The following is a 130,342-nucleotide window of genomic DNA, read 5'->3' as shown; positions in this document are numbered from 1 at the left end:
GAGGAGAGGGTGAGGTGTGGGTGGCCAGCCGAGTGGAGATAGTGGGTGTCCTTCCCTGCGACGGAGGGGCCGAGACTGTGCCCGTGACCGTAATACACTAAGGGTGGGAGTGGTTGCCTGGCTGCCTGCAGACAATTAAAAAAATCCATCAGGAAACTAGGACTAAAAACCAGTCTGCTTTTTATCACCGTGCACTTGGCAATTCTAAACAAGATCTGTGATAAAATTCTCCTCCACTTACAAATCTTTGGTGGGTTTAAATTCTGTTGAGTTTTAATAATACATATGTACGCTTCAAATTAGTACAGTTAATATTACTTATCCCTTAGCAAAACTTATATTCCACGTGGAAGTTAATTCGTCCAGTGCCCGCCGCCGCCACGCACACGGAACTTCACACCTTCATTTGGAGACGAAGTTCTAAGGATTTGGAATCGCTCGAGCCTACTTGGGGCACAGGACAAGTTTCCAGCCCCTGTGTGACGACCTATCCCTGCATTTAACTGATGTATTTGAGGTAAATGATAATAGACAGCGATTGTGAAAATGAAACAGTAGAACTGAATTGCTCCGTTTCTGTCATCTGGTGTAACCACTGGCAGTTTCTGCTGGTCCTTAAAATTTTAAACGGTGAGACAGACCGCAGACTATGAAATGTAATATTTTTGTTTGGAAAGTGCAGATTTTAGTTCACCAGTGCAACATGAAGAAAATTGAGCATTAGATCAGTGGTACGATTTATTAGCTGCTCAAATTGTACCTTTTGCGGGTGTATTGATTTTATTAAAATTTACTTACTAGTTACGGGGCAATTATATAAATGCACATTTTTATATAGGCCTATAACCAAAGTGATCAAAATTGACACCATTAAGTAAATATATAAATATTATATACATATAAAAAGATCAAGTAGTTGTGCCCTATTTTGTACTGTAATACTTACTTAATTTTTACTGGCATAATATGTATTTCAAAAGTTCAATAAATTTTTTTTCACTGCTGCATTTCTTTTTTTGTTACTACTATTTCATTCATGGTTGTTACTGAAGATGATTTTGTTATAGTGAGGAGGGAAGTGTTAAAAAAAAAGTGATCCTCTGGGTTTCAAGTACACTAGGTACACCGCTGGTCCAAGGGGAGGGTCCTCGGGGATGTTCAGGTCTGTGGTCTCTGAAAATGGCCTGGGAGTTGGGTCTGACAACCAGGGAAACCAGACAGCCAAGGCCCTTAATGCTGCTCGTAAGAGGAGTTCACAGAAGGACTGAAACATGGAGCACATCTCCAGTGCAACCTGCGCTGGGGGAGGGAAAGGCAGATGAGAGAGGCAAGATCTAGAATGAAGGAACCCTGAACTTGAACTTTGTGCTAGTTCGAATGAACTGGTTTCCATCCTTTGCCCCACCATGCCCCACTCCACACTAATCCTGTCCACAGAGGCAACTACTTTCAACTCTTCTCGCCTTTCTTCTTATGTTTACCTCCATTTTTCCAAATGCCATGTTTCTACCATCTGTTCTTGATTTCCTTCCATCAGAGGTGTTACCTACTGATCTCCTACTGTGCAAGATTAGGATTTGGCTCTTCTTACCCCACTGCCAGCCTCAGATACTCCAGTGAAAAAGAGAAAAAGGGACATCATTACAGAGCCTGTAGACATTTAAAGGATAACAAAGAGATTGTGCATAACTTTTTGCTCTTAAATCTGACAACTTAGATAAAATGGACACATTTCTTTCTTTTCTTTTTTCTTTTTTTTGGTGGGGGTAGGTAAGTAGGTTTATTTGTTTGATTTTTCAGTGGAGGTGCTGGGGATTGAACCCAGGGCCTCAGGCATGTGCTCTACCACTTGAGCTATACCCTCCCCCCAAAATGGACATATTTCTTGAAAAGCACAAATTGCCAACATTGACAGAGGTAACAGAAATCTGAGTAGCCTTATATCTATTAAAGAAACTAAATTTGTCATTAAAAACCTCCCCACAAAGAAAACTCCAGGCCCAGACGGCTTCACCTATGAATCCCATCAAACACTTAACGAAAAATTAGTATCAATCCTATACAAAGCCTTTCAGAAAATGGAGGAGAATTCATCCTATGAGGTTAGCAATACTCTGACACCAAAAATAAACAGGTTTTATAAGAAAAGAAAACTGAAAACCAATATCCTTCACGGACATAAATGCAAAATTTCTTAATTTTTTAGCAAATTAACACAGTGAATTTCACACAGAAACATACAAAGGGCCATAGAGCACACACAGAAACGTGCGATGTCACACTCTCAGGGAAACGCAAATAAAGCCGCAACACAGTACCACTACACACCTGCAGAATAATTACATTTAAAAAGCATGGTGACAGCAAGTGTGGGCCAGGATGCGGGGCACAGGGAATTCTCATACATTGCCGGTGGGAATGTAAAATAGAGCAAGTAGTTTGGAAAACAGCTTGGCCATTTCCTCCAAGGGGTAAACACAAACTTACTATGTGACCCATCAGTTCTGCTCCTAGGTAGCTACTCAAGGGAAATGGAAACAAGTCTGTCAGCAGGTGAATGGATAAATAAACAAACTGGAGTGTACCAAGGAGGGGCTTCTATTCAGCAAGAGACATGAAGAAACTACTGCACAAAACCACAGGGATGAATCTTGACACCGTGCTGAGCATAAGGGTGATATCCAATCCAAGCTTTAGAAAGACAACTATGTCACTGATGGGGAGGATGGATGGAATGGGAGTGACCAGAGGGAGACGTTCTCCCTAGAGAGCTATAGAAATACTCCAGGCAAGAGAAGATAAGGAGGGATCAAACTAAAGAAACGGAGAGAAAAGAAGACACGGAAATAGAAGCCACCTACTACACTGATGGGGGTATGTGACTGGGAGGGCAGAGGACAAAGACAACAGCTGCTCTTAGACTAGACTGTGGACATTCACCACTGTTGCCTGTCCAGAATCGGCTCTCCCTGGATTATATATAATCCAACCGCCAATCAGTGCAGTCCTATCCCTGGATACAGGGATGGGTTGGTTCTAGAATGGATACGTGGTCCAGTCAGGGAATCGAGGGACTTGGGCAGAAGTTACCAGGAAGAGATGCTTTCTTTCCATTGGACTTGAATCTGGAAGCCGTGAGTCTGGAGCTGCCAGGAACCAACATGGAAGAACAGCCTGCCCCAGGGGGAAGCAAAATGGAGAGAGGCCAGGTCTTGAGGACATCACTTGAGGCCCCAGGCTTTGCTTAAGTCTGTTCAAAGGTCCATTTACTCGTGGAAGTGACTTGTAACAGGAAGGGTCTTGGCAACACTACTGGAAGAGGGAGAACAGGGAAAGGATGGGCAGGGGGTGAGTTTCACTCTGGACACATTGAACAGGGGACCCTGTGGGACCGCCAGTGAGCAGTGTTGGAAAGGCAGAGACTTGGCAGTCCCTCCTGTGGGGATGATAGTTTAAATATTCCTCGGAGTAAATGACGGCGCCCAGAGAGGGCGTGAAGCGAGGAGAGAAGTGGGCTAAGGTCAGAACCTGGGGCGACCTGACGGAGGGACAGGGAGAGGAGGAGGAGCCGGGGAAGGTCAGTGAGGAGGTGAGGATGGCAGAGTGAATGTTCTGGAAGGAGAAGCCAGGCCATGGTGTCCAGCTCTGCTCTGAGGTCAGGTTGGCCAAGAGTGAAAAGAAGCCGCTGGATTTGGAAACTAGGCCGCTGCTGACCTGCGGCGCGGTGGGTGTTGACATAGGATCCAAAGGTGAAGCAGCGGGTGTAGCGCTCTTGTTAAAATTTGTCTGTAGGAGAGACGGTGTGAGGCTGTTTTTTTGTTTTGTTTTGTTTCCTTTTAGGTGCTTTAAAAACAGCAGGGAGGTGGGCGTGCTTGTGGATGGGAGAGGAGCAGCCAGGGGAAAGGAGGGTGGCGAAGGCGGGGTGGGGAGCCTGAGTGAGGGGGCGCGGAGGGAGAGGAAACGGAATCCTGGAGGCCTGGGCGGAAGGCCTGATGGCCAGGACGGGACCCTTGCTTCTGAGGCGTGTCCAATGATGTCTTGATACATTAACCAAGATGTTTTATGTTCTCAGTTTCCTGTTTTGAGTTTTTTTCACTCCCAATCCAACCAGGCTACTGGAAGATGGAGAACAGGGGCAGGATGGACAGGGGGTGAGTTTCACCAGGGACACATTGAACAGGGGACCCTGTGGAACCTCCAGTGAGCAGAGATGGAAAGGTAGCGATTTGGGAGTCCCTCCTGTGGGGATGATAGTTTAAATATACCTCTGAGTAATGACAGCGCCCAGAGAGGGCGTGAAGTGAGGGGAGACGTGGGCTCCGAGGCCTTGGTGCCTCCACAGGGGTGGGTGTCAGTCGGGGAAGCGGACCCTCGGGGGTTATTAGGGAGCCAGCTTGCGTTACAGGGATCAGACCCGACTTGCTGGTGGGAGGAGGCGGAGGGCTGAGGAGGGGACAGAGGTGGACATCTTTGGAAGGGCCGTGGCTCTTTGTGGCTGCCCTCCCTGGGTTTGCAGCAAAGGGTCTGGGTCAGTGCTGGTCTGCGAGGCCGGCCGTCAGGGCTGAGAGCAGCCTGTGGGACTGAAGCAAGAACTAACTGGACCCGAGCGGCTCCCCGATGTCTGTCTGTCACCACCTCAACCTAACGATAACCTTGAAGGCATAGTGGCTGCTGTTCACCTTTGCCTCCCGAATCTCATGCACCTTCCCTTCTGTGACTCTAACTTGGAACCACATCAGAGGGGGATTCTGAGACCCAGAGATCCTGGTGTTACCGAGTAGACCAGTGCCATCCCTTAGAAACACAGTACAAGTCATATGCACAACCTAAAATTTCTAGGAGTCACATTTCGCAGAAAGGAAAAAGAAATTAAAAATTAATTATATGAAATTAGTGATATATTTAACCCAGATGTCTGAAATAGCATCATTTCATGTGTAATCAGTGCACACAATTATTTTTTCCCTGTTAACAGAGGCACTGGGGATTGAAGCCAGGACCTTGTGCAAGCTGAGCACATGCTCTCCCGCTGAGCTGTACCCGCCCACCCAGTATACACAGTAATGAGACATTTTGTAATATATTAAAAATAAGATATTCTTACTTCGCACTGCGTCTTCAAAACCTGGTGTGGATTGTACACCCAGCATCTCAGTTCAGACTGGGCACCGTTCCGTAGGCACGTGGAGCTGGCGGCTGCCACGTGGGACAGAACAGAAGTAGATGGAGGGCCGCCCCACGCTGACTGTCACACAGAAATGCAAAGGCGCTGCTTTGGGACTGTCTGGACCCTGGGCCCTCAGGGAACACAGGCCTGGGACTTGATGCGAAGAGCGGGTTCCCGGACCCTGCCCCTGGCCCAGGCTGAGGAGCTGCCTTCAGCCTTCTTGGCCAGCACATCACCTGCTCCCTGTCCAGTCAGAGAGAAGCCAGCTGTGGCCCCAGCCGGCAACCCCACCTGACTCCTCCCTTGGACGTCGCCCTTGGGAACAGATAAGGATACTCACAAGCCCCTCAGGATGGAGGCTGCACTGTCCTGCGGCCGGGCGGCCGGAGGTGGTACCAAAGGGCGCAGCTGCCCGCCCCTGTGCTGGGTGGCGCTGAACGGTGCCGGGCACCAGACCTCGGTCACAGCCTCATGGGAAGACTTCCTGTGTCCCCGGTCCCCTGGATGGTCAGCTGTGACCGTAAAGGCCCCCTGAAGGTTCACATTTCTGAGTCAAAGCCTTGGCATTTGGGTCGGAGCGTGGTTCTTGGTGGACGAAGGGCAGGTTGCTTTCAGATATTCAACCTTGGTTTGCGCGGGTCATGGATCTGTTTTGTTTGGGGGTGCTGTGGGGACACACATCTGGGCAGAAGCAGGGTGAGAAACAGTCCAGAAGAGAAGCAAGGCTGCCACGGGGAGACCAGAGGCCATGGGCTCCTCGTAGCCGGGGAAGCAGACGGCACCGGGGAAGGAGGGTGTGGAGGCGACATGAGCAGCCAGGCCCCAGCCCACAGTTTGGCGAGGCCCGAGTGACCCGTTGTCTCATAGCTGGGTGCCCCGTGTGGGTTGGCCTGGCCCTGTAACTTCCCCTCTGACGACTCCCTGTCTGCCCCAGGGAAGTTCAGTTCAAGCCTATTTGGCCATGAAATTTGGGCAGCATCTCAAGCTGCTTCTTGGGTCCCCTGGGGGCCCGTGGGGGTCAGAGGAGGCCAGAGGGCCTCTGTTCCTCCCTTGTTTGGACTCCAGGAGCCTGGCTTTGTCTCCAAACACCAACAGCAGATTAGGCAACTCTGCAAACAGAACCAAGGCCCCTGGCCAGCTGCCCAGGGTGTGCAAGGTCCCAGGCACAGAGGCAGGAGGTGTGTGTGCACGTGGACACGCCGCACGTGAAACAGGGCCAAAGGCCCCTGGTCGCCTCTGACCCAAAGGCTCTCCTGGGCCCCTCTGTCCCAGGGCACCACAGCACCAGACTCAGTGGGTCCAAAACTTAGCCAGTTCGTCTCGGGAGATGACACCAATTACGTTAATAAAAGCAAAGGTGCCGGAGGAGGGCAGTACCCCATCAGCTTGCAGCTCTGCTCCTTTAATCTAGTTCTGGCCTCCAGACAGGCCTCCCAAATGACTAACGAGAATGCCCGTGACTATTAGTGTCTGAAGTCAGTAATTTACAATATGTCAAGTACGTCCACAGACTGAGCGCAGGAATGGAGAGGCCCTGGTTGTAATCCGCCTTTACTCGTGGGAGGGCGTGACCTTTCCGTCTCAAGCACAGAGTAGGCACTGAGCAGGTGTGACTGGCAGGCCATCCACAGCGCACCTCTTGTCTACTTAGCCTAGTTTATGGTCCAGTTGTTGGGTTTAAATGTTTTCCAGATTTTCTCAATGGGGCTCCTGAAACGAATCTGTCTAGAAGATGAAGTGTAGTCCTATTTAGAAAGGGAACAAGAAGTAGAGGGGACTGTCTTGAGTGTTGTTTGTTGAACATTGTCTCCTGCCTTCTGTGTTTGTTTGTATTTATGGTTTCTTTATCTTTTTCCTCCCTCTCACTCTTCCCATCCAGGATCCAGTTCCCCGCCCTGGTTTCTCGTGTATTTTTCCAGGGAGATACACACACAAACTTTATCTCTCTCTCAATCTGTTTATCATCTATCTTTTTATCTATCCAGGCAAGTACATATATATCTGTATATCCTCTTCGCTCTTTTTTTTTTTTTACAAAAACATTAGCCTACTATTTCCTTGCTTTTTCATTTTTGTTTTTTATTTCATTTTTTAAAAATTTTTATACAACTTTCAAAGGTTACACTCCAATTACTGTTATTACAAAATATTGGCTCTGTCCCGTGTTGTACAATACATCCTTGTAGTCTGTCTTACACCCAACAGTTTGTACCTCCTTCCCCCATCCCAATACGTCCTTTCCCCTTGGACACCTCTCCACAGAACCACATGAAGAGAGTTCTGGTTTTCTTGGACAGCAGCATGATTTCCATGGTACAGACATGCCATAATTTATTTAACCAATCCCTCACTGATGGTCATTTAAGTTGTTTTCAGTCTTCTTGCCATCACAAGCAAAGCTACAATGACCACCTTGTACAGACCTGATTTTTGGACATCTAAGTCCAAGTCCAAAAGAGGAACTCCTGGACATTTGCACAACTGTAATTTTGAAAAATATTGCCAAATTACCTTTTTTTTTTTTTTTAAAGTTGAAGTGTATTTGACATACAACAGTATGTTAGTTTCACCTGCACAACATAGTGATTCAATATTTGTATCCAAGCAGACCTGGGAGATATTGCAGATTTGCTTCCAGACCACCACAAGAAAGCAAATATTGGAATAAGGCAAGTTACACAAATTTTTTGGTTTCCCAGTGCATATAAAAGTCATGTTTACACTATGCTGTAATCTATTAAGGGTGCAAAAGCATGATGTCTAAAAAGACAATGCACACCCCTTAATTAAAAAGTTATTTACAGTTAAAAAATGCTAACCCTCATCTGAGCCTTCAGCAAGTCTTAGTCTTTTTGCAGCGGTAACACCAAAGATCACTGACCACAGATCACCATCACAAGGATAATAATAATAATAATATTAAAAAGTTTGAAATGTTGGGAGATATACCAAAATGTGACACAGAGACATGAAGTGAGCAAAGGCTGTTGGAAAGATGACACCAAAAGACTTGCACAGTGCAGGGCTGCCACAAAGCTTCAATTTGTGAAAAACACAGTATCTCTGAAGCACAATAAAAATGAGGTACGCTTGTACATTGCACAATCATCACCACAATAAGTCTAATTCCTTTGTGTGTCATCATGCAAAGTTAACACAATATTATTATTGACTTTTTTCCCCTATGTCGTATGTTACATCCCCATGACTTATTTATTTTATAACTGGAAGTTTGTACCTCTTAATCCCATTCACCCATTTCCCCCAACCCCTCAACAACCCCCTTCCTCTCTGGCAACCACCAGTCTGTTCTCTGTACTGTTTATAACAGCCAAGATATAGAAACAACCTAAGTGTCCATAGATGGATGAATGGATAAAAAAGATGTGAGATACACACACACACACATACACACACAAACACACACAAACACACACACACACACACACACACAATGGAATACTACTCAGCTATAAAACAGAAAGAAATCCTGCCATTTGTGACAACATGGATGGACCTGGAGGATATTATGCCTCATGAAATAAGTCAGAGAAAGACAAATACTGCATGATTTCACTTACTGACCGAATCTAAAAAAACAAAACAAACAAACAAAGCCCAATTACCTTCCTTAGGGTCTGTATCCCATTTACAAATGGAAATGAATGAGAGTCATTTCCCCACACCCTCATCCGCGCGATGTGGTGGCAGATTTTTTAATATTTTCCAATTTGGAGGAAATATCTCAGTGTAGTTTTAATGTGCACTTGTCATGAGAAATTATGTTTAAGAGCCACTTCCTCTTCCATGACCCAATTATTTGAGAAAAAAATCTTCTTATCCTTATACGTTATTTTAAAAGACTGAAGCAAACCCCTTAAAAAAATAGAGAGAGAAAAAATTTATAAAAACAGCCGACTCATCACACCCTCTTGAGCTGGGGTGCCTTCCTATGACCAACTTGAATTATCTTCGGACAAAGATCTGGAAAAAAACAGAAGCATATTGGGGCTGAGAGCCTGGTGAGGATCCTGCCCCGCTGCCCCCACCCATCCCGGGAGCCCTGGCTGAAGGGCGGGGCCCAGGACTGAGGCCACACCATCTCCAACTCCATCCTCCAAACACACACGCCGACATTGCAGGCCAACTCCGCTTTTGCCCAAATTCCGTCTTCCTCCCCTACTCAGGGGCATTGCACCTGCAACTGCCCACGCACAGCCCCGCATCACTAGCTCCACCGGTCCTGGGCTAACCACGCCAGAAGGCAAACATGCTGTTATTTTTCTTCATCTTAATCCACCCTTGAGCTCCTGCCCCAGTCAGCCACTGTTCAAGTCTCCACTCTCCTTAAAGTAAAATTCCTCGGAAGAGTGGGGTTTCTCTCTCTACCTCACCTTACATTTTTTCCCAAATCCTCTATGTCCATATTGACTTGTTATGTCTGCTTTCTGTCAGTGTCTCAGAGAGAAGTATTAAAATCGCCAATTATTATTGCAGATTTGTTGATTTCTTTTAGTTCTGTTAGTTTCTGCTTCATGTATTGAAGTTATATTATTAACAGGACACATTTGGGATTATTATGTTTTCTTGATGAATTGGCTCTGGAAATTCTCTCTGGACATATTTTTTGTCCTGAAGTCGCCTTTTCTGATACTAACATAGCCACCTCAGCTTTCTTTTGATCAGTATTTCCATGGTACACCCTTTCCCCACTTCTTTTTGGTGTCCATATATTTAGTGAACAGTGTTTTAGTTGGGTCTTATTCTTGTACCCAGTTGGACAGTCTCTGTTTTTTACCTGGAGTGTTTTACCCATTTACATTTAAAGTAATTATTGGTGTGGTTGACTTTCAGTCTAGCATTTTTCTGTGTGTCTGTTCCATCTGCTCTTTGTTCCTTTATTTTTTCCTTTCCTTTCTTATTCTGGATTGAGTATATTTTAGAATTACATTTTATCTCTTCCCAACTTTTTTAAAAAGTGGACTTCATTTTTCAGACTACTTTTAGGTTTATAGCACAATTGAGTGAAAAGTACAGAGTTCCCATATGCCCCCTGCCCCCAATATCCCAACATTTACAACCTCCCTCACTATCAACATCCCACACCAGCGGTGATTTGTCATAATCTATGAATTCATGTTTACACGTCATTATATTCTTGGCTCTTTTTTTTAATTGAAGTATAATTGACTTACAATATTATATTAGTTTCAGGTATATAACATAATGATTCAGTTTTTTTATACATTACAAAATGATCACCATTGATCACCATCTTCCTGGCTTTTAAACTTCCTTTTTTTTCCAGTGTTGCTCTAAAGATTACAGTAGTCATCCTTATCACAGTCAATGTTGAATTCATATCATATCCTGTCTCCTGTTATATAAAACTTTGGGGAGGAGAGTAGAGCTCAGCGGTAGAGTGTTTGCCTAGCGTGCACAAGGTCCTGGGTTCAATCCCCAGTTCCTCCACCAAGAAGTGAATAAATAAACCTAATTACCTCCCACCCCATTACCCCCAAAAAACAAACTTTGAACAGCATAATTTCTTTACACCTTTCCTTCTTTTTGTGTTCTTGTTGTCATATATTTTATCATTACAGTTATTATAAATACTACCATGTACTGTTGTTATTTTTGCTTTAACTCATCAATAATCTTTTAAATAAATTTCTGTAAACACCCACGTATTTACCATTTCTGGTGATCTTTATTTCTGCAGATCTAGGATCCTATCTAGGATCAGTTTTCTTTAGCCTTCAGAGCATACTTTAATATTTATGATAGTAAATTTCTGCTGACAAATTATCTCAGTTTTTGTTTTATCTGAAATATCTTTGTCTTCAGCTTTGAAGGATATTTTCACTGGATAAAGAATTCTAAATTGGCATTTTTCTTTCAGTACTTTAAAGACATCATTCTAGTATTTTTGGCTTCCAATGTTTCTGACAAGAAGTCAGCCATAATTCTTATTTTTGTTCTCTTGAATTTGATGTTCCCCTTTTTTCACTAGCTGACTTTAAAGAATGTTCTCTTAATCTTTGGATTTTAGTAGTTTGACTATGATGGTGTAGGTATTTTTGTATTTATCCTCCTTAGGATCTGCTGAGCTTCCTGAATTGGTGCGTCGGTGTCTACCATTCGTTTTGGAAATTGTCTGGTCAATGTCTCTTCAGATATTTTCTCCATCCTATCCTCTTTCTGCTTTCATTCTGGAACTCCAAGTACATTAGCCCACTTAACATTGCCCCACATTTCTCGGATGCTTTGTTCTGTCTTGTTATAGTATCTTTTTTTCCCTCTGTGTGCTTTAGTTTCGATGATTTCTGTTGGCTTGTCTTTGAGTTCACATGACCTCTTGTCTCTCGTGTCCAATATGTTATTAAGTGATTCCAAAGAACTCTCCATTTCAGAAACTATGGTTTTCAGTTCAAGAATTTCCATTTAAAACATTTCATTTCTAAGCTGAATTTCCTCATTTGGGCAAATGTTTTGTCCACCTTTTCCTTTAAATCCTTTAGTACATTCGTATGTTGTAGTCTTTGCCTGCCAGTTCCAATGTCTGGATTATATGGTGTTTGCTGCCATTGACTGTATTTTCTCTTGACTACAAGCCACATTCCCTGCATCTCTCCATGTCTAGCAAATGTTTTATGTTAGACATTTTGAATGCTACATTGTGGGTATTCTGGATTATGATACCATCCTCTGAAGATTTTTTTTTTTTTTTTTTTTTAGTTTTGGTAGGCAGTTAAACAACCAGAGGATTATTGAAAACTGATTTTAGACTTTGTTAAGATGAGTTTATTTGAATTTTACCTATAATCCTAGGGTGAAGCCTTTTCTAGGGTATAGTTCTTACTTCTCAACAGTAGCCTTTCTGGATTTTCAGCTGAATTCTCAGCATATTGACTGAGGTCTCTCCTCTTTGGATGGCTCAGAACCCCAATATCACTTCAGCACTGAGACCTCTGAAATCTCTGTTCAGCCCTCAGCCCCCAAGCACATTTTCTGCTAGGCCTTGTGGAGTCTTGCCCTCTGTGTGCACACCTTAGGATTCAGCTATGGACTTAAGGGTATCCCGTTGCAAATTTTGGACCCTCGTCTCTGCTGCTTCTTCTCTGTGTTGCCTTTTTCTTTGGTAATCTCCCCACAAATTCTAGCTGTCTTAACAACACTAAACCCTGAACTCTCTCCACCCACTGAGACTCTACCTCTTTGCTGGGAATAGCCTTCCCTTTGCCACAATGTAGAAATCACCCCTAGGCAGAAGGTCAAGACAAAGGTGGAGCTCAGCCTCATTTGCTTCCCTTCTCTTAAGGGTCATAGCTGGGCCTTGCCTGTGGTTCAATGCCTGATAATGTTTGTTTCACATCTTTTGTCCAGTTTGTTTTATACATATTTATGTCAGGCAAGTAAGTCCAATGCCAGCTACTCTGCCATGGACAGAGCCAGAAGTTTCCCCTATTCTTCTCTGAGCCCTTTCCAATTAAGCTTTTATCCTCAAAACTCAACCCTTTTCAAGGTCATAATTGACCTCCACTTTGCCAACTTTAATCTTCATTATAAGGTCTCATCGAACCTGAAAAGTCAGCATCATTCCCCATTGATGACCACTCTCTTCTTGAAACACTTTTCCCCCCAATTTGGCTTCCAGGAAACCACTGATCTTTTGGCTTTTCCTCCAGCTTCAATGACAGCTCCTCTCTAACCTTCTTTGCTGGTTCTTCCTCATCTTGGCCTCCAAATGTTGGAAAGCCTCCGAGCTCACTGTCAGATCCCCATCCGCACTCTCCTTGGTAATCTCATTGAGTTCTAAGGCTTTAAATTCATAATTCTTATATTTATATCTCCTCTACACATTCATAATTCTTAGATTTATATCTCCAGCCTGGACCTCTGCCTGGAAATGCAGGCTTGGAGTCCCACCTTCCCTTTCAACATCTCTACCTGAAAGTCTGAAGAGCATCCCAAACATAATTGAGTCCAAAACAGAACTCGTGATTTTTTTTTTTTCCTTCACAAGCCTGCCTCTGCCTTGGTCTTACCCATCTTAATAAATAGCTCCAATCTTCCAGTTGTTCAGGCCAATAATGTTGGAGTCACCCTGGAAACTTCTCTTTCACTCAAACCCCACCAGGAAATCTTGTTGGCACAATCTTAGAAATGTACCTTCCACCATCTCTCTTCTCGGTTATCGAAATAGTTCCTTTAACAGATCCCTTGCTTCCACCCTTGTCTGCCGTATCAGTCAGGGGCACAAACTGATAAATTATAGATGGTACATTCAGAGGATATAATTGCAGAGAGGTTATCAAAGGAGCTGATTAAAAGTTGAGGGCAGGGTCAAGGGTAACAACAAGAGATGATGAAGCATCCTAGTACCATCCTATTACCTAGGACAGGTGGGAGTTATAGACTATAGTTATATAACTATAGTTATAGACTATATAGGCTAAAAAGGGCCACCTGACTGAAGCCCTGGCCTTTGCTAGAAAAGTCAGTCACTGCCAAACTACAGCCCATCACAGAGAGAGCCAGGGGAGCCTCTGATCTCCAGTCACTTTCTCCCACTGTCTGAACTTCACTGGGAGCCAGAGTGTTGGGAGTCCATCAATACAGTCCATGGAGGTTACCTCCCAGGGCAGAGAGCAGGTGGGAAAGGGAGGGTGGATTTAGAGGGCAAGTGGGAAGTCCCACCAAACAGCATCCCCGCCCCACATACGCACACACCCTGGTCCCTTCTCCACCTAGCAGCCAGAGTGACATGTTTACTACAGTGGACCAGAGGGCATAGCAGAGCCGCAAGCTAGACGGAGCCTGGGTCTCTGAAACAATTAATGGAGCACAGCTGCCTGCCAACCAGGAATTCTCATCTTGGTTACATAAGCGAGAGATAAATCTCTATTGTATTTGACTTAAAAAAAATATTCAGGAGTCTATTCCTTACAACAGTTTAGCCCACTTAACTGCTACTTCTGTAAAACAGGGGGCACAGGCATGTCAGCTCCATGGGTTGCTGAATTAAATAAGATATTGCTGAGGGCAATGTTTGCCTTATTGTTAAGCTCTCAGGTAATAGTTATTCAATATTTGAAACGAATACAAAATCATGCTGTTAATTGTTTTTTCAAATGCCTGGTTATAGGGTTTGGGGGATTTTTCTAGAGAGTAGAGCTGAAGAGGATGCATGTATGAATGGGAGGAAAGAAGTACAGCTTCCCCCCTCCCAAGAGGCTCCTGGCTGCCCCGGCCTCCAGGCAGAGAACCCAGGAAAAAAGAGAGTTTGTTCCACCCCCTCCTGAGCAACGCATCCGCACTGGGGTCACACTGTGGTAGCCAGTCTCCAAAGATGGCGCTAAGGCCCTGAGCCTCCGCCCCCATGGCATCCCCTCCCACAATGAGCCTGGGCTGGCCCGTGACACCTTAGGATAAGATGTCTTGTTCGCCCTAAGAAGGACCAGCACCCTCCAGTCTTGCAGCCTGGGGAGCCCTGAGTCGTGGTAGGTAGCGTGGCTCCCCTGTGGGAGAGACTGCGTGGAGGGGTCACTGGACAGGGAGAGACCCTGAAACTCAGTAGGGATGGAAAAGAGGCCCAGTCATCCCAGCGAACCAGGTGAGCCCAGCCTTCCAGGTCCCCACGAAGGTACCAGATTTGTGCCTGAGCCGTCCAGAAGCTCTCCAGCCCCGTGGAGCCCCAGACGCTGGCCACTCCGGCTGCCATCACACGGAGCAGAAGATTCACCTCGCTGAGCCCAGTCAACCCTCAGATTCAAGTGATGCAAACACGGTGGTTGTTTTAAGACACTAAGTTGTGGGTGGCTTGCGCTGTGGCAGCAGGTAACCGAACAGCCACTCAAGCCGGCCCACGGGAGCGGCGTTTGCTGCCTGGGATTTCCAGCTCCTCCGGCCGCTCTCACTGCAGGGAAAACCAAGGGTGATGTTGCAACCAGAGGCGCAAGGGGGGCCGGGGTGGGACTCTCCAGGCGCTCTCGGGGGGGTTGGGAGGGGGGTCTGGGTCCTGCCCCTTCGCCGGCCGGCCGGGGAGGCTGCGCTCCTCTGCTTACCCTATTCCTCTTCTTGATTGGCACTTTAATGAGGGCAGAAGGGGCTGACCCCCTGCCAGGGGGCCAGTTCATGCCCCGTTTATCTCGCAGCTCCAGGCAGACTAGAACAACACTGCAGGCGAGCGGCCGGCCAGGAGCCCCCGCCCTCGGTGATGGATTGAGTGACCGCGGCGAGTTGGCAGCTGAAGTGTGTGGTGGCGGCACCATCCTGTCAGCGTGCAACAAAGGAGCCGGGCCTGCTCTTCCCGGGGGTGGGGAAGAGTGACAGCCGCTCCCAGGGGCCCCGTTCCCTCCGCCCGCCCTTCCCCAACGCCAACGCCAAGTTTCAAAAGACAGGCCTGGGGATGGAGCCCAATATGCTGGAGCCACCATTCCAGGGGGCGGGGGGCGGGGAATCCTGAGCTCGCAGGATTGTGCAAAGCTCGCCCAGGAAACTTCTTTCTCTCCGGCTCCTGGCTTTGGGGTTCAAGACCCGCTGGGTTCTCAGCAAACATCCCTCCTGGCTGATTCACAGATGGGCTCTGGAGTCGGCAACCTGGGGGTGGAGGACGTGGGGGGATCCTGGCTGGGCCTTTTGCCCAGCTGTGCAACCTTGAGTGAGGTTGACAACCCCTCTGAGCCTTAGGGCCCTCATCCACAAGAGGCTAATACTGCTTATGCCTCCATCACCACCACGTTCTTGTGCGGATGACATGGGACCTGCTGGCAGAGCTTCCCTGCTGGAAGACAGGGTCCCAGGAACAAGGCCTCAGTTTACCTGGTTGTCTCTGACAAGCTCCCTGGTGCCCAGGCCTGTGCTGAAGGACAGGCTGAGAGCAGCCACTGCTGGCAAAGCCCCCTCCCCACAGTGACCATCAGGAACTGTCACCAGGGGGCCATGCCATCGGTACCATGCCCTACAGGGGAGGGGTGGACTCAACCAACATATGGAGAAACTGAGGCTCAGTGAGGTAATTCTGCCCAGGATCCTGCAGTGAGTAGAGACAGATCAAGGATTCTGACCCAGAGTTGTCTGGCTGCAAAGTCTATGGAGACGTTCCCAGAGTCCCGAGTTATGGGCTGGAATTTCCCAGCAAAGATGGGTGGGAAGCCAGTGACGGCTCTCGCAGAGGGCAAGAGCCAAAGATGGGTTCACAGAACACACAGGGGGAGCGGCGACGCACTCCGGTGGTGTCATGCCCGTCGCCCGGGTGCCACAGAGTGAACCTGAGCTCTGAGCTGTCCCGGCCCCTGAGGGCAGCAGGGGCCAGCAAGGGAAATGCAGAGCCCCCGGCTTGGGACGGTCACAGCGGCCTGGCCTCAGTCCCAGGGTCCCCAGGCCTGAGGTCCTCCCACCAAGCCCATGCCTGGGACCAGTCACGGAGCCCCTGCTGCTTCGTGCCCAGAGCCGGGGAGGGGAGAGGACAGAGCGGGACAGATGGTGCTTCAGATCCCAGCGGGCCCTGGAAGGGGAGGCAGGGGCCTTTCCAGGCCTTTCCCGGGCCTCCCTGGGGGGGGGAAACCTGGCCTCCGTTTGGAGGAAACTCCACTTCACCTCCCCGTGAACTCCCAAAGGCAGGAGGCCAAGCCCCAGCCGAGGTCAGAGGAGGAAGCAGGGTGACAGCAGGGCTCCACACGGCCCCCTCGCTCTCTGCCCTGTGTCCTCTCCAAATGGGTGTCCGACCCTTGGCTCTGCTGACACCCCTCCCATCCATCAGATGAGAGATGAGCTGCCCAGGTGGGGCGGCGGCAGATGGGGCCCCAAGGAGGGGCTGGACCGAGAGAGAGGTCCCTGAAACACTGACCCAGCAGGCTCGGAGGGGCCCTGCTTTTTAGCCCAATTCTGGACCCGGCTTTGTAGGGGACTTAAAACTGTTGTTCCTTTTATCTCAAAAATTCTCTTCCCTCTTTGCTTGGTTAACTCCCAGTCAGCCTTCAGAGCTCATGTCAAATGTCACTTCCTCTGGGAAGCCTTCCCTGAATGACACCCCTTCCTCCCTGGAGACCCGCAGCCAGAATAAGTCACGTCCCCGTGTTCTGGTCTGCACGGCTCCACTAACCCTTCCTCTGCAGTTCACACGTGTTAAACATCAGCCTCCGGTGCTTTGTGCGGCTGTTTGATTAATGGCAATGAGGGGCCGCCTCTGCTCACCTGGGTGTCCCTGGTCCCTCACAGACAGCCTGGCCCACAGTAGATGCTCAGGAAATACGCTTTAATTAGATGCTGTTGGCCTGTGTGCATCTCCCTGTGAACTGTGGGCCACACTGGGGCAGGGATGTGTCTGTTTCATCCACCCTTGTGTCCCCAAACTCAGAGTCGTGCACATAGAAGTCTCTTCCTGGATAGTCAATAAATAAATGAATTTCCTACAAAAGAAGAAAGAAAGTGAAAACAAGCACCCCGACTCAAGAAGCCTGACCTAGACTGTGGCGAGAGCCCCTCAGACTGAGGGGTTTCTGCCCTTTCATTTCCAAAGAATTATTGCTCGTGTTTCAGTGAGCCCCGTCCTGGAGAACCAGGACATCAGGAAAGCGGACTGAGCTCCAGATGAGAGCAACTCAGTTACTCCAACCGGTAAACCTCCAGACCCACACTTCTTACCACTTGGTTTTGGGCAGTGCTGGGGGGGAGGTGTCTCTCATGCAACCCAGGGCAGCTCTAGGGAAGGAACAGACATGCAAAACCATCAACTTTCCAATAGTCTAAATGCTGAGAACAAAATAAAATGTCGGGAAATATGAGGTTAAGGAAGAATGGCTGCAATATATAAAGAGCTCTTTAACCCAAACAAGAAAAGCATCAAGAGACCAACATACGTGAGCAAAGAACATGGAAAGATCGTTCATGTACAAAGAAACCAGAGTAAAACAGTTGGCGCTCACTGGGTGCTTATCCTATGGGAGGTGTTGCCTTAAAAGCTTTATTTACATCGTAACTGAAGTACAGCAAGAAAATTTAACCAACACCTGTGAAGTTTGGTGATGGGGACATGTTTCCAATTTTTTCTATATTGTCCACGAAATGCCGTAATCCTTTTGTTTGTCCCAGGAAGACTCCAAGCATTCCTGTCTTAATTAAATCTCTCCATCCAAGTAGGTTTCTGCAGGGTATATGATTCTTGCGCTCAGGTGTGAAAGTCTGGAAATTATGTACACATATGCGCAACTCTGACAGCTGCGTCTGGGATAACATTAATTTATTTCTGAGTTATCTGGGTTCTGCAGATAATGTAATTACAGGCACACCTTGTTTGGTTACTGTTTTGCTTTATTGAACGTTGCAGATACTGTGGGTTTTACAAATTGAAGGTTTGTGGCAACCCCATGTTGTCAGATGGTGGTTAGCGTTTTTTAACAACAAAGTATTTTTTAATTAAGTATGCACATTATTTTTTTGACATACCGCTATTGCACACTGACTAGACTATAGTATATAATAATATATATATAAAATAAAAAATTCGTGTGTCTCACTTTATTGCAATATTTGCTTTCTTGTGGTGGTCTGGAACCAAACCCACAATATTGCCAAGGTATGCTGTACTATTGTATATTCAAGCTACTATTAAAAGACTAATTTTAATGAGCAGTTCTGAGAAATACTGGAAATAAGAAAATAGATTGTAAACTCTCAGGGCAAAGACCATGCTTTGATTTTGGCCCTTTGAAAGTGCTGCATGCCCAATTTCCTAGAAATATGCAAATAACAAGAAAATGATTGGCTAAATTGGGGCAAACAGATCACAATAACGCCCTGAGGAGGTGCTATTTCCTGTTTATGTCTGACCGTCCGGAGCTCAGAGCTTAGTCAATTAACTGGCCAAGCTTACCTGTTCTGAACCACCGTGTTGCAAAGTTTTGTCCTCTCTAATAATCGAGGAAGGGCAGATTAAGACAGCACCAAGAAACTGTGTTCACTAAATTAGCAAAAAAAAAAAAAAGTTTTTAAGGCCACATCCGGTATTTCTAAGCATGCAGAGAAATTCACATCCTCACCTTGCTGCCGAGGGCCTTGCAAACTGGTGTCACCTTTTTGGAAAGCAATGTGGTGACACCCAGAAAAAAAGCCAGAAAACTATTTACGGTGTTGGTCGATGTCACCCTCTCTTGGAATTCATCCCAAGGAAAAGGTTTAAAAGATGCAAAAGCCACAGCTGCTAAGATATTCATGGCTGCAATGTTGCCCATGGTGAAAAAGCACACAAGCTGTGTGTCCTCGAGAAAAACAGAACTTACCAACAACACGGGAGAGTCACGTGAAGAAGTAGTATACAGCCATTAAAACGATCTTTAAAGTGAGAATTTTGAAGATTACGTGGAAATACAGAAAACATCTCTTAATGTGTTAAGTAAAAACTGTAAATTGTGTACATAATAAAGAAACTGGGGCTACGTACAAATGTGTCCGTGCTGATCTGGGTCCTGGGGACCATCTGCAGGAAAGAAAGCAGTAACAGAAGATGGCGCTTCCTCGGGCAGTTGGTCCGTGCCCTATATATATATATATTTTTTTTTTTTTATCCTTTCCTTTCTTGTCACGACACCATCTTATTAATAATACTAAATAAATATTTAAAAACAATGAGCCCATGCACGGACCATCTGCTCTGGGAAGCCCCTGGCCTGGGAACTGTGGGAAAGGCAGGACGCAGAAAGGCCACCAGGCCCCAGGGAAATCCCACTGTTTGCCGGGCCTGGTCTGAGGGAGAGCCTGTTTCTTTGGGGGACAGGATGCTGATGGCCACGATGGCCCGCTTAAAAATAGCAGCTCCCTTTGAAGGATCTCACAAGTGTATGCCCTCATTCATTCATTCACTCACTCAGTGACTCGTTCAACACATCTGCACGGGGCACGTCCCCTGGGACAGAGCCAGCTGTGAAGGGGCCATCAAGGGAAGGCAGCCCTGGTGCGGGGAGATACCTCCTGAGATCTGAATGTCTTTTAACATTTTAATTTTTTTTTTGGAAAAGTAAGTTTATTTATTTATTTTTAATGGAGGTACTGGAGATTGAACCCAAGACCTCATGCATGCTAGGCATGCACTCTGCCACTGAGATAAACCTCCCCCCCGTTATTTTAATTTTTTTAAATAATGAGTATATATTATATTATAATCAGAAAACATAGAGCTAATTTCATGCGAGGAGACAAATAAAGGGTGATGGCTGATGGAGTCCCAGGAGGATTCCCTGAAATCAGGGGTCTCTTTGTAGGAGGGACACATTCTCGTCCTTTCCACCTGGGCCCAATTCTCTGTCTCTGGAGCCCTGGCATAAGATTCTGGGGTGATGCCCATGGGGTCCATCCCCAATGGTTCCCAGTCCACCAGCTGCCAGGCTCTGGGCCCCAGCAGGACTAGGTGGGCGGGAACGACTCCACCTGCGGACAGAGCCCCTCTCATAGGAACACAGCTCAGGGGGAACAGCTTCTCAGCATTCTTGGGTCTGAAACTGGATGTATTTATTTAATGGGAAAGATGGCTCTGGGTCCAACAGAGGAGCAGGCGTCTTCTGAGAGTCCGCAGTCACAGAGAGATGGAGGCTGGAGATGCGGGGGCACGAAGGATGGCTGGTCTCCCTCTCCTGCAGACGTCTTGGGCCCATCAGCCCCCAGCGCTTGCCCAGGGGGAGAAGAAACTCACAGACAGCTGGGACCACAGCACTTGGGTTCCCATTTCCCCCACAGGGCATGGGCAGCGTTCAAATGTCTGTGCTGGAGGGAAGGGGGACCTTGGGCTGCCGAGCGACAGGCTCGCTCCCTCCCCTCCACCCTCTCCCCAGAGGATGCTTACTTCCCAGGGAGTCCTTAGACACTTCCTCAGCCTTTGGAGAGTTTGGTGATGAGTTCCCATTTTACAGAGACCTAGACTGAGACCTCAGGGACTGAAGTCGAGTGCCCATGTGCTGCGACAGCAAATGACACAGCCGGGCTCCATCCAGACCACCCACCTTCCCGACCCCGGGGTTCATCATTTCCTGGCCCCTCTGTGGTGGGTACGACCACATAGAGGACAAGCCAAGGGCAAATCTAAGGTCGTGGCCTTGGCCTGGGCTCTGACACCACCACACAGCCCTGTGCTTCAGGTACCAGCTCTCCAGCTCACCCCACCCAGCTCCCTTTACAAGGTTGTCCCCTCCTATTCTGACCTCAGCTCAGATGCCACCTCTTCCTGGAGGCTGTCACTGACCAGCCCAGTCACTGTCTGATATTTGCCATGGTTGGTCTGTGCCTGCCGCCTGACTGTCCATCCACCTTCGGGCGTCTCTCTGTCTCTCTCACCTGCCAACCCCTCCCACACTAGCTCTGCTCGCGATGGTGGGGACCCAGCCCAGCTCACTCTTTCTGTGTCCCCAGCACCAGACCCAGTGCTCGGCACGCAGTGGGCATTCAGTCCCAACAGGCCACAGATGGAGTGAACACCAGGCGACTTCCAGTGACTCGTCCCAATGGGTGGCCTGCCCTTCACCTCCTGGTCCAGCCTACCCATGCCGTCAGGCCCTGCACCCCTCCGGCACCATCCTGTGTCCAGGCTGGGCCACCACCGGTGAACGGGACAGTGGGAGGAAACGGCTGGGTGACTGAGTCTCAGGACAGCCCCTAGCTCTTCTGCAGACCCCCTCCTGTGATGACCACAGGCTCTTTCTGTCCTCGGGCCTGGCTCCAAGAAGACTCTGGTGGCTGGCTGTTGCTTGTGGGGGACCCCTCAGGCCTACTTCACTCCCGGAAGGTGGAGCTGGTCCCCCAAAAGGTGGTTCAGGCTGGAAACAAGCAAAGAGAAGGCAGGTTGGGGAGAGGGTCCTAAACCTCGGTGGCCGCTTCCAGGTAAGACAGGTGCTCGCACTGGCAGAACCGCGTGCCCCCCACCCGGGTGAGGGGAGCACGAGGTGGATGGTCTGTCCGTCCTGCTTAAGTCCGAACCTCAGGCCGGTCAGAGCCCCGGCTTTCTGAACAGACATCGGCAGCTCCTCGCTCGGCCTGCGGCCAGAAGCCTGTCCTGGGCGTCTCCATCCTCATCCTCTCACCTGGGGTGGCCGTGGCGGCCACTGGGGAAGAGGCAGGTGACAAACCCCCAAGAGCTGGCAGGCTCAGGGCGGGAGCTGCCGCCACCTGAGAGTGGGCGAGGAGCAGGTTAGCTGGGTGAAAAGTTCACCGTGAGGGGAGCTGTCTGTTTCCCTCGCTTAATTTATCCACTATTTGGCTAACCTTGCTCTGAACCCAGGCCCCGAGACCCCTTCCCTCTCCCCCCCGCCTCCCCACCGGGCTTCCGAGCCCCGACACCAGACCTCCCGCCCCGCGCCCAGAGGCGGGGGCCACGCTGGCCTTGAAGAGGCCTCGGGCCTGCGGGCCGCCCTGGGGGAGAGGCTGGCGGCCTGGCCAGGCGGTTATTTATGGCCTGAACCTTCCCATCCTTAGTAACCAAAATAAAGCCCCGTTGCTGGCGAGGTCCAGGCCCCCAAACGCCAGACATGGTCCGAGCGAGCGCTCAGAAGGCGCCCTGCCCCGCCCGCCTCCACCAAACACACAACTGCTCCGGAGACAGTGACCTTTCCTTGGGGGGCCATCTGTCATCCTGGCCTGGGGCAGGAGCCGGATGCATGAACCAGTGGGTCGCAGAGGGGAGGCCAGCCTCCTTCCCTGGTCCCGGCCTTCTGCCTGTCGTGGCCGTGCCGGGGCTGGTCCTGTAGACCTTTCTTCACCCCAGCCGCCTTCCTATATAGGGTGGGGATGTCGGGGGAGGAAAGAAAGAGGGGAGAGGTGGGGGAGGGGACAGCACAGCCATCACAGCAGTGACAGCCACCCCAGTGCTGTCCCAGAGTGGTCTCCTGTAACCCACACGGCAGCCCCACTCACGGCTGAGAGGACGGGGCTGAGGTGGCCAAGTCATCTTCCTTGGGCTCCAGGTGGTTCATGACAGAACAAGGAGTCCAAGCTGGGTCGCTCTGACCCCAAAGCCAGTGCTCTCACTTTTCATACCTTCATGAAAGTCCCTTTTTAGCCACTATAAAAGTAACACAGGAGAAGGGGGTGGGAAGGGATAAATTGGGAGTTCTAGATTCGCAGATACTAATATACATAAAATAGATAAACAATAAGTTCATACTGTATAGCACAGGGAACTGTATTCAATATCTTGTAGTAACCTATGGTGAAGAAGAATATGAAAACGAACATGTGTCTGTTCCTATATGACTGAAGCACTGTGCTGTACACCAGAAATTGACCCGTTGTAAACTGACTATACTTCAATTAAAAAAACAAATAAATAAAAGTAACACGTGTTACAGCCACCGGCGGAAATATTACGATGCATAAAGAATGAATTGTCCCCCTGCCCGCCCTTCCCACATCTCAGGAGTCCAACCTGTGTTGTCTCCACCACGCGCACAGGTGCACACAGACATGTCGGGCACAGGCCTCAGGGAATCCCTGGTCTGGGCAGTGATGGTGGCATCGCACACACACAGCACTCAGCAGCTGTTTTACTAACAGTGCAGCATGGGGGCAGCTGCCAGTGTGTCGGTCCCACCTCCAACCACATCTCCAAACACCCGCCTTTTTCCATCAGCACCCCCTGCTCCAGGTCACCTCCATCTCAGCTGGATTACTGAACTGCTCCCTGCTTCTGCCCACGGCCCCCACAGTCAGTTCTGTCTGGATCCAGAATGACCTTCCTAGAATGCAAGTCTGCTCAGGGCACTGTCCCTTGGGAGAAGGTCCCCCATCCTTACCAGGGCCCATCATGTCCCCTACAAGCTGGGCTCCCTGACTCTCCAGAGCTCCTGTGGCCTGTCTTCTGTGCGCCCCTAGCTCTGCCTCGTGCATTGCTCAGCACTCCTTTATTTAGCTGGGTCTTCGCTCTCCACTTCTCCCGTGGGAGCCTCCCCTGAGTCTCAGCCTACACACAGCTCTCTGGACCGCCATCCCCATGTGGTCTAACACGCTGTGACACGAGCCAGGCCCCTCACCCCGATGGGCTGAAACCTCAGTGAGGACAAGCCCTGCCTGTCAAGTTCACTGCCACCTGCCAGTGCCTGATCCATGATGACCTTTCAGAGCTACTTGTTGGAAGTTGGGTGGCACCAAAGGAGCCAGGGGCAAACCAGGCACCCATTCTTACATTTCCTCAATTTCTTCATGCCAGGACCACTGTCCCCTCCCTGGCTCCCAGAGGGCACTGCTGGCCCCAAATGGCCTCTTACTGCTGCTGGACAGGGTCTCCTGCCACCACAAGGGGATAAAAACCTTTTATAAGCAGCCCAAGCCTCCCTCCCTCGAGTGGGGGAGTGGCAGTGGTGGGAGGGACAGAGGCAAGGTGGGATGGTGTGGACCCCGGGAGACCCTCCCCTCCCAGCCTAAGGGCAGCCCCACGAGGGGTTGCCAGATAGGACTGGACGACTGTCAAGCGCTGTGCCGGCCAACTGCCCCCCGCGCTGCCTGCTGACGGCCAGTCAGAGGGGCCAGCGGTCAGGAGAGGGGCTGCCAATGCCTGTCACCAACATGGGCCAACTGTCAGTCAGGAGATGCCAAAGTCCCGCTCTGGACCTCAGGACTGTCCATCAAGTCATGGTTGGCTGCCACTCTGAAAGGCCCAGGGGCAAGTCAGGGCGTCCACCAATGGTCATTCTGGTGACAGTTGTTTTTGTTACCCAGCATCCTTTCACCCTTCTCCTGGCCAGGGCACTCCATTGGACTGTTGGGGAACCACACCACTCCAGCTCTCAGTCCATGCATTTCAATGGGCTGGATTCCCTCCCTGTCAGCAAAGATGGATCACATGACTCAGGACTGGCCAGCTGGAGCACTGAATTCCTCTGACCACTGTGATTGGTTCCTGTGACTCAAATCAAGCCAACCAGAACAAATCAGAACTAACTGTAGAGGACTAAGAAGACAGTCTCTCTTTTTCCCTTCTGCCTTTGAACCTGGGAGGGTATGAGGCTGGAGCTGAGAAGCCAGCTTGCCGTGACTAGAACAAGATGTCTGAGAATGAAGCCAGCCCAGAGGATGTGGTGGAACTGGAGGACAGAGAAACTGGGTCCTGAGCCAGGTCCTGGAAACACTGCTTGAACCCCTGGATCCAGCTATACCTGAAACCAATCATCACTGGGCTTTCCACTTATTTGAATCAGTAAATATCCCTCAACCCTTTGCCCAAGTAAGAATCATTGTGAGTAGGACCAGCAGTCACTCAGGGAGTCTGCCAGTAACCCACGCTGGTCAGGGCACCAGCCCTTGTCTGAAGCTCAGGGTGGTTCCAGGGGAACTCCTGACTGAAGCCATAGACAAACAGGCTCCATGTTTGCTTTCCCTGCTCCTAGCTGCTGAGGCGAGGGCATGAGATCCTAACTGCAACAATCAGATGCCCCCCCAAGGCTTCGACTCAAGCAAGTGATGTGGAGAAGTGGGCTGGGGGTATTTCTCTTAGTGGCGGTGGCAGCAGAGACTGTCCAGGGCCGGCAGGGTCGCGCAAGGTCCAGACCATCCTGCGGCAGGATGTGGGGGCTGTGGACCATCTGTATCCCTTGGCCTCTGCCCAGTTTTCAAGCCCAATTTTCAGTCTGCCAGGCCATTCTGAGCTCCCAGTGTCTGCTCCAGAAATTCTGCAGCTAGAGTCAGTGTCTGTTGCTGGGGACCCCGACAAAGAAGCCATCAACCCCTTATGCCCTCGGGGAGGGGGTTGCCCTAAGCTGGCACTTTGTGAATTGTTAGGTATTCCTCAGAGCACCTGGCAGGCTGCCTGGAACCTTTTAGGGGTTCAGATATTGGTGAAGGGGAACAATCTGCCCAAGGGCACCAGCTTTGAGCCCCGAGGGCTAGAACATGTGTGTCTGAGGAGAGGCTGGCGCCCTGCTCCCTCCCAGGCCCATGGTTAACAGGGCAGGGCTGCCCCAGGGAGCTCTGAAAGGAGACACACCTAGAACACCTCTGATCACAGAAGGGCCCCAGACCCCAGCCTGAGTTTGGTCCACCCTGGCCCACCTGCCATCGGAGCGAGCAGTTGGGCCAAGAGATGTTGGCATCTGGCAGCCACGTGGATGTGCATCAATGAGCCAGGAAGAGGCCCGGCTGCGAGGCTGGAGGGCAATGATGAGTAAGAGCAAGTATTGTCCTCTGCTGTCCTCACATACAGTCGTGCCCCGTATCCACAGGGGACTGGGTCGAGGACCCTCGGGGGATAGCAAGATCCTTGGATGCTCCAGTCCCTTATATAAAATGGTGTCGTATTTGCGTATAACTTACACACGTCCTCCCATATACTTTAAATCCTCTCTAGATGCCTTACAATGCCTAACACAATGTAAATACTCTGTAAATATCATGTAAATACTATGTAAATAGTTGTCAGGCCCAGCAAATTCAAGTTTTACTTTTTGAAATTTTCTGGTTTTTTTTTTTCCTTTTCGATCCATGGTTGGTTGACTCTGTGGATGTGGAATCCACGGGTACGGAGGACCAATGGTTATTCAAGAAGCCTTGAAACCCAGGGGTTGAACACAAGGGCTTTGCAGCTAGACCCTGGGGATCACATCTCAGCTCTGTGAATTACTAGCTGTGTATGAAGCTTTTGCAGATGACCATGCCTCTCCCTGCCTCTGTTTTCTGTAAAGCACCGGGAAGCCTCAATTGTTTAATACATAGGAAACACTGAGGGTTTGTCCCGTACCAAGCACACAATAATTTATTACTTTTATTATAGAATAAATATAACATACTATGCATTTATTAATTTACTTGGTATTTGTTAATATCAAACACACATGTGTTAATTATTATGTATCTTTCTCCCTTGAGCTTCACAAACAATGGAGGACAGGGCTATTGATTCCATCTTACAGATGGTGAAACTGAGGCTCGGGGGGTTAAATTACCTACTTAGGGCCCAGGACTTGGGATCTCAGCCCCATATGACTCCAAAGTCCAGCCTCTCCCCTTCTCTGCACACTCCATGGCTCTGGCTCCTGACTGGACTTGCCAAGTCGGCTCCCGCAAGCCATCAGCTGGCCCTCAGTCCCTGGGGACCCGGCAGGGCTGAGGAAGTGCTGGCCAAGCCAGAATCCCGCCCGCCCGCCCCCTATAAGAAGCCCACAGGGAGTACATCTTGGCATTTGGGGGACGTGCCAGGGTGTGGCTCATGGTCCTCACTGTGACCTCCCCAAGTGGGATCCAATTACAGCGAAGCAGCAACAAAGGAACAATGTGTTTATTTCCTTTGTCTTGTGAACACCGAAAAATGAAAGGAATGATAAGGATTTGGTGGGGGGTGGGTAGGCAGGCCAGAAAATTCTGCAGCATTGGCTCAACGCACCAAGAGGGCGGGGTGAGGGAGTTTTCAGGCCAAGTCCAAAGAAAGAGAAAGTCAAGTGGTGGCCCGACCAGCTGGCCCAAGGAGTCTGAGATCTGGATTCCTGGCTCCCACTTGGGGTCTCGGGCCCACCTCTGGGGGCGGAGTTCACGTGTGGTTCTGCTGTTGGCCTCTCAGTGGTCAGGCCACCAAACTCTGGGCCTTAGACTTCCCTGCTCTTCAATGCGAATAATTCTATTGCTCCGTGTTGTGATGAAAAAGAAAATGTATGTTGACCAGGGGTTTTTGATGGGGGGCGAATTAGCTCCTTGGGGACATTTGTGGAAACGTTTTTGATTGTTGAAACTAGGAAGGGAAGGCGCTGCTGGCGTTCAGTGTGTAGAGACCAGGGGTGCTGCCAGGCGTCCTACTGTGAACAGGACGTCCCCCGAAAGGGACTTATCCCCACCAAGGTGTCGGTGCCTCAGGGAGAAATGTGGGGGTGGCGCCTGAACATTTAATCATAAACGTTGGTTTTGTTATTCCGGGTCCCCTGTGGGTGTATAAGGGAAGGTGACTGGGAGAACAGGGTGTGTTGGGATGTTGGCTGCCTCTGATGGAGTTTCTGCCCCGTTCACTCAGACAGCAAATATTTACCAAGTGTGGTCTGCGCCTCGCACTGTCATAGGTCCTGAGACACTGGACTGGCCCCTGGGCTCCTGGAGGGGCTGGTCGAGGTGGGAGAGGGAGTCAGACCAAGAGAGCCAGCAAATCATAACGACCCCAATATCCTTCAACAGTGAGGCCTGGGTAAGCAGTGTGAGAGACATGTGGAGTGGAAGAACCTTCAGTCACACAAAGGAACAAAGTCCTGTCACACGCTATGACTTGGAGGACGAACCCTGAAAACATTATGTCAAGTGAAAGAAGCCAGACACAAAAGACCACATCCTGTCTGTGTGCTCCAAAAGACGTTTGTGGTGACAGTTGCACAACCTTGTGAATACACTGCACACCATTGAATTGTTTTAAATGGGTCAATTGTGTGCTATGTGAATTATATCTCAATAAAGCTGTTGTAAATGAAATTAATAATAATGGCCAATGGTGAGACAGGTGATGAATGAAACCAGTGAGGGCTGAGATTGGAGCAACCCAGGCCACGGTGATCATGCGGGGCATCTCCCAGAGGTGATGTCTGGGGCTTGCAGGTGTGGAAGGGAGGTGTGTGCAGAGGGCCCCGGGGGCTCCTGGTGGCCGGCTTATGTGTCCTGGGCTGGAGAGGGACCCTGGGCCTGATTGTGCAGACCGGACCTGGTAACTTTAGCCCCCTGACATCTGGGCCTCAGGGCCCCAGAAATTGTCCCTCAGAGCTGCTTCAGTCCAGAGAAGTCGGTGACCCCCACCAGGTCACACTGTGGTGGACCGGCTGGCTTCCTCTGCCAGCTAGTCTGAGAGGGTGGCTCTTTGAGGGCCCTGCCTCGAGGCCTGCCCTCCACCCTAGGGGGTCCACGTGCCCAGAGCATCTCCCCAGCGGGGCACTGGCCATCCTGCCACTCCCAGCAGTGCCTGAAGGACCTTGTGTTTATTTTCCTCCTGAGCCATGGAAAGATTTGGGTGCAAAGGGCCTGCCCGGAGCCAGCAATGATGGGAAGTGTCAGAGAAGTGTCCTGCCTCCCCCCACCCCCACCAACTGTGTGCAGCAGGAGGGCAAACCCTGTTCCCGATGAAGCCCCTCCCCATCGGGGCCCCTTTGCGCTGCCTTCCCTGGGGGCCTCCCCAGTCCCTGCACCCACCGCCCACGTGGGGCTCTTCCGAGCCAGTTTCCTCCCACTCCAACCACAAGGGAGTCAGCTAGGCCTCAAAGGATGCTGGTCTCACAGGCTAGACCAAGACGGTGACCCCAAGAGCCCCAAGAGGCAGCCGAGTCCTGCCTGGGAGCCGTGGGAGTCGCCAGCATGACATCACCCCCTGGAGTTTCCCAGCCCGGGAGGCAGGAGGCCAGGCACATCTTGTCCGTTCTGCAGGTAGGAAAGGTGACATCACACCCAGGGGGTCGCGAAGCCAGTGGAACTCCAGAGTCTGGATTTCTCTCCCGAGATACCAGGGCTTCCCACCTCTGGGGGAGCCTCCTGGCCTCAGGGTGGGCTGGGAGAAGCTGGGACCAGGGTTGGCTATGTTGCTGGAAGCTGAGGGCCTCAGGGGGACCACATGGGACGAGAGGGGGACAGCTGGACCCTGCATGGCCGAGGGGCATGGGTCCCAGGCCTGGGCTCTGGTCCACAGCAGGTGGCTCTTGGTTGATGAAGGAAAGTGTGTTAAGCAATGTTAATAAATCAAATCACAGTATAACAGCCCCACTCAAAGGGGGCGCAGAGTGACTGGGGTGTCCATGAGCTGTTCCAGGCCTTCCTTCTGTGTCGGGGACATTGTCACCTCCGGGTTTTGCCTGAGGCGAGGAGTGTCTGTGTACAGACATAGACTTCTGGGCTCTTGTTAATGATCCGTCCACCCCCTTTGGAAGGCCTTTCCAGAAAGCCGGAGAAGCCCCTCAGAAGAGGTCCCAGTTGTGTGGTGGTGTGAGGGAGCCCCCACGCAGGGGCCTTTAGGTGACCCCCACCCCCATCCACTCACCTGCGACTCTTGTCTCTCTGTGCTGCCCCGCACTTGGGCTGCAGAATTCATTTCTTTGTGATCAGGCTCCTTTTTTGTCCCCCATAAAACTGGGGTGTCCCTAGGGGCATGGACTGTCTGCCCCAGCAGGAGGGCTCTTAGGGGGTTGGGCTGAGCCCTGTGGTCAGCCAGGAGACTTCTGTCACCCTGGTCCCTCCAGAGCATCAGTTTGGCCTGAGGAAAAGAGTCCACTTCCCCAAGCACTCTGGCCCCAGGAGCAGGAAGGGGGCCACGGGCCTCAGTTCCTGATCACTTGCCAGGCCAGATAGCCTGGTCCCCTGGAACGGGGCCAGGATGGGCCTTGGGTCTGGTGCCTTCCCAGGCTCTGTGCCCACCTCCAACCTGGTTCTCTTTGGAGGTGGGGAGGAGCCCCAGGCAGGGCAGCTGGGTCAATTCCCAGAGCCCAAGTCTTCTTTGCAGTGTTGGCACACTCTGTCCTGCCCCTCGGTGCTTCAGGGAGCCAGCGTTCAGTGCCTGTCACTCTCCTTCGCTTGGCTAAGCTACGGGACAGAATTAGCTCTTTGCTCTCTCAAGGCTCTCCAAGTGGCCGAACCATCCCAGGGAGGGAACTAGGATGCGGTCTCCTGGGAATCTGCCCAAGGCCTTTTCCCTGGTTCCTCTGGGAAAAGATCCAGAGAAAGACTGAAAGTATCCCAGTGGAGAAGGAGGGGGTAGGGTGGGAGCAGGCCTTGCCTGGCTGTCAGAGGAAGCCCCTAGGGCTCTGGGAAGACACAAGGTCCCACCGCAGCCATGACAGCAATTCTGTTCTCAGTGGTCCCGGGGAGGGCTGGCTGAGCCTCGTCACTCCCAGAGCCACTCAGACCCCTGGGTTCTTCACTGCATCCCTGGCTTGCAGGCCAAGTGAGATTTCATGGAAACCTCAGGAGTCAAATCCTCTCCAAAAGTTTGTGAGCCAGGCTGTGAGCATGGAAATGGGCCTGCCACTTGAGGATGGTCAGAAAAGTCGGGGCTCAGCAGACAGGACCCCCACTCCTTCCTCATCTATCCCTGCCCACTGAGATGTGCCATCCCCAACCTATCTCCTGTGACAGCCAGTGACGGGCACCTCGCCTGTGGCCCTGGGAGAGCAGGGGAGCAGGCATGCCCAGTGGACCCACCCACGTTGTGGCCACACGCCCAAGTGGGGTGATTGTGTGGGCAGGGACCTTCCAGGATTGGCGTCTGCAGCATCCCTTCCTGACAATGCACACTTTGGTGACACAGGTCCTCAAGGATCAAAATGAAAAGTGACAGATCCTGGCTTGGTGTCCCCATTACTTGCTGTGGTAAGCCAGGGGGTCAGATAGAGCTAAGTTCAAACTCTGGCTCTTCTGCTCACAAGCCCTACAAACTCGGGCATGCCGTTTCCCTGCTCTGAGCCTGTTCTCTCACCTCCAGAGTAGTCTTTCTAATACCACCCTCCCCTCAAAGGGCAGTGCCTCTTTGGGGCTCTGCTTAGAACCTGGTGTGTGTCCCATAGAGACCACCTTGTCCCTGGGGCAGCAGCCATCTGCCTCCATCCATCCTCTGCCTACGTTTCCATTTTTCCTTCTGTTCTTATCCAACAGCTCTTTCCACGGTGTAGCAGATTGTGTTACAGTTCAAAGTTACTGACCACTCCTCCACGGGGGTTACGTGCTCAGCGGCATCCTTGGCGGGCTTGACCACATGGCCTGCTCCGGCCAATGGAATGTGAGCAGAAATGATGTGCGTTGTTTCCGGGCAGACTTTCAGAGCCAGTGCGCAGGGGGTGCCCAGGTGTGCCTGCTTCTGCCACAAAATGACATCATCCCAGACGGAGGCTCCTCTGTCAGCCGGGGCCCCAGCGTGAAGAGGACACAGAGCAGGGTCGCAGCCACCCTCAAAGGACAGGTGGCATCTGTAACACAAGCTCTATTGTTGGAAGCCGTGGACACCTGGGGGTCATATTTTGTCTGATATACGTTGCAGCTCTTAGAAGTCTTTAAGGGGGTTCCCGAGGGCTGTTTTTGGTCTTCAGCTGCTGCTAGGTGCAGTGGATAATTAACAATGAAGATGTTATGCCCTCAGGCGTGGTGGCCACTCGGCAGGTGCTCAATAAACAGTGGATGTAATCACGACTTGACATTTCTGCGCACAGACCAGACAGATGACCGTCTGAGCCGCCGGACGCGTCTTCCTCTCTCGTGAGTTGTGTGCAGCGGCAGGCTTTGTGCAACTCTCCGGCAAGCTCCTCCCCTGAACTGGGGCCTGTAGCTTTCTCGTCACCTCCTGGAACCGGCGCCTGCCCCCTCCCCCACCCTGCCACCCACCTGCAAGAGCTGCAGGGACAGAGGCGCCTTAGATGAGATTCCGTTGTCCACCTGTGCCCCCCAGCCCCCGGCCCAAGGTCAGGTTCATTAAGCTGGCTGCAGGAGGGGAGAAGGCACACCAAGAGGAACCACGAGGCACCCCTCCCCACGTCTCCTTGGCTGTAAATTCTCCCTGCTGACTGAGCCCACGTAAATCCCCTCCGATATTTTCAACCTCTCATTCTCCTTTGCCATTTCATGTCTACCTCTTGCAATCAAATCTGGCCCGGGGACCCATAGCAGCCCCCCGAGCACTGGACTTGTTGTGCTGGTGGTTGTCAGAGTTTTGGCTTCTCAGCAACACTCCCCTCTCAGCACCCAGCACATGCTAGGTAGACAGTGGGGGCTCGATAAAGCCTGGTTCTGCAATCCTGGGTTGGTAGCCTGGTGGCTGATGAGGCCGTGGCCGGGCAGAGGGCAGCTCTCTGTAGACTAGTTTGTGATGGTCCTATGACGGGTGCAGGTGGGAAGGCAAAGTGGGGACACCCCCCGACCCATGGCTGTTGGGAGCGCCCAGCAGAGCTGGCACAGAACCACCTACCCCTAGGTCTGGGCTCAATTTCTTTCCCAAGCCTTGCCTCCTTGCCTACATGACTCCTGGCAGCTGGGGACCATGAGTAGACCAATTCTCTCTCAAAGGATGGGGTGTTGTGCTTGGGACTGGTCCCCTTGCCATTGCCCACTAAGGATTTCAGCAAAAGAATTTGCAAAAGCCATCTATTTATTTTTCATTCCTGCCGTTTAACCAGTTTGCACAAGCTGAGGATGAGTGGATTTTGGAGGGGAAGGAGGAGCACATGGGCACAGACCCTCCCGGAAATGGTCTATGCACATTGCTGAGGCTGGTTAGACTCAAGAAGCCATTTAACAATAAACTCTACAGAATCAGAAATGTACAAAAGTGTCAAGGCAGCTGCTGGCTGGTTTCTTGCCTCCCCATGGGGGTCAGATTTACGGCTATCAGTCCTGTGCAAAGGTCCTGGGGCTGGCCTGGGGGTGGGCAGCCAGATTCTTCCCCAGGACAGGAGCAGTTCCGCTCACCCAGCAGAAGTGTGCCAAGAGACAGGCGTGTGGACATATGCCCAGGTACCCAGGCCCTCTCAGGTTCTGTGGCTTTCAAGCCTGTCTCTGCGTTCCGCCTTATGTCCGCCCTTTGAAAGTGTTCATGCAGGTGTAGGTTCCTGAGAATTTGTGGATCTCCTCGAGGGCAGCCTGTGGGAGTATGCTGGGGGAGCAGGAGGGAGAAAGGAAGACGGTCAGTGCGGGTACCAGTGGCCAGATCGCTGGTGGCCATGCAAGAAGCCTCGTAGAGTGATGATCCCATAAGCTCCCCACCCCTCTCTGCAACACACACCAGCTCCCCCGACAAGCCACCCACACCCACCCCTCCGTGGAGCAAGTGCTTTCAAAGTAAGTGGATACAGAGCTGATTACAAGAAAGATACAGGGTGGGTGGTAGAAACACTTTCAAAGCCACATTCTTAGCATTTTAGGGTCCAAAGGTATTTCCGAGATCAATTAACTCCAAATGCCACTTACAAATATTTACCGTGTGGGGCTGAGGTGTTAGGGGCTGGGTGTCACCTCCTCCAGGGAGGCTTCCCAGACTCACTCCTAGGCCTTGGCTAGGGTTCCCCATGGCCCTGCGCTTCCCCAATAAGCCCTGGAGTTGTCTTTGCTGTTTGCGTGTACTGAGGACTTCTCTGTGCTAGCCCCTGGGTACCTCTGTGGTAGGTATGTCATCTCTGACCCCAGCGCCTAGTGTGGGGCCCAGCATGGAGAAGTCCCCAGTACATCTGTTCAGTCAAATTGAAGGGCCCCACCCCACCCTAGGAGCAAGATGGGTTGAAAGGCTAGGTTGAAAGGCTCACTTCCAGCTGGAGCAATCTGGAAGGCTTCCTGGTGGTGGTGGCACTACAGTGGAGCCTGTAACAGTTTCTCTCCAGGAAAGTGAAAGGGGGCACAGCACAGGGAAGGACCAGGGGTTCACCTCTGCTTCTTGTGGGAAAGTAGCGGGGGATAGACTAGGAAATGTAGGCTGGGGGCTTATGTGGAGAGTGCTGAGGTGTTCTAGACAAACTGGCTGTTTTCTAGAATGTTCCCAAAGGCTTCTAAGAAGCTTCTTGAGGGGGAGGTTCAGCTTGGCTTTGGTGAGGCTCCAAGTCTGCTCACGGGGCTCATGGAGGCAGCCAAGGAGCGTTTCAGGCAACAGTCAGGATGGCCTGAGGGAGGCTGAGGTGGGGCCGGTCTCCTCACCCCCATTCTGTGTCTCTGAAAGGGCCTTGAGTTTGGAGAAGGGACTGACTGACATGTCGCCTCTGTCCTGAGGTTTTCGTGCCTGCAGTTAGAGCGGCTCCTCCAATGCCCACCGCGACCATGGCAGCTGGAGGGGAAGCTGGTTTCCTGGGGGTTGATGTCTGATCAAGGCACCTGGGGGCTTCACTTCCCCAAAAGGCCTTCCAGGTCCGAGGGGTACAGTCAGCTGCGGGTTGGGGGCCCAGAGGAGCCGAGAGCCCACAGCCACTCGGGGCTCCAGAGTCGAAGCTATCCCCGTGCAGCATGACAGGACGGTGGGGGGGGGGGGGGCCTGGAACGGCCCCTTCAGTGTGGGGCTGGGGTGGGAAGGGTTTGCTGCCCAGAGTCTGGAAAGTTCTAGGCAAATGTGACGCCGGGCAAACTCTGGAGGAGGACGGTCGCCTCTGTGAAGCCTAAGTCCTGAGGGGGCCTGCCCTGGGAAATCCCACCTGCCCAGCCCTGGGACGTGTCTGTGAATTCCGAGCCTTTGGCACCGAGGTCCCTGTCTTTCCCATTCGATTAAACTTCCTGAAGGCTGGGGCCAAGATTTAGTCTTTAGAGCGGCAGTTCTCAAAGTGTGGCCCAGGAACCCTTGGGGGGTACCTGAGATTGCTTCAGAGGTCTGTCTACGAGGTCAAACTATTTTTTATTATACTATTGAGATACAGTTTGATTTTTTACTCTCATTCTCTCACAAGTGTAGAGTTGAGTTTTCTGGAGGCTACCTGACATGTGACATTACAACAGATTCAAATCAGAAGTAGATATGAGCATCCATTTGTCTTCAACTAAGTCAGATAACAAAGAGCTTTGCCAAAATGTAAAACCATTGCATTCTTCTTATTACATTCTTTGTAGTGGGAAATATACTTAACTTTTCATTTAAAAATATCATTTTTTAAAACACTGAATGGATTCATTATTGCCATTTACAAATGAATACATGTATACATCCTATAAAAATTTTTTCTCAGTTTTAATTTCTAGTAAATAGTAATAGAACTCACATAAACAAAAGCTCTTTGGGTTCTTTAATAGTTTTCAAGACTGTAAAGGAGTTCTGAGGCCGAAAGTTTGAGAACTGCCGCTTGGTGGTAAGGATAGTAAATCCACAGCACACAGGCCGCCACTCTCAGTTTTCGTGCCCACAGCAGACATAACTAATCGATCACATGGTACTTTCTCTTGCCTGAGGCCTCTTCCCAACTAGGGTTCACTGAGAGAAGGGGGAATGGCTGGCATGAGCCTGACCCAGAGTTCCCTGCCCCGCCCCATACCTTTTCAAGATGATAAGGGCATGCATTGTCCAGGGGAGCAAGAGGAGGGCCTGGTTGAGCTGCACAGCTTCCACCGTCCTCCGGGCCACCGTCTCCGGCTTCAGTGGAGGGAAGAGATTGGGAAACCTGTATGCAGGAAGAGATGGCATGGGTTTCTCCTAAGAAGCAAGTACTTCTGCTGAAAACCAGCGTGGCTAACATGTCAGGTCATCCCCTTGGCTTCTCTCGTTTGGGAGACTTGAGACCCCTCTGGAACATCCTCTCCACTCCCCTGCCACCCCCAGATGTGTCAGGGGTTCCTCATCCCCTCACTCCGCCCAGTGAGGCTCCCCTTGAGAATCCATGGCTTCTGGCCCACCCACTTGGGACCTGTTCTCAGCACTTCAGAGGGCTCCTTAAAATGTCACTCTTGAGGGGAGGGGGAGGGGACAGCTTAATGACAGAGCGCATGCTCAGCATGCACGAGATCCTGGGTTCCATCTCCAGTGCTTCCACTGGAAAAAAAAACGTCACTTACATCATGTCACTGCCCGCCCTCCCAGGCCCCGGGTGCCGTCTTCAGCCTTGCTCACTCTGGGCCCCACTTCTCCTCCTAACTCCGCAGTCCTGGCCAATCTTGTCACTTAAGACCTTTCCCGTCTCAGGGTCTTTTACCAGCTGTCCCATCAGCCTGGCTCCCTCCTCCCATCCACTCAGAGTGGCTTCTGATCTCGTCCCCTTGATCATTCCCTTGACTGAATGTGCCACCTGGAATGGCCCTGTCTGTCTGCCGGTTTCCTCTGCGTGCCCTGTCTCCCCCGTGAGTTCCCCAAGGCCAGAGGTCTGGAGGGTCTTGCTCCCCGCTGTCTGCCCCGCGTGCAGAATCCGGGAGACAGTAGGTGCTCAATAGTTGCCGACCGGGTGAACACCGAACGACGTCGCGCTCCCCGCGGGTGTCCCGCCTGCCCTGTGTGGAGGTGGGGGCTCAGCCGGGGGCGCCCTTCTCTGCCTCTTGCTGGTTCACGCACTCATTCCTTGATTCACTGATTCGCTCAGACATCTACAGAGTGTTTCCACGGCGGGGGTGAGTGAATGAACGAACAAGCAGACATCAGGGGCTTCTCACGCCTATTCAGAGGCATCTGACCTGAGACTCACTCAGTGACAACGATCCCTAGGGAGCCTGTGCTAAGTGCTCACCAGGCATCGTTTGCTTAGACTGACTGAGAGGGAAGCTGAGGCCCTGGGGAGCTGGCGGGGGATCCAGGATTCAAACCAGGCCAGCAGGAGCCCCAGGCCACTGCTCTGTCTCCGCCCTCCATCCCTTGCTCTTTGCCCCACCCCTCCTGGGCCTACAAGTGCAGGGCTGCTGCTGGCTCCAACCTCAGTCCCACAGAGGGCTGGGGAGCTGCTCCGGCACCAGGAGGACTGAGCGTGAGGAGTCACCTGGTGCTGGTGTCACCCCAAGAAAAAGGCAACTCCGGGGCCCCCAGCGTGCGCTGGGCTGGGCTCCGAGAGTCCACCCCCGCCCCGTCCCCGTGCTTCCTTTGCCATCGCGATGTGCTGCCAAGATGCCCACGATCCTGCAGCCTGGAAGGCCTTGGGGTCCTGCAGAGAAAGACGTTTTGAGGCAGCTCACGATGTTGGAACCCCATAGACATGGGACAGTCTGGGTTTGCAGCCCCTACCTGGGCCAGTTCTGCTACCAGGGGTCGGGAAGACAGGATGGAGAGACTGAGCTCCGTGGGTTCAGGGGGCCCTTCCTGGTAAGACCCCGGCAGGAGAGCCTGCCAGAGGGGAGGCCTCACGCACGTCTGCTGGTGGGCCCTCCTCCTTTCCCTCCCTGGGGTTGGGATGGGTACACGGGGAGCCAGCAGAGCTATTAACTCCCACGGAGGCTGCACGGACTCCTGGAAAGAGCACGCTCAGCTGATCTCTATCTGTGTGGCCTTGGGCAAGTAACTCTGCTTTCTAGAGCCTCAGTTCCCTCATCTCTGAAATGGGCATACACGCCCTCACAGGGTTGCTAAGGGCCAAATGCGGCAGCGTTTGTAAAGTGTCTGGTGTGGCTGGAACACAGGGTGGGTGTCAGTAACAGCAAATTACAAACAACAGCATCCACCTAATACAGCCAGTCTTACCAGAAAAACCATCAATTTTGTCCTAAACATCTGTCTCCCACGCTCAACCCTGGGAAGCTGCAAAGCATGATTGGGGAGGGGGGGGGAAGCCAATGCTTTTCTTTTCTTTTCTTTCCCTTCTTTCAGGAAGTGAGAGTTGGTGAGGCACCAATCACCGATCAGCGATCAGCGACTCTTCTCCTGAGCCCTCGGGGCTCACCTGCAATCCACAGGTAACTCACCTTCCCCTGTGCTTACTGCTTGCCGGGGAGGCTAGTTGATTCACACAGGAGCTCATCTAACCCGCGAAGGAGGGGTACTGTTATCTATCCCTTCTTACAGACGAGGAAACCGAGGCTCAGGAAGGCCAAGTAACTCGCCCCAGGCAGCACAGAGCTGGGATCTGGCCCCCGCCTTTTGGGCCCACACTCCGAACCACAGTGGGAAAATGACTTGGGGGGTGGCTTTAGGATTTCCTTCTTTTTTGGGGGGAGGGAGATTAGGTTTGTTTATTTATTTGTTTATTTATGGAGGTCCTGGGGAGGTCCAGGACCTTGTGCATGCTAAGCAGGCAGGCTACCACTGAGCTCTACCCTCCCCCGGATTTCCCTCTTAAAGTTGTGGAGAGGAAGCGATGCCAGAAGGAGAAATAGGTACTGGGATGCGAGGTCTGTGACCGTCCCGCCCAGTTAGAACCATGGGTTGCCGCTGCTGCACTTCCATCCAACCTGCATTTATTGAGCACCTCCTGTATGCCCAAGATGAAAAGAAACCAAACCAAGATATCATGGGGGAAAAAACCAACATGGAACATTAACAGTCATCCATCCAGCCTCCTCTAAACTCAGGATCTATGATAATTTGCATGCAAGTCAGGTGGAAGTATATACTTCTGTGACAACTGAGATACCGTCTGCAAGGAAGATTAATAACATGTGTGCTTATGAAGATGTTTATTGTTAGTAAAAAAGAAAGAGTAACAGTTCGTTACTGAGCATCTCGTTCACCCGGGGCTTTGCACTAGATATGTTACATATGTTATTTTTAATTCTCCCAATAATCCTACGAGGTAAATATTATTTGCAGTGTTTTACAGATGAGCGAAGTAAGACTCAAAGAGGTAACAAAACTGGTTCAAGATTTCATAACCCTGCAGTAGCTGAGGTGTGATTCAAAACCAGCTGTTTTGATTCTTGATAGGCAAACCCACACGCGGTGATAATAACTGAGGTGTACTGAGCAACCCCTCCCGGCACGCACCGTGCTACGTCCCTTCCATCACAGCTGTCTCACCAAAGTCCCGCAGTGGCCCCTCCATGCCATCCTCACTTTTGGAAGAAGGTGATGCATATCATTTAGAACTCAGAATTACTGTTTTTTGTTGCATTGCAAAAAAAAAAAAAAAAAAAAAAAAAAAGCCAAGGAAAATTGTTTTGGGATGATTCCCCATTTTCGTCTATCTATAACCTTGAACTGGCCTGAAGGAGGGGTGGTTAGGCTTCAGTGTTTCTTTAAACTGAGCTAGCATGTACATACGACAAAAGGCATAAATCTTAAATGTACAGCATGATTAATTTTTACCTATGTAACCCTTACCCAAATTAGGAAGAGAGAACATTTCTAAACACCTAGAAGTTTCCCTGGTGCTCCCTGCCAGGCTACACCCCTACGCTCTAGGGGTGGCCCCGGTTCTGAGTCTTCCACCCTGGCCCACTGTTGCTCGTCCTAGAACTTCAGACAGATGGAATCACGCAGAAGGCACTCTTGTGTCTCTGGCTTCTTCCAGCCAACGTCATGCTTTTGAGATCATCCATCTCGTTCATGTCTCAATACTCTGTTCTCTTTTTATAGCTGGGCTAATAGAATGCCACTGCTGCGGGGACTTTGATAAAGCCCCTAGACCAGAGAAGCAGCGCCCTGAACCACTCTAGAATCCTACTGCCTTGCAGATGGAGAATCAGGTACCAGACTGCAGAGCCAGAGATAAAGGGCCCCTGGGTTGGCGCTCTCTGTGTATAATGAGCCTTTCCCCTGGCCCCACCTGCTGGAGGGACCAGGCTCGGGGAGGGGGTCCCAGGCCACTGACCTGACCCTCATGCCCTGGAACATCTCGGTGCTGGTGTGGAAGGGCAGCACAGTGGTGGCACTGACGCCCGGACAGTCCAGCAGCCCCAGGGTCAGGCTCTCCATGAAGGCGAAGGCCGAGGCCTTGGACGTGCAGTAGTCGATGGCGCCGGGGATGGCAGACAGCGCCAGCACGGAGTTGAGACACACGATGTGGCCATTCTGCAGCTCCAGCATCCGCGGCAGGAAGGCCTTGGTGGTCTGAGGATGGGCGGGGAGGTCAGCGTGGAGCAGCCGCAGCTTCCAACAGCCCCTCTACCCCTCTCTCGGGAGACAGACCACCCTGGACACATGCACTGCTCTGGGGACTGGGCTTTCTTGGGGCAGGGAGGGTGGGGGCCGAAGGCCGAGGCACTGAGCCCCACATTTCAAAGTCCAGATGCCTCCTGGGGCTGGCTGGTCATTCCTCTTGTCCCATCACCCATCCTTGGATAACCCCCCTGCCTGAGCCCAAGCCCTGGTGAGTTCCTCCCCCCTCCCTTACAGCTCCCAGGCTTCCTGGAGGGAAGGAACGTGTCGCTGTCATACGCAGGGCCGGCTCTGGCTCAGGACAGCCTTACCCAGAACTGGCCCAGGGTGTTGATGTGCTGGGACTTGAGAAGTGCATCATCATCACTGTCCATCAGGCTCTTCCCGTGGACCACGGCTGCATTGTTCACCAGGATGGTGATGTCACCCACCTGTGGGCAAGAGGGGGTGGGTCGTGGGGCCGTGAGGGCTGCCAACCCCAGCGGCCTACATCTGCAGCGAGGGCCTGGCCTTGGGCAGCCACAGTGCCCTCTAGCCAGTAACAACATCGCCTCTCTGAGCATCAGTCTTGATTTGTCAGATGGGGTTGTTCTGAGGATCAGATATAATTTATGGCATGTCACATACCTGACATAAAGCACATCTATAATAAATGAAGTTACTGTTATGTAAAACCAGGTAACATTTACCATGTGCCAGATGCCTAACAGGGTGGTTTCTGCTTGCTTGGAGCTCACTGACATACTCGTTCTAAACAGATGGCTGGAGTTGGGACGATTTTCCCAGAGGGCAATGGAACATTTGCCCCCTCCCCAGGGTCTAGGATGGAAACTCACAAGGTCTAAACTTTGCAAAGGGGACAACAGGTAATTACTCCTGTTACATAATCAACCCACACACCTAATCCCTGCCCCTTGCAACATACACACACACACATACACACAGACACACAACCTGAACCAGCCCCAGAGAAGACCCCTCCATCCCCCCCGCTCCCAGCCAAAGATGCTCTGAAAATGCCCATTCTGCCCCAAGCAAACTGTCTCCTAGGCCATGTGAGGATGTGCTCTTTGGCCAGCACGCCCCCGTGTCCAGCAGAGCTGAGGCCAGCCCTCCCAGGCTACCCACCTTCTCCCGGACAGCTTTGGCCGTCTGGTACACCTCCTCCCGGTTGCCCACATCGCAGATGAAGTAGTGGCACTCAGTGCCCATCTGCCGGATCTCCTCCGTCGTCTCCTTCAGGCATTTCTCAGTCCGGCCCCAGAGAACGATCTGGAAGGAGACAAGACCAGTGCTGAAAAGGTGGTCATTAAGGAAGCCATCGTGACCCAAAGATTGCCATCAGAAATTCAGTATTTAAAATAATTTGCCCCAGGCCTGGCCTTCCTGATTCCATTCAGAAAGAGTACGCAAAGTCACAGTATGATTTTTCAAAGGGTTAGAACCTACTCTGAAGGGAACTAAGAGTTTCCGAGCCCATCAATGGATGTGTTATTCACAAGTCTTTCTTTTTTGGGGGGAGATTTGGTTTATTTATTTATGTATCTATTTAAAGGAGGTCTGGGGATTGAACCCAGGACCTCGTGCATGCTAAGCACGCGCTCTACCACTGAGCTATAACCACCCCCTCAACAAGTCTTTCTTACGATTCCTTCCTGAGGGACGTCTCCTGCTGGCCCAGTTCCAGGGATCTCAGTTAAAAGTGGCAGCACAACTCTCTCTGTACAGCATCCCAGAACGCTCTCAGCCAGGAACAAGCTGGCCTTCCCACCAACGAAGTCTAGAGCCAGGTCTATGAACGGACTGCCAGGTTCTGGCCGTGAGCACTGGAGGCTGAGCAAAGCCTCTGCTTCCACCTGCTGTGGTCACACGGGGACGGAGGGCGGGGAAGACAGGTGGCCGGGCTTCCACTGAGAAGGAAATGCGGCCTCGCCCCACCGGCGCTAAACAGAGGACTCATTATGCCAGGAGGTGACCCTGGCAGGACCAAGACATGAGGCCTTAAAGGGGTTGGACAGATTTATGAATGGCTGGCCGTAAAAGGCTCAAACGAGAGGCCAGGCTAATTCTCAACCTTGACCTGCAGGAAAATGACACTCCTTCGCAGGACACGGTGTTGGGTCCAGAGAGGCCCCTGTTGGTAAAAGAACCAGGGTCAGGTGATGGGGAACTAAGACCCTTAACTGAGACCCAGCTTATCCAGCACAGAGCAAGGAAGGCTGGGGGCTGGAGAGAATGTGGGAAAGGAAGAGATAAAGGGCTCCCTGCAGATTCATATAATGGGTTTCTATTCTTGTTTCTTCTCTTTCAAATTATCAACGAAATTCCTCCCTTCAAAAAAAAAAAAAAAAAAACCTCACCTGGAAACCCCAATGTGTGAAACCAAAGGGATAAATTACACGTCCAATTTCATATTTTCTCACCCTAAAAGCAACGAATGAGAACAGCAAGTCCGTGCTGGGAAGGCAAACAGTTTCAAGTGGGGGTGACGGAGCTCCAGTCACACCAGACCAGAAACTGACTGATTTCTCTGTTTCGCTCCGGGACTCGAGATGGAGAAACTCACACAGATAAACAGTTGTTGGCGGTAACAGTTTACCAGTTGTTAACCTCGAAATCGCAGAACTCTCATGTAGCCACGAAGGGCACAAAACGAGGGTAGCTGGAGGGACACGCGAAGGTGCTGGTGGCTCCCGTGGATCTGACTTTTTTTCACTAGGGTTTCTAGAACTTTCGAAATATTTCTTAAAGGGAAATAAAAGTCTTCTTGCAAACCCTGAAACACCTCTGGGGAAGCCCAGCTTGGAAACCCCACCTTGCCCAACCACTTTATTTATTTTAATTGAAGTCTTGAAATACAGGAAGAGCTTTACGAGGGAGAATTCCATCAGCCGCTCTCTGCGACCACAAGTCCTTCAAGAGCACATGGACTGCAGTCAGACAGGCTCCAAGGGACACCTCCTTGTCTGCTGAACTGAAAACAGGCCGAGAATGTGCTTCTCCAGGAGAGGCTGGGGAGGCTCACTTCACGGGGAAGAAAGAGATAAACCTCTGTTCTAGGAGGGCAATTTGGCAGGCCTCCTCCACCACACCAGACCCCTCCGTTGCCTTGTAGGCACTGTCACCCAAGTTTCCTTTCATCCTCCCTTGTCACCCCATCTGTCTATCCATCCGTCCTTCCTCACAGCCAACTCATCCACCCATCCATCCACCCCTCCCTCCCTCCTTTCTTCCTTCTACCCAGCCCACCCCACCCCAACATCCATCCACCTAATCATTGCATATGTCAGACTGAGGTGAAGGAAATCCTTGGCCTCCTCTCTCCTGCTCTGGTCCCTGCCTAACCCCATCCTGCCTCCTGCTCAGGTGGGGAACAGGAGTTTTCTACAGTCTGGCTGAGGCAGAGAGAGGTGCCTCTGGGACTCTAAGAACTTCTGGACAAGTCGACAGAGAAGAGAAGCTTAAAGTGGGTGCGTGTTGGAAGGTGCAGGGGTCCAGACTCCTGGGAGCGCAAGGAAATTGGCAGACAGGGAGCCAGAGAGGCCAGCGCTGTCTCCATGGCTGGAAGGACGCCCTGGAGCGGGAAACAGGGGCTGGGGTAAGGGAGACGAAAGGAAGGCAGTGCCCCACGGTCTTCCAGGCGTGGGGGACTACACCCAGGCGGACACTGAGGTTTGGTCACTTCCTTCCAGGGTCTGCTGAGGATGCCTCTGGTGGGCTGGGGGACTGACCTCCTCCTGCTCTGTGCTCAGAGCCCCCGCCTCTCCCTGGGAGCTGTGACAGGTTTGTTTTCTGTCCTCCTCACCCCAGCCCCTCCGAGCTGGGAGCTCCCTAAGGGCCTTGATTCTGCCTTGTTCATTTCATATCTTGGTGCCAGCAATGCAAGTGCTGTTTGTTGAGTGAATAAATGAAAGTTCAGGGCCGCGGGTGGGATAAGGAGGGAGGTGCTTAAACGGCCTCTCTGAGGCTCAGAGGAGCCCAACTTCCTTCACTGAGACATTTAGGGTCCCAGAACCTTCAACACAGAGGCTACTTAGACCAACAGTCAGCGAGACCCAGAGTTTCACCCAGAGCATCAAAACCACCCTGGGCTGAGCTGTGAGGTGAGGAGCCAGGTTGGAGGCTGGACCCTTGAAACAGGGCAAGGAGTTAGTCTCAGGTCTTTGTGTGCCTTGTTGTGTTTCTATGCGTGTGTGTGTGTCTCTGCACGTGTGTGCATGTGTGTGCAGCCTTTGCACTGCTATGCATTTTGCCTTGGGCCCGTGGTGGACACTCAGAGTCCCTGGGGATGTCCCCATCTTAGCACTCAAGTGCATCTCCATGGTGATGGGGTGGCCAGGGCTGGCCATCTCGACTCAGCCTTCGAGGAACTGAGCCCCTGGGGGTGGGAGGTGAGGGAGAGGGCGAGTGGAGGGGACGGGGGTCTTCCTGGGTTGGTGCTGCCTGATTAGAGCTGCTGCAGCCACTGTCCCTCCTCCTCTGGTCCCCTGTTCAGTCCCCTCTAGGGACCCAGAGTCACTGACCAGGAAACAGGCAGGTACAGCTCAGCAGGCCCACCAGGGTGGCTCCTCACCAGGGGCAGCTGGAGGGTGCAGTGACCCCGGACAGCTGGCAGGACAGGAGTCCCACCCAGTACCCGAGTGAGGGTGAGGACCAGGCAGGCAGGAGGCAAGGGTCTGAGGAGTGTGGGGTAAGCAGCGGGGGAGGGGGCAGGTTTGCGAGCCCTTGGAACCAACACAGGGCCTCTTCTTAATTAACTCCCAGGACAGGGAGCAGCTGGGGAGGGTCAGTGGCCCTGGGATTTACTCTTAAGCCGGGTTTATAAAATAAGAGCTCAGGGTGGCTCGACACCTCCTGGCCTCCCCTCCCCTCGGGGGTGAACAGCTAGCTTCTGTCCCGGAGAGGAGGAGGAGGGAGGAAGGCGGGTGAGGACCTCTGGCCTCCCGGGGGTGGGGGGGCTCACACTGGCCACAGCCACCTGCCCGGCTGGGCCCTCCTAGCAAAGGCACAGGGTCCCCCTCTTTTCCTCCTCGGAGCTGCCCTCACAGCGAGCCTGCACCCCTGAGCAGCCCCCAGAGTGAAAGGCCACCACAGTCCTCTTTGTGGAGCTGAGGACACTGGCTCAGAGGAGCTAAGTTACTGCGCCCAGAGTCCCACTCAGTGGGTGGTGGGGACAGGATTCAAACTCAGAGGCTTTGTCCTCCACAGATGCACCCCTGAACCCCCAGGCACCATGGGAGTTTTCTGAGCTTAGAGAATTCTGCCCCCAAATGCCACACATCCTCTCACCAGTGTTTATTCCCAGCCCTTCTTCTCAGCTCCATCTTACTCCTTGTCCACAGCCCCATGTGTCTGCCCAGCACGACCGTACGGAGGTCCTCCTGCGGGCTGGGCGCTGTGGCCTGGGGGGGATTTAACAGAGAACAAAACAGACATGGTCCCTGTCTCAGGGAGTCCACGTTTCAGTGGAAGAAGACAGCAAAGGAAGGAGACAGTCGGACACAAACTGTGGGATAAAGAATAAACGGGGAGCATCATTGAAACTAGGGCGTTTCTGAGGTCACTCTATTATGCCCAGTGTAGAGCTAAGGAAGCTGCAACTCAGAGAGGCTAAGCAAGTTGTCTGAGCTCCCACAGCAACCAAGGGGCAGAGCTGGGATTTGAACCGAGGTTTTTTCACCACCGTTCATGCTCCCAGTAGGAGAAAAGCCATTTCCTCATTTCATGGGGTTTTGTGGGGACTAAGTAGGCAGAAGCTGGCACCCACCTCGTGTTCGGGGTGTGCGGTCTCTGTGATTACTTCCCATGGAGAGGAGGGGCTGAGAACATCACAGCTCAGCTTCTTAATAATCCCTCCTCTGCGGCCATCAGAATGATGAGCATTCACGTCGTGGTAAAACGCTCAGGAGAAAGGGGTCCAGCATTATCCATATGGGATAATCTCAGCTCCATGAACGTAACAAGTGGGTGGACGTCACCAGGCTACATAGGAGCAGGGTTGTCTTGGGGCGGGTGGGCTCACAGGTTTGCTTCTATCTGTCTGTCTATATAGTGGAAAATGCCTCCAAAGGCCAAGTACAGTTATTTATGATCTTAAAAAAGGAGGATGGAATAAAAGCTTTCCCACAGATCATTTCCACACAGGGGACTCAGCACTGCAGTTCCAACCCCTGCTTGCTCCCCAGGCCCCTGGCAGTGCCTCTTCAGGGCTCCCATCCACTGAGAGGTGACTATTTGCACATCTCTCCCCATTACTGAGTGAATGCATGAGGGGGCTCAATGGGGCTCCAGGGATTCCAGTCCACACTCACTCGTTGCACACTGCACTTGGCCCTACATGTGCTGTATCCCCATTTCAAATCTACACACTCTCTCTTGAAGGGCAGGAACTAAATCTCACCCATCCTGGGTTCCCTGTGACCCTACCTAGTGCCCAGCACAGACTGTTTACCTTTGTTTTAAATGTCAAGGCTACTTGTGGGCTCCTATTCATCCTGCAGAACCCTGCTTGAATGCCCCCTTAATCCCAAAACTTCCCTGACTGCTCCTTCCATCATCCCAACAACAGTAACACCACCACTAATACAATGAGCACTTCCCACGGGCCAGGAACTGTGCTGAGGGCACCCAAGTGTTTTCTCCTTTCATCCTCACAATTGTACCATGCATGAGTGGGTATGGTCACTCCCTTTGTTCTGCAGGTGAGGCACAGACAGGTAAAATGACTTGCCCAAGGTCACACCACTTACAAGCAGTGGCACAGTGTGACTCAGAACTCATGTCCCCAAGCGCCAACACTAACCCTTGTTCACGAGTCCACTGGGGCACAGAGGTGAGTGTGCAGGCCCTGCCTTTCCCAAGAGCTCCGGATGTCGTCCAGAGAGTCCAATTCATCTCATAACCTCAGTATCCAGGATGCGCCAGGCACAGGGTAAAAGGAAACAAGTGCAGCCATGTGGCACTGGCCCCAGGAGGATTCCGGAAAATTCTGTTGGCCAGAGAATAGTGAATGTCTCTTCTCCACCCAGCCTTGCCTTCCTCACCCAGAGGGGCTCACGCTTCTGCCTGCTCTTGGTGTTCATTCCTGGATTTCATCTGTGGCAACGAGCCCCACCATGAGCTGGGTGGTCTCCAGGTGGGTCCCAGGAGAAGCCCCAGAAAGACCCAAGTCCCTGAGCAGGTCTTTGGCAGGCCAACTCATGTCCCATGCGCCCCGTGTTCTGGAGCAGAGCCGCGCTGAGCTGGCTTCTCAGAAGGGAAGTAAATCTCACCAGAGACCCCAAACCACGGCAGGGTGGGGAAAGGTGAGAGGTCACAGTTTGGAGGGCACACAGCTCTCCTCTCCTCTCGGCACCTCCAGCAGGAAGACGTTAACAAAAATCCATCCTGTGGGCAGATGAGAACCAGCAGGCGACAAAACCCAGTGTGTGATACGTCTCAGGTCAAGCAGGGCACCGACGGGACAGGGAGGTGGGCCGTGCCCGCATGTGGCCAGGTCCTATTTGCAACACTGACACGCATGCTCTTAGTAGGTATGCGCAGAACAGAAGTGACATTTTGCCCTTTCTCCTCTTCCACATTCCTGTCCACTCCCAAAAAGAGACCTTGCTCTCTTGAGTAGAGGGGCCTAGAGAATCGGCCCAGGAGTCAGACCGCCTGGGTTCAGTTCTCTGACCTCCCACTTACACAAACTTGGAAAACCCACTTAACCTCTCTATAAATTAAGGTTCTAAATCCCCCACTTGGAAGGGTGGTTGGGAGGACGAAGAAAGGACATGAGAAATGCTAGCTATCATTATTACTACTACTACTGTTGTTATTATTATCAACCCAGGAACAGAAATAGAACCTCCCTTGCTCGCAGAAGGTCCCTCTACCCTCCACAAAGCTGGAGTCACTGGGGCGGATGCTGGATGCCTGGAACACCCCAACCGGGGCTGCTCTGCCTCACCTGTGGGCACAGGCTGCCCCGGGGCTGAACCCCAGGATCTCAGAGGCCTCGTCCTTCCGCCAGACTTAGAGACCCTCCTCTGTCCACACGCTGGCCCAGGAAGGAGGGGGCCAGCACCGAAAGCATCCAGCTGCAGAACGGGCTGTGGATCACCCGTTAGGAGGGTTTCTTGGAAGGAGAGCTTCTCGTGCGGAGCTCTGGGGAATCTGGAGGGTCTAGTGCTTCCGGGGCAGCTGAGGGGCAGGGGGCTTGGCAGGCGGGCCCCAGCCTGCCTCCCCTCCCCCCTCATCCAGAGCAGCGACACTTTCATTAGGCTTCTGTAATAGTCACTGCTACAAAGATTCTATTGCTAAAATCAATCAATAAACCAGTTTGAATGCCATGGCTCCTGATCCACAGCCCGTCCCCCTCCAGGACAGCAGCGTTTTTTCCCTAGGAATGAACCGGCTGGACACCTCTAGTGCTCCCTCACTGTGGGGGCCCGGCCTGTCACCCCTGCATCCCCAACAGATCAATCAGCCCTTCTTCCAAAAGACAACCCTTCAAAATCGATGACATTGATAGGGTACTGCCTTCAGATGTCTCCTTCTAGAACTTTCTTCTTGCCTTTTCTCCCAGGAGCCCTGTTTTTCCAGACTCTACAACCCCTGTCTGCCCCCTGCAGGTTCACTACCTGTGTCCCACCTACAACTCATGACTTCAGCAGGTCACCCCGGGTCTGTTTAAGACAGACTTAGCCCAGCATCCCTGCCCTGCTGAGCTCCCGCAGTGACGGGCAGGACTTCCCACGTAGCCACGTGTGGTAGAATCGCACAGGCTCGTCCCCCGCCCGGGCCAGCCCGCCTGAGAATGGTCTGGCTACTGCTGGCTCAGCTGTTGGAGAGGATTGTTTCGAAGTTCCTCAAATTAGATCGCCGGCTGTATCCTCCTCCCACAGTCCCTGACCACAAGCTGGAGCCGGGCAGGGACTTCCTCTCGGCCGCCATCCAGCCTAGAACCGGTCCCTCGAGAGGCACAGGGAGGACCTCGGATGCTCGCTACTTGCCCGAGCCGAGCGCGCCTGCTCACCTCGTCCTCTGACGGCTCTAGGAGGGGCGTATTGTACCTATTTCATACAAGAGGAAACCGAGGGACAGAGGGCTATGTGATGCACACAAAGTTACTCTGCTGGTGGGCGGCAGAGCTGGAACTCCATCCTGTGCCCTCCGCCTCTGCCCTTGGCCTGCCGGAGCAAAGTGACCCCAGGAAAGGACAGAACCATTCATTGCACAGGTGTCACTGAGCACATGCCATGTGACAAGGACTGGACTGCGAGTCATCCACATCCCGGGGAAGGAAGGAAAGATGCTGGCCGCCCTGTCCTGGTCCAATGCCTGACCTTGCTGACCAAGTATTTGCTGAATGGGTGACAGTGATGATCCTTGCCCTGCTGCAAGGATACTGGGGGCCTTTAGAGGCTGGGGGAAGAAGAGCTGGGGACAGGAGCTGCTCTCCTGAGCGTGGGCCAGCATGATGCCCAGGTTTGGGGGGGAACGGGGGTGCCAGGAGCATCCTTGGTTCTGTTGCCTTCTCCACTGCTGCTACTCTGGACCCAGTCCCCATCACCTCCTCACCTGGACTACAGCCGTGGCCCAAACAGGTCTCCCTGCTTTGACCTGCCCTGGTACCCCTATCCCTGCCTCAGTCTGTTCTTAACACAGCAGCCAGAGATATCACTCTGGAAGGCAAGTCAGAATTTGTCACTCTGTTCACAATTCCCAGTGGCTTCCCATCTCACCCAGAGTGAAATCTACAGTGTTTACTATGACCACAGGCCTTTCCTGCTCCGATATGCTCCCTTCTCTCTGCCCTCAGCTCTTCCCCTCCCAGGGCTGACTGGTCTCCACCACATTGCTCTCCTTGCTTGCATAACACCACCACCCACTTCTACCGCAGGGCCTTTGCACCAGCTGTTCTCTGTCCTCGTCCCCCAAGTAGCCCTCTCCCCATGCCCTCTCTTCTTACAGGTTCTGCTCAAGTGTCTCTACCTGCAAGGACTTCACGTGAAATCCTCCCGAGCCCCTCCTCCATTCGCTCCCTAACACTCTCTCTCTTTTTTTAAAATAATTTTTATTAATAGTAATAAAATTACTTAAAGAAGTGCATGTCTATCATAGAGGATTGTAGAAGAACACACGGAAGAAAATAAAAATCAACTGTTATTACCTAACCAACCAACAAAAACACAAAATATATTTTTTAGAGCAGTTTTAAATGCACAGCAAAACTGAGCAGAAGGTACAGAGATTTCCCATACATGCCCGCCCCCACCCATGCACACAGCCTCTCCACGCTCAGCATCACTCACCAGAATGGTCCATGCATTACACGCGATGAGCTTGCCCTGACACATCATTATCACCCAAAGTCCATAGCTTACTTTAGGGTGCACTTTTGCTGTTGTACCTCTGGGTTATGACAACATATGATGACGTGTATCCACCACTGCAGTATCAGAGAGACTTGTTTCACTGGCCTAAAAATCCTCTGGGGTCTCCCCCCTCTCCCCCAACCCCTGGCAACCACTGATCTTTTCAGTTTCCCTCGTTTGGCGTTTTCCAGAACAGCATGGAGTTGGAAGCAGAATGTAGCCTTTTCAGACTGGCTTCTTGCACTTAGTAATATGCATTTAAGGTTCCTCCAAGTCTTTTCACGGCTTTAATAGTTTATTTCTTTTCAGTCCTAAATAATATCCCATTGTCTGAATGATCCGCCGTTGATTTATCCATCCATCTACCAAAGGCTGCAAGTTCTGGCAATTATGAATAAAGCTGCTATAAACATCTGTGGGCACATCCCTGCTTTTTTAACTTTCTAGGTCTCTTCTTTTTCAGCAGCTGGGATGCACACGTTCCCCTCCGTGATGAACGCTTTGCGTCCTCCAGGACAGGAGGGCACCACCCTCAAAGCTAATACGGCCACCTGCCAAGAGCCGCAGCTCAGAAACCAAGTGTGACAGCTCGGCTAAGTTCTCATCTCATCCCTGAGTGCGATTCTTGTGAAGCTTTTTGGTTCTGAGGCAACTGGGAAAACCCTTCAGGGAAACCATCTCAAAGGCCGACTGTAGGAGAAAGCAGAACAATTTCTCACATCCAGCCAGAAACCCAAGGGCTGGGCCTCAGAGCCGACTGCCGTCAGAGCACACTTGGCAAAACGCAGGGGTAGGGACTCTCAGGCCAGAGTCACTGGCTGCAGCCCAGTGACCACTGCCCCAGTTCCTCCATCTGGACCTCCTGATAGAGAACACCGGGTAGCCTTGAGGTGGGGCTGCCCAGGAGGGGAGAGGAGAGTCAGGATTTACAGACCACTCCCCAGCCTGCTGTGTGTCTTCAGTATTACCATCCTGAGAAATGGTACCAGAAGCCTAGCATGTGCATCAGGCCCAGACAGGCTGAGTAACCCACGCAAGCTGTACTGCCAGCAGTTTCAAAGCGACATCTGAATCTGGACTCCAGAGCCAGCCTCCCTCACTACTCCCTGTCCTATCTCATTCATTCATTTGTTCATTCACCCACTCATTCAAGGAGGTGGGTGATTGTATGCCAGGCACTGTTGGAAGGATAGAGTAGGAAATAAATTCATCACACCCCCCTGGAGTTTGCTTTCATGTAAGGGGAAGATGGGGGACAAGAGACTCATAAATGATTGACCATATAATGTACAAAAGTGGCCAAAAGTGCAAGGAAGGGGCAGGAAGCTTTGCAGGGAGGCTGGATAGAGTGCTCAGGTGGCAGTGGTACTTAGGTGGGGGTGGGAGACCGGGAAAGCCTCTCTGATAAGCTAACATGTGGGCAGAGACTTACGGGAAGTGAAGGAGGGAGTGAGGCAGACCTCTAGGGAAGGAGCATTCCAGGCAGAGGAAACAGCCAGTCCAAAGGCCCTGGGGTAGCAATGAGCTTGGTGTATTGCATGGATAGCAAGGAGGTCAAGTGAAGAGCTGAGTGGGAGATGTGAGGCTGGGGGCTGTGGCCATGGTGAGCGAGGGGAGAGAGGGGCTTTGAATTCTATTCCCAGTGAGATGGGAAGTCCTTCCGATGGTTAAGGACAGAGAAATGACAGTTCTACTTGGATTCTGGGACAAGTTCTGACTGCCACACTAGAGGTTTGGAAGGGCAGTGGAAACCAGGACAGTGGACCCGGGCCAGTTAGGAACTGCTACTGTACACGCAGATGACCGATGTGACAGATGGGGGGGAATAGGGTGGGAAACTGGGGTGGAGGTGATGGAAAAGAAGCGATTCAGCATGGCTGTAGGTTTGAGCCAAGGGAAGAGGGGTTCTAAGAGGACCCTAAAGAGGAACTGGAAGAACAGGGCCCATGAACTGAGGCCCTGGGCCTCCCTCTCCTGGGAAGGCTGGGTTTGGCGAGTCCCAGGTATGGAGCAAGAGAGAAATCCTGACTTAGATCCCGGGTCCCTTCAGCTTCCAGAACTCTCAGCTTAAGCAGAGGGAGTGGAGGGGCGGTGAGCGAGGAGGCAGGTCCAGGTGGCCAGGGCAGGCTCCTCAGGAAGAGGGTGCCTGGATGTGGGCCCGAGCTGGCCAGCTACCCACCTAGCCCGCCCGGGTAAACACACCAGTTTCCAATAACAAAGTGGCCGGCCGTCCCAGCCGGCTCCGTGCGGGGAGGCGGGTCTGCGCTCACATGATGGGGTGAGGGGGCGGCAGGAGGAGCCGCCGGGGGGAAACCTCAACGGATCTGGCAGGAGGCTCCAGGAAGTCTTCTGAAAGTGGGCCCAGGGACCGGCGGAGGGTGGGGCTCGCGGGGGTCCCGGGAGGGGGTGGGGTGGGGCTGGGCTAGAGTCCTGGGTGGGGACTGGGCTGGGTTCCCATTTGGCGGATGGGAAATGGGTGGGAGGGGGAGGGGTGGGAGGTAGACGGGGAGGCTGTGGGGCAGGGCTGTGTCCCCGAGGTGCCGGGGTGAGGAGGGGTGGGGCGTCGCGCAGGGGTCCCGAGCGCAGGTGGGAGGTCAGGAGGGTGAGGAGGGGCGTCGTGTCGTCGTGTCGGGGTGGGGGTGGGGATGCGGAAGGGAAGGGGGCAGGGGGCAGTGGGGAGAAGGGTGGGGTTGGGGTTGGGGCGTGGATGGGGAGGGGGCAGGGGCGGGCTGGGATCGGGCGCGCGGATGGACGGTGGAGTAGGGAAGGGGTCCCCTCCCGCTGCAGGGACCGCCCGCGCTTCCTCTCTCCGGCCGAGCGGTAAACAAACGCCGTGATGTCACCCGCGCCGCTGACCTGCGGCTGAACCCGGAGCTGTAAATGAGATGCAAGGTGCCAGCAGCCTCCAGGCCGCGCGGCCTGCGAGCCACACACGCTCCTCCGCGCCGGCCCGAGGTTACCCCAGCTGCACACACGGACAGGATGCTGCAAACGCCACCAGACATTGCAACACGCAGCCAGTCTGCTGGCCGTAGCGTGAACCTTCCCGCCGCCCCCTGGGCAGGCACCGGCCCAGCTGGAGCTCGGCCTCCCTCCTCCGGAGCATCCCCGGGGGCTGGAAGCTTCCACTTATCTGGGGTCAGCCTCTCCACTACGCACCCCATCCCCTGCCTCCCCAGGGGGCCCCCAGACCCGAGAGCTGGGCCTCTGGGGTCAGCTTTGGGCTTTCTGCCTAACAGATTGGGGAAGTGCCTGCTTTTGCACTCGGCTTTCTGGGAAGCTCATTCCTCTCCAGCGTAGCTGGGGCGGGTGCAGGGGGCCCTTCCTCCAGGTGTAAGCAGATGCCAAAGTGTCCGGGCCGGGGCTGCCCCCTAGCCACTCCCTCACTCTACAGGGCAGGGGGGCCACCGTTTCTTCCAGAGAGCTCCCAGAGCGGTCCTGGACTGCATAGCCTTGGCAGCCTGGGGCTCTGTACTGCCCTTGGAAATGGAAATCTGCCTGGCCTGGGCCAGACTGGCCAGCACTCTGCTCTGGAGTTGATTTGCTGTGTGACTTTGGGATGAGTCACTTGGCATCTCTGGGCTTCACCGTCTCCCCCTGGGGAAGTGGGGAGGATTGAAACTGGCTTCCCTTTGCTGGTGCAGGGAAGGTCAAAAGTGCAAGCAACCCTCACGGGGCTGTGAGGGTTGGTTAGAAGCCTCAGGTGCAGGGCTGGCCTGGTGAGAACTTGGGGTCCCTCAGAAAAACCAGAGCAGGCCCGCTCCTCACGCTCCTGCCTCCCCTCCCCAATTCAGCCTCTGCCTTGACTGTGAGTGAGAAGCTGGGGCTGTGGGGGACATATGGGTAAATAGTCCCCTGTGCCCAAGGAGCCCCCACATGGACTCCTACTTGGACCCCACTAACCCAAATCCTTTTAGGAGCGGGAAGAAACTAGAATGACCCCAGATCTTTAAAAAGCACCCCAAAAATGCAGCGAGGCACAGCTTCGCACCCGACCAGATTTCACCTTACCACCCACGGAAGTAATATTTATTTTTAAAAATTTATTTTTTTCTTAAAAATTTTTTTTTTAGTGGAGGAAAGTAATTAGGTTTATTCATTTATTTAACGGCGGTCCTGGGGATTGAACCCGGGACCTTGTGCATTGCTAAGCACATGCTCTACCACTGAGCTACACCCTCCCTGTGACGTTAATATTTAAATCCCTCTCCTTCACATCATTCTGTTTTATTGTCTATCAGCATTTTGTCACTATCTGAAATTTTAATGTTATTTGTTTGTTTGATTGTTTTCTGTCCCCCTGCCCCAACGCACACACAGTCTAGAATGCAGGCTCCCACAATGAGTTCCCAGCAGCTGGGTTGGTAATCAGGTGCCCGGTGAGTATGGGAATAACTGAATGACATCCTTTATCTCCCCCGTGTATCGGGCGATAACATTCCTGGAAGGGACCTTGGGTGGGATAAAGTTGACAACCCAGGTAGTATGGCTACCACGAGGATCAGCCACATCGTTTGTAGGACCCTGGGCAAAAGGAGAATGCGGGACCCTTCGTTGCAGAATTATTGAGTTTCCTGAAGGCGACAGCAGGGCCCTTCTGAGCCAGGGGTTGTGTGTGATGGTGCAGGTCGAACACCCAGGAAGCGAGTTCTCAGCGGCAAGTCCCCAGGAGGGGGGAGCTGAGTCTTGGGCCTCCTACACCTTCCCTGCACAGCAGGAAAGTCGCTCCATCAGGCACTCCCCGCTGCAGAATGGGCAACACATCCCAGACACACAGCTGACAACAGCGAGCTAATTCAGGGCGGCCTGCACATGCACAGGACACATGCAAACAGCAAAAGCAGGCGGTGTTAGATTTCGAGGCAACAGGAACCATATAACGGGCGTCGGCATGGTGAGCATTTATCCAGGAGCTTCTCTAAGGTGCTACAGTGAGGTCCACAGCCCTTTAGCCTCACTTCCAAAATCCAGAATGCTCTAAAATGCTCCCTTACCCTCGCCATATTTGACCCATACATTTAGGCAAGTCCTCGAGGGGTTATGGACCTGAGCTGTTGGCCCATTTTAGAGATGAGGCACTGAGGCCCTGGATATGTCAAGGGCATGGCCAGGAAGTGGCTAAGCTGGGACCCCAACCCTGGCAACCCTTCTGGGAGCTGCTGGCAGAGGTGAGACTGTAACTTGTTTTGGGTAAAGAAAGGCAGCCTTTTTATCAGGGTAACTCTGCATCCCCTCCCACCCCAACCTGAAGTCCCAAGGCCCTTGAACTGGTGTGTCCCAGGAAGACCTTCAGCTAATTAAGCGTTATTTATGGACTGGCCTCCCGAGGACAAGCTTTAAATTACTTGCAGGCTGTGCCAAGGTAACTATCTATCCTACAGGCTATTAATTAGGAATCAGTTTAATCTCTGCTGGACGGAGGTCAAATGCTATGGAGTTGACCCTTCCGGCTGGCTGGCGTCTTGCTATCAGGCTGGGGATCTGGGCCCGGAGGGCTGGGGGATTCAGGGGAAGTGACAGGACGTTGCAACGGGAAATGACCTGGTCAGCACATCCTGCAAAGGCCAGGATGCTGAGAGCAGACACACACGGGCCTCGGCCCAGGAAGCCTGGTGAGGTGGGGTTTCCCTTGAGGACCAGACCCACAGAAAGTGGATTTCAGTGGTCCTCAGAGAGTGTCCCCGAACCTGACACCATCAGAGAATTCTGCTGGAAATTCAGGCTTCCTTCACCTGCCATTATCCCACTGGTCATGCATCCTGTATAAACCCTTCTGTGGCTCCCCAGTGCTCTCCCAGTGAAGTCCAGACCCCATCCCATGGCCGCCAAGCTCGGTGAGGTCTCCCTGTCCATCTCCCACAACTCACCACTCACACTTCTGTTTCTAGACACACTCACTCTTCCCCTTTGCCTGGGATGTTTCCTCCTGTGGCCCCAGCCATTGCCCGCCTTCCTTACGCAGAAGCCAGACGGCCTGGATTCAAATCCCATGACTGTGTGTGCTGTTAGGCAAGGGTTTAACCTCTCTGAGCCGTAGTTTTCTCATTTTTAAAATAGGGACAGTCATAGTTCCTACCGTATTGGGTTGCTCTGAGGAGCAGGTCAGTGTCCCTGTAGATCATTATTATTATTACCCACAGTGGCACAGACTGGTGAGAAGCCCCACCCTGTGCTCTTAGCTGCTTCCTGCCATGATTTGCTCCATCAAAGCACCCATCACACCTCAGTGTCACGGGTCCATTCTCCCAGCTAGACTGAGGACGGGACATGGAACTCTGCAGTGCCCACCTGGTCCCTGTGACCTAGGAGGGCCCCCCTGCACGCCCTTCCCTACTGACAAATCTACCCCCATAAGAAGCCTTGGAATGACCCAGAGTTTCCTCTTCAGTGAGGCAGGGCCAACCCAGTGCCGAGTCAATTAAGGCCCTTTGTTGCTGTTTTGCTCCCTAAGGACAGACCCTCCAGATGAATTTCTACTGCTTTAGCCACATCGCCAGCTGCTCCGCGGCAGGGCCTGTGACATCTTCCATGCCTGGTGACTCGGGGGGGGGGGGGCACCTGGAATAGAGTTTCGCATTCAGCAGGCGCTCAGGGCACATCCAACCAGCCTTTTCTGAGCCCCTGGCCAGTGTGTTCGCCAGTCTCTGGGAATTGTCCCAGTGGCCTTGGGAGATTGGGACTAGCACTGTCACATTATAGATGAGAAAACCAAGGCTTGGAGAGTGTGGCCAGCAGAATAATGGCCTCCACCAGGACACTCATGTCCTGATCCCCAGAACCTGTCACTTTACATGGGGAAGGGGGAATTTAAGGTTGCAGATGAAATTAAATTTGCTGGCCAACTGACTTTAAAATAGGAAGATCATCCTGGATTATCCAAGGGAGCCCCGTGTAATAACAAGGGGCCTTAGAAGTGGCAAAATGAAGCAGAAGAGAGAGGGAGGTGTGACCACGGAAGCTGGGTCAGAGTGATGCAATGCTGCTGGCTCTGAAGGTGGAGGAAGGGGCCAAGAGCCAAGGAATGTGGGAAGCTTCTAGAAGCTGGAAAGGCGAAGGAAATGGATCCTCAAGCTTCCTGAGGAAACGCAGCCCCAACACCTTGATCTTAGCCCAGCGAGACTGTGGAGGCCTGCTGACCTCTAGAACGTGAGAGAATAAATATGTGCTGTTTTCAAACACTGAGTGTTCGATGTGTGTTTCAGCAGCATGGGGAGAGCTGGAGGAGCTGGACTTGAACCCCAAGTCTGTCTGCTCCAAAGTCCGTGGGCTCTCGGTGACACCGCCACCCTACCCCGACACTAACCCATGAGCGTCAGTTAAACCCTGTCACAAACGTATACCCCAGAGGCTTTGTAGAGAGCACACCAAAGGGGTGGCTGTAGACAGTCAGACGTGATCTACAGCCTCGCTAGTGTGGCCAGGACTTTGGATACATTCTCTCTTCGAATCCTTGTGTTACAGATGAGGAAACTGAGGCTGGCTCAGAGAGGTCTAGTAACTTGCCTGGGGTCACTCAGCAAGTGAGTGGAAAAGCCAGCATAAGAACTTTGGTTTGTTGACTCCCGAGCTCAAAATCTGAATCACTATTCGATACTGGTTCCTTAAGAAGAAAAACAAACACGGGTGCACATGTACACATACATGCACACATGCATGCACACACATGGACATACACACCCACAAACACACACACACCTACCAACACGAAGCCTCAAGAGGTGGCCCCCGAATCAAGACAGTGGGTCAGCCACTCGAGGAGGCGTGAGCCTTGAGGGCACATGGCAGTCCCAGTCCACCTGCCCTGTGTCCCTAGGGGGCCTAGAGGACCCCCCCCCCATCTTTCTACTGTGATTCCACAGGGAAGTGGCCTGGAGGGGTGATGTGAGACCGCCCTCTTTGCCAAGTGAGACATGAGGACATGGCACGTGGGGGCCAAGGGTGGCCTGACTCCACGTGGGTGTGTCTGGCAGGACTGCCTGCCTGCAGGAAGGTCACACTGCCCTTTGTGGTCACGTTGGCCCCAGCCCCCCATCATGACCTGCTACGTGGCCTGTGAGAGGGCAGGGCAACTGAGCTGGCCAGCTGGGCTCGACTGTGTCCCTCAGTCCTGGGAACTCGAAAGGGCCCAGTATCAGCTCCCTTCTGCCTACCTGCCTGCACAGAAAGGAGGGAGAGCTGGCTTCTCACACGCAGGGAAATGCCACTATGAACAGTGAACTAGCTTAGGGGCTTCCTTTAGTCTCCTCTCCAGTGGTATGAAATCTTCTAGAAAAGGTTACAGAGAAAGTCTGTTGACAGCCTGCTTGACCACCTTGTGTGGCTGCTCACGTTGCCTCTTTGAAGTACAAACTCCCTGAGGGCAGAGGGTTTCAGCTCGAGCCTGAAGTCTATTCTGTCCTTGAGCTTGGGTCAGTTAATGACCTGATAAGGTCTGCAAAACTAGACCTGGGAGGACTGGCTAACACGCAGTCCTGGATCTCCTGGAAGTTTTTGCTTGAGATGACTGAAAACTGGATTGGTCCTTCCACAAGGAGGAGTCTAGACGTCTGCCCCTGGTTTCCCCCGCGGAAGCCCACCTCCCCACTCTCACACGCTGTGGCTTGGCTGGGGCTGCTATACCCCTGGCTCAAAGTCACCCCTGGCTCAAGTCTACCCCTATGACCCACAGCTGGCCGGCCAGTCTGAACCACCACCAGTGACTGCTTTGGCTCAACCCAGTCACAGCCGGGGAGACTCAATTCCTGGAACCCCTGGAAATGCTGGGCAAGGGACACCAGTCTCCGCACACAACTGGGAGCTGTGGAACTTAAAGCAGCGGGAGGCAGGTTTGAGTAGCCCCAGGGCATGGAGTCCTGACAACACCATTTGAGCCCTGGGAGCTATGCCTGGACTTAGATCTACGCAGGGACCTTCTGGTCACCCGACTCAGTAAACCATCTGAAGGACACCTCCAGACTCACCATTGGAAAAAGCGGTGCTGAATGTTTTGGACCCATTTAGACTCCCGACTGCTTAAAAGCATGCGCTGCCCCCACTCTGCTAGGGGCTGTCAACGTGATCTCTTCTGTTCTGTAGAATGATTAACCGAGAGGCAACAAAACACACTAGTTCAAGAGCAGGTGCCCCAGGTTCAAATCCTACTTGGTCACTCACAAGCTGTGTGATCTTGTTAGTGACTGTCAGCATCGTGACCAGTAAGAAGAGGATGATAACAGGACCCACACTAGCGCTCACTGTGGGGTGTGGCTTTATTACACGTCAAATGCTGGCACATAGTAGGTGCTCAGTAGACACCGGCTCTAACTAGCTACGACAGGTCGGTCATGCCTTCACTCGGGCAACACACAGTTATTAAGCGCCTACTGTGTGCCAGGTGCCTAGGACATTTGATAAGTAAGAGGACATGTCCCCTGCCTCCCAAGGATCTCGCAGTCCTTTGGAGGAGACCCATGGCAACGAGCAGCCGCAAGCATGGTGAGTTGCCATGGTAACACATGACTCTGGCCTCACCACAGCCCAACTCTGACCAATTGAGCTGCTTGGACACGAAGAGGCAAATGACTAAAGGGGAGGCTGGGCGGCTGTCAGGGGAGTGGGCAGCCAGGCCTCCCCGCCTGGGCTGTAGGAGGACCTATACCGGACCAGTCCCTGTCCACGCAGAAAGCCGCCATCGGCCTCCAGTGGGAGGGAAGATGACGGGCTCCAAGCCCTCCCTGTGGGGAGACTGATGCCTCTCACTGACTTCTAGAAAGCGGCAAGAGCTGAAATTCCCAAGGGGCTTCTGCGGCAGGGGCAGAATTCTTCCCTTCCCGCGGAACCCCAGACCCAGGGCGAGTCCAGCCAGTGGGTTCTTCGTCTTTTGCCCCTTGTGCCCAGCAGGCACCTGGTCCAGTACATAAAAGGTGCAGAGCTGGGGCTGGGAGGTGTCCCCTGTCACCCCACCCCAACCCCTACCCTGACTGGAAGGAGCCATCCTTTCTCGCAAACCCTCTGGTGCCGAACTAGGAGGTTTATATATGTTAGTTCACTGAATCTTTCACACTTCTGTTTTTCAGATGAAGGAACCAAAGCCCAGAGAGATCGTTACTTGTCCAGGATCACACAGCAGGTCACTGGGAGGCTTCCTAGGATTTAAGGGACTGGGAACTGGCTCCCAGCAGGCTGGTTGGCACTACGAACTGCATGCCTGCTCTGGCCAGGGGGCTGGCTGCTGCCACCCGAATGACTTCAGCGGCTGTGACACTACCCATGGGCCAGCCCTTGGCTTTGGGGCTAGGGTGGCCGAATCACTGGGACTGGGAGCTGAATTTCAGCTTGGTTCCCTTGGGGAGGCTGTCTCAGCCCTGGTTGAGTAATTAGGGCTTCTAAGCTCAAGGGCTCCCTGGTAGTGGCGGAGGGGACCTGGCTGAGGGGCTGAGCAGGGCCTGTGGTTCCACATGCCTGGGGTGGAAGTTTGGGGGGGGTGGTGCTCTCCTGAGGGGCAAAGTCTCTAAGAGGAGGCTGCTCCAGTCCACCAGTTCCTTCACTTGGAGCAAAGAGCCACAAGTTGAGGACCCAGTGAGATGACACTTAGCAGATCCAAGTAGGGAGCAGTGGAGGCGAGGAGTGTGTCCTAAGGAATTTCCCAGAACAGTTACTTTTTTTCCCCTTCTCTTTAAAGTAATAGCCTTCTTTTAAAATGAGACCCAAAATCTTACGCAGAATTCTAAGCTACAAGGCGTCAGTGAAGCTGATCTAGTTACATGAAGGTGAGGGCCCCTCAGAACTCCACCTGCTCCGCTTCTGGTGGGGTTCCACCTTCTTGGAGCCCCTCGGGCGTTTAAAAACTTAGCCTTAGAACTTTGTCGGGATCTGCCTGGGGGCTTTTGGGGCTCAGATGGGCCAGAGGTCTGTGGAAGAATAACAGGCAGGCAGGAGACAATGATCTATAAACACCCCCCAGGAGTATGTTTCAATATGGACCAAATAATCATACGGTCCATTGATCTAAATGCCTTTCCAGCCCCTTCCCTGAAATGCCCCTGAAAAAGGAATTCAAGGTCCAATTCCCCCAAAGCAGGGCATGACCAACCGACTCTGGAAGGCTTGGTGGCCTCTGCCAGGCTAACCCTTATTGGCATGAAGCAACACCAGGCCACAAATATGTCCCCTCCATCACCCTGGCTTGGCTGTGGCTTTGGGTCGCAGGATACCAGAGTCCCCTGCCTCAGACATAAGCTCCAGTCCTGGGCCTGAACCTGAGCCTGAGGGAGTTAAATGGGTTTTGACTGAATTGGGTCCAAAGCCCTAGTGTATGGGATAGACATCGGGACTCCAAGGACCCCTTAAAAGTATAAAAATGTGTCTCTGCGCATTCTTCTTGGGACTTTCTTCAGATTCTCAGATGGCTCTGCAACCAGCAAAAAATTAAGTTACTGCAACCTCTTCAGTTGCCACCTCCTTCAAGAAGTCTTCTAGGATTTCCCTCAATTGACAGTGATCTCTCCCATTGATGCACCATCAATGCTCTCAGTCTTGGAGGGTCCAGCTGCGTGACCTGAGGTTTAGCTGGAAGGAGCCAGCGCTCACTCCTCCCTCAAGCTGGCTCCCTGCTGGAGGTGCCTCCCTGGTTGTAAATTGATGAAATACAACTGTGCTGTTTTCTTGCTTATCAGTTCCTTGTTCAAAGCAAACCCTGACAACCAGTGACTACCTCTATCCTTTGGCAAGTATCCCACTCATTGTATGCAAATACTGCTACTCAGTGCTTAAAAAAATGTTTTGGTGAGGGCAAACGTAACTACATCCTGTTGACTCCTGTACAGCTCATTAGTCTCTCCCGAACCCTCTGCCTACTAGGTAGTTCCCATTATGAAACAGCTTGTCTCTTGACCTCTCCATAACCCTGACTGGGGTGGGCCGGGCCAGGCTGCGATTATTTGACCCAGGGAAAGGGCCTACTTTGGAAGCTAACATCCTGGGTTCAAAATCTGCCTTAGGCCCAGCAACCTGGGCAACTCACTTCACTTCCGTCTTAGAAATGGGCCACTGATCACCACTGTGGAGAACAGAATGGAAGTTTATCAAAAGCTAAAAATAGAATGACCACAGACCCAGCAATTCCACCCCGGCCATGTATCTGAAAACAACGCAAAACACTCATTTGAAAAGATACATGCACCGCAGCGTTCATACGAGCACTATTTATAATCACCAAAATAGGGAAGCATCCTAAATGTCATCAACAGATGAGTGAAGATGTGGGATATATATATATATATATATATATATATATATATATATATATATATATATATATATATATATATACACACAGTGGAATACTACTCAACCATAAAAAAGAATAAAATGTTGCCATTTGCAGCAACCTGGATGGACCCGGAGGGCATTAAGCTAAGTGAAGTCAGACAGAGAAAAGACAAATCCTGTATGATCTCACTTACATGTGGGATCTAAAAAATACAACAAACCAGCGGATATAACAAAAAAGAAGCAGAGTACAGATGCAGAGAGCAAACCAGTAGTTATAGGGGGTGGGAGGGACAAACGGGGGTGGGGGAGTGGGAGCCACACACCACTGGGTGTGAGGCAGGCCACAGGGATGTAAGCACGACACGGGGAATACAGCCAACGTTCTGTAGTAACTGTACATGGAAAGTAACCTTTAAAACTTACACAAAAATTTTAAAAATGTTTTTGATTGGAAAAAAAGAGAAATGGGCTGTTGATCACACCTGTCTCTGGGTCTGGGCAAGACAAAATGAACGTGAAAAAGCACTGTGCGGTCCTGTAGCATATGGACCACAGTCCCGTGTCCAAGAGGAGCCCGAGGAAGCCAGTTTGGGTCTGAGTAATGACTGACATTCAGAGTGAAGGATGTGAACACAGGCCTGACCTGCCCCCTCCGTTCTCCTCCTCTCCTCTCTTCAGCACCCGAAAAAAAAACCCGGACCAAGGAGTGACGCAGCCGTGGAAGGGCCCCACTGAGGGGTTGTTTGATTGTGTTGGTTGATTGCTGCTGGTGGCCTCTCTTCCTTTTGGCCCCTGACCCCGTGTGGGCCACTGTCCTCACTCACATCACTCTGAGAATGATGATTTCACAGAATCTAAAAGGTGGATGGGACCCAGGTGGTGGTCCGGGACCCAGGTGGTGGTCCAGCACCCAGCCTCTCAGGATGCAGGAATCTACAGCATCCTCTCTGCAGCCTGCTGACCTTTGCAGAAAGCTCCAGAGGGCGGGAAGGCACCCAGCCTGGTGCGGCCATCCACCCTACCTGGAAGGCAGCCGATACCATCTCCAGCCCCTGAAGCAGTCAACCAGACGCCCACGGCTTTGCCATCTGACCCAAGTCGTGACTTCCTGTCCTTGTCATCCTGAGCCGGCCCCCTGGATGCCCCCCAGTTGCTCCAGGAGCCTCCAAAGTGTTGACCAATGCTGACCACGACGCTCCAGAGGTCCTTTGACAAAATAGAACAGAAAAGCATCTCCTTCTCTCTGGGCACCGATACAGTTACTTTTATCTTACTTTTAGAGGAAGTTAATTTTTGGTACCATTAAAGTCATCTTGCTGGAGATGACACCTCTTTCCAAAGCATCAGGGACTTTATCTGGAGATGGTCATTGCACCAGGACGTAAGTGCCACCAGAGAGAGCCATGTTTATGTGGTTCCCTGAGGCAGCTCCATGAATCAATGAACAAATCTGACGTTGGGACAATTCCCCAAGTTGTCACCCAAGTTGGTTGGCATTTGTCACCCAAGGCATCAGCGAGAACAGACCATGACTTGTGAGCTTAGGTCTCCCAGCAGACTCTGAGGCCTGGGTCTCAGATGACTCCCACCCACCCCTCCAGGGGCACACCAGCCTACCTACACCCCCTTCAGCCCACCCACTTCCATTTGATGGTAAAGGTATCACAGAAGACTGGCAGCATCTTCTAAAACCCTAGTGCAAAGCTGAGAGCAAAGTCTACGGCCATGTTCTTCGGGAGCCTGGGAGGCGTCCCTAATCTCTCTCCTGCCCCTGGCCTGACACCCCTTCCCCACTGTCTTCCCATCACAGCAGCCAGGGTGGTCTTGCCAAGACTTAGATCATGTCACTTCCCTTCTCAGAACCCTCCAACAGCTCCCAGCTTCACTTAGAGCCAAAGCCAAAATTAGTTCTAGAGATTGCTTGGCCCCACCTGCCCCGCCCTGCACCCCCTCTCCTGCCTGTCCTCTCACCCCAAAACTGCTCCCCCCACCCCCACCCCCTTCCTCTCTCGCCCTCCTTGCTCACTCTGCTCCTAGGTACCTTCTGTCTCAGAGCCCCTCACTCTTCCCTCTTGGCCTGGAATGTGACTCCGTCCATCCCCACCAGGTCCTCTTCTGTCCCCAGTGCCTCATTTGTTTCTTCCTTAGCACTTACAGCACTCTAACCGGGTAGTTTCTGTATCCTGTTGATTATCCATCTCTGTCCCCAAACTGCCTGGGGGTTAGGGGGTGGGGTGGGGGGTGATATTTCTGTCTGTTTGCTCACTGCTGGATCCAAGAACACTGCCTGACACACAGAGGTTGCACCCTAGATTTGTTGAATGAATGAACGTAAGAGTTCCCACCAACCCCTCATTTGCTAACTGGTTCTGGTCCCTGTCATTCCCTTTTTGAGAAACCGGAACTCTAAGACCTCACTCGTTTTAAGGGACCTCACTGGTCCGATGGCAGATGAACACGTGCGTTTGGGAATGCTACCGTCTAAATAGATGGGCTGGTTTCCTTTTCGTCTGGCTTCAACTCTTTCTTGACCTTTCTGCTTCATCTGAATAATATGTTTCAAATGTTTCTTTCCAAGTAGCTTATACACTAGGGGTATTTTTCAGATTGTGTCTTCTGAAAGCAGCAGGGAAAACATCTTACAACATTCTAGGTATGGCTGTGCTTCTGCCGGGGGATACAGGACGACAGGTTGGGTCTGGCATCCTTCCTGCAGTGGCGCCCAGGACTAAGCGGGATTTTGAGAGTGGTGGGTTGGGATAAGGCCCCCAGGGACAAGTTATAGTGACTGCAGCAACCAGCTCTCTTTCCAGTGGAGGGCGGGGGAAAGGATGGCTGAAGGCTCCTTTCTTATCAATACGGCTGCGATCATTTTTTCAAAGTGATGACCTCAACAAATCACAAGATGGAAATGGAGCAGAGAAAGTAACCATCTTGATAAAGAGGGTCCGTGTAGGGATAAACCAATGGCCCAGGCTCTGAAAAGCTGAAAGTTCAGAAGAGCTTGGAGTCTGCGCAAGAATGAGCAGACGGGTGGGTAGATGGACGGTGGACTTCCTGACTCAGGTTCCGTTTTTCTAGATCCAGAGAGCATCCTCTGAAGCCCAAATAGACACTTTGGTGATTTTAGGATAAAAACTGGATGTTCCACTTGACACGTTGGTTGGGAACCTTGCCTGTTGAAATAAATCCTTGGCAACTGGCTACCTGGTGGCTGTTAAGGGAATTCTGAATTGGGCATGGGGCCCCCTCGGGTTGGAGGGCACGTGCTCCAACTCTAAGCTCCTTCTTTTTCATTCAGTAGGATCTGATAAGTAGCAGCAAAGGCTGAAAGCCGCAGTGAATGAGGATCAGTGTTTTTTGCAGAAGTCTCCTCCTCCCAACTCAGAGAGCTTGGCACTCAGTTGCTTTCCTGGGATGGCTGAGCCACAATATGAGAGTTTTAGAGCCTGCCAGGATCTTAAGGATCATTGCATCCCCTCTCATTTTATGGGTGTGCTTCTTTGCTGCAGCCTGGAGAAGGGAGTGACTTTTCCAGGGTTGCAGCAAAGTCAGGTCTAGAACTCAGGTGAGCCAGGCCACAGTGGGTGTGGCCCCAGATGTGGGCACCTTTGTTCCCCAGGGGCAGGGGGTGGGGCAGTAATAGGGAGGTGTTTGTCTATTCAGGAGACAGTCCCAATTGTAAAGCCCATTGTTTGAAACCCAAGGACCAGGTGCTACAAGCCGGAAGACTTTTCCTAGATGCCACAAGTAGGACAGGTAGCCTACCTTCCTGCTCCCAGGCTGCAGTGAATGGGAACCTGGTACTTCTCCTAGAAATTCCCAGCAAAGGCTGCATTCAGGGTGAGGAGGGGGGAGGTGAGCCATTGCTGTCTCCCCTGCCACCCCGGCTTTGTGGCTTTCATCACACATCAGTTGTTTAATGCAGCTCTTTTGGCCTGATGACTCTGGGTCCCAAGATTACCTATCTGGACCCTTCTCCTCTCTTTCTCCTTTTTCTTATTGTCGTCAGTACAGGCCTGACTCAGTCTGAGATACACACTGCTCACCTCCCCAGATCCCTAATCCGTTCTACATTGTCTTTCCTCTTTGTCTTCTGCCTCCCTTCCCCAGTTTCAGCCAGGCGCACGGTCTTTGGTCAGGTGCTTTCTTGCACCTGGATTGCCCTTCTCCCATCCCTCCTGGTTGAAACTCCTGACCTTCTTCAAGGCTCACTCAAATGCCACCTCCTTCATGAAGCCTTCTGTGAACCCCTATTGTAGATAAATAGCTCTGGGCTGCTTCTGTTTAGTGTCTCCCCCAAATTCATGTCTACCTGGGACCTCAGAATATGACCTTCTTTGGAAAGAGAGTCTTTGGAGATGTTATTAGTTAGACATCTCAGGATGAGGTCATACTGGATTTAGTGTGTGCCCTAAATCCAACGACTGCTGTCCTTATAGGAAAATGAGAGGATACAGAGACACAGAGAGAGACAGAGAACCAGCCACGTGGACCAGACCAGGGAGCACCAACCAGGAGCTGACAGGGGCAAGGAAGATACTCCCCTAGAGCCTTCAGAGGGGTCCGGCCAACAGCTTGACTTCACGTATCTGGCCTCAAGGACTGTGAGAGAATAAATTTCTACTGTTGCAAGTCACCAAGTTAATGGTAACTTGTTAAGGCGGTCACAGGAAACTAATACACACAGTAATTTGTGCTTTGACTATAAGCTCTTGGCCATGTCTCTGTGTCTTTTCTCATCTTTGTGGTATCCATCCCTCTCCAGGTTCAGAGCTGCATCAAAAACCCGACAGCCTCAGGCAGGTTTGCTGGACTAGGTCTCTCCGAGATGGTTGTCCAGAGATAATTGGGCCTGGGCCTGCCCCTGGGCCAGGAATGGGAAGGATGTGGGATTTGCTGAATGGATGTGATGGAGAATAGAATTCACACATTTCCATAAAGGGCTAGTTCCTGGCAAGCGGCTTTAGGAACAGGTCTGTCGACTCACAGACTGTGAACGCAATCAAAGCAAGGCAGGTATAACTCTGAGCCAGTTCTCACCCTAGCTCCCTGACATGGGTCCCTGAGTCCCGGCTCTACCCCTCTTCCATGGAGGAGCTGGGCCCTGGTATGTTGCCCCTACCTCCACGGGTCTGCAGTCATGGCCCACGGCTCTAGTCCAGCCGCTTGCCTCAGACTGGACCGGACGCTGGAACAGCCACTGCAAATACTTCTAAACAATTCACTTCTCTCCTCCAGGAGACACCTGCTAAAACCATGGCAAGGTCAAAGGCTGGAAGCTGGGCCGGCCACTAGCTGGCCAGGAGCCTTGGTGGGAGAGGGGTAGGTCCAAGCTGTATGAATGCTTTCATGGAAGGAATTCCAGGAGGACACAGAAAATGAAGAAGGAGAGGAGTGGGCAATAACCCAGCAAGAATCTGCCTCTTAGAGACCCAGACCACGGCTGGCCCTGCCCAAATGAACCTCGCCCATGGTGGGTAAACGGAGAAATCTCCAGGTGAGGAACTTTCTAAATCCCAGTGCCTTTGTGTCCCTTTAAGAAAAACCCTCATTTGCGTCACCTTTGCCACTCAAGCTGCTCTAGCATCCACAAATATTGCCAAATCTTGTTTGACCCAAGGTCATTATGGGAAACTGGGTTGTCAGTCCCCCCAAAAGTCAACAGACCTCTTTTGGACGTGCTAGCTGTTTGCAGAGACCCTGGTCCTCCTCCCTTCTTTCTCTTTAGGGAACCTTTCCTCTCAGGTCCACTCCCACCCAAACTGAGGCTGGAAGGGCCTCTACGTCCACCCCTGGGGAGGAGTAGAGTCATTGAGGTTCATCATGGCTCATCTTGGTCACCTGTCTTGCATCACTGCAGCCTGCGGGTGGCGCCCCCCTCCCCAGCTCTCTCCAGCTGCTCCAGGACCACCTGGAGCCCACCATTCACATTCAACCCTCTCAACCATCTCCCATCAAGTCCCCACTCCACAACACTTGGCTTTTTGTCCCCAAGTCCACTGGCCCCCAAACACTCCTACCACTGGGGGTTGTCCCACTAGGCCCCAGATGGACTCAGGCAAGAAGGCTTGGTTCCAAATTCCCCACCGTGACAGCGAGCAGAAAGCTCATTAAAAAGTAGCTCCAGTAATTGGTCAGCTAATGATGAATTATAGGAGGGCTCTTGGGCACCCTGACTGGTCTGATGACTGAATCTAGCGTGAGTGACTGGAGGTTTCATAAGCCTCATGGATCCTGCTTCTGGTGACCCAATACCAATTTCAGACATATTTCCCATCGGCCCTGGGTTTATTCCCTGGGAGAGGATATTCATTCCAAGTTAGGTGGGGCATGGTTCCCAGTATATGGACCTGCGGGTGGCTCTCTGTACTCTTCTACCCTCCTCGCCCAATTCCACATACTTCTTTCAATTTAGGCTTGTTTATAGTCAGTCAAGTTTTTCCAGATTGGCTAAAAGAGTTCTTCATATGCCGACTGCAGCCAGATACAAGAACAGAGAAAGAGACCCAGGCCTTGGGCCAGCTGGAAGAGTCAGAAGAAAGTTTCTGTGGGATGCGGACAGCTAAGGAATGACAATCACATGCAGTTGTCCCAGCCCCCACCCCCTCACCCCACAAGGACATCCTCATCTGCCACCCCTCCACAAAGAGCCTCGGGAGCCCTTCAATGGGGCATCACCAGGAGGAAACGAAACTGCCGAGAACAACTTTTACTTCTCCTTTTTCGGGGTGTCCAAGGGTTAAAAACACTTCCGAACTCCCCTTCCAACTGTAAGGTCAAGCAGCTGTCCAAACCACCCAAGGAGAAGCAGGAGCTCCGGACTGCCGACCCCAGCTCACTCGGCCTTGACAGCCCCCTTCCCAACACGTCCCGCCCCGTGCCCTGCTCGGCCGCCAGTTCCGGGGAAGGAAGAGTTAATCGGCAATCGGCTTTGGCTGATAGTTCAGGCTCCAAAGTTCAGTCCCAGTCAGAGCCACCCCGGAGGAATTGTAAATCTCAGGGCAGTATTTAACAAAACAAAAGCAACCTGGAATTACATGCAGGTTTGGTTTTCTACAGTACATATTTACTTAATCCCCTAGGTATGTGGCTCGATGTCAGATCAGCTGGCTTTGCCGGCCCTTTACCCCCCTCGCTCACAACAGTTTAAATTTCAAACTAATTCCCTGTTTTTGCTCTTCCTCTTCACAAGGCCGGCTGGAGACAACCCAGCCTGCTGGCCTCAAATCTCCCTCTCTATTGCTCTAGTCACTGGGTGAGTCAGCCTGGCTTGGGTTGGAGTTGGGTGACAGCTGGCTCACCCTCCCCACTCTGGGGCACAAGGTCTGGGAAAACTGGAGGAAGAGGTGCTGGGACTACCAAAAAGTTAAAGGCAGCGCTTGGATGTATGTGGGGGGGGGGCTCATAACAGTGCCACCTCCCCGCTTGATCAGGAGGGATCCCCTCTGGGGCTATATTTGGGTGGGGGGCGCAGGCAGCATTGAAATGAGAACAAGGGCTCTTTATCAGCTGCTGGTTACCCTTATCCCTTCCTTCCAGATTTCCAAACACCTGGGCCTCCCAGTGCCTATCAGCTTTAGGCTAGACCATCCAAGACGGCTTCCCCAGTTTCAAGCCCAAACCAAGTTTCTGCTCTCCTCCAGCCTCCAGAGCTGCAGCCGCCCAGGTTGGGACTGGGAAGCGGGTTGCCAAGGAAAATACGAAGCGCCAACTAGCAGGCGGCTCCCAGCTCTACCCAGGAGCGCACACACCCTGCACTCACCAGGGTGGTGGCAAAAGAGGGAAAGGCGAGGGGGAAAACGTAACACCTTCCTTTGGGAGGGAGGAATGGAAGAAATGGATAGGTCAGCTAAGTTTCGAGGTGGGGGTGAACAGCCAGCCACAGATCCCAAAGGAGCCGCTGAGCTCCGGACCTGCCAAAGTAGACAGCCCGGTGCCCGGGAAATGTACAAGGTGAAACTGACTAGCTCAGCACTCGCGGGTGGCGCAGAAAAGTAGGGTGGCCGGCGACTTTCAGACCCTGGGTGCGGGTTCCCGCAGCGGCAGCAGGTGGGCGAACCCCCAATCCTCTCGGTGCCCCTCGCCCTCAGCCTCCACCCTCTGGAGTCGAGACGTCCCAGTACCTTTCTGGCGCCGCGTTCTGCGAACTCGCGAGCGAGCTGGCGCCCGATGCCTCTCCCGCCGCCGGTGATGAGGACGGTCTCCCGCGACAGGTCCCGCAGCTTGGCGGGCAGCACCAGTCCGACGGCTGCTTTCACCACCAGATAGATCATCTGCAGAGGGAACACCACCAACGCGCCCAGCCGTTTCCACACCATCCTCCGCGCCGCGGAGCTGGGCAGCGGGGGGTGAAACTCCCCGGACCGAACAAAATAGGGCTTAAAAAAGAAAACACTCCCAAACAATAATAAATAAACCGAACAAGGGGGAGAGAGGCGTCCCACCTGGCCACTCTTGAAATCACCTCTTCCCAAATGCAAAGCAAGCACAGGGTGAGAAAAAGGGGGGGAAAAATGATAAATCCTCGGAACGAGAAAAAGCGTCTCAGAAGCTTGGGACAGTAAGAGGGGTGGAGGGGAAGCCGGAGGTGGAAAGTTCTAACAAGAACTTTCTTGCCCCAGCAGCCGTTTCGGCTGGGGAATTCTCAGGTAATGTTTACAGGCTGACAGAGGAGTTTAGGCAGGGGAAGAAAAAAAAATGCACCAACCACACGCGCGCACCCTGCTACAGCCCCGCGGTTTCAAAGTGCAAGATTAAAAAAAAAAAAAAAGCCGTTTCCAAATTGTAGCGCCCCCCCCAACCCCTTCTCCGGAAAAAAAAAAAAAAAGTGGGGGGGGGGAGGAGTGCTTGGAGCTCCCAATTTCAGCCCGCGAAAGTCTCCCGACTCATTGCTATTCTTGGGCTCAGGAAATTGCTTAAACGCGATCTGATTGCCAGCAACGTGCAGGAGAAGTGGGGGGTCCGGGTGTCAGTTTCTTTACGTGCATGGCTCGCCCTCGCGCGCGCTCGCTCTCTCCGGCTCCCTCCCTCCCTCTCTCCTCCAACGGAGGCTGGGAGTTGCCGCGCGATCCGGCTCCCTCTCTCTCCCTTGTTAGCATTTATTGCCTTCTTTTTGTCCTTTCCAACTTGGAGAGGGCCCTGGTGCGGAGCGCGCGTGGATCGGACGCCCTCGTCTGCGCCGCCTTATCCATTTGCTCCCGGGGCAGCCGCGGAGCGGAGCGAGAGGGCGGCTCTTTTTCTCCCCCATTTTTTTTTTTAATACCCCATTAAGTCTGATTGACAGTTAAAGTTGTTCCGAAGCTTCACTACCGTTCCTCTGAGTGGCTGCCGCGGGCTCCCCTCCCCCTGCGCAGTCGCAGGGCGCGCGCGCGGGCGCGCACACGGGCTCGCTCCGACTCGCGCTCTCCCGGGGCCGGCTCCCCTGTCTGCAAGCTGGGGCTTGCCGGCGGCGTCCCTGAGGGCTCGCCGCTGCAACTCGCACACGCTGGAACCGACTCCTGCGAACCGTCTCCGTCCTCGAGATGTTTCTCCTTGCCCGGGACGCTGTCTCCCCGAACAGGGGCTCCTGCGGGCCAGGTGATCGCCCCTGCGTGCCGGGCAGGCCCGGGGGAGCTCGCGCCTGCCTTGATCCATCCAGGTCGCCCAGGGTTTATTTCGGGTCATTTGGTCACCCCCTGCCTCCAGGTAGGACCAGGAAGCCACTTTCGACCTTTCCCCAGGCGCCTCCTATCTTCACTTAGAGTGCACTTTCTAAGTCTGCCCCGAGTCCGTCACGTTGCTTGCGGGGAACAGCCTGGGGGGAGGGGGAGGGGGTTTTGCTTTGAGGGGCGGGGGTGGGCAGCATAAAGGAACCTCTGCCCCCAAGGTGCCAATAAAATCTCTGTAAGATTAGCTGGGAGCATATTTATTGCTCATCTGGGCTAGGATTACCTTGACTGACAGCAATTTCCTTAATAACAAACGCCTGTAAACAAAACATATCAAACCAGTGCCCCCTGTCTTGTGCTGGCAGCGACTTCTCTTTGGGTCTCCCTGGGCTGCTTGAGTGGGGCACCCACCTTGTAACCTCCTATTTCCCCCAGCAAGAATGTCTTCCCTGCTGGTGGGTGGGACCCAGCTAGTTACAGTTGCCTGTTGCAGGAAGTCTGTGAGGTGAGTCACTAAAAAGCAGCTTCAGTTAAAAATGCTGATGGGGCTTGCCTCCTGCTGCCCCCGATGGTCCCAGGCCAGGAGGAGAGAGGGTGAGCCAGGAGCTGCCCTGTAATCTGGGACAGCGGTTCTCCAGCGAGAGGCTTGTTCAGACGAGGAGTGCTGGGCCTTAGCCCCAGACATTCTGATTCAGCAGGGCTGGCTGTGCTGGAATCAGGTCGTTGAATGCCCCGCCTGGTGGCTCTGCTGAGGACTGGGTGAGAAAGTCACTTTGAGGAATGCTGATTTGGGGAGAGGTGGCTGGGGTTTACCTCCTCCCTGGGCTGCAGAAGCCCTCTAGTTCTGGGGAGAAGTTTTACAGGTGAGGTTTTCCTTCCGTGTGAATTGGGAAGATCATTATCTGGGTCTCTGGAAGAGCAAGAAGGGTTTGGAAGAGTGGGACTGGATAAGACTGTCCTACACTGAGGGCGTAGATTCTGAAATTTAATCCTCCCACTGACCTTCAGTGGCGGTATTATTATCCGCATCTGCCAGGTTACCCTGCCAGGAAGTGCGGGAGGGAGGGATCCAAATCCAGACGTGGTTCCTCTTCCCGCCCCACCCCACCCAGGAAGGAGGGGAGGAGAGCGGTGGAGGACCAGGCTCCCTCCTGCCTCCATCCAAACCTCCAAAAGAGTGATTGAAGGGCAGGCCATTGCCTTGATCTGACTCCCAGGCCACGGCTAAAGGCAGGCCTCCGTCGAAGTGTCGGCCTCCTCCCACCTTGGAGATCTGTAAAAATAGGGAAAAAATCCCGACCCTGGAGAGACAGGCTCTTCCCACCCAGCGGTGGCTGGTGTCTGCCAGGCCTGCCAAGAAAACAACTGGGAAAGTCTGGAGCTGGAACCCCTGCGCTCCGCCTGTTCTCATCTGTTATCCTCGACGCCACCTAGTGGTCGGGATGCGGCACTGCGCCTTCCAGCTGCCGAGCCTCCCGTGTTCCTGCCACCCAGCTATCTCTCCTTTCACTTCCAGTTTCTCTCCTCCTAAGGGTAACGCTCCCAGCCTGAAAAGGCTTGCAAAGATCATGGCTCCACTTCCCCACACACCTGCTGCTTTGTGGAGGAGGAAACTGAGGCACAGAGATGTGAAGCAACTCATAAACGCAACAGCGTGTCCCCGATTCCCACCAGCTAACCCACCCTGTCCAGACGCCAGACCTGCTGGGTGACCGGCCACCAGGCCCCACTGACATTTGCGCTGGGTGTGAGACGGAGTGGGAAGGGGGTCAAGAACCCAGAGGGACCGTCAGCATATCAGGCCCTTTACGTATATTCTCACTGAATGTCCAGAGCAGCCCGAGGGGGTGGGCGTCACTGTGCCCACGTAACACAGGACGAAACCCAGGCCACGCAGGGTGCCACCCTTACCTCTTCCAAACATCAGGTTTGGGGTGGAATCACAAGAAAAAGGCTTGGTGTTGGACTGCTGGCTGGGAAGCAGACACCTTTTTCCTACACATTCCACCATCAGGATGTGGGTTTTGTGGGCCTGGCATCCTGTGAGCCTCAGGCCTCTTCCATCATCAGTTGCCCAGAGAGGTGCCATCTGTCACCTCCTGTGTCCCCCAAGCTCCCCCCCCCGGGAATATGAGGGCCATGGGGCACTGGGCTGGGGGATGCACAGTCCAACGGGTTGGCCCAGAGGGTCCCTGTCACTTGGCTTCAATGAGAACTGCATGGGACACTTTCCCTCCCCCTCCTCCCCCTAGCTGTATTTTTTGCTCTTGGTACCCCCTCCTCCCTTAGGTGGGAGCAGGGGGTGGGGAATTTAACTCCAGTGAAGTTTGAAATTTCACATCCCAGCCTGGGGAGAGGGCCCCACGGTTTTCTCCCCTCTCCTGAAAACGTGAATGGAGCCTTTGTGGGCTAGATGGAGGAGGGAGGTGAGCTGCAGCCTAGGGAACTAACTTTTTCCATGACTCAGCTCTCCCGGTGTGGGGCGGGCCGGGGAGGTGCGAGGACCCAGCAGGGCAGGCTGGAGCCGCCTTCCAGCCCAGGTCCAGGGGCCCCAGGGTTAGAGGTGGGCCCCCAGGAGAGCCAGCCCTGTGACCTGCAAGGGAGCTTGCTGGCTCCGGACGGGCCACCAGGCTTTAACGGCCCCCGCTCCTCCAGGGCTGGTCCCATCTTTTTAAAATTATTTTTTATTTTTTAATTGAAGCATAGTTGATTTACAGTGTTTCAGGTATACAGCAAAGTGATTAAGTTTTATATATATATATATATATATATATATATATATATATATATATATATATATGTATATATATTCTTTTTCAGATTCTTCTCCATTATAGGTTATTACAAGATATTGAGTATACTTCCCTGTGCTGTGTAGGTCCTTGTTGTTTATCTATTTTATATACAGTAGTGTGTATCTGTTAATCCCACATTCCTAATTTATGCCATCTGTGGCATCCCTAGAGCCAAACACATGAATGCTCTTGTGTAGTCCTTTCACCAGGAACTTTCCTTATCACCATCTCAGCAGAGAGCTGGGAAAACAAACAGGTCTCAAGCCTTGCCTTCTACTTATCTGAGGCTTAGGGAGTTAAGAAAATCACTTAAGATCACATAGCTAAGAGATGGAGGTGGGCTTTGAACCCTGGTCAAATGCTCAGCTCTGTCTCCTTTATCCACGAATGTCTTCGAGAATGTACAGGATCACCTGGGGAGCTTGTCAAAACGCTGATTCCTGGGCTCCCAGCCTAGATGTCCCGAAGCAGCATCCTAGGCTGGGGGTCCAGGTGTGTGCACGCAGGTCAGGGTCCCAGACCCTCCCGGCGCTGCCTCTCCATGGCCTCTCATCATCCCAGCTCCTGCACGAAGCCTTCCTCGCCTCTTCCACCACTGCGCAAGGTCCTCCCTCCTTGAACTGAGTTTAGGGTTAGTCATGACACTGAGCCCTGACCCATAGCTCTTCTGGGCCAGCGGCTCTTGTCAGCTCCACAGATACCTAACGGGGAAGAAAGCAGAAGCTGGAGGAGTAGAGGGTGCCTTCAGTTGGTCAACCGCTCACTCATTCGTGGAGTCTCTCCCTGCGGGGACCACAGGGTGGGAGGTAAGGCAGGAGGGGTCAGAGTGGAGGGGCCATGATTCTGGCTTTTGGAGCCGGGCAGCTCGGGTTCAGATCCCAGCTCCGCACTCGCGTGCTCCCATCCCCAGCTTCCTCATTTGTAAAGGGAGGGTAACAAGGAGGGTAGGATTAGCTACTCATAAAACCCCAGTAAACGCCAGCTCTCATTTTCCCAGGGGCGTGGTGCCTGCTTGCTGGGGACCCAGTTCACACCGACAGAGATGCAGGGCGTCCGTGGCTGGTTCCTGGGCTGCCCCAGAGCAGGGCCTCTGGATTAGCCTCAGCCGAGGACTCCCTCGTTTCACCTCGTTTCCTTCCCCCACTGCACACCCGCCAACACACTCTCCAGGAGCTTTTTCCTTGGGCCAAGGAAACCCGTATTCATCTGGCAAGGTTTTCTTTAGCTCATGTGGTATTTTTTCCAGGAAGCTCTTCCCGGCTGCCCCCTCTGCCTCCGGTGCCCACCTCCCCAGCCAAGACCAGCCCAGGGATTTCTGCTCTTGGCCCCAGTATTTCCCTCTCTCCTAGCACAATCACACTGCACTGTAACTGCTGGGTTTCTCTGAATCTCGGGAGATTCTGCACGGGAGCTTCTCAAGGGTAGGGGTTGGGTTGGCTTGGTGGGCCTGTTGACCTGTGTATCGGAGCAAGGGTTGATGCTCTGCTGTCCCCATCTGGTGGCAATTTTGTCTTTACCTTGTGTTTTGCAAGTAACTTGCTGTCTCTCAAGGAGGAAGTTGAGCTGCCTCGGGAGCAAAGATAGTGAAAGATTTCAAATGTGTTCATTCATTCATTCATTCATTCATTCATTCGCTTATTCATGCACTAAATATTTATTGAGCAGTGACTGTGTGCCAGGCCCTGTTCTAGCAGATGGAGAGACAGCAGTGAGGAAAGCAAAGTCTCTGCCCTCGTGGGGCTGGCGTTACCACATTGCCAGGAAGTGAAGAGTGCCAGGAAGAATACAGGCAGTGTGGGGGACAGAGACATGAGGATGAGGCAGAGAGAGATGGGGGTGGGTGGGGGACAGAGTGATGGATGCGGCTGGGCAGAGAGAGATGGAGATGGATGGGAGACAGAGATGAGAGTGGGTTGGGGACAGAGAGATGGGGGTAGCTGGGCAGCTGTTTATGTAGGGTGGCCAGGGAAAGCCTCTCCGAAGCGACACTGGGGCAGAGACCTGACTGGAGTGAGGAGGGAACTGGAGGAAACCTGGATGCAGAGCCCAGGTGGAGGGAGAGGAAGTCCACCGTGGGAGGATGCCTGGTAGGCTGGAGCAGCCAGCGGGGAGGGGTGGGGAGGGGGAGGAGGACGTGGGTGGGGAGCTCACCTGGGGTCTCCATGCTTGCGTGGACCTGGACCAGCAGCCTCAGCGTCACCTGGGTGACCTGTGGGAAATGCAGAATCCCAGGCCCCACCCTGGGCCTCCTGAGTCAGATTCTGCACTTTATTTACGGTGACCCCCAGGCACGTTCTGTGCACGCTGACGTGTGGTGCTGAGGTAGGGCCCCGTAACCATGCGGGTTCCGTCCTCAGTGTGACAGGAGCAGAGGGGTGACGTGAAGGGAGGTTTCAGAAGCAGCATCCTGGCCACGGTGTCCAGAACAGCCTGTGGGGAAGCGAGAGTGGACGTGGGGCTGGTGGAGAGGAGACCGCGGGGTGTTCGTGTGAGAGACAGCAACAACTGCCAGGTGAACGACAGGTGGACAGGACACCTAGAGGCTCTGCTACCACAAGTGCCCAGTGAGGGGACCACCCGGGAGGTCCCAGCTCTGCAAGGGACACTTCTGCTGAGCAGGGTTTTAAAACCAATAACTTGGCGCACAGACACACAGACACACACATAGAGACACACAAACATGCTCACACACACATACACACACACACTTTATCTGACCATTGCTGATGTTGCCCCAAGCAGAACAGCCGGCAGTACTGACTGAGGAGGTTGGATCTGGAGAACCTTCTGGTCGAGCAGGAACCAGTGTTCCATGCAGTTAAGAGGGGCTGCCTTGGGAGGGGGTCTTCGTGGAGACAGACACCCTGGAGGACAGAAACTGGGTGACGGGGTGAGCTGTCTACCCTGCCAGAGGAGACAGAGAGGGGAAAGCAGACTTTAGAGGGTGGAAAATCTCCATGGGGAGGGGACACTTGGTCTGCAAAGACTGGAGACATTTGAAAACCTTATAAAACGCCTCCCCTTTCTAATAGAGAACGTTTGCCAAGGGGGCCCCTTTTCTCCTTGCTGAGGCCTGGTTAATAGGACAGGATACTCAAAAAAAAAAAAAAAAAAAGCAGAATGACTCCGTTCAGTCCAGGAACCCCCCCCACCCCCCTCACACAGGTGTGCGTTTTCCATGGACTCAGGTCGCCCATCTCCCGGCCCGTGTCGCTGTCCACACGCGCTCACAGGTTTTCTTTTCCATCACTGCGGCCCAGGGAGGTGGGCTCTGGGGCTCTGTGTCAGTGGACTCTGGGGCAGGCTGTGTTTATTCTGGCTGCCAGGGTTGGGTGGAAATGCAGGCCGGAGCCAAGGCTGGGAACGTGGCAGGAACACAGACGGGGTGGGGTGGGGTGGGGTGTAACCTGAGAGAGCTTGGGCTAAGGCCAGGAGGGCGCCCAGCGGTCATCACCTGCCTCCTTCTGCCTCCCGGTTGGTGGGTCAAATACTTCTAAATCAGGGTGTGGAGTATGGGTGTGAGGATGGCTCTGCGGCTGGCCAGGCTGGGCTCAAATCCAAGCTCTGCCCCTTATTAGCTCTACAAGCTTGGGCAGTCTATTCCCCTTTGTACATTTTTAAAAAATTTGGTGGGGAGGTAATTAGGTTTATTTATTTATTTTTAGAGGCAGTACTGAGGATTGAACCCAGGACCTCATGCATGCTAAGCATACACTCTACCAATTGAGCTACACCCCTCCCCCTATTCCCCTTTCTGAGCCTCAGTTTTGTCATCCCTAAAATGGGAATTTTGCCACGGACTGAGATGATGTCTTTTAACATCAGGGAGATGCTCAGCAGGTGTTCTTCTTCCTCCTGGCTTCATGTCCTCAAGGAACACACTATCTGGGGTGGGGTGGGCGTGGGTGAGGAGCCTGAGAGGGGAACTGTCCAGGGGGTAGATAAAAGGTGAGGGAAACCTGAGTGGCAGGGGTGTAGAAAATCTTCCTTGGAACTGGAGCTGGGGTCATAGGTATCCTAACCCTGGACCAAGAGTTGGCAAACCTTTTCTGTGAAGGGCTTTGGGGGACATACATTGTCTGTTGTAACAACTCAAATCTGCCACTGCAGCAATGGATGATATGCAGATATAGACAATACGTAAACAGATGATGTGTAAATAGACAGCATGTAAGTAACATGTAAATAGACAACATACAAGGAGCTGTAACACACCCTCTCTAATGAACATGGCTGTGTTCCAGTAAAACTTTATTTATGGACACTGGAATTGAATTTCCTATAACTTTCACATGTCACAAAATATCATTCCTGTCTTGATTATTTTCCAACCATTTAAAAATGTGAAAACCAGAGGGGAGGGTGTAACTCAAAAGTACCGTGTGTGCTGAGCACGCACAAGGTCCTTGGTCCAATCCCCAGTACCTCTGTTTAAAAAAAAATTTAAATAAATAAACCTACTTGCCTCCCCCTACCAAAAAAAAAAATGAGAACCATACTTAGACTTGCAGACTATACACAGAAAGGCAACGGGCCAGACTCTGCCTGTGGAATATCGTTTGCCAGTTTCCATCCTAGACCACCACCTGACGTCAGGCAAACATCAGTCTCTCAGGGCCTCAGAGACGTTGAAGTGTGAGCCTCAGAGAAGCAGAATCTGTTTTCTTGCCCTCGTTCTGGAAATGTATTTGTAAGGACTGAGCCAAGTTAATGTCCACTGTAAGAAGTAGAGGGTCACTGGAGAAACCAAGTTCACTGAGAATTTTTTTTAAAGCAATAAAGAGGGGTAGGGTATATATAGCTCAAGTGGTAGAGCGCATGCTTAGCATGCACGAGGTCCTGGGTTCAATCCCCAGTACCTCCTCCAAAAATAAATAAGTAAACCTAATTACCTCCCTCCTCCAAAACAAAAACAAAAACAAAAACCCCAAACAAACAGAACTTAAAAGGGGGGGGAGGGGATATTAAATAAAAAATAATTTAAAAAATTTTAAAAACAATAAGAGCGGGAGGTGTAGCTCAGTGGTAGAGCACATGCTTAGCATGCACGAGGTCCTGGTTTCAATCCCCAGGACCTCCATTAGAAAAATTAAATAAATAAATAAACAAATAAATTGCTGTACGCCTGAAATTAACATTGTAAATCAACTACACTTCAAGAAAAATTAAATTAAAAAAAAAAGCAGGAGACTTGAGAGTCATGAGAGTCTAATGATGGATTGAAGTCATCACAGCTAACTGACATTTACTGAGTGCCCATCATACCCTGGGTGCTGTTTCCAGCTCAGTGAGTCCTAACCGAAGGGGTACTAAGACCCCAAGTGTTGAATAACCTGCGTGAGGCCACAGGCTGGTAAACATCCCAGAGGGAGGCAGAACCTACAGGGTCTAACTCAGGACCCTGGTGTCCGCCCTCTGTTTCTCCTCAACAGAGAACCTCCCCTGAGGTTTGTTATCTCTCTGCTGTTTATCATGAAGATGCCCAAAGACAACAAAGAAAGCCCAGACCTCGCCTGCAGATGGGGAGACAGGAGGCCCCCTGGTCCAGGCACTCAGGACCCCGGTTCCTTTGCCACATCTGGTCAGCTGTCTCCCAGCGGGCAGATTCGTACTGAGAGGGCGCCGGCCAGCTCTGGCTACACTGTTGAAAAGCCCTACTTGGGCAGTTATTGCAATAACTTATTATACGTTGCCATAATCAGTTTCTAAAAACAAGTAGGAGACAGACAAATGGAAGTGGATATATTTCTAATATGAAGGTTATGCCCCTTCAATGGGAGAAACATAATAATATTTGTTATCGTTTTACCTTTCACTGAGCTCTTACTAGGCACTGGGTCCCATGCTTTGCCTAGATCCCCTCGAGTAGCCGGCACAGCCACCTGCTGAGGGGACACCATTGCATCCCCACTTCACAGATGAGGAAACTGAGGTCCAGGGAGGGGGAGTAATTTATCGCAATCATGCAGCTTTAAGTGTTGCTGGGACACGGATGGAATAATCTGATCTTCTGGACATTGTGAATCTGCGGCGTCAGTCTGTGCTTGTTCAGCGTGTGCTGGGGGGTCAATGGGAAGGAAAAGCTAAACAAGAAAACCCCCAAAGCACGTATGTGTGTGATATTGACAATCTGCCACAGCATTAGAACTTCAGCCGAAAGGGCAGGGTGTAATTGGGAATTTTTTACTTTTTGGGGGGCTCAGTGGGACTAGAAGTCTGTTTTCTCAGTCATAGCGGAAAAGCCCTTAAAGTGTTAGGGAACAAATTCGTGTCACCAGGATGGTTCCACTTTTGGAAAGAAAAAGTCTACAATCCACACTTGTATTTATTTAGTTACCGTTTGGTCAGGATTTACTAAGTGTCAGGCAGCTTACTAAATGCTTATATTCATTGGATTTAATCTCATTTAATCAAAAGAGCCCCTTGGAGGTGGGCTGTGCATTCTCTATTTACATCTGTGGAACTGGAGGTCAAGCAGCTTGGCCAAGGTTGTGGAATCACTGAGTGGCAGGTGTGGAATTGAACTTGAGCTCAGTGTTACTTCAAAGCCCATTCACTCCACTTCTTTCTATCTCTGCTCTGGACCTTTGTCTTTCTCTCTCTCTTTCCACACACGCGCATGCAGGCACACAGGCACGCGTGTACCCATGCAGGTGTGTACACGCAGCCACGCACAGAAAGGGGATGCATCAGAATGTCAACAGGGACTGTCTGTTGTTTTTTTTTTTGGGTGGGGGGAGGGAATTAGGTTTTATTTATTTGTTTGTTGGTTGGTTTATTTGTTTAATGGAGGTACTGGGGATTGAACTCAGGACCTCGTGCATGCTAGGCATGGGCTTTACCGCTGACCTATACCCTCCCGCCCACACCCCAACAGGGACTGTCTCTGGATGATAGCAATACATGTAACTTTTCATCTTCTTATATCTTTTTGCATATCCCCAATCTTCTCCAATGAGTTTACATTAAGAAAAATCCACTCGGTGATCTTCTTGCACAAGTATGCTTGCTTGAGAGTCAGCAGGATACTGGAGTTCTGGTGTGAGGCCGCAGAGCCCCTGACCACGGGCCTCTTTAAAAAAAATCTGCTAAAAAGTAAGGCGGGGGAGCGAGAACCTTTGCTTCTTGGAATTCTCTAATCCATCCTATAATACCTTGCTTTGTAGGAAAGTTCTGTGCATAAATCCCATAAAATCCCGTAATGTGGAGCTGACACTGAGCCTGCCCAGGACCAAACCTGCTAATGATCATGGCTCGCCAGGAGCCTGCAGAAGGATCAGACATGTCACAACCCCCAAGCCTGCCTCCCGCCTAAGCCCTTTCTAATAAGGACTCTTTTCATGAGTTTATAAAAACACTTTGTTCACATCACGTTGGGTCTTTATTTCATCCTACTTGAATGTTGAATGTCTGGGGGCCGGAAGGGGCTGAGGCTGGCCCTGCTTTTGGGACCCAAAGAAAAACACAGGTTGGTAAATCCAGCGATAATGACCTACCTCCCGGCAGGACTGGACCTTCTGGGCGGCTGCTTTGGGTGATGAGGGTGGCAAGACTGGGATAGGGTGGAGTCAGTATTGGCTGCCCCCCACCCGACCCCCCCGTAGTGGTACCTGGGAGTGGGCGCTGCCCTGCAAAACTGTAAATGAGTTTGAGACAGCCGTCTCCTCAGATTGAACATGAGAGTTATATTAATTACCTTGCTGGTCTCTGGTAAGACCATAGAGGCTGCCTGACACTGATGGGTGTCCTTCCCTCCCTCCCTTGCCCCCGCCATATTGCCCCCAGATGGTTCCCTACTGCTTAGGTTTTCATAGCAGTGTGTTTAAAAGGTTTTAAACTATAGGTCTGAAAAAACTTACAGGGAAACCAAGAATTCCCGTGTTCTCTTCACTCACGTGTTAGTTAACATTTTACATTTGCTTTGTCCATTTGTCCTCTGTCCGTCCATCCATCCACCCATCCATCATCCATTATCTGTATATTTTTTGGCAATACACTGTGGACCCGAATCCCCAATAATCCCAAATACTTTGGAGCATATTTCTTAAAAACAAGAGCTTTCTGTTCCATAACTGCAGTCCTTTCTAATCAAAATCAGGAAGTGGACATTGATACAACTCTCTTCTGTAATCTACAGGCCTTCTTCAGATTTTGCCAGTTATGTCACTAACATCCTTTATAACAAAAGCAAAACAGTCTTTTCCGGTCTGGGATCCGGTCCAGGAGCACACGTGGCGCGGCCTTGCTGTGCCTCTTTGGGTGCCTTCTATCTCTGGTCTTCTGCGTTTCTTTGTCTCCCATGACCTTGACGTTTTTGAAAAGCACAGGCTGTTATGGGCTGAACTGTGTCCTCCCCAAACTCGTGTGTTGAAGCCCTAATGTGCAGCACCTCAGGATGTGGCTGTGTTTACAGACAAGGCCTTTCAAGAGGTGATTACATTGAAATGAAGCTGTTAGTTGGGCTTTAATCCAACCTGTCTGGTGTCCTTATAGGAGGAGGAGATTTGGACCGAGAAAGAGACCCCAGAGACGTATGCACACAAGGGAAAGACCATGCGAGGACACAGGGAGAGGGTGGCCGTCTGTAAGCCAAGGAGGGGGGCCTCAGGAGAAACCACACCTTGATCTTGGACTCCCAGACTCAGACCTGTGAGAAGATACATCTCTGTCGGTTAAGGTGCCCAGTCTGTGGTATTTTGTTATGGAGGCCAGAGCAACATAATCCAGAGGGCAGTTATTCTGTAAGGCATCCCTCAACATGGTCCTGCCTCCTTTTTAGCTGTTCCTTCTTGCCATCCCAGATCCTCCTTCAACTTCAATAAAAAGCAACTCCTATGTGCCAGGCTGTGCTGAGAGCGTTACTTGCATGGCCCTCAAAACAGCCAATTGAGGTGTGTATTACTATTGTACCCACTTTACAGATAAGGAAAACTGAGCATGGAGGGCTTAAGGTCACACAGCTAGGAGGTGGAGGAGCCAGGCAGTTTGGTCCCCGGGGTCAGTGGGCCAGAAAATGTGGGTCCATGAAAGGTAAACTAATTTGAACTACATGATACATAACAAAGAAGATGAATTCACCACCCCAGCAGTCCTGTACATCAGGTGCAGATGCTGCAAAGTCCGGCTCTGCTTGTAGGGAACACACATCTGTACTTCAAGGTCCCACTGACCCAACTTCACTTCTAATGAAGTTCCTCTAGTTCAGCACCCCCCAGTAGGCCCTTCTCCCCTTTTTTGAACCTATTGGAACAGTAACAGCTATCATTCAGTAGGGGTCTATTATATACTGGTTTCTGTTCTGGGAGGTTTATAAATATAATTCATTTGTTAAAGAGAAAACCACAGGCCCAATATGGTGTCACTTGTGCTAAAGCCTGTGATACGGAACCTAGACTTAGTGTCTGACTTAATGGCTGTTCCAACCTCCCCCAGAAATGTAATCTTAATCAACCAGTTTGGAATTTTCTGGGCAGCACCAATGAGGTCATCTGTCCTGTGGGCCCTCTCCATCCTCCATCCCCTCCGCCACCATCAAGAGGCAATCTGTGTGATATAACCCCGGCTTCCTCGCCCCCACCCCAGATGTCTTGGCCCAAAATAACCTTTTCTTTTCCTCTTGCTAATGACTTCCTCGCCCTGCCCACCTTTCTAGAAAAGCCTTCCATTTTGTACCACTCCCCAGGGCAGTTATTCCACGATCCAGGTATATCCTTTAAAAAAAAATATTAACTGGTGTAGTTTTTTTCTTTGAGGGGGGTCATTAGGTTTATTTATTTATCTACTTATTTATTTTAACACACTCTACCACTCAGCTGTCTCCCTCCCCTCAGGTACATCTTCTAGTGGTTAGATGAGACGGAGCCTGATCCATGAATCATTGAGTAAAATCAGTTAGACTTTCAAATTTCCTGGGTTGGATTTCATTTTCGTAACAATTTCATGCTCACAATAACCCCGCTGTAAGAGGCAGGCACAAAAGCAATTTACAGATGAAGAAACTGAAGGCAGAGGTGAAATAAACTGTCTGAATCTTACATCAGCTTGAGAGCATCTTGAAGGTATGGGCTGGGCGGGCTTTGTGGGCGTGTGACCTAGGCAGGCATACACGGCCCCACACTTGGTTTAAGGCTCTACATCTTGAAATCCTTAATAATTTTTGAAGGAGGACAATGAATTTGCATTTCGCATTGGCCCTGCAAATTATGCAGCCAGCCCTGTGTCTGGCTCCCGAGACCTTGCACTGTTTCTGCTCTGCGCCCACTGAAGATGGCTATCTGAGTGCCAGAGACATTTTATTGCATGTGTTTATCTACATGTTGGTCTCCCTCCCCAGCCTGGGGACCCCCAGAGGCCGGTTGGTGTCCTCAGCACCCAGCACAGAGCTTGGCACAGTGGAGATGTGCGGGAAATGTTTCCTGAGCAAACTGACTAATGAATGAACAGACTATTCTGAAAAACAGAACAATTCTAAAAAATGAATACGCAGAAACCTCAATTAGATAGAGTCAGGAGACCAGAAGGGGGCGCTCTCATGCCCTGTGATGATGGCCGAGCCCAAGAGGAAAAAGACTTCTCTTCTTTACTGATACCAAATCGGCCAATGAGAAGCCATGGACAAATGGTTTATAACAGCCCCTCCCAACTTCCTCTTCCCCTCTATAAAAGAGTTCTCCTTCCCTTGCAGTGGGGGGACGTGCACGTGGGTCACCATGGTTGCAGACCTTGAGATGCAATTCTCCGCTGATCCCAAATAAACCATCTTTTCTGGAGAAATATCCAAAAGTCTGTTTTAGATCAACATAACCGAGACAAAGGAGGGCCAGGCGCCCAAGATGGAGATTTTCCCCAAGGCTGGCTTGGGAGCAGAGCAGCAACTTACCATGCTCTGCCTCTTACCTGCCCCCAGATTGCGACTTTCAAAGTAGTCCCTTGTCTGTGGCTGTGGCAGCTTGTGGAGAAGGGAGGGGAGGGTGAACTGGAAAGAAAGGCTTTACCCAAGGAAACAAAAAGACTTCTGTTGTGGACCGGGGAGGGTGCGGAGCAGGGAAGTGCCCGCTGCTTTGCATAAAAACTTAGCTCACCTAAGCCTCAGGCACTCCCCAAAGGCAGCCTGGATTTGGAAAGCCCGGTCAGTTTCCTCAAGGACTCACACAGATGCTCCTTTCAGAAGGTACAGAAGCCACCCAGAGAGTTCCCGATGATCATGGACTGGAGAGCAGCCAGTCCCTCCTCATTTCTACCCACCCTTCAAGTCCCAGTCAAGTGCCACCTCTTCCCAGAGCCCTCCCAGATTGTTCCAAGGTAGAACTGTGTGTTCACACCTTGGGTTTCTAATGAATTTAAAATTAGAGTCTTGGATTCCCTTTACAGGAATTGACTCCCAAGATGATGAGGACATAAATAACCAACATGGCTAAAGCCTCCATCTCTCAAGTTTCAGGCCCTCCCCTCCTCTGGGTGTTTGCTCAATGTTGCCTCCTCCACGAGGACTTCCTGGAAGCCCCTAAACACTATGACATCACCTTGTCCCCATTTTGCATCCCCATGCTCTCTGTCTCCTTCTCTGCCTTATTTTTCTCGGTAGCCCTTCTCATTTGACTTACTGTATTTAAATTATCTGTTTATTATCCGGGTCCCTGCACTGGGTGTCAGTTGCCTGGGTGCAGGAATTTGTCGGCTGATCACTGTTGTGTCCCAGCACCTAGAACAGGGCCCAGCCCATAGCAGGTGTTCAATGTTTACTGGGTATGTTACACCAAAAGGGGAAGGAAAAAAAATTCCTGTTCTTGTTTTACTCGAAAGATAAGAATTCAGACAGGAGACTAAAGCATTGTGTAGGGAAAAATCTTAAAGGTTTTATTAACAAAGGGAAAGTACACGTCCAAGAACAGGAGGCGGGCTGATCCAAGGGCAGAGAGCAATGGTCTTTGCCCCTTGTCTCATACCCCGACTTAGAGGTCGTTTCTTGATTGATCGACAGCTCTTGCCCCTGGAATGCTTAGTCATGCTCCTCCCCTTGTGTGCATGTCCTTACCCATGATGCACACGGAAAAACCCATGGTGAGGCCTAAACCACAATGCTAACTGGATTACAGTGAGCATTGGGGTCATGTCTTGGTTAGGTCTTTGTCGCCAGCATGCAGTTGTGGCTGTCGGGGTCTAACTGGTTTCTTGCTGGCACTCATTTAGAGGAAGTAAAGCCCCTTTATGCTGAAGGTGGGCATATCTCCATCTTCTGGACTAGCCTCCCTCTCCTCCACCTTATCTGCCTGGTGCCCCCACTTAACCTAAGTAGCTAACAGGTGGGTCAATTCCCATTACACGGATGAAGAAACTAAGACTTGGGAAGGTTGAGTCACCAGGATAAGGTCATGTGGCTGGTGAGGGGCAGTCAATCTTTCATTAGAAACCCACAGGAGCTCAAAAAGTCAAATGGCCCAGCCATTCCTGTCGTGGGTATACACCCAGGAGAAATGAAAACATATGTCCACACAAAAACTTTTACATGAATATTTGTAGCAGCACTATTCACAATAGCCAAAAAGTAGAAACAACTCAAATGTCCAGCAACTGATGAATGAATAAAACACATGTGGTATGTCCATACAGTGGAATATTATTTAGCCATAAAATGAAGTGCTGGTATATAATGACACGACATGGACGGATCTTGAAAACATGCCACATAAAAGAAGCCAGACTCTGAAGACCACATATTATATGATTTCTTTTATATAAAATGTCCAAATTAGGCAAAACTCTTACAGATAGAAAGTAGATCAGTGATTGCCTGAGTTAGGGAGGAAGTTTGAGAAAAATGATGGATGAACTGCTAGTGGGTACAGGGCTTTTTTGGAGGGTGGGGTGATAAAAATGTTCTAAAACTGATTGTGGTGATGATTGCACAATTTGGTAAATATATTAAATGCCATGGAATAGTACATTCTAAATAGGCAAATCATATAGCATGTGAATTATATCTCAATAAAGCTGTTTAAAAAAAAACCCCATGAGGGCTCCACCCTGGATGTTGGAGTGGTAAGATGTCCAGTGAAAACAGACGTGGGCCCCTGCCCTCCCTCCTCACATGCAGTGGGGAGACAGAAAGAAATCGTTGGTCACAAAAGCAAATTTACACTTGCAGGGGATCTCCCAAGGGAGAGGGAGATTCAGGATGCAGTGTGCAGGGCAGGTGAGTGGGGGCTTGCCCAGCGCAGGGTCGATGGGGTTGGGGAAGCTTTACTGGAGGTAAGAAGGCCACCCAGGCTCCTTGTCCCCCAAGCTATCCCGTTCCTGTGCAGTCGGGCACACCGTGGACGTGGGCCTTGTGTGTTTCAGGTTCCACTGGGGCAGGCAGGAGCCCCTCCCTAGGGGCTGGCGTCTTGGGCCCTTGTGGGGATGCCTCATGCTTTGTAAAAGCCTGGGTGGTTGCTAGACTGGTCCTAGTCCTACTGTAGTGAGCTGAAATGCAGCCCTCCTAAAGATGTGCTCACATCCTAATTTCCAGTTTGTGGCTTAATTTGGGAAAAAGGTCTTTGCAGATGTGATTGAGCTAAGAATCCAGATCATCCCAGATTATCCAGAAGGACCCCAAATCCAATGATATGTCATTATAGGAGAAGAGAGAGACAAAGAGAAGAGGACACCCACGTGAAGGCAGAAGCAGTGACGGGAGTGAGGTGGCCACAAGCCAAGGAGGACCAGGAGCCGCCAGAAGCTGGCGGAGGTTGGAGTGCGGCCCTGCCCACACCTTGACTTTGGGACTTCTGGCTGCTAGAATCTGGCTGCTAGAGAGTAAATTTCTGTAATTTTAAGCCATGTGGGTGGTCATTTTTTACAGCAGCCCTTGGAAACGAAGACACCTGCCTCCTGCATTTACCAGCTGCCTTACCTGGAACGACACATTTCTTATGCTCCTGAGCCTCGGCTTCCACATATGTGAGATGGGGACACCCCAAGTGCCTAAGTCACCGGGTGTGTGAGGACTTGATGTACGATGAGGACAAAGCTCTTAGGGAAAGTCCTGGTACCCTCCCTAAGTGCCCCTCACTTGTAGCAAGATTTCAGGTTATACACCAAACAATTCTGGCCCTGACGAGTCCTGTCTCTCTGCAGGGGCACAAAGGAACTTTAGAAGTCCCCATGCCAGCCTCCACGCGTGGTTTGTCACACCTAGCACAGGACCCCGGGCTCATCACGGGCCATCAAGGTTGTGTTGTACAAAATGGTGCTGATGACCCCTTGTGATGTCATTTTTCACCCCCCTAAAAGGGATAACAGGATCTCTAAGTGGTCAGAGCATGGAAATTGGTGGTAATGACCCCCCACGATGTCATCTTTAACACCCCATTAAAGGGAAGGCAGGATCTCACAGTGGTCAGACCACAGACTCTGAGTCAGACTCCCTGCGTTTAGATTCCTGCTCTGTGACTCACTTGCTGTGTGACCTTGGGCAAATTTCTTAACCTCTCTGTGCCTCTGGTTCCAAATGAAAAATGGGCATGATATGCAGTGTGCCACTACCCCATCATGTCTGTAAATGCTGGTGTGAGAAGATGCCATGTGGAGGTTACATAAACGTCAGACCCAATAGAGAGGACATTCCTTTGAATTTGAAACCTAACCAAGTTTCCACTTGAGGCCAAACTGCCTCTTCACGGCTTGCCCCCGCCCTGCCTCCAAAGGGAAGCTCACCCCCCAGGAGAGCTCTCAGGCTGCACGTTGCTCAGGATTTTCCCGGCCAGCTCTTGTGAAGCCTGGGAGCAGTAATGAGCGCCTTGGCACTTGCCGCCCACATTTCTGGAAGACGCACCCAGCTTCGCGGTGTGAGCCCTCCCAGGCCAGAATGGAAATGCGGCATCAGCATGGGCTTAAAGATCAAGTCGAAAGGTCTGTTTTCTCTAGGGCTCCACCCCCTGAATTCTTGGGATTCTTGGTTAACGGGAGTGCCCCCAGGGGGCCTGCTTCCAGGGCTGAGCCAGCAGAGCTGACTTACCCCACACAGGGCTAGGGCTGCAGCCCAGAGTGGGATGGGGTGCGGAGGGGGCACCGAGGACAAGGATTCCCGCTGTCCCACGAGGCCAGGGCATCCTGCTGGGGCTTAGGCCCCACCTCACCATCCCCAGCAAGCTGGCGTCCTAGAATTTTGTCTTGTGCAGAGGGCAGGGCTGGAGCTAGCACACAGCACACCCCAGGAAATGTAACACCACTCCTGAGGGACCAGCCTGGGGAGCAAGGGACGCTGAGCCCTTCAAAAGGGGAGCTGGTGTCTGGGCTGCCTGCCTGCCATGTGATCTGGGCAAGTTTCAGCCTCCCTGAACTCTAGTTTTCCCAGGGGTAAAATGGGGTTCACAGCATCACCTCCCAGCACTGGGTGGAATCCTGGCCACCACCTAGTGTTACTGAAGAATAGGTTCTAGTCTGGCATGCGAAAGGATTCAAGTGCGAGGCATAGTAAAGTGAAAGCAAGTTGTTTTAGAGAGAGATACACTCCATAGACAGAGTGTGGACCATCTCAGAAGGAGAGGGCGAGGGGGAGAGGGAGACCACAAGGTGCGGGGTGCTAGTTTTCATGGGCTCGGTAATTTCATGTGCTAATGAGTAGGAGAACTAATCCACCTATTTTGGGAAAGGGGCGAGGATCTCCTGGAAGTGGGTCCTGCCTACTTTTTGACCTTTTATGGTCAGCCTAGGAGCTGCCATGGTGCCTGTGGGTGGGCCATGCGGTGCAAGGTTTACTGGAAGACGAATGTTGCACCATCTTGCTTCTAACCAGTTTGTCCTGTTCTCAACTGCTGTGTCGTTCCTTCAGTGGTTGTGCCCTGACCCCTTCCCCCTTGTCTCTCTAGTGGTGTTTGGTGTCCTGAGGAGACAGACTCTGGGGGTGTCTGGGGGAGACGGGGTAAGGTTGGAGTCCAGCCAGGATGCCCTGTCTTCGCAGCACAGTGGGAACCTGGGCTGGCTGTGTACGGGAAGCAATGAGTTGCCACCCAGAACGCCCTCTATTTTTTTTCCCCTCTGGAGTCCGTGTTTGGAAACTTGATTCAAAAGCCTGCTGTGATCAGCGATGCTCCGTGTGGCTCCGGATTTCCAATTCCAGAAAGGCATCTATCCATCAGTTCAGGTGTGGCGAGCAGCGTCTCCGTGCAGGCACTGGCCTCAGGAGGCAGGGAAGTCCTGGAGGGTGAGCCTCCCTCTGTCCACCTGTTTGTCCCTCGGTCCACCTTTCTGTTGGTCTGTCTATCCTTCAGGGAGTAGATGGGCTGAGCCCTTCTACTTCCTGGCTCTGTAAATGTGGGCAAATTAATTAGGTGATTGTGGGCCTCGATGTGCTTGTCTGTAAAGTGGGGATGACACCAGTACCTACTTCTTGGGTGGTTTCTGGCATTAAACAAATCCACACAGGCGAGGGACTTAATAGCTGTGCTGGCTCATGGTAGGCACCAAACTGGTGTTGGACCTTATTTATTAATATTATTGTTATTGTTGCTATTGAAACTTGCACAAAATTAACATCTGGCTTCACACACTTGGCAAAAGCTTCTTCAACTTTGGCAGTGATCTTGAATGCAATCTTGCATGAATCTATTTCACAGCTGTGCATTCACTTCAGTTGGCTCTTGGTAGGACACGGGCTTGGCAGGTCTCAGTAAATGGCAAACATTTCATAGTTGCATTACTGCCTTGAGCAGCTAGAGTTCCAGCCACAAGCAACCCCACTGAATAACTCAACAGCCTGTGCTTCTTAATTTCCGCTGCGTTTGGAAATTTCAGGATGACACTGCATACTCCCCCTGCTGTCCTCACAGCTCCCTGAGGAGCTCCCTCAACCCTCAAGTTAAATCCACGCCTCAGTGAAGCCACACGGGTGGAGGTCATGGGCAGAGAATGGTCTGGGAGTTAAAACCCCAAAGCTTTGCGCTCTCCTTGTCCTGTTTGTCCCTTAGACACCCTATATTGGGAAGAAGGATAGTATTGGTTAAGATTGTGGACAGATTAAGCTGCTTAAATCAAAGCCCTGCTCTAATGGCTGTTAGTCTAAGACTGCCCTTCTTTGAGGCTCAGTTTCCTTATCTGTCAAATGAGGATAATGATGCGCTGTCACCTAGAAGCTCTACTGAAGAGTAAACAAGATAAAGGGGGAGGGAAATAGCTTGGTGGTAGAGCACATGCTTAGCAAGCATGAGGTCCTGGGTTCAGTCCCCAGTACCTCCATTAATAAAAAAAGATAAACCTAACTACCCCCACCAAAAGCTTAAAAAAGTAAATAAATAAAATTTTAAAAAATCATGCTAAAGAAACATTCACTGATTTCTCTCTTGTTAAAGTGTTTTTATAAAAAATGGAAATTGAGTTCCAGTCAATGCCTCTTTATTAGCTTTGTCTTGAAACCTATTAATATGATGAATTCTACTAACAGATTTCCTAATGTAAAATTATCACTGTATTCCAGAAATAAACCACTCTTGGTCATGATGATCATTATTTTAATGTACTCTCAGATTCTATTTGCTAATAATTTGGGATTTTTGGAAAAATATTTACAAATGAGCCATATCTGTAGCTTTTTTTTTTTTTTGGCAGTTTGTCAGGTTTTGTTATCAATGTTACTCTTGCTCCAAAAAATAATTTGGAATGTTAACAAAGATGTGGCATAAGTGGAACGCTCCTTCATCATCGATAAAAGGGCAAAATGGTAAAACCACTTTGGAAAAAGATTAGCCAGTTTCTTATAAGAACCAGACATACACCTGCTCCGTGATCCAGCAATTCCATCCCGAGGTGTTTATCTAAGAGATGTAAATACATACATCTAAAAAATGACTTGTGACAAAGGATGTTCATAGCAACTTTATTCCAGTAAAAAAAACTGCAGATGGCTGAGGTGTCCATAAACTGAAGAACGGATGCACAAACTTACACATTCAGATGATGGAATGCTACTTAGCAAGAGAAAGGGAAGCCCAGAGATACACAGAACAACAGGAATGGATCTTCAAAATACTGCCCTGCGTGAAAGACACTTTACAGAAAAGATCACATATTGTGTATTTCCGTTTATATGATGCTCTGGAAGAAGCAGAACTAATTCATGGTGGAAAAGAATGCAGACCCTCTGGGTGGAGTGGAAGAGAGGATTGATTCGGAAGGAACATGAGAAACTTTCTGGAGCGGTAAGCCAAGCATAGTAAAATATGAATTGTGGAATCAATGTAGTGAGAACATAGGTGTTAATGGTAAAATTCTTTCAATATTTCTGTAAGCTTGAAATTTTTTATATTAAAATATCAGATAAGAAAAAATAATTTGAGATTTCTGCTTCCGACTGTAACAGAATAACTGGTAATGGAATTATGTTCCCGTGGAAAACAAGTCTAGACAGCCCAGGTCTAAAACCACTAATCTGCTTTCTGTTTCTATGTTGCCTGTTTTGGACATTTCATAGAAATGCAATTATGCAACATGTGATCTTTTGTGATTGGTTTCTTTCATTTAGCATAATGTTTTCAAGGTTCATCCACATTGTAGCATATATCAATACTTCATTCCTTTTTATAGCTGAATAATATTCCATTGTATACCACAATTTTTTTGCCCATTCATCAGTTAACGGGCATTTGGGTTGTTTCCGCTTTTTGGCTATTTACAAACAAAGTTGCTACGAGTATTCATGTATAGGGTTTTGGGTGGACATGTATTTTCAATTCTCTTGAATACATAAGTAGGAGCAGAATTGCTGGGTCATGTGGTAACTCTGTTTAATACTTTGAGGAACTGCTAAACTGTTTCCAAAGGGACTGGACCATTTTACATTTCCACTAGCAAGGTAGGTGAATTCTAGTTTCTCCACATCTTTATCAATACTTGTTATTATCTGTCTTTTTTATTATAGTCAGCCTCTTGGGTGTGAAGTGTTATCTCATTATAGCTTTGATTTCAGTTTCCCCAATGGCTAGTAGTGCTGAGTGTTTTTCATACACTTATCGGCCATTTATATATCTTGTTTGTGTCTATTCAGACCATTTGCCCATTCTTAAATTTGATTACTTGTATTTTATTATTCAGTTATAAGAATTTATATATTCTGTATATGTCATTTATCAGATATATAATCTGTAAATACTTTCTCCCTTCCTGTAGGTTTTCTTTTAACTTTCTTGATGGTGTCCTTTAAAGCACAGAAGTTTAATTTTGATGGAATGTAATATATTTATTTTTTTCTTTTGTCTTTTGTGCTTTTGATGTGCCTAAGAGGGCTTTGCCTAATCCAAGGTCACGAGGATTTACTTCTGTTTTCTCCTTAGAGATTAATAGTTTCAGCTCTTACATTTAGGTCTATGATCCATTTGGAATTAATATTTGTGTATTATGTAATGAAAGGGTATAAATTCATTCTTCTGCATGTGAAGATAGAGCTGTCTTGCTACCATTTCTGGGAGAATTATTATTCTTGCCCCATTGAATTATCTTGCCATTCTTGTCAAAATTCAATTGACCGTAAACATGACGGTTTGGTTCTGGTCTCTCAATTTATTGCGCTGATCTGTGTATCTATCCTAATATGCTGGGGACCACACAGTCTTGATTATAGTGCTTTTGCGTTAGTTTTGAAAACGGGAAGTATGGATTCTTTTTTCCAACTGTGTTCTTTCTTTCAAGATTGTTTTTGGTATTCTGGATCCTTTGTGTTTCTATATGCATTTTAAGATCAGCTTGTCAATTTCTGCACCAAAAAAAAAAAAAAAAAAAAGACCGCTGGGATTTTGATAGGGATTGCCCTGGATCTGTAGATCGATTTGACAGGTTTTGAGGGGAGGGTATAGCTCAGTGGTAGAGCCCGTGCTTAGCATGCATGAGCTCCTGGGCCTGTTGTTTATATCGCTTGCTTATTTATTTGTTCGGTGACTTGGATGGACTATTTCAATAAATTCTGTTTCCCTCTGTGTGTAGCTCTGACTCAGGGGGTGCAGCCTCGAGCAGCTTATGATCAGACCAGTGTTGAATCACATTGTTTTCCTTTGGGCCCTCGACTTTCCCTGACCTCGCTGGGGAAGCTGTCTGCCTCTTTGGTGTCACACCCAGCCATTAGTCTCCACTAATTGCAAGAAAGACTCTATTGTTTTCACCAATGCTCTGAGGCACGAATTGTTCCAGGAGCTTCTCTAGGCTCCTGGACTACGGAGGACTTTCCCATCCTTGGATCCTGCTGCACATGTGGCTTTATTTTTTAACTGAAGTATGTAGTCAGTTACAATGTGTCAGTTTCTGGTACACAGCACAATGTCCCAGTCATGCATACACATACATACATTTGTTTTCATGTTCTTTTTCATGAAAAGTTATTACAAGATATTGAATATAGTTCCCTGTGCTAAACAGAAGAAATGTTTAAAAATCTATTTTTATGTATAGTGTCTAACGCTTGTAAATCTCAAACTCCCAAATTTATCCCTTCCCACCCGCTTTCCCCCAGTAACCATAAGCTTGTTTACTGTGTCTGCGAGTCTGTTTCTGTGCTGCAGATGAGTTCATTCGTGTCCTCTTTTTTTCTTTTCTCAGATTCCACATATGAGTGATATCATATATTTGTCTTTCTCTTTCTGGATTTTTTAACTCTGCGTTCCTGCTAGGCAGATGGCTTCTCCTGCAGTAGCTTCCCCTTCCAGGCCACTTGGGCTGTTTCATTTCCAAGTGCTCTGAAGTGGCTTTTCCTAGCACCCAGGAGGGCAGATTTCCAGGAAATGTGGGGGGGTGCGGGGGCAGGGGGAGGGGTAGATGCCAGCCTGCCTCAGTGGTACAGCAGCAGAGAAACTATTAACCAATTCAATGAGTCACACCAGAGCCTCTCCAGGGAGCTCTGGGTCTCCATCCAGTGGGGTGAGAGGTGGGCTCTCCTGTGGGCGCTCTTTTCTCAGGGAAGAGTTGTTCCTTATATCTGCCTTTCCTCTGAGCTCTCATTACTTTGCTAGCCCTAATCTCCTGTGACTCTGTCATGGTTAATAATTCCTTGCATCGCACTATTCCTCACACACCGCTGGGCGCTGGTGAGGCCCCGTGGTCGGCAGAATCCTGCCGTCTGCGCACCCAGAACCGGGAAGCAGAGCCCTTCTCTCCTGAGATATCTCTCCAGTACCCTTCGGTGCCAAGGGACAAAGGGAAAATATTGAAAGGTTCCAGCACCATTTTCAAGAACAGGCAAAAATGGTGTTTGGAGCTGAGAGGCAATGAACTGATAACCGACAAAAACTCAGATGTCCAACGGTGGCAGAAAGGGACAGAAGTTGTGCTATATTCAAGCGATGGAACGCTAGACAAGGATGAGAACGAATGAACCGATATTTACAACACGGAAGATGCGCGCAACACAGTGTTCAGTGAAAGAAGCCAGACAAAAAGGGACACTCTCTGCATGATTCCATTTGTATAAAATTCAGACACAAGCCAAGTGAGTCTTGGCTTTCAAGGAAGGGTAGTGGTTACCTCTGGTGGGTGTAGTAACTGGGAGAGCGGGCGGTGGTGACAGTGAGAAGCGATGTTCTAGATCCTGGTTTGGGAGCTTGGTTACTTGGGTGTGTGTATTTTGTGAAAACCCCTCAAGCTCTGTGCGTATGATTTAAGCACTTGTACATATGCACATGTATGCGCACATTTATTTATTATAGCTCAACAGAACTGACTTGAAAAATGAGAGGTTATTTCCACACCCGTGTTCATTGCAGCCCTGTTCACAATTCCTCAGTCAGGCGCTGTAATGATCTCCTTCTTACAGGAGAGGAAACGACATGCAGAGAACAGACATCACTTACCTGAGGCCACAGAGCCAGTACACAGAAAAGGCAGGATTCAAGCCAGGCGGGCTGGCATCTGGGTGGGTCCTCTTAACCTTAGCTGCACTGCCTTTGTCCGGGTCTGGATGGGAGCATCCAAGTAGGGTCGGGACAGCCACCTGGAACCAGATACACTTTGCCCGCTCTGACTAGATGCCCGTGAGGAAGGCTGGCTGTGTGCCTCCTATTTTATAATTGAAAGATCAGGCCACAGAGGCCTGGGCAGCCCACAAGAGGCCTCTCCCTCGGTGCTCAGGTAGGGGTGCTGTTTGAGTCTGATCTTGACTGAGGCGGTGGGAAGCTCATGTGCCCCGGGTCCCCCCGGTGACTGGCAGGCTTGGTTTTCCTGGTCCCTGTATTCCTTGGGGAGCGAGGTCCCTCTGGCTCCCATGGGTGGGGCTGTTTATGTAGAAGAAATCAGGTCAGGTCACTAGTCAAAGTTAACACAAAAAAGTGGGAGGGAGGAGACAGCCCATAATACCAGCCCAGGTCCTAAGCTCCTCGTGGCCTCGGGAACATGGCTGTCCTGTGGTTTGTGCTCCCAGAAGCCCTGGGCACCTGCTTCCTGGGGGTCTTTATCTGGGCTGTCTTGGAGCTCTTCCTCGCCTCGGATGTCCCCCCTACTCTGCAACCTCCTGCCAAGTTCAGTTTCTGCGTGCATGTCCTTCTCCGCGATCACTCTGCTGAGTCTGTGCTCAGGCCCTGTCATGGGCTGGGGCTCTCTCTCTCTCTCTGTACCTTGCCCCTCCTTTCCCTCTTTCATTTGCCTTCCCTCTCTCTCTTCAGACTCCGCCAAGAGAGACAGACTTTGCCATTCAGTGAGCTCTCTGTATCTGTGGGTTCCGCATCCATGGATAGAGGGTTGACTGTAAAGGGACTGAGCATCTGAGGATGCTGGTGTCCGTGGGGGTCCTGGAACCCATCCCCCACAGATACCGAGGGACAGACTGTACTCTCTTTCGTATCTGCTATTCTGTTTCCCTCCCTCTTTCCTTCCCATCCTTCCTCTCACCTCCTTTCCTGCCTTCAACACCAAACATTTGCTGAATGCCAATCACCAGGCTCGTTTCTGAGGATCCTCATCCCAGACCGCTTATAGCCTGGCAGTGAACGAGCCTGCGCAGCCGCAGTATTTTCCACCCTCAGTGCACTTCATGGCATACAGGCGTTTTGCCCCTGCCTCGGCTGTGGGCGCCTGGAACGCAGGGACCACCTTATCCATCCTTGCAAGCCCAGCCCCCAGCCCAGGGCCTGGCACCTAGCAGGTGCCTACTCACCATTTGCTGATCAATCACCAGGGAGTTCACCCAGCATGTCAGAGTGGCCCCCCAGCCGGGCTCTGAGCAGGGATTTGGAAACAGCATTTAGAACGGCATACCCCCAGAGCAGCAGAGTTGAAAACAACAGTTTGGCACCGAGTTAAGAAGCGGGCAACTTGACTTAACCACAGTGTCCCAACCCTGGTGGAGACCTGCTTGCAGCCAGACCGTTCACACTGATGACCTGCGGGGAGAGCAACTGTCCCAGGAGGGGAGGAGGAGGCCAAGCTCACTCGCTGGCTGTGTGAGTCTGGGCAACTTACTTCACCTCTCTGTGTCTTGGTTTACTCATCTGTGAAAGGGGAACAATTGTATCTCTCCGCTCAGGTTGGTAAGAGGATTAAGATGCCAGGTGATATGTTCGATGATATTTGGTAAATAAATACATTTGGTAAATAAAGAAAATGTGTTTTTCTGTGCTGCTGGAACGTTTTCCCATGGATGTGGGTGACCCTCAGAGAAACAAACGAGTCTCATTCATAATTACACGCGTGCTGCCGACCCAGGGAGGCGGCTGAGCGGGTAGCACTCCCATCTCTCTTGCTCATCCTGGCCATGCACTTCGCTGGAGGTCGGGCTGTCTCAAACAAGGGGCTGCAATCTGTATGCAATTACAGGCTAGTTTGAGGCCCCAGGACTTAAAATGAGGGCCTCAGATGTTCAGGCAGCCCAGAAAAACTGAGATCGTTCCTGTGTTTCGTCTACAGGGTAGCCCACAGCCAAGCCTCTGCTGGGCAGCCACCTGGGCTGCTCAGGGGGAGCTCTGAGATGAGTGTGTGCTTGGCTCTGGAGGGTGAGTTCAGCTTGTGACGTACCGTCCTGGTCCCTCCAGCCTTTCCAGGACACACTGCTCATCACGGGGTGACATGGGTGAGGATGACGATAGCCAAGTGGGGAATGTTCACTTGGTTCCAGAAGACAGGTAGACATGAGAGGGACAAGAAATGTAAGAAGAGTGGGGGAAACCTAAAAAAGATTTTATGGCCCAGAAATCAGGTGTCTAGTTTTGGTGTCAGGCAACCTTGGGGCTGAGCCCTGAGTCTCCACTTGCTAGTTTTGTGGACTAATGTCTTTGAGACTCTATTTTCTCCCCTAAACAAGGAGGGTAGCAAGAGATGCTTTTTATAGGGGTGATGTGGGAATTAAATGAGAAATGCATTTCAGTTGCCCGGCACAGTGATGGGCACTTAGAAAAGGTGCCGTAAACACAAATAATTAGTGGTATATATTATATCAAATCCCCGCAGGCAAAGATACAGCATCTCCTAAAATTACCCATTTAAAAGTGGTTATGAATGATTTCAGCCTCACTAAAAGACAGGAGGACTAAGATAGCAAATGCTACTGACTTGATTTTAAAGGGCAGTCTGCTAGAATATTTTGTAAAAGAGTTTCAATATCCGTCTGAAATTCTGGACTTCAGGAATTCTTAAACTATCGATGCTCCTGTTTATTCTGCAACTAATACATTCTTATAAATAGTAACAGTAACATTTTATAATACTACACTTCTACTATTTAAATATATATATTATAACATTTATGTAAATAATAATTTATAATATCAAAATATAATATTTACATATACAATATATTTATAATATATAAACAATGTGTACTTATAATGTTATAAATAATAATATGTAATCATCAATTTTTTTTTTCACTTGCCTCTGTCCTACGTTACCAGCTCTGGAAAATGTGGACTCACTGTTGAAGAAACATCAAACCAAACCAAATCTGACTTCCTGGATGTTGATGAATGATTATCACTAGATGCTGGGAGTGGCTTCCTTAGGGGTGGCTCACGTGGTGGCGAAACAGGTCCCCTGCGCCTCGCTGGTCACCTTGCTGTCCTCCAAGTCAAGCAGGGACATGGTGGTTTTGTTGGAGTCCCTTTCCGAGGAGTCTCAGCCTCGGCAGCAGGGTAGCTGCGGGGTGGGGTGGGGTTGTCTCCCTGGAGGCGATGCCCTGGGGCATCCCGCACGCTGTAGGGCAAGACCAGTGGGTGTCAGCAAGAGAGGAGCTCACCCTTGCCAAGACCCACCAGCGACACATTCCACACGGTATTAGTTACATCTAATCCCCAAGCTTCGCCCTCAGGGATGGGAGACTCCATTCTTCTGGTCTATAAATGAGGAAAACTGAAGCTCAGAGCAGGTAATGCCTAAGGCCTTCCAAGTAGTTGGTGGTAGATAAAGCTAAGTCTTGAATCCAAATCTGCTTGACTCCAGAACACGAGCTCTCTCTAGTTGGACGGTGGAGAATGTAAGTCCTGCAGCTGACTCGCTGACAGCGAGGCACTTGACCTTGGAATGCCTCAGTTTCCCTATCTGTAAAATGGAGCTGATAACTGTGCTTGACTTAGAAGGGTCCCTGAGATGGTTAAGCAAGGTAACAATCTAAATCACTTGGGCCAGTATTGGCATGTTGTGGGTGACTAGTAAGTGCCAGCTATTCTCACTATGTTCACTGTTACCACCCCGGGCTGTTTGCTTTATAGTAAAAACATACAGTCAGTGCAGGATCCGTGGAAGAGATAATCCAAAATCGCTGGAATGCTGTTAGTGCATGTGACATGATGCCATGTGACTATAGCTCATGAAATAGTCGGATATTTGCTTGTTTATTACTAGAGTGAATGTATTAGTCTAAAAAAAAATGGACTTCTTTTCACATTCAGCAAACATATAGCCCTGGTGCCGTTGCTCCCTCCTCCTGAGCCCATGGCGACACCCCTAACTGACCCCGTTACTTGTTTCTGTTGGACACAAATGTGACTTAAGGATCTGTCATAACCCAGGGGGACTGTGATACCCAGGTGGTGAACCGTCTTTGCCATCTCAGGCTGGGAACCAAAGAGAGCGAGGTTGCCAGCCAAGCTTTGTTCAATTCAGTGTCCAACCACTCAGCCCACTTAGCTCTTTGGCAAATTCATACCATTATTCAGCCAAGAGCTTTTGGGGCGAAATTCTAAAAATCCAACCCTTTGTCTGGACACACCCCAGAGCCTGGTGTTCCCTGACAAGCCCCGGGTCCACGCCGAGGAGGCAGAGGAAAAATGGCAAAAGCATCCTGGCAGTTACAAGCGGCAGGAGTCACAGACCATCCAGGTGGATCCTACCCTCTCCTGACCTCTCCCTTTCTTCCTCTTACCTCTAACAGGGGGATATATTGGAGAAGTTGGGAATTTGCTCCACGCCCAGATTCATCCAGCTTTTCCAAGACAGCATGAGAATAAAGGAGGACCCCAGACTTGTGGTAACCAACCTACATTTTGGGACCACACCCATGAGGCTGTTCCAGCTCAAGGAGGCCTCTGCCAGCCCCCGGCGAGGCATCATTTTCTTCCACGGAGGGGGCGCGGTCTTAGGGAGCCTGTGGAAGATGCTTCCTGGCAGCTTTGTAAAGGAAGAGCCCCACCTTCATGCACGATTTTGCCTCCCCCCTTTCACAAGAACCTTGTCGGAGAATCAGCTGCTGGAGATTTTTATAGGGAGCCCAGACCAAGGGCATTGGGCTCAAGTCAGCAGATGGTATGAAAATATTCTTTTCTATGCTGTGACGGTCTCGGTCAAGGAGAGGGTAGTGAAGGGCGTCAGGGGGCTTTATGGCCCTGCAGTGTTGACTCCTCTCCCCTCCCTCACCACGCACAGCCATGGCCTGGTCCTGAATCTTCTTCACCCACAGTATTTCCCAAACCCTGGCATTTCTCTCAGGCTCTGTCAGACCACTGTGATCTGACGCCACCTGCATCCCCTGACCCCCACATCCCAGCAACTGCTCGCCCCCTTCACCCCTCGCCCCTCACTGTCTGATGCTCATTCAGCATCCAGAAAGGTCTCTTAGAAATGCAAGTCAGAACTTGTCAGTCCCACACTGTGACTTTCCAGGATCCTGAGATGACACCAAACTCCTCCCCACAGCTGGCCGGTGCTGCTGGCCCTGGAGACCTCTCTGACCTGGTCACCCGGGTGTCCCGCCTCCCACAGTGATCCACTGTGCTGCAGCCACACTGCCTGTCTCTCTGTGCTTCGGACACCCTGGCTCCTTCCCGCTCTGACTCTCCTGCACTGACTCAGCCTCCAAAGTTGTCCCTTCCCTCCCCACTCTGCATGGCTGGCGACCCCTCGTTTGTTCTTCCGGTCTGATCTCAAATGTCCCTCCCCAGAGAGACCTCCCTGGACATCTGACCTAAAAGAGCCCGCTCTGCCCACTCTCCTGCACTACCCTAACCGCGGCCCCCGCCTCCAGCCCTGCCACCATTCTTTAAAATTTTCTTCATGACACTTGTCACAATCTGAACTCATCTCGTTCCTCCACGTGCTTCCTTATTTACTATCTGCCTTCCCCGACTAAACATGGAAATTCCAAGAGTGCAAGAAAGACTTTTATCTTGTTTGTTGCAGTATGCCCAGGGCCAGGCCCATGGTTTTATTTTTTGAATGAATGTACAAATGCGTGAATACATAGATGGATGGATGGGTGAATAATTGGGTGAAGGGATATTTTCATGAACCAAAGAACAACTAGGTGGATGGACGGAGGTTCATACGTGAGAAAATAAACCCCACATTAAGAGGTGGGCTTTTCCCGGAATAGAACTTCCCTGAGACGAGGGTGTGCTGCCACCTGGTGGTGGAAATGTGATATCTGCATTTGCTGCCCTGATTCTCTCCCCTTTCCGGGTTAGTTATGAACATCGCCCACCTACTGGCCCCACCTTTGCCCAAGATCACGCTTCCCTTTCAGAGGCCCCCAGGAGCACCCCATTCGTGGGCTGAGACTGTTACCCTTCCTCTGTGGAGGGAAGATGCTACTTCCAAAAGTAAAACCAGGGCTCACTCAGCAAATGTTTACTGAGCACCTACTTTGTGTCGAACCCTCCCTGATACAGGCGACAGTGTGGAGAGGCCCTCGTGGGGCCGGACAGTGAGAGAGAAACAAACGAGTCGGGTAATTTCACATCGTGAGAGTGCAGAGCGACGGAACAGAGAATGACCCGGTGCTGCTTCAGTTCCTCCAATCAGAGGAAGCCTCTTCCAGAAGGCAGAGTCTGAGCCGGGGCTTACCCGATGAGGACCAGTCGACCCTACAGAGGCCAGGAAACTGTGATCTAAGCTGCCAGGAACAGGGGGAGGCAGGCGAGGCTCTTGCCTTGGGCTCCATTTAAAGGGGCACCCAAACCCCCAGCAATCAAGATCAATATTTCTGTGCAATATTAAAAAATCAGTATTAATGTAAAAAAACTAAGATGAACAACATATCAAATATACCAACGTTTATCTAAAAGCAGGTTCCCACAGGGCCAGGTAAGTTGTGCAAAAGCAAAGTATGGTCTTGTCTATTTAAAATTTTGATACGTTGTTCTTTTTTTTTTCAATTTTGTTTTTTATTGAAGTGTAGTTAATTTATAATGTTACTTTCAGGTGTACAGCAAAGCAATTCAGTTATGCATATACATACATAAATATATTTTTCAGATTCTTTGCCTTTATATGTTATTAAAAGAAATTAAATATAGTTCCCTGTGCTGTACAGTAGGTCTTTGTTGTTTATTTATTTTATATATAGTAATGTGTATCTGTTAATTTCAAACTCCTAATTTATTCCTCCCCACCGCCGTTTCCCCTTTGGTGACCATAGTTTGTTTTCTATGTTTGTGAGTCTATTTTTGGTTTGTAAGTAAGATTTGTATCTTTTTTTTTAGATTCCGCATATAAGTGATGTCATGCGATGTTTGTCTTTGACTTAACTTCACTTGGTATGATCATCTTTAAGTCCATCCATGTTGCTGCAAATGGCGTTATTTCATTCTTTTTTAACGGCTGAGTAGTAGTCCATTGTTGGTATGTTGTTCTTCACAGATACTTTTGACATTCATTTTGATTCCTTAAAATATTGCACCAAAGTATTATTTGTCTTGGTTACCGAGTGTTTTGATGCCTCTTAATTTTGCACCCATGGTAAATGCCTCGCTCACCTCCCCCTGGTTCCAGCTCTGTCAAGTCTAAGCAGGCTTGTGGAGAAACAGGAACTCTCATTCTCTGCTGGTGTGAATGCAAAATGGTACAGCCGCTTTGGAAGACAGTTTGAAAGTTGCTTACAAAGCTAAATACTCTTACCATATGATCCAGCAGCTGCATTCCTTGGTATTTACCCAAATGAATTGAAAACTTATGTCCACCCCCAAACTCAGTGCATGATGTTTACAACATCTTTGTTCATAATTGCAAACTTGGAAGCAAGCAGCATATTTTTCATGGTGAATGGATAAATAATACATCTAGACAACAGAATATTATTCAGTTCTAAGAAGAAATGAGCTTTCAAGGCATGAAAGGACACGAGGAACCTTAAATGCATATCACTAACTGAAAGAGGCCAGTCTGGAACGTCCACATGCTGTATTATTCCAGCTATCTGCCATTCTGGAAAAGGCAAAACTATGGAGACGGTGGAAGGACTAGGGGTTGGCAGCAACTGAGGGGAAGGAGGGATGACTAGGGACAGCACAGAGGACTTTAGGGCAGCGGAACTACTTGGTGTCATGGCGAATATATGTCACTATACAAAACCCAGAGAAAGGACACCACCAAGAATGAACCCTAGTGTAAAGCAGAGACTCTGGGTGATAAAGATATTTCAGTGCAAGTTCATTTGTTATAACAAAGGTACCACTGTGGGCAGCACTGTGTGCAATAGCCAAGACATGGAACCAACCTAAATGTCGACATATGACTGGATAAAGAAAGTGTGGTATATTTATACAATGGAATACTACTCAGCCATAAAGAAGACTAAAATAATACCATTTGCAGCAACATGGATGGACCTAGAAACTGTCATTCTAAGTGAAGTAAGCCAGAAAGAGAAAGAAATACATATGATATCATTCATATGTGGAATCTAAAAAAAAAAAAAAAAAAAGGAAACTATGAACTCATCTACAAAACAGAAACAGACTTGAAGACTTAGTGAACAATCTTATGGTTACTGGAGAAAGGGGGTGGAAGGGGATAAAACTGAGAGTTTGAGATTTACAAATGTTAGCCACTATGTATAAAAATAGATTTTAAAAAGTTTCTTTTATATAGCACAGGGAACTATATTCAATATCTTGTAATAACCTTTAATGGAAAAAATATGAAAACGAAGATATGTATGTTTATGCATGACTGGGACATTGTGCTGTACACCAGAGATGACATGTTGTAATTTATGGTACTTCAGTTTAAAAATAAGGTACCACTATGGTTTGGGATATTGATAGTGGTAGATGTTGCACACATGTGGATACAGGGGATATACAGGAACTGTCTTTACTTTCTGTTCAACTTTGCTGTGAACCTAAAACTGGTCTAAAAAAACGAAGCTTATTAATTAAAAAATAATGGGAAAAGGTTACACAGGTTTGCTTCCTTATAAAAGATTTGAGTTCCCTAAGGTCAAGGTTTCTAAACTGTGAATGCAAATCTGCTATATTTATACCATCAGCCTGGAGCTTCAGAGGCAAGGAGAATCAGTGCTAAGATGAAGTTCATTCTGTGTGCTGTGCTATAAGTAATAAAAGTTTTTGCATCTGAGCAAGGTATCTTATGCTTTCTGACAGTATCCATGAAATGGGGACAGGCTAATTTGTTAGTTTCCAAGCAGGATAAAATCTCAGACCTATTTCACAGTTCTTGATATGCCCTTTACATTTTTCCTTCACCATCTGGAACAATGGTAAGGTTTGTCAGTAGAGAACGCTGGAGGAATATTAAAAAAAAGGATGGGTCTCTCTTCCCAGTTCTGACGTGCTCCTCTGGCCACCCTTGCAGTTCGTGGATTCTCCTGAAGGGTGCAGTTTCTCCAGCATATGAGTCCTGCTGTGAATGGCTGCTCCAGTGCTGGGCTCCCACAGTACACAGCAAACGGACAGCAGCTCCCTTGGTACCAGTGAGGCATTTTTACAGCAGAATGCTACTAACAAGGCATTTTCCCATGACTGACTTCCTTTGCACTCCTTCCAGTTAGCTGTGGCCATGGTCCTAAAATAAGGTCTGGATCTTGCCTTGGGAGTTGTGGCTGTTCATTACGTCTGTGATTCTTGTCTCTGTCTCCTGGTCAGACCCTGACTAATGCAGCATATAAGGTACCTGCCACATTCTGCTCAGAGGATCTAATCAGCACAGTGTCATCAACGTAGTGGCCCAGTGTGACGTTGGGTGGAATGTCATAATCGTGATCTCTACCACCATACACTTCCTGCAAAAGTAGGAGAATTGGTAAAGCCCTGAAAGGAGACTATAAAGTATACTGTTGACCCTCCCAGGTAAAGGCAAATGGCTCTGAAATTCCTTACAAAGTGCTATGGGGAAAAAGGCATCACTCAGGGCAGCAGCTGCACGCCGAGTGCCGGGAGTTGTGTTTGTGTGCCCCAGTAAAGGCATGCAGCTGGCCGAGCAGCTGCAGTTGGAGTCACTGCATGCGTAAGTTGAGGATCATCCTTTTTCCAAGACCCGCCTGACGTCCGCGCGTTCCGAGCTGGCCGCTTTAACTCGGGGTGTGCTAGGTGCTTTGCTCACGTCTTTTATGGTGGCAGTAATCTCTGTGGGCCCCTGCGGGATGTGGTTTTCTATCTTGGTGTGGAGGGGAAGAGCCAGGTCTTCCAGTTAGCCCTTCTGACCCCCGACCCTCCTCTCTGTGGTCAGAGAGCCAGTGTGGGAACGTTGCCAGTTTCCAAGGATGCCCATTCCAGTCATACACTCAGGAACCAGGGATACAAGTGCCTGAGTCTGTGCACCGGTGGGCCCCCCTGAGAGCTGGACCTGAGGCAAGACTTCTCCCGTCGTCTGACCGCAGCCAGCCTGCACTTTTGGGGCAGCACCGGGGTCAGTTACGAGGCAGAAAGAGAAGGGAGAGTGATGGGCAAGAGCCTTTACTGTGGTTTCCATGGCAAGGAACAGGGGAGGCAGGGCGAGGAAGCTTAGCGTTGGCTACTCTGAATGATTTCGGTGGGCTCTGCCCTTAGTCGTCTGGCACCCGGCCCCGGGGGTGATTAGGGCAGGTGGATGGTGGCCCAGAGTGTGACAGCTGGTCAGAGGAAGTGGTTGGGGGTGTGGGCTCCGGATGGGCTGGTTTGCATTTGAAAAGTTTACTCACAGGTGAGTTTAGTGTCTTTAGGGATTGGCTAACCCCGGGAAGGGGAGTCCCTTTTGGGTCAGCAGGGTCCTAAATGTCAAAGCGTCAGAATACAGAAAATTAAAAAACAAAAACAAAAACATGGTTACTATAGGAGCAACCATGAAGCAATGCCTTAACCCGAGAAGATCAGGTCAATGGGACAGGAGAGGTGAGCATGTGGTGGGTGGATGCCTTGCACCCCAGGGTTTGTTCCTTCTCATCCAGGCTGAACTGGCACCCAGGCCAGCTCTCCAATCTCTGATTTTGCAACTGAGAGAAGAGCCACAGGGTACCGGGTGTAACATCTCCCAGGTTCCCCAGTCTCCCAGGAGCCCAGCCAGGGTATGGGCTTGTCAGCCAGAAGGGCCCCCTGTGGCCATCTCCTGACCAGGGCGGTGGGATTCAGCACTGCCTCCCCTGGGACCCGGGGCCAGGGTCCCACTCCTTCAGGGTCAGGGCCTCCCCAGGTATAGACCTGACACTTAATATGGGGACACTTTGAATTTGCCAGAGCTTCTGCCAGCAGGGGAGACACAGGCCCTGGAGCTACCCTGCAACATATAAGGTCACGGGTCTGCAGGGCAGAGAGTCACGCTAAGTCTTCTCTAGGTGACAGGTTTACCTCTGCTCACTGTCAAGAAACAAGAGCACATTCATCTTTCATCCAGTAAACATTAATCAGGCACCTGTCCTTCACAGAGCTCTCTGCTGAATGCAGGGCCCAGGGAGGGGTAATCTGGAAATAAGTGGCAGGAAGGCCGAGGCCTTGCCCGCCCAATCCTGGGACAAGACTCAGGAAATCATCTGTCCTCAGGACAACCTGAGAAAGAAAGTGCAAAATTGGACCATTTCCAGTTTTTTTTTTTTTTGAAGTACAGTCAATTACAATGGGTCCACTTCTGGTGCACAGCACAATGTCCCAGCCATGCATATACATACGTATATTCATTTTCATATTTTTTTCCATTAAAAGTTATTACAAGATATTGAACATAGTTCCCAATATTTTAAAATAAAAATCCCGGAGCCAAGGTCAGTGCTGAATACAGTCCTACAGTTTCCAGGTTATGAAGGTAGAGCAGTCGAGTTTTATATCATTCAGCAAATATATATGGAGCCCAGACTCTGGGCCAGGCCCTGCTCGAGGTTCTGGGGATACGATGATGAATGAAAAGGACAGAAGTCTCCCCTGGGGTTTACCTGCTGGTGGGTAGATGGACAAACAAAGAGCTTACCCAGCAGCCCACTAAAACAGACGTGTGCTGGGTGGGGCAGGGCGCTGTGGAGGAGGAGACAAGTAGGGGGTGAAAATACCTCGCCTGGGACAGCCCTGATGAGAGGAGGCCCTTCAAGCAATTGCTGGAGGAGGTGAGGGAGTGAGTGCGGCACATGAGCGTCTTGGGGGAAGGGTGGTCCAGAGGGGAACCCTTCTGACAAGGAGGCCAGTGTGGCCACAACAGAGCAGGCAAGGGACAGGGAAGGAATGGCGAGACGGTGGGGAATCGTGCAGGGCCCTGAGGATATTCTAAGGCCTTTGGTGTCTCCTTGAATGAGCTGCAAAGCCACCAGTATAGACACGCCAACTCGAGTCAACTCCCTGTGCACGGCCTTTGAGCAGATGACTCTGCAGAATAATGGAATGATCTCCCTCATTCTGTCTCAGCCACAGCTGGCTACAGAGCTCATCAACTGATTTCCATGGGGCATTTGTGGCCACCAGGTCCCAGTCTCACCCTTTCTATCTTCAGGAATCACATTACCGTGGGCTTACGTGGACTTGTAGCGTTGAGCATGGTCTCTGTCACATTTGGAGAGTGTCATGCTCAGTTCCTTCCAGGAACACGGCGGATGTTCAAGAAATTATGGGAAAGGCCACTATCCTTTGTGGAGGGCATGCTATGGTAATTTCCATAAATAAATCTATTTCATCCACCTGGAAACCCTTTGAGGTATATTTAATTATTCCTTTTGTTGATGAAGCAACTGGGATGAAGGGTGTCACCAATTGAGCCACAGCCACACAGCTTCAGGCAGAAGTGGGAGTTGAATACAGGTCTTTCCATCTGCAAATCTCTGCTACGAAGGACTTGAATCAAAGGCAAATCCACTGGGCTGTGCTGCGGACAATGTGGGCAGGAAGGGGCCCGTGAAGGCAAAAGTGCTGAGGGTCCCTGAAAGTCATCGTGCAGCCGCGGGTCTAGAAAAACAGTGGCCTTCCCCAAACGTTTGTTGAATGAACGGATAAAGAAATAAATGAAGACACCAAAGTGCCTTGGAAGTGAGGTACTGGATAGTTAGAATTGAGCTGAGAGCCAGCATAGAATCAGAGCTGAGTGGGTCAAGGTGGTTTTGTACAGAGGCCAAGAGGAAATTCTATCCAATAAGAAGGACTCACTCCCTCTTCCTCCCTATGCACATCTACCTTACTTCTTAGAGCTTTATGAGCGGCTTCTGATAATCACGTGCAAGCGGGGAAAACCAGCTGAAGGCACGTCCGAAATGGCAGCTTTATGTGTGCAAAGCCCTCGTGTGAGACAAGCAGCAACTCTGGGCAGCACCAGCTGGGTGGCAAGCATCGCTTCATCCAGCAACCAATCAGTGGTCTCTCTCTCCATCCCCCTTTCAAATGGGGACATATTTTTGAAAAGCTGGGAATTCGCTCTGTGCCAAGATTTGTCCATTTTGTACATGACAGCATGGAAATAAAGACGGACCCTCAACTACACCCGTGAGGCTGTTCCCACCCAAGGTCACGTCCCCTAGCACCAGCGAAGCATCCTCTTCTATCCTGGAGGAAGCAGGGTATTTCAGAGACTGGGTAAGGCGCTTCCCTTGCTCAGCTTCATATAGGAAGAGCCTCAATTGCTGGCACGTAGTAGGTACTCAATATGTACCTGTCTGATGGATGAATAGGAGATTGAATGAGCAGCATCTCCTCCCAGCCTATCCTCTTCACTGTCCCTTGACTCAATTCCTCCATGGAATCAGGCCAACTAGAATTATTTATCAGCAGGTCCAAAATTCCTTATCTGCAATTTCAATATCCAGACAGTTGGGAAATCTGAGAATTTTTTCACAGCTTGTTTGGCGGTCCTATCTGACCTGAGCTCATTCGTTGGCATATTCAGATTTAAATTGGGATGAAGGTACTTACTGCCCTTATTGTTCACTTATGTGAATGTTCATAGATTTGCTGCAGAACTATTAATGTGTGTAATAGTGGAGTTACTTTCCCGTGTCCTGCTGGAATGGTATGTACTCTACGGTTTAGGCACCACTCAAGTTATCTCATTATAGGTATTAAATGATCAGAAACACAGGAAATCACAATGAGATGTCACTGTACTCCCATCAGATTGGCTAAAATAAAAAATAACATTAACATCAAATGTCGGCAAGGAAGCAGAGAAACTGAATCGCTCATTCGTTGCTGGTGGAAGTGTCAAATGCTACAGCCACTCTGGAATATCTAACAATAGAGGTGGGCAGAAATATATAGCTTTAAACATATACCTATAAAAACCTGGATTTGCTGAACAGAGTCAGCATTTGATGATCCTGGCTTTTAGATCTTTCTTTCCCCTGTCCCCGCCAGCAATTAGCATAGTTTCTTTTAAATTCTCGTCAGCTCATTAACCTTTGTTTTAACAACCAAGCTCCAAGCAACTTGAGCAAAAGGCTCTGTCTTACAAGTAGTACCTTTTCCCTTTACCAAGCTCCAGCTCCCCGTCAGTCTCTATTACAACCATTGTAGGTGGTCTGATGTTAATCCTGCTCTCTTATTAATGAAGGCAGTGGAGCCATGAAGGTGTAAAATGCCCTCTGTAAGAGGAAGCCCAGACCAGGGTCTACTCAGATGCTTATGCCAAAAAATCAGATAGAAAATAAATATAAGCTTTGACATGAGAATGAAACCATTTGTTTTTGCCCTCTTTTCAACCATACAAATATTTATGGAATGTCTGTGGCATGTCAGGTACTGTCCTGGTTCTGGGATACAGGGCTGAGTAAAACCAGACTGAGTCTGTTGATCATCCTTTGTTTTCCAGATGTTCACCGTGAGCTGCGTGCTTATTTGTCTAAGGAGTGTGACTCTGTACTTCTGTTGACTGGGAGAGAGAGAGAGAGAAAGAGCGAGCGAGCAGTGGGTGAGATGCTGGTGGACAAGGAGTGTGCTGGGGGAAGAGGGGGTCCGGGTCTTCTTCTCTGAGTTCCACGCTGAGCTGAACTGACTTGCATACCCTGGCGTCAACCAGCAGCAGCAGACCGAGTCGTCTAGAAAAGGAGGAAATTTGGAAGGAATAGTTAGGTCAATTCAGAAAAAGAAGAGTGAAGACGAGGAATTTTCTCTACCTGATAGTAACAACTTGAACGCAAAGGTACAGTCATGCAAGTGGCACGCTAGCAGGGTAGGAACTGACAAACAGACCCGCAGGGCGGAGCAAAGGGCTCGGAAACGGACCTGACAGGTGATCGCGGTCCCTGATAAGTGATTGATAGGTACCCCACATCCATGAGGAAAAGATGGCTTGTTGAAGAGATGGTGTTGGCATTCCATTCAACTTAAGGGGAGAAATAAAGGTCGGCTGCTGCCTTATACTATAAACACTTTGTGTAGAGGTGGAATCCAGATGGCCTAAAAACCCAAGTAGGAGAAGTAAAACTATAAATCTACTAGAAGAAAATGTAAAAGGAGATTTCTGTGGCATTGCATTGGCAAACAACTTCTGAAATGAAACACAAAAAGCATAGTCCATGGGGTGAAAAATGGTATGGATCGGCTACACAAAAATTAAGAATTTCTGCTCAAAAGAGACACCGTAGAGAAGTCATCAGAAGATGAGAGTCTCAGAGAAAAAAACATGTGATGTCGGAAAGTAACAAGAGATGTCCAGAATACATAAGAGATTCCTGAAATGCAACAGAAAAGACAGAACACACCTGCCTAAAAGTGGATAAAGGATGTCAACAGGCAGCTCACTGAATGGGAAATAAAAGTGCTATGTGTGTATGAAAAAAATGGTCAAATCGATTCAGGGAAGATGGCGGAGTAGAAGGACTCTCGCAGGTCACCCTCTCCCACAAATACACCAAGACCCACATCTACAGACCCACTCAGCCAACCAGAACACCTGTGGAACTCCGACAGAACATCGCCCTCTTCAAAAGATAAAGACGCCAAAAATTTGGTAGGAGAAAAGGAAAAAAGAAAGAACAAAAGGCAAAGCAGTGCTGGACGGGTCCCGCGGGGAGGGAGCGGCAAAGGACTGGCGCTCGCTCGCTGGGTCTCCCCTCTCCAACTGAGAGGCCAGCGGGACGGAGGGGGAGCCTCCGAGGCTCGGATCTGTACAGAGCAGCCCTTGACTAACAGAACTAAGTTAAACGGGCACAGAGCTTCCCCCCGACACCCAGCCTGAGACGCGGGCCGGCAGCCGCGGGCAGGGCCAGGCTGCACAAGCCGGGCGGAGGACGGAAGTGGCTGCACGGAGGCAGCCCGGGGGGAACGCAAGGGGCTACGCGCCGTGGCTGTGGGTGCACAGAGCAGAACAACCTGGGCCCTCCATAAAACAGCAAGGTTGATGTGCTCTCGGGGGAAGGGTGCACACCCCCATCTCTGAAAACCCGTGGAAAGTTTTCGGGGGAAGAGAGGCGGGGCTCCGGCTCAGCCGCCATATCCTCCGCGCTGAGCACTCAGGCGGTGGGGGGGGGGGGGGGGGCGCGAAACCTGCATCCGCACCGAAGGGCTTAGCAGCTGCAAAGGCCAGACTGACACTGGCCTGCAGCCCGGGGCAGATAGGATCCTTCCATCCTGGTGCCTCAGAGAACTTGCTCCACAAAGACAAACAAGGAGCTGGGTTTTGGCTCGGAGCAGGGACGGGGCTGTCCCTCGGTCTTCCCCGAGCCCACCCGCGGAGCGCCGACCAGGGTGGAACACGCAGCCGCACAGAGCAGCGGAGCTACCGGCGGCGCAGGTAGAGCGAGAGCGGCCCCCCGCCTTTCGGGCTGGAACACAGCCCCTGACCGAGGTGCTGGGAGGGGGCACGACCCGCCCTCCTACCCGGCCAGTCTGCAACATCTGACTGCGGCATCCGGAGGGGCAGCGACCCGCCCGCCCACAGCAGAGAGCTGCACCTGACCCAGTGTTAGGAGGAGGCGTGATCTGCTTGCCGACAGGTGCTGGGAGCAGCACAGAAGAGGGCGCCAACGGAGGGCCTCTGAAAACAGCAAGCTGAGCTTCCAAAACAGGACGAAGACAGAAAGATTTCACATTAAAAGCACACAGACTCCAGGAGAACACCGACAAACCCCCCCCCTTTTTTTTAAATCTGTTTTTACCTGTTCTATTTTCTATTACTCTCTTAATCTTTACTTCTTAATTCATTTCTATTTCTCTTGGGTTTTGATGTCCCGCTATTGATTAGACACAGGTTTCAAATACATCTATTCATCTCCCCCCCCCCTTTTTGTAAAGGTTTCAAAAGGACGTCTCAACCCGATTAATACTCTGCTTCAACTCACTCTTCTATTATTCATTATACACTGTTTTCAAACCCTCTTTCTCCCTTCTTTTAAAATTCTTTCTCTCTCTCTCTCTTATTTTTTTTCTTTTTTTCCTAAGTTCTATTCCTAAATAGGCATCAGATAGATAAAATCCTTAAGGACCAAAATAAACAACTGATACTCCATAAACCACAGTGCCAAAGAGGTATGAGCAAGATGAAGAAGCAGAAAAACCTTTCCCAATTAAAAGAACAAGAGAAATCCCCTGAAAGAAAGATCAATGAAATAGACATCGATAGCCTACTAGATCAAGATTTCAAAAAAGGAGTGATCGAATTGCTGAAGGAATTAAAAGAGATAGTGTTTAGAGATATAAAATGTCAAAAATGAAATTGAAGCTATAAAGAAGAGCCAAGTAGAATGGGTAAACTCATTGACAGAGATGAGGAATGATCTAATAGCTGTGCAAAGCTGACTAGATAATGCAGAGGAACGAATTAGTGATCTAGAAGACAGGGCAATAGGAAGCACCCATTCAGAAGAACTACAAGAGAAGCAAATAAAAAATAATGAAAATAGCATAAGGGACCTATGGGATAATATAAAGCGTCCCAATCTTCGCATAATAGGAGTCCCAGAAGGAGAAGAAAGATCAAAGGGGATTGAAAAGGTTTTTGAAGAAATCATGACTGAAAACTTCCCAAACTTAAAGAAGGAATCAGATATCCAAGTACAGGAAGCTCAGAGGGTCCCAAACAGGAAGAACCCAAATAGACCCACACCAAGACATATCATAATCAAGATGGCCAGAGTCAAGGATAAAGAAATGATTCTAAAGGCAGCAAGAGAAAAGCAAAGAGTAAGTTACAAGGGAACCCCCATAAGGCTCTCAGCTGATTTCTCTACACAGACACTACAGGCCAGAAGGGAGTGGCAAGATATATTCAAAGCCCTGAATGAAAAAAAGATGCAGCCTAGGATCCTTTATCCAGCAAGGCTATCCTTGAGGATAGAAGGAGAAATAAAGAGTTTCACATACAAAAAAAAAAAAAAAAAAAAAAAAAAGCTGCAGGAGTTTAGCAACACTAAACCCATGCTAAAAGAAATATTGAAAGGGCTATTCTAAATAGAAAAGCAGCAGGATGCTACAGAAATGAGAAACACACAACTGGAAAGGTGATAACTCATGAATTACAAATAAAGTAAACATGAAATTATAAAAGAAGACATACAAATCACTGAGAGTGGGAGAGGGAGGCAGGGAAATATAAAATATTTTTTTTTCTTTTTAAAATTTTTTTAACAGTAGGATGGGTTTGAGATCATGTTACTATCAGTTTAATAAAAACAGTTATAGTAATGGGTTGATAGATTTACAAAAAAGGGTAACCACAAGCCAAAAATTTACAAAGGAGTCACAAAAATTAAATAAAATCCATGATAATACAAAGGAAAATTACCAAACCACAAAAGGAAGAAGAAAGGAACAAAGAGGATATACCAATTCAACTGCAAAGATAAGTTCAAAATGGCAATAAACACACATCTATCATTAATTACTGTAAATGTTAATGGACTAAATGCTCCAGTCAAAAGACACAGAGTGGCAGACTGGATAATAAAGCAAGAATCTTCAATATGCTGCATACAAGAGACCCACTTTAGGGAGAAGGACACATATAGATTGAGAGTGAAAGGATGGAAAAGGATATTCCATGCAAATGGAAAAGCCAAAAAAGCAGGTGTTGCAGTACTGATTTCAGACAAAATAGACTTTAAAACAAAGGCCATAAAGAAAGATAAAGAAGGACATTTTATAATGATTAAAGGAGTGATACAAGATGAGGATATTACACTCGTTAATATGTATGCACCCAATATAGGAGCACCTAAGTACATACAAGAATTACTAACAGAGATAAAGGGGGATATTGATGGGAATACAATCATAGCTGGAGATTTTAACACTGCATTAACATCACGAGACAGATCTTCCAGACAGAAAATAAACAAGGCAACAGAGAAATTAAATACTACAATAGAAAAACTAGATTTGGTGGATATTTTCAGAGCATTACACCCCCCAAAAATAGGATATACATTCTTTTCAAGTGCACATGGAACATTTTCCAGGATCAATCATGTACTTGGGCACAAAAGAAACCTCAACAATTTTAAGAAGATAGAAATTATCTCAAGCATCTTTACTGACCACAATGCCATGAAACTGGAAATCAACAACAGAGAAACAAAGGAGAAAAAAAGGAAAGCATGGAGATTAAACAACATGTTAATGAAAAAACAATGGATCAATGAGGAAATCAAAGCTGAAATTAAAAAATACCTTGAGACAAATGATAATGAAAGCACAACCACTCAAAACCTATGGGACACAGCAAAGGCAGTGCTAAGAGGGGAGTTTATAGCGATACAGGCCTTCCTCAAAAAAGAAAAACAATCTCAAATAAACAATTTAACCCACCACCTGAATGAATTAGAAAAAGAAGAACAAAAAGCCCCAAAAAGCAACAGAAGGAAGGAAATAATAAAGATCAGAGAGGAATTAAATACAATAGAGATTAACAAGACCATAGAAAAAATCAACCAAACCAAAAGCTGGTTTTTTGAAAAAGTAAATAAAATCGACAAACCTCTGGCCAAACTCACAAAGAAGAAAAAAGAGAGAGCACAAATTAGCAAAATAAGAAAGGAAAATGGAGAAATTACAACAAACAAAATAGAAATACAGAATATCATACGAGAATATTATGAAAAACTATATGGAACCAAACTGGATAACCTAGAGGAGATGGACAAGTTTCTGGAAACATACTGTCCACCAAAACTGAATCAAGAAGAATCTGAACACTTGAACAATCCGATCACTAGAAAGGAAATAGAAATAGCAATTAAAAACCTCCCTACAGATAAAAGTCCAGGACCGGATGGCTTCACCGGGGAATTCTACCAAACATACAAAGAAGAACTCATACCAGTCCTTCTCAAACTCTTCCAGACGATTGAAAAGGAGGGAATACTCCCAAACTCATTCTATGAAGCCACCAACACCCTGATACCAAAACCAGGCAAAGACACTACAAAAAAAGAGAATTATAGGCCAATATCACTGATGAACATAGACGCCAAAGTCCTCACCAAAATTTTAGCAAATAGAATCCAACAACACATAAAAAAGATTATACATCATGACCAAGTAGGGTTCATCCCAGGGACACAAGCCTGGTTCAACATATGCAAATCAATCAGTATAATACATCACATCAACAAGAGAAAGGACAAAAACCACATGATCATCTCAATCGATGCAGAAAAAGCATTTGATAAAATTCAACACCCATTTATGATAAAAACTCTCGCCTAAGTGGGTATAGAGGGAGCATATCTCAACATAATAAAAGCTATATATGACAAACCTACAGCCAGCATAGTACTCAACGGTGAAAAACTCAAAAGCTTCCCACTAAAATCTGGGACAAGACAAGGATGCCCACTATCACCACTCCTATTCAACATAGTCCTGGAAGTCCTAGCCACAGCAGTCAGGCAAGAGAAAGAAATAAAAGGGATCCAAATTGGAAAAGAAGAGGTAAAAGTGTCATTATATGCTGATGACATGTTACTATATATAGAAAACCCTAAAAGGTCCACACAAAAGCTACTAGAGCTGATTGAAGAATTCAGCAAGGTAGCAGGTTACAAAATTAATGTTCAAAAATCAGTTGCATTTCTTTACACTAACGATAAATCAACAGAAGAAGAAAGTAAAGAAACAATCCCCTTTAAAATAGCACCCAAAGTAATAAAATATCTGGGAATAAATCTAACCAAGGAGGTGAAAGAATTATACACAGAAAACTATAAACCATTGATGAAGGAAATTAAAGAAGACTTTAAAAAATGGAAAGATATTCCATGCTCTTGGATTGGAAGAATCAATATTGTTAAAATGGTCACACTGCCCAAGGCAATCTACAGATTTAATGCAATCCCTATCAAATTACCCAAGACATAGTTCACAGAACTAGAAAAAATCATAATAAAATTCATATGGAACCATCAAAGACCTAGAATTGCCAAAGCATTACTGAAGAGAAAGAAAGAGGCTGGAGGAATAACTCTCCCAGACTTCAGACAATACTATAGAGCTACAGTCATCAAGACAGCATGGTATTGGTACCAAAACAGACATATAGACCAATGGAACAGGATAGAGAGCCCAGAAATGAACCCACAAACTTTTGGTCAACTCATCTTTGACAAAGGAGGCAAGAATATACATTGGAATAAAGACAGTCTCTTCAGCAAATGGTGTTGGGAAAACTGGACAGCAGCATGTAAAACAATGAAGCTAGAACACTCCCTTACACCATATACAAAAATCAACTCAAAATGGATTAAAGACTTAAACATAAGACAAGATACAATAAACCTCCTAGAGGAAAATATAGGCAAAACATTATCTGACATACATCTCAAAAATTTTCTCCTAGAAGAAATAAAAGCAAGAATAAACAAATGGGACCTAATGAAACTTACAAGCTTCTGCACAGCAAAGGAAACCAGAAATAAAACAAGAAGAAAACCTACGGAATGGGAGAAAATTTTTGCAAGTGAAACCGACAAAGGCTCGATCTTCAGAATATATAAGCAGCTCATACGACTCAATAAGAAAAAAATAAACAACCCAATCCAAAAATGGGCAGAAGACCTAAACAAGCAATTCTCCAAGGAAGACATACAAATGATCAAAAAGCACATGAAAAAATGCTCATTATCACTAATTATCAGAGAAATGCAAATCAAAACTACAATGAGGTATCACCTCACACCAGTCAGAATGGCCGTCATTCAAAAATCCACAAATGACAAATGCTGGAGAGGCTGTGGAGAAAGGGGAACCCTTCTACACTGCTGGTGGGAATGCAGTTTGGTGCAGCCACTATGGAAAACAGTGTGGAGATTCCTCAAAAGACTAGGAATAGACTTACCATATGACCCAGGAATCCCACTCCTGGGCTTGTATCCAGAAGGAAATGTACTTCAGGATGACACCTGCACCCCAATGTTCATAGCAGCACTATTTACAATAGCCAAAACATGGAAACAGCCTAAATGTCCATCAACAGGTGACTGGATAAAGAAGAGGTGGTATATTTATACAATGGAATACTACTCAGCCATAAAACCCGACAACATAATGCCATTTGCAGCAACATGGATGCTCCTGGAGAATGTCATTCTAAGTGAAGTAAGCCAGAAAGAGAAAGAAAAATACCATATGAGATCGCTCATATGTGGAATCTAAAAAACAAAAACAAAAACAAACAAACAAACAAAAACAAAGCATAAATAAAGGACAGAAATAGACTCACAGACAGAGAATACAGACTTGTGGTTACCAGGGGGGTGGAGGGTGGGAAGGGACAGACTGGGATTTCAAAATTGTAGAATAGACTACACTGTATAGCACAGGGAAATATACACAAAATGTTATGATAACTCACAGAGAAAAAAATGTGACAATGAGTGTGTATATGTCCATGAATAACTGAAAAATTGTGCCGAACACTGGAATTTGACACAACATTGTAAAATGATTATAAATCAATAAAAAATGTTAAAAAAAATGGTCAAATCCACTATAAATAAAAAAAGTCAATTAAAACAACAGTCAGATGCACTTTTATAATCTATCAGATTGGCAAGCACGAGGAAGAGGCTTGGGGTAGTGGAAGTCATTGCTCGTTGCTGCCTGGAATGCTGCAAGCATTTGGAAGATTGTGGCAGTATTTAGTCCGTTACATGGGTCCTAACCACCCACCTCTGGGTGGATGTTCCAGATAAACTGTCACCCAGTGCTGTGATGGAACACATACGCTGGCATGCATGAGTGTGTACACAGACACTCTGTTTCCATCACTAGGGAAATAATACTGTTCAATAACTACAAAGAACACACAGAAGTATACACAGCAGCATAGGTCTTAAGAACTCAGTGAGGGTTGAAAAATATAACAAGCAATGAAAACAATGACATAAAATTTATGCCAGTTAGAAAATACACACATGCAAACAATACATGTTTCATAATATATATACTATATGTGCATATTCATGGACATACACCACACATCCTTGGGTGGGTGCTACGGGAAAGGAAATAGGAATGGGGATTTGATGTAAAAGGGAATAATTAAGTAAAACAAGAGTTACCCACACAAGGATTGATGATGGTTTGCCATGAAAATGAACTCCAGTTCAAGACGCTCACTGGATATAACAAGCAGGAAGCGGAGGTCGGCCAGGGGCACGGGGCTCTGAGCAGGCTGCCCAGACTTGGATGGGAGCCTGGAGCAGGTGAATGGGATTGCATCAGGATGGGGACATCGATCAGGGGTTCTCAGAAACCTCTTGGTCCAACTTCCTTATTTCCAGGGAGGCATCTCTGATCGAGCGAGTTAACATCATCAAAAGGATAACTGGCAATGGTGAGATGGGCGAATAATTCTCCAAGGAATATAAACAAAGCAGCCAATAGTACCATTGAAATAACAGGCACATAGAGGCAGAACACCTTTGCTGACTTAATGAGACATGCCACAGTGGAACATCCTGGCCACACTATCTGTGTAGGGCAGGGTTCAATTCCTGGGTCTACTGTAAAACACAGGTGGTCCTGGGCAATGATCTACTTGGCTCAACTCAGTTGAATACCTGTCACACACCACGTATTGCCCTGCCATGTGGGACACACCCAAGAATGAAACAGACCAAAAACACCTTCCCCTCTGCTGGTGTGGCTGAGACGACCCGAGGGCTTCCAACAGACGGAGGGTATCTGGAACCAACATACATGCTGACTTCATCAGGGAGACATGGGAGCAATTACACTTAGCCACAGCAGTGGCTCACCTAGTTGCCTACTGAGTAGCTGTGAATTTTATTTGCGTTCTTTGGGGACAATGCCTAGGGCCAGAATGGGGCTATCCTGGGGATCACCAGGGAGTGGCCAATTTAGGGTGAGATGGCTGTCCATGCAGGCATGGCACGCTCATGACTTCTGACTTAATCTTTCCATCACTTTCTCTCTATAAGTGGTACTCTTCTTTGTTTCATAAACTATTCTGTTCTCCCACTCTATTTTTAATATGGTTTGCAGTTATTATCTTGTGCCTATCTGACCGCATGATATAATTTCTTCTGTCTCCAAACTCTCTGTTCACTCGTGGTCTATATTTGACCCTCCCTATGTGTTCTGTCTGTGTCTTGAGCTATCAGCTTACTTTACTTCTATGCCTAACACTTCTTATGAGTTTCACTCATCCTGTTTTTCTTTTTCTTTTCTTTTCTTTTAGGATTAGAATTGAATATTCTTAAATAATACGGCACACACCCATTTTCTCAGGCAGCTTTGTTCCCATCTTTAAAATGAGTAGGATGTTTTGCCCAATTTGCCTCTCAGGAATGCATCTTCAGATATTTTCAAGAACCGTATGATGGGAAATCATTAAAATGTGAGTGGGTCAGGAGAAGTGGAGGGAGAGGTACTCAATGGTTGCTATAAGTTTTGTGATACATGAACTGTGGTGGTTTGTTGGAAAGTGATGAACTTGGCTTTGGACTCAGATTTGAATTGACTTGGATTGAAACAAAATTGAGTTTGAATTGAACTGAATTAAAATCCCAGCTCTATTTCTACCTCTGAATATGGACTAATTGCTTAATTAAATGCAGCTTCTGTTTCTTCATTCATAAAATTGGAACTAGTAGTGTTTCTGTTTCTGGAACTCTCCCTGCCCAACATTCAGGGGCTCTTTGGGACTGAGGATAACATATCAGAGACAGAGTCTGTAGAATCTGAAGAGATTGGAGCACAAGATGGTTTCAAAGAAATAAACTTCACACTGATTTCATGCATGTTGGCTCCAGAGTTTTTGCAAGTCCATTTCCTCCCATTTCCGCCAGCACTTGTATCCTGCGAAACATACAACCAAAGCAACAAGGGAATGAGTTTTCCATATTACTCTTGATAAAAAATGAATAGACAAAACCTCAGTTAACTAGAGTCATGAGACCAGAACGGGGAGCTTCCCACCCTGTGAGGGTAGCAGAGCAGGAAGACGAAAGACTTCTTTTCTGTCTGGCAACAACTCAGCCAATGAAAAGCCACGGGCTCTTTGCTTACAACAGCCCTTCCAACTTTCCTTCCCTCTCTATAAAAGAGTTCTCCTTCCCTTGCTGTGTGGAGATTTTAATGTGGTTCACCATGATTGAAGACCCCACGTTGCAATTCTTTGCTAATCCTGGAAAGAAAACATATTTTCTGGAAAAATAACTGGCAGTCTATTTATATTATATCAACTCCCTTATCCCAAGTCATTATTCACTCACCTATTAATGATTATTTATTGAGCATCAACAGTATTTTCTAGACACTAGGAACACCATGGTATTGAAAGAGACATGGGTCCTTGCTGGAACTGCAATTTCCTTGGGGAGACAGAAAATAAGCAGAAAAAACAAATAAATATAAATCCAGATTCTAAAGTGATTGGGAAGGGAAGAGTAGGGAACCATGACTGAGAATAATAAACAGGGGTTGATGTAGATGCGTTTGGCAACTAGAATCTAATGGTCCAGGAATGGCTTGGATGCGAGGGCTTCATGAACAGGAAAGGTCATGGAGAACCCTAGGGATTTTGGCAGAAGTGATGGCAGTGCAGTTTGCTAAGATGGGAAAGAAGTGGGACATGAAAGGTCGTGTCAAGAGGGAAGTTGGATGTTTGAGTCTGAAACACTGTCGAGAGTTCAGAAATGAAAATATAAATGCCCATGGGTGGTACTTACAGCCAAATGGGGTGGAGAGTGTTGGGGAAAAGAAGAGAAGAAAAGGAGTTCTAAGACTGATCCCAAAGCCCAATGTTTGGAAGAAAGATTGAGCAGGAAGAAGAGGCAGACGAGCCCATCCTTTGACAGCCCATGGTTTCCAAGACCAGCAAATAGGTCTTGGCTAGAATCCTCTGGCCTGGGCCGCAGATAAAAATCAATGTTGCATAGGTTCTACAAATCATATGCAATAACACATGTTCCTCTCAAGAAATTCATTAAGTTCAAAATGTGGGCAAGATAATAGAAAACAGATGGTTTAGGACAAATAGCAAACTCAGACTCATTTACCTTTGGCTACAGTAAGGCACCAGCACAGATGAGTGAAGGAGGAAGTCGATTCAGAACCTCCCTCCAGTTCTCCCATCTTCAAGCTGGGGGAAACAAGGCGTTCTAATTCTAGCTCACTGATGCGTCCTCTTTATGTTTCTCAAGAAGTAATGCTCATAATAAATGATGCTGTGAGGACAGACCAAATCATGAAAGTTCTTGGTTCAGTGCCTGGCCCACCGAAGAAAGTCAGTGGAGGTCTGAGCTTTAACTCTTCCAATGCAGGATAAAAATGGTTCTGGTGGTTAGGAGTATTAGTGAGAAGAGAGCTGATTATTTTGAGCATTGGTTTTTTGCCTGTGGTGCAGGATGAAGCCAAGGGGCCCCGCCTCCTCTAAGCCTCTGGTTGACAATCTTGATGATAAAAGAGAGATTGTCACCATTAGCTTGGGTTAGAGGCTTGCTTCTCAAAAGGTGTTCCCTTGACCAGCAGCACTAGCATAGCTGGGAGCTTGTCAGAAATACAAACTCTCAGCCCCCTGGCAGACCTACTGAGTCAGAATGTGCATTTTAACCAGATCCCCATGTGATTCATGTGCTCATGAAGCTGGAGCAGCATCACCCTAGGAGGAAGAGAATGGCTCTGAAGTCAGGTAGGTCTGGGTGAATCCTGAATCTCTTGATTCAACTGTCTGACTTTGAGGAAGTTATTTATCTGCTGCCAGCCTCAGTTTTCTCATCTCTGAAAGGGGGAAAATAATACTCTTTTCTCGGCTTAGTCTTTTTTTTTTTTTTTAATTCTGGTAAAATGTACATCACACAAAAACTTACCATTTTAAATTGTACGATTCAAGGACATTAAGTACATTCGCAATGTTGGGTGCCAATCACTACTATTTAGTTTCAGAACATTTTCATCACCCCGAAAGGAAATCTTTTACCAATTAAACAATCATTTCTCATTTTATCCTCCCAGTCCCTGGCAACTACATTTTCTTTCTGTGTCTATGAATTTACTCATTCTGGATATTTCATGTAATATATAGCCTTGGTTGTCTGGCTTTTTTCAGCATAGTTTTTTTTTTTTTTAAACTTGTTATTGGAGTAGATGTTACCTAGAGAGAAGTGTATAAATTCTATGTGTACAGCTCAATGAATTTTCACACGAATTATATCCAGGTAACCATGACCCGGATTAAAAAGAACAGCCTTTTTTGTATCCCAGAAGCCTCTCTCCTGCCCTCTTCCTGTTAACCATGTCATAGTTTAGATTCACTTTGCCTGTTTTTCTCAAAATGACATTGGTGAGATCCTTCTACGTTGTTGCATGTAGGTGAAGCTTGTTTATTCTGTCACGTAGCTCTTCATCGCATGAATAAAGGATCTTTTATTCATCCATTCTACTTTTGATGGACGTCTGGATTGTTTCCAGTTTGGGGCTATTGTGAATAGTAGCACCATAAACAATTTTGTCCATGTCTTTTAGACGCATGTTCGCGAACTTCTGTTGGCGACATTCCTAGGAGCGGAATCACTGGACCAGAGCGTATGCGTGTGTTCAGATCTAGTGGGTACTTCCAAATAGTTTTCCAAAGCGGTTGTGCCAATCTACCAGCAGTGTATGAAAGTTTGGGATGCTCCACGTCGTTTCCAAGACTTGGTTTTGGTACCTTTCTTCCCCCTTCTGACAGGTGTGTAGTAACATCCTATTGGGTTTTATTTTGCGTTCCCTGATGACGAATGAAATGGCACCTTGTCACAGCCGTTTGGTGCTTGTCGCCTTGCTTATTAGCCATTTGGATATTATCTTTTGTGAAGGGCCTATCATGTCTTTTGCTCATTGTTCTGTTAGATTTTTGGTCTTTTTGCTTTTCTGGTGCTCCTTACAGGCACACCTTGTTCACTGTGCTTGGCAGACATTGCGTGTTTTTCAGATTGCAGGTTTGTGGCAACCCTGCATCGAGAAATCCTATTGGCGCCATTTTCCCAACAGTATCTGTTCACTTCATGTCTCTCTGCGTCACATTTTGGCAATTCTCACAGTATTTCAAACCATCCACCAGATAAAAAAGATTGTTAATTGCTGTAGGCTCAGAGGATGGTTAGCATTTTGTTAGCACTAAAGTATTTTTTAAATCAAGTTATGTACATTTTTTTGACATAATACCATTGCACACTTAATAGAATACAGTACAGTGTGAACATAACTTTTATATGCACTGGGAAACTAAACAATTTGTGTGACTCGCTTTATTGCGATATTCGCTTTATTGCAGTGGTCTGGAACAGAATATTCAGCCGCCAAGGTATGCCTGTATATGTCCTTGTGCAAACAAATAAAGGAAACCTCATGTAGATGAAGCCAGGGAGCCCTGAAGGGAGCGCTCTCATGCATGCATCTCTCACTGCAGCTAACAGACCCCAGCAGGAAGGAAAGATTTCCTTTTGACCCATTAACAGGCTTGTCACTGCCTGCAGCCAATGAAGAACCCCATAGCGCTCCCAATTTCCTCCTTTCCTCCTTAAAAGCCAGCCCACTTCCTCTGTTCTCTGGGCTTGCCTATATCATTTGCCATAGTTTGCTTGTCCCAAATTGCATCTCTCTCCTGTTCCTGAATAAACTCATTTTATTGGTAAAATAACTGGCTCTTTTGTCTTTTAGAGGTCAACACTCTGAATGCAATTCAGCTGTTGAAAAATATGTGTTGCAAAAATATGTCTTCTGCTCTGTGGGTTGCTCCTTTCCTCTTAATGATGTCTTTTGAGAACAGAAGCCCTCAATCTCAATATAGTCCAGTTTATCATTTCTCCCTCAGTTTTGGTTAGTGCTTTTAGAGTCCTCTAGGAAATCTTCGCCTACTCCAAGGTGATCGAGATCCAAGAAAGTTTACACGCAGGCAGAGACACATTTTGCCAAATCTGGCTCCAAACTGGAGCCACACGAAGGAGGAGCTGGCCTCCGCTGCCAAGGGCACCTCAAGGGTATGTGCCCCACGACGTTAACAGAGGCTGGGTGACTAGGGAAATTCTTGAGCCCGTTTTAGAGAGCAACAGATAAGCTAACAGCTTGTTACAACCCCTCTGCTTGTAAGCTACCTTCACTGACTCAGCTCGCTTTCGTTCTTTTTTTCCCTCTTTAATTCCCACCCTCCAAGCTTCACAAGTCCTGTAGCACAAGACTCCTTAACCGTCCCCGCAGATCACACCTCTGAGAACGGGCTGCTGTAGCAACAGGGGCTTAAGTTGGTTTTCAGCAGCTTGCTGCCAGCTCTTGTCCAGATCCACCCAGCTAAGGCTGGTTGGGATCACCGGCCCTCAGCCTGGGTCTGTGCAGGTGTCTGACCTTTTGACCTCCGAGGACCAGAGGCTGCACCTCAGATCATGCTCAGTGCTTCCGGTTTGAACACGCGTTCCGTGAAGAAGCGTGTAGCTCAGGCACACCTGCGCGGAACGCGACCCCCTCATCCTGTCCCCACTTCCAAGCACCATTCCCCACACCTATGACCGCCCTATACTCTTCACCTATAAACATCCCAAGCTCCCCGCCCTGGGGGAAGCAGATCTGAGACTTGTTCGCCCATCTCCTTATGACTGCCCTGTGAATAAACTCTTTCTCTGCTGCACACTTCAGCGTTTCAGCATTTGGCTTGCTGTGCATTCGGCAAATGAACTTGGTTTGGTAACAAAGGCGTGCTGGCGTCTGCTCCAGATTTAATTCATGGGCTCTCTGCGCTCTGGCCCCTCGCCCCGTAGCGCTTGGGTGTTGCCCTTCAGACTTGCCTGCATCAGAGAAGGAGACTCCAAGGGTCAGTTCACCTGACGAATCTCCCGCAGTCTCACTGCGTAGCCCGGCCCTCCTGCCCCCGCAGACCCTCCGGTTGTCCCCCTCCCAGCACCGTCCTTCAGAACCCTTTGCTTGGGGCTCCGTTTGGCGCCAGGGACTTCCGCCTGGGAGTGTCTGCCTCTGTTTCTTCAAGTCCAGGGATGTGTTTTCAGGAAACCAACTATTCTCAGCTCATTTTTCCCCTAAGATGTACTCGCCTCCCACCCCCATCTCTTCTCCCCTCACCTTCCTCCCCCTACTCCTCGTGGCTCATTTGAACTTTCCTAAGACATCAAGAGCCTTTTCACAATGTAACGCTTACCTGAAACTCTTCTTTTCGTTTTCAGGGCACCATCTAAAGACTTTGTAGAATTGTCTCCTTTCTCAAGATAAGGATTACCTGCCTGGTGGTTGCCAGAGGTGGAGGGTGGGCAAAATGGGTGAAGGCGGTCAGCTTCCTGTTATAAGACAAAACTCCTGGCAACATAAGTGTAGAAAAAGAGGGTGAGAGGTAACAATACCGTGTTGTATATTTGAAAGGTCGTATAGCGAAAGTTCTTACAGATACATTTCTTGCAATTGCAACAGCAAATCTCATGTGCCTATTTCTCAAAGTCAAAGGGGTTTGAATGGGTTAGCTGCTCCCTCCCCTGTGGTGGGGTGAATACCCCCCCACTCTCAAAAAGGATGTTCATATCTTAATCCCCAGAACCTGTAAGTGTTTTACCTTACGTGGCAAAAGGGACTTTGCTGGTGTGATTAAATTAAGGATTTTCAGGCGAGGACAGTATCCTGGATTATCCAGACGGGCCCCAATGTAGTCATAAAGGTCCTTATAAGGGGGAGGCAGGAGGGTGAGACTCAGAGAAGGAGATGGGATGATGGAAGAAGTCAGAGTGAAGCCAAGGAATGCAGGTGGCCTCTAGAACAGGGAAGGAAACGGAAGGCAGCCCTGCGGACACTTTGATTTCAGAACTTATGACCTCCAGGACTGTGAGCCAATGAATTAGTGTTGTTTTAAGCCCCTAGGTTTGTAGCAATTTGTTACGCAGCATTAGGTAACTAGTACATCATCCTTCCTTCCTCCATGTGTGCTCAAGCCTAATTGAGAACCAGAATAGAGTCAAGGAGCTGGAGGTAAAAACATCCTTGTGCTGGATAGCTCTCCACCGTCCTCCACCTGCTCTGTGCCCTGGGAAGCTGAGCTGTGTGGACCCCTCAGCAGCATCCTTTGCCCTCTGCTTTCCTGAGGGCCTGGGCCGAGGGGAACTTCACATGGGAGCTTAGGGAGGAAAGAGAGAGACAGTCCCTCTGGGATTGCTGTGGGTAGGTGAGTGCCTCAGCTCAGCTCCTGACCAGGACCCTGTCTACACAGCCTGGGGCTCCACGTACTCCTCCCCATCCAGGGTAGGATTGAGCCCTGCTGTTACCACCTGTGCTGTCTTGTGGGGTCTTTGCACAGTTTCTCAGTGAGCTCTCTGAAGTCACTCTGATATGTGTGTCTTAGTCCACTTGGGCTGCAGTAACAAAAATACCATGGACTGCGTGGCTGATAGACAGCAGACATTTAGTTCTCACAGTTCTGGAGGCTGGAAGTCCAAACTCTAGGTGTCAGGAGATTCCATGCCTGGTGAGAATCCACTTTCTGCCTCACAGATGGCGGCCTTTTTGCTGTGTCCTCATTTGGCAGAAGGGGTGAGGGAGCTCTCCGGAGTCTTTTATAAGGGGCGCTAAACCCATTCGTGAGGGCTCTGTCCTCGTGACCTAATCACCTCCCAGAGGGCTCACTCCAAATACCGTAACACTGCAGATTAGGATCCACATACACATTTTTCCGTAGCATGAGTACGCCATCTCTTTCCTTCCGGGACCCTGACTGATACATCACCTTTCTGTCTGATAAAGCTGATTATCCGAGCACGTGGTTTAGGTGTGTGGGCAGGTGTGCTGCCTGATATTAAGAACTGGGTCCCAGGCAGCACTGGGCACACACACACCTCTCTCTGTAGGCACCTTGTCACAGAGACCAGAATGTCCCTTCTCTGCAGATCCCACAGCCAGATGAGCACACCCCATTCCTTGTCTCAAGATCTCCGCTGGGAAAATCTACTTCTCTTCCCCTTGGAGGAATGAGTGTGGAAGTCGAGGGAACATGGAGTGTTACTCTTCTAGGGACCCCTTTACATAGGGGGAAGATGTACCCCAAATACTTCCTCGCTTCTGCCTTTGGGCAAACTGGATTTAAGGCAGGAAACCTTACATTTAAAGGGATACTATTCGATATTGCTAATCATGGGTTGAATTGCATCCTCCTAAACTCGTATGTTGAAAATAACCCTTAGTACCTCAGGCTGTGAGCTTATTTAGAAATGGATTTTTTTTTTTTTTTTTTTTTTGCAGAGATAATCAAGGTAAAATGAGGTCATCAGAGTGGATCCGAATCCAATGTGACTACTGTTCTTATGGAGAAGGGAAATTTGGGCACAGAGTCGTGCATAGAAGGAGGACCATGCGAAGAGACACAGGGTGAAGACAGCCATCTACAAGCCAAGGAGAGAGGCCCGGAGCAGACCCTTCCCTCACAGCCCTCAGAGGAAACCAGCCCTGCTGGCAGCTTAATTCTGGACTTCCAGCCCCTGGAACTGTGAGGCAATGAATTGTTGGCTAAGCCACCCAGTCTGTGGTGCGTTGTCACGGCGGCCCCAGCAAGCCGACACAGGCGGCTTCCACCATAAATGTCAGTTCTGTGCCAAAGAACCTTGCGACAAAATACATAAAGGAAAAGACTGCTAGAAGTTCCTGAATGAAGGCACAGGAGGACTGAGGGACCCTGACGGTGTAAAGCAAGCCTATTTGACCGGGGGCCGTGGACTCCTGGGCAGTTGGTTGGGCTTCACGTTGTCTGGACGTCATGGTCAAATGAGT

The 130,342-nt window shown here is 49.8% G+C and overlaps 1 protein-coding gene and 2 long non-coding RNA genes across 5 annotated transcripts; 2 read left to right on the top strand and 1 right to left on the bottom strand.

Annotated features, from left to right (window-relative positions):
• Positions 1-33,203: 33,203 nt before the first annotated feature.
• On the bottom strand, positions 33,204-72,258 carry DHRS3 (dehydrogenase/reductase 3). 2 transcript variants are annotated; one of them, XM_011000864.3, is made up of 7 exons: positions 72,142-72,258; positions 71,284-71,433; positions 41,673-41,816; positions 40,856-40,975; positions 40,258-40,496; positions 36,073-36,198; positions 33,204-33,725 (listed from the first exon to the last, which is right to left on the bottom strand). In XM_011000864.3, the coding sequence occupies exons 1-7, from the start codon at positions 72,256-72,258 to the stop codon at positions 33,641-33,643; spliced, it is 981 nt and encodes a 326-aa protein (XP_010999166.1). In that variant the 3' UTR covers positions 33,204-33,640. The 2 variants fall into 2 exon arrangements, with proteins under 2 accessions (XP_010999166.1, XP_010999167.1); XM_011000865.3 differs by lacking the exon at positions 72,142-72,258 and having other exon boundaries at positions 71,284-71,478.
• On the top strand, positions 70,275-92,888 carry LOC116156763 (uncharacterized). Of its 2 annotated transcripts, none has more exons than XR_010383975.1 (4): positions 70,275-70,415; positions 70,700-70,826; positions 71,251-72,844; positions 89,219-92,888. It is a non-coding gene; the product is annotated as an uncharacterized LOC116156763 (long non-coding RNA). The 2 variants fall into 2 exon arrangements; XR_010383974.1 differs by lacking the exon at positions 89,219-92,888 and adding an exon at positions 82,769-82,973.
• An 8,871-nt stretch (positions 92,889-101,759) lies between these two features.
• On the top strand, positions 101,760-106,155 carry LOC135322912 (uncharacterized). Its single transcript, XR_010383973.1, has 2 exons — positions 101,760-102,284; positions 103,646-106,155. It is a non-coding gene; the product is annotated as an uncharacterized LOC135322912 (long non-coding RNA).
• The last annotated feature ends 24,187 nt before the right edge of the window (positions 106,156-130,342 follow it).

This window comes from Camelus dromedarius, chromosome 14 (genome assembly GCF_036321535.1).
Source record: "Camelus dromedarius isolate mCamDro1 chromosome 14, mCamDro1.pat, whole genome shotgun sequence".
Taxonomy (NCBI): Eukaryota; Metazoa; Chordata; class Mammalia; order Artiodactyla; family Camelidae; genus Camelus; species Camelus dromedarius.
The sequence above is the reverse complement of the archived record's forward strand: the minus strand, read 5'-3'. Positions and strand labels throughout refer to the sequence as shown.

Bases quoted from the DNA above. Each gene is read 5' to 3' on its own strand.
- DHRS3 (XM_011000864.3), bottom strand. From the start codon at position 72,258: ATGCTAACAAGGGAGAGAGAGGGAGCCGGATCGCGCGGCAACTCCCAG. The intron at 71,434-72,141 runs GTAAAGAAACTG...TTCCCTCTGCAG, and splicing joins CGCGAGGGCGAGCCATGCAC to ATGATCTATCTGGTGGTGAA. The intron at 33,726-36,072 runs GTATGGGGCGGG...CTGCTCCCCCAG, and splicing joins GCCCTTATCATCTTGAAAAG to CATACTCCCACAGGCTGCCC.